At 42.9% G+C, this 144,179-nt stretch overlaps 2 protein-coding genes across 2 annotated transcripts in view; both read right to left on the bottom strand.

Moving 5' to 3' along the window:
* The window catches only part of PDLIM5 (PDZ and LIM domain 5), a 177,863-nt gene extending 157,175 nt beyond the window's left edge, over positions 1 to 20,688 (bottom strand). Inside the window, 1 exon segment of the mRNA XM_032762585.2 lies at positions 20,573 to 20,688. Coding sequence (XP_032618476.1) covers positions 20,573 to 20,668 — 96 coding nt within the window. The 5' untranslated portion in view covers positions 20,669 to 20,688.
* A 62,442-nt stretch (positions 20,689 to 83,130) lies between these two features.
* LOC116814757 (melanopsin-like) lies at positions 83,131 to 143,971 on the bottom strand. Its single transcript, XM_032762587.2, has 10 exons — positions 143,861 to 143,971; positions 136,087 to 136,229; positions 130,701 to 130,834; positions 126,788 to 126,991; positions 110,914 to 111,085; positions 108,931 to 109,086; positions 107,670 to 107,777; positions 95,038 to 95,212; positions 91,406 to 91,558; positions 83,131 to 83,886 (listed from the first exon to the last, which is right to left on the bottom strand). Exons 1-10 carry the CDS (start codon positions 143,969 to 143,971, stop codon positions 83,500 to 83,502), a joined length of 1,743 nt encoding a protein of 580 aa, XP_032618478.1. The 3' UTR covers positions 83,131 to 83,499.
* Between the last annotated feature and the right edge of the window lie 208 nt (positions 143,972 to 144,179).

Genomic DNA, 144,179 nt, shown 5'->3' with positions numbered 1-144,179 from the left:
ACCTCTGTTTGCAAACTATTAGAGAACAAATGCAACACACCACCATCAAAAGAATGTCTGTAAAACTGTTTTAACAGATTTTAAAACCAGAAGGGATTATTAAGCTCATCTAAACTTACCTCCTGCATAACTCAGGCCACAACATTTCACTCAAAACGGAAGTATGAGAAAGCCTGAAATCCTAGTTTTGTTAACTGATGTTGTTTTGAATTAGCATAAAAATCAAGGCAACAAGTTCCCGTTGGTAGACCAACAATTAGTTTCCCAATGCAGAATTTTTCGTCTATTTGCAAGAAATGCAACACTCGGATTATGGCTCTACTGCAATCGCAGGATGTCACTGCAGTTCAAGTAGACATACCTAAGCTAGCTTTTCTCAAGATACGCAGGTTCCAGAACCATGAAACCACTGCAACGCCTGATTCTGCACAGGGTGCAAGAGCCCACCCATAACCTGGAGTAATTACTTGCAGGCTAATCCACACTGAACACACACGCTGCTGTGGTTTCACTATCTGAGCAGGCTAGATTAAAGCTAGCTCAGGTGTACCTACGTGAGCTTTAATAACATCTCATGACTACAGTGTAAACATATCCTCAGTACTACAGCCTACTTCTACTGACCAAACAAAAAACCCAACAGGCTTCATGTTTCATCGGTAGAGAGTTGGGATAAAAGGATTAAAAAAAGGAAGAGAGGACACAAAATACTAAGAGCTGAAGTTGCTTCAGTATGACAGTCACCTAATGATGACAACATAGGCCAGATCCCCAGATCATCTAAGTCAGTGGTTCTCCACCTGCAGCCCAATTAGCACACAGCTGCGACCCATGTGACATCCTCAGGGCCATACAGGTAGTATTGCTTGTGGCCCACACTGGTAAATTGGTTGCTAACCACTGGTCTTAGTCAATGGAGCTATGTTGATTTTATTCCAGTTGAGGATCTGTCCTATACGTGCAATGCTTTTGCAAAGACTAGAAGAGAAACGGGAGCCACTTAGGAAGTGAAAGAGGATGTCTAAAGGAGAATGGAATACTTCGACACCTACTTGGAGCAAGGCCGCCGGGGGGTGGGGGAGTGGGGCAATTTGCCCCAGGCTCTGCAGGGGCCCCCCATGAGAGTTTTTTGGGGGCCCTGGAGCGAGTGAAGGACCCGCTCCAAAGCCCCCGGAAAAACTCTCGCAGGGCCGGGGCCCCTGGAGCTTCTTCTGCTCCGGGTCTTCGGCGGCAATTCGGTGCCGGGGGGAGCCCGCCGTGGGTCTTCGGGGCACTTCGGTGGCGGGTCTCAGAGCGGAAGGACCCCCCCCCCACCGCCGACTTACTGTCAAAACGGGGGCCCCCTGAAGACTCCAGGCCCCCTCAATCCTCTGGATGGCCCTGACTTGGAGACAAGAGTTTATTAAGCTAGAGGGGCAAGTGCTTTTAACAAATCAGCCCTACAAAGATAGTTATCTGCATACCAGGTGTGATGAAAGTGTAAGTTTTCATTAGTTGCCATCTGAAGCTTTTTGCCAATTATCTTTGATGACGTTAAAAGCCTGATTTGATAGTGGGCTCTCACAATCTCCCTTATGCTTGTCCTGTCATATACTCTCCACTCTGCTAAGGCAGAGAGTAATTATGGCTTCTGAAGTGAGCTAGTAACAAACAAACCAACCATCCAGACACCTGGTGGATTTCATTTTGACAGTAAGACATTTTCAGCCAGAAGGCTAACTAAATTAAAAGCAATACAAATTGTGTCCCTCTCAGATTAGCTTCTTCTCCCTGCAAAACCAGAAGCAAGTCCCCAAGTTGAAAGCAATGGACTGTACTGCGCACGCACACAATTAGAAATTTTACATGGAGTAGTTAAAACCAAAACTAATTTCACTTGACCGAATTACATGGACCACTTTAAATGCAAAATTAAGCATTTGCCTGTTAAAGTTTTCCCCTCCCCCGCTTTCCATTTTAAGATTTTCCTTGTTCTGCATTCTCACCCAGATAGGCTGCTCATATTATATAAAGTTGATCGTAAGATCATTTCATTTGCCAATGGGAATATCTCCTGCAAATCTCTCTCAATCATTATTGTAAATACAATATACTCAACAGTAGCTACTTCAATTTGACAAGGAATTAAAAAAAAAAAATTTTAGAAGATATATTTGCTTCTGAAAGTTAAAAACCACTAACTTTTCTTCCCCCATCTCCCCTCTCTTCACCAATTTCAGCCTTTAATAGAATGGAAATGTATTATAAAGGGCTTGAATCAGCTGTGCAGTAAATAGGCACTTGCTAAAAGTAGACTTGTAATTTAGTTTATTATTTTGGGTTAATTGTGTTTCTACATGTACTTGGCTTAGTGCACTGGGAGTAACAATAACCATTTAACAATTCTTAAGTAGTTCCTCAAGTATAAAGGAATGTAAAATATTTAAAAAAAAAAGTTAAGTAGCCATTATTTACCAAAATATCATTATACTTATTACCGCAGCACCTAGAGACAAGTTAGGAAGGGTCTCATTGTTCTAGGCACTGTGAAAACACATAGTAAGAGCTTGGTTCTGTCCCCAAAGTTAAAAAAAATATTCAGTGAAAGTAGGAGGGTATGTCTACACAGCATTCTGAAGTAAGCCTCCCAGCCCAGGCCAACAGACGTGAATTAGGGGGCTCACGCTAACACTCTAAACATAACTGGACAAACAAACAGTGCTTTGAAGTGGCAGCTCAGGCTAGGGCTTGGGCTCTGAAGCCAACTCCCACTTTAAGCTTCAGAGCCCAGGTTCCAATCCAAACTGCAACTTCAAAGCACCATCTATACAGTTATTTTTAGAGTGCGAGGGCTTGGCTACACTTGCAGGTGTGCAGCGCTGGGAGTTACAGCTGTCTTTGTACAGCTGTGTAGGGAAAGCGCTGGAGTGTGACCACACTGACAGCTACCAGTGTTGCAGTGTGGCCACATTTGCAGCAGTGTTGGGAGTGGTGCATTATGGGCAGCTATCCCACAGAGCACCTCGTCCCATTTTGGCGCCGGGGTTCTGGGAAGGGGACGGAGGGTGCGGGTCATTCTGCTTCCTGTCCCAACGCCCCGTGGTGCATCGCTTCACACCCCAGCAGTCACTGTTTTTCCATCCACGTTTGGCACCATCTTGACTCTCTCAATGGTTTGTGTGCAGTGCGATTTCTGTGGGAAATGGAGCCCGAACTGCTGAGGAGTATGCTGACGAGTCTCGCCAGCACATCACGTTTGGCAGTTGAGCTATTCCTTAAGAGCCAAAATGATGAGGAGTCCGACGATGATGGTGAGTCGCCTGATGCGTACAACACAAAATTGCTTCTGGCATTCACGGAAATGCTCAGCACCGTGGAACGCCGCTTTTGGGCTCGGGAAACAAGCACTGAGTGGTGGGATCACATCGTCATAGAAGTCTGGGATGACGAGCAGTGGCTGCAGAACTTTCGGATGAGAAAGAAGCCTAACATTTCATGGACTGTGTGCTGAGCTCGCCCACTAATCTGTGTGCGCAGAACAGCGAGATTGAGAGCTCGCACTGCTGGAGAGAGAAGCGGGTTGCTAGTGGCAAAATCTGGAAGCTTTTGGGCCTGGCAACTCCAGACGCTACCGATCGTCGGATACTCAGTTTTGGAGTGGAAAAGTCACATTGGGGTTGTTTTGATGCAAGTTTCAAGGCCATTAATGCATCTTGCTAAGAAAACGTGACTCTGGGGAACGTGCAGGACATTGTGATGGCTGTTGCACAAATTGGGTTTCCCTAACCTGTGGGAGGGAGCGATAGATGTGATGCATTAATATATCCTATTTCCTGGCACCAAACGACCCTACATAGCAACACAGAGCCAGGTTAGATCGATCAAGGGTATCTCCTACTCAGCTTCGCCAGGCGCTTCTAGCTCAACCGTGGTCGTTAATTGAACATTAACACAGGCTGGCCTGGAAAGGTGCACACCGAATGCACAGCATCTTCGAACACTGGCCTGTTCAGAAGCTGCAGCAAGGTGACTTTTTTTCCCCAGACACCGTAAAAAAAAGAAAGATCACCGTCGGGGACGTTGAAATGTCCCTTTGTGATCCCAATGAGACCGCTTATCCCGTTAATATGCCTTGGCCTCATGAAACCGTATACAGGGAACTGAACAAGGACCAAGGACTCGGTCACTCAGGCTGAAGCCCCGGCAGAATGACTGTGGATGGTGCCTTTGCCGTTTAAAGGTGGTGCTTGGCGATCTGTATGGAGGGGAAAAAACCTATAGACCCCCCTTTTGGGGGGGACAGCAGCATCCTGGTGGTTATATCCCGCATCGTATCCCCATAAATATTTGGTGAAGGGAAGAGTGAAACATTCAGTCAGGGCAGGACCTGAGGTCCAATGCCTGGAGCTGAATTTTTGGCACAGCCAGAGCGCAGGGTAAAGAGGCCGCAGCAACATGGCTTCAAGGCTAGGGATGCCTTGAGGGAGGAATTTGAGGCTATGAAAAACCAACAGTAAATGTTTGGGTGACCTTGCAGAGGATATGTTCGCCACGTGGTTATAACATGTTAGTAGGAATCTGTTTTTCCTAAGCTGATTTGCAGTGCCTGTTTCTTTCCTGGGCTAAGGTATCTTTGACTTTCTGCAATAATAAAGACTGTTTTTAAAGCCGAGAATTCATTTATTGAAAAGAAAATAACTTTAATGACAGACACACAACATTTTGGGAATCTAAAAGGGCAGGGGGGTGCGGTGGGGAACTGTACAGTCACAGGTTTGACTATGTCCTGTCTGGAGTGCTGTGCAATGACTGCTGCACTTCAGGATGCCTATACTGCATGGTGACGGGGGTTGAGTGCAGAGGGTAAGGGTCGTAGTTCTCAGGGCTGGCTGGTGAACGTACAGGTGTTGGAGGCAGCTGGTGGAGGCAAGCACTTTGATGCTGGGGAAGGGGGTTTTGAGCTGACATTGGGGTACAAGGGAAAAAGCTTTGCAACGGGGCAGGGGCGCTGCGGTAGTGCGCTGCCTGCATGGCTACGTGCGCCTGGATAGAGTCCGCTTGGCGCGCCAGCATGCTTATCAGCTGCTTTGTGCTTTTCTTCCTGGCCGCTGCGTTTCTCTGGCGGATCCTGCTTTCCCTTTCCCTCCAGTCCTGCACTTTTTGATTCTCTCTGGCAGAGTGATCCTTTGCAGCAGGTCATCTTTGCTTTTCTGCGCCTTCTTCTGGAGATTTTGGAGTCTTTGAGCTGTTGATAACACGGGCAGCTGAGAATTCAAGGTTGCTTGTGGAAAGGTAAAAAAGGCAAACTTAACAGAGGCAGCATTGTTTATATCTCAGACAATTATTCCCACACAGTGAAGGAGTGTACAGTCTTCACAACAGCATAGTTTTCCCATACCAAATAGAGCGCACATAACCCACAGGAGCCCCAAAATGGTGAGTAAGGGGGACTGACTGCTTCAGGGCTGTACTGGGATTTCTGTGTGTTGGGGAAAGCAAACAGCTGCAGGGGGCACCTACACTGAACACTCTCCCAACATTTTCCACAGGAGTTGATCCTGGGAGATATCTCGCTGCTATGGGTCACCAGGGAAGAGCGGGAGGGTCTTCTACAGCAATGCTGATTCTGCCCTGGCCCCTATGCAACTTGCCAGTGTGCAGCAATGGTCTCCCCACCCCTCGTGGCACAGTAGCACGGATGCGTTAGTCTGACTGGGACAAAGACCACAGTGGCTCTCCCAATAAACTTGCCCAAGCGCATTGCCCACGCTCTGGTTGAAACTTTTGAAGAGATTACCGCGGCCGATTACTGCGACGTGATAGACCACATCAATGCGCTATTCCACATCTAGGCATGCATGCATGCAGCCATAACCCCTCCTCCTCTCCCGAAACATTTCCATCCGGAAAATAAAGCTGCTTACCAGGAACCAGCTCCTCTGCTTGTCCTTCACCAAGAACCGGCTCCTGCGACTGGCTACCTTCCTCCTGGCTTGAGAAGCGCTCCTGGCTGCATGCCTCCTGGGACTCTGGGGTGTCTCCTCCCACCCCAGTTCCCTCACTCTTTGTTTCCTCCTCCTCCCCCCTCCTCCTCTCCTCCCCACTCTGAAGTGTCCATCGTGGTCCTCGGATTGGCTGTGGGGTCACCCCCAAGTATCGCGTCCAGCTCTTTGTAAAAACGGCAGGTCAGGGGAGCAGCGCCGGAGCAGTGGTTTCCCTCGCGGTTGCAATAGGCACTCCGCAGCTCCTTTACTTTAATCCTGCACTGCAGTGCGTCCTGGTCATGGCCCCTTTCCAGCATGGCCCTTAACATCTGCCCATAGGTATCGTAATTCCTACGGCTGAAGCACAGCTGGGACTGCACAGCTTCCTCCCTCCAAACACTGATGAGGTCCAGCAACTCGCCATTGCTCCATGCTGGGGCTCATTTGGCGCGTGGAGGCATGGTCACCTGGAAAGATTCACTGATTGCACTGCACACCTGGCTGAGCAAACAGGAAGGGGATTTTTAAAATTCCCGGGGCATTTAAAAGGCGAGTCACCTGAGGCCAGGGCAGTAGAGTTCAAACTGATGAGCAGAGTGGCTGAACAGGCATTCTGGGATTCCTCCGAATACCCCTGGAGGCCAATAACAGCGCTTTTGGTGGCTACACTGGCAGAGCAGCACTGTATGACCAGCGCTGCAGTCGTTATTCCCCAGGCAGAGATGGAGTATAGCCAGCGCTGTAGCCAGGGAGATACAGCGCTGGATGTGCCTTGCAAGTGTGGATGGTGAGTGAGTTGCAGCGCTGTAAAGCCACCACCAGCTCTGCAACTCTCCAGTGTAGCCAAGCCCTTAGTGTGAGCCAAGCTAGCCCAAGCTGCGATGCTCACTCCAAAAAGCAGTATAGACACACAAACAAAAGTAGGAGGGTAATGTTGTGTTTACTTGGCTGTTGAAAGTAACTGTATACAGTTTGCAAGGTTGTTTACTTAAAATATGTATAACAGATTAATAAACAAACAATGTCAGAAAACCTAAGAGAAGGGTAATGCAGGAGTCAAGATAGGAAATAAGGGCCTGCGGTAAAGTTTCAGATTTGGACTAAGAGTAAAGGTTGGCTCTTGGAAACAGAGAGGAAGCAGCAGCAGATTTTAGATATGCCTGGGACATGTGTGGCAGAAAACACTGGTTATGGGCCTGAATGACTGAGAGGGTGGTGGTCTTGTCAACATCAGCAGAAAAGGGTGAAGAGGGATAGTGGAGGGTAAGATCAAGAGCTCAGTTACGACATCAAGTTTGAGTTGCTGGCAAGGCATTCCAAGATGTCGTCAGAAGACAAGCAAGGTTGTGGGACTAAACTGAGGAAGTTATGTTGGGAGTAGAGGTAAATATGCAACTTATCAGTATAATACAGTAGCTGAAGGCATGCAACTGCGACGCAAACTGAGTAGGCTGAGAACAAGTTACAGAACACATTTTTTAAACCGCAGAGAGAGTTAATTACTGCGTAAGAGAGTTACATAGTGGGGAGCCAATAAGAACGCCGAATGTACGGATGATGTGGAGAGTTGGGACTTGGCAACATCAGCAGCCAAGTAATCTAAAATTGTACACTTCTGCCCTGTTGCATCCACCACTGTGGTGCGAGTGTGGCACTTCCTCACTGCAAAGAGGAGCAGGGAGAAGACGGCAGCTGTTCCCATCCAACAGATGAATCTGTTAAAGCAAGAAATCAATACTCTCCATGCTTCCTTAATCTTTTATTTCAGCAGACTATTGTAGTCATTACAGTGATGTCAATGAGCCCTTATTTAATCCCAAACCCTCCAGCACAGAGTTATGGAGCTGACCAAGGCTGTTCTCTTCATACTGTGACAGCAGCACTTTCCACTCATGACACTAAAATTTGTAATAATCAACAGTTTTCTAAGTTTTAAAATTCAAATGTACATGAACTGACAAAGGGAACACTCCCAGAGCAGATGAACAGTTCAACAGGTCCGAAACAGAATAAAGTCTCTTCTGATTATCTAGTGAAAAGGGGTTTAAGGTTTCTGCAAAGCTCAGATCTATAATAAATTTTAAAAGCATTTAAGATCCTCAGCAACGAGTCAAAGAAACTATTGTTAACTCTAGAGATTGAATGCGATTTCTGTTTCCAGACATCAGATTTCTCAACCAAACAGCAAATTCCATAACTCTTCAAAAATATGCCAGCTTTAGCCAAAAATGTCAGCTATCAGTGTTTGGTTTTGAAGTTCAACTATTTGGTCTGTAGCCCCAGATAGGAGAGACTTTCACACAATACCAAAAAAGGAAATGTCTTCTTAATAGATACCAGGCTGCCACTTGAGAGCACACACTACAAAAAATAAGTTTAGGTAAATGAGAGCATTTCAACTGCATTTACAGAACTGTAGCTGGGTAAAAACAAGTTAATAACTGTTTACTACATTTCTTTAAACAATGCCACTCTTCTCACCCAGAAGGCTCCCCAAACCATTTCATTTACTGCATTTTCCCATACTGTATTTTCAGTGATGCAGAAGAATTAGCTGGTCATGCAGTACATATAGTTAAAAGGCCATCCAAGTTGAGTTGAAGACAACATAGCTAAGAATATGGGTCGTGTCCCCCTGCAAAAATCCCACTCTCTTCTTGCAAACCTGAGTAACCAAATGAGTAAGAATATAGACTTGATCCTGCAAGGGGCTGAGCAGTGAAGCACTTAAGGATATGCTTAATATTAAGTATCTTTAGTTTCAAGGAAATGGCTCTTACGCTTAAAATTGAAGAGAGAAGGTAGGTGAGGTAATACTTTATTAGACCAATTTCTTTTGCTGAAAGAGAAGCTTTTGAGCAACACAGCAGCTTTTCAGTTCTCAAAATTAACTACATGCTTAGTGCTTTGCAGGATGATGGTCAGAGCACTTAGCAACTTGCAGAATCACACCTTGTGTACACAGACACACACACATAATATTTTAACTTACAGGCTGAATGTGTTCTTGAGTCTGCCTAAAACAAACTGCTACTACTGCTTATGACTTTTTCCTCACATTTGAAAATAGCTGCCAAGAAGTCTGATAGCTAGAAAGCGAAATAGAGAATCGCCTTATCTATAGCTGACAGAGAACAGAGTTTGTATAAACTGACTAGTGGTATGTTCAAAAGATTTAGTTGGTTTCTAATATTAACATATTTGGCTGGTGCCTTCAAAAAGCATCCTACTGAAGATAATTAGCTCATGATAAAAGCTTGCACCCACATGTGCAGATATTATACAAAAGAACCCATCTGTATTAGAACCAAAACTCAGTCAGGTTGCCATTTGTGATAAGTGTTAAGTACTCAGTGTAATGCTTACTGTTTTCTTTGCTAAGTGTCTGAGAGCAAATAAATATTTGCGTATCCCTGTCACTCTTTTCCAATCCAATTTAAGATCCCCCCAAAAAATCAAAAATCAAAACCCCATCCCAAAGTGCTATTACACTATCATCTGACAAACACACTACTTGCAGTTTAAATTTGGACTGAGATGCCAGTAGATGTCTGTTCATTCCTGAATAATTGCTAGTAAAAATGCCTTCAGGCACTGTAAGAAAACAAAATCCTTATTTGGTATGAATACACAACATTGAGATATGCTAAGTAGTTGAGAAAACCAGAAGGAAACTGTATGATTTACCACACACACAACACTGATGGTGAAATGTTTACAAGCCTAGAACTTCCCAATTAGTCTAATAAAATCAGCCAATTCTTCCACAAGGCCTCTTTTCCTTCAGTGAAGGGAGTGGAGAATCCTCTTACAGATGATAGAGGCCTGAAGTAAAAAAGAATTTACCTATCGTTTTAATACAATAAGAAAAGTCTGGTCAAGTAATTTTGTCATAATTACACTGCCACTTTCAAGAAGAAAGACCCAGAAATACAATACACATTGCTACTCATTTTTTAAAAAAAAGTTCATTTTCGCCAAGAAATTACTACAATTCAGCCATTGCATATGAATGTTTTTAAACAGGTCACATTTTATCATTATAGGCTTATTATGATTGAATACTTTAAACAGATCACTAGCCCCTCAAAGCTTGCTTTTTAGGCTACTCCCAAATGACAGAAATCTTCAGAGAGAAAAATAAGTTTCAGGTTGAGAGTTACAATTTTACGAGCTTTTCTGAACTCCATCTATGCTTCCGCTTAGATTTAAAAAAATTAAATATCGAGGCCTTTTGGTTGGAAAAAGCCTCCTCAGCTCTTGGCAATCAGCATTTTTACCACTCCCCAACTACAGATATTAACATAATCTTCACATACACCATGTGTTCCCCTTAGTTAACATTGAGAACAGAATTCCATGTCCCAACACAGAGAAAAACAGCATTACCTCAACCACCACATATAGGCAGGAGTCCCTATGGCCAGGATAAAGAGGAGAAGAGAGAATCTCCTACAAGCATCCCGCACAAAGGTCTTAAAGAGGCAGCTCTTCCCCACCTTCATGTCCTTGACCTCAGAACCACCCTCCGGTAGACTCCTCATTTTGACAGGATCCACTTAGTGCCAGTAGAGTACAGATGCTCTCCTGCAGCGACGGAAGCTGTACCACAATATAGGTGACGATAGGAAACAGCCTCTGCAGTCAGCATAGTGATACCACGGCCCCAGTGATGCATAAATAAGAAGGAGAGCTTAAGGGGGATGGGGGAGGAACATCATGGAATTGTTTAGATATACCAGCACTGTGACTTCCCCAGCAACCACACAAGACCATCTCTGTACATCTTTATTTTTAATGAGTGATGAAGCCCACATCTCAAAAAGTGAAGATGGGGCACCCGCTGAGAGCAGAGCATAGACTGCTAAGCTCCAACTTGCTTCAAGAGAGAGGAAGGGTCTCATCAGATATATTGGCCCAGTTATTAGCCCCACTTTTAACGTGTAGACATTGCACAAAATGATCAAAATATAAACATGATTAAGAAAGAACCTCACTGTTTTTTTGAAAGCATCACCTGTGCTAACTATCCTTTCAGATGAGCTATCCTACCTCACCAAGGATATGTTAAAAGAGCTCCTCTCCCTGCTAGAGCCTCCAAACAAGAACATGTACCTCAACTGTCCATTAAACCAAAAGGATAATGAAGGAGTGCTTAAGTCAAAATAAATAAGGTACATGACTGGAAGATTCTGCATTTGCTCTGAAAAATGTTATTGAAGAAGCCCAAATGAATCATACCACATTCAGCAATTGGAGCTTCTGCTGAGCATAGACATTTCAATTTTTTCCAGCCTCACTGCATTTTTGGGGGGTTATGGTATCTCTTTACCCAGCTCCGGCATCAGCTTGCCATGAAATGCAGTTTGGATGTAGAATTTTGCGGTAAGGATATAAATACCGTTTAAAAAGTTAACTGTTTAAAACAAATTTAAAGATGTGTCATTTAAACATTTAACCATTTAAGCAACTGGGCCCCGCTCCAGCCGGGCGGTGCGGCTGGACCTCGTCCAGGCGGGCGCAGGGGTAACCAGTTAAAAAGGTTAACCGGGTTACCGGTTAACCACCTACATCCCTATCTGGTGGCCCCATGTTCTTCTCCTTTCCCCGCTGTGGTGAAACCGCAAGTGGGGAAAGGAACACAACATGCAGCTCCTCCGGCGCGGCTGCTGTACCACCCCCAGCCCTTCCATGCAGCTGCATCTCTTGAGTCCTCCTGTCTGGAGTCTGCACAGCAGCCCCACCAGAGGAGCTGCACGTTCTGCTCCTTTTCCCTCTGCAGTTCCCAGGAACTGCAATAAGGATAAGGGCAGAATGTGGGGCCGCCGAGCACCAATGCACATCCATTACTTTCTGCTCAACGTTCCCCTCTGCCATTTAATGGTAGTCCAAAGTTTTCTTTCTAGTGGTTCAGTCCCAGTCCTTTCTTTGCCCCAAAAACTGACTGGTACAGCTTCTTGCAGTCCAGATAATGCAATATGCCTTATCTTTTCTAATCCTAGCTGAAACTCGATCACACAAGATAAAGGACCGTGACGAACGAGACTTCCATTCTCCCGCCAGTTTAGGAGATTGTGGAGCAGGAGGTGTTCAAGAGTGAGAACATGTTTCATCCACCTTTATTTCTCATTAAAATGGTACTGGTTTGACAGCTCTGCAGACTTAAGTCCATTTCACATAAGCAATATCTGCACAACCCCGTCTCGGTATCGAGACATGTTTTAGTTTTCATGGCCATTCAACCATTCACCTCTGTTCAAAGACTGCCAACCAGAGAGCCAATTTGTACAATCTATGATGATCTGTGGCATGTGTATCTCCTTATAGAGGTGGAGATTGAGAGCATGTTCCCTTGCCTACAAAATTAGCTTACTTTGATGTAAAATATAAGCTATAACATTATGCAGTTTTTGTCTAATGTATTGAAAAGGTGACATTACCACATACTCACATTGCCTGAAACATGAGGGACAGTTTTCTGTCATGTTTTCCCTTGAATGGATTGCCTGATAGTATGAGATCTGTTCTTAAAATCCCCTAACAAGACCAATGTTATCTCCTGGCTCTGTACCAAAACAAACCAACCTTTGAAGGCTATGTCTCTTCTCACAATGCCCTCAAAGATAACCATCAGGAATGAATAGTGAGAAAAAACAGTTCCACTAAAAATAGCTTCTTGAAATGGCAGGAAGTTCACAGAGGTTGTCAGGCTGCCAGGCTCAAATACAGAGAAAGCAAATAAGTCTAATTCTTTCCTATTAATATTCAAAAGAAAGTCCCACTTTACAACCTTTGCAAGGAAATCTTTTTTTTTTTTTTTTTTTTTTTTTTTTTATCTCCTGTAAATCCCAGTGGCACAAATTGACCATTGAGCCATTGGCCAGAAGAAGCCCAATGGCCTGCTACTCCCCCTGCCTTTGCATTTTTCCAAAGGAAGTTAACAGCCCTGTCCCCCTGCCTCTAGGGACTTCACAGGACATCTATAAAAGCAAAAAAGACATTGCTTGCAAATATTTTATATACATTTGTTTTTACACAGTGGTATTAGGACACTCAAATGCAAGCTACCGTCCAACGAAAATGTGTTTCAGAATGCTATTCTTGGGGGAGGAAGGGACGGTGTCTCCCAACTCACTGGCCAAATCAGCCCAGTTCTGCAATGCCAGAAGCTGCCAGTAAGAGGGCTGTCTGAAGCTGACAACTCTCAACATCTTGCAGAATAGTGCACAGTTACCAGCACTACTATTGATGTATTTGCCAGGTGAGATCAAAAGTTCTAGGGTTTACTTGTATTAGTGAAATTCCACTTTATTTGCTTATTTATTTTTTTTAAACCAGACAGAAATAAATAAATAAATCCAACAGGTTCAACCCAGTGGAAACTAATTATCTCAAGACCCAAACGTCAACTCAGTCAACATTTAAAGTGTCTTGCTGCTTTATTCCCTTCTTTTACAATTATTTTCACAGAGGCTAGCATTTTTTTTTAAAATAGATAGTTTCCAAGAAATCCTAATGCAACACCTTGGAATACAAGTGGCACAACCTATGCAGATCCCTAATCAAAGTTGCATTAACAATATGAAGGTGGAGAGAGGAGTTAGCTTTTTAAAAAGCTAAGATGCTGTAAAAACAAGCTTTGTGCAGAAAAAAGTCACATGGATCCAATCGTACATACAGCTTAAGGAATAAGATGATGTCTTAATGCATTTCAGCAGAGGGAAAAAGAGCAGGGATTAAAGGGAGGCATGAATTTCCTAACAATGACCCTCTGACACTGACTCTACAGGCGTGGGGGAATGGGTTCTTTGCTCCATATATAAAATATATGAATTATTATTTATATACCAGTAGCACTTACAGGCCCCAACAAGGTTGTATAGGGTAAAGCACACTGTAGCCTCAAACACAGAGTCCCCACCTTGAAGAGCTTACAATGTAAACATACACAACAGACAAAGGGAAGTATTACCACCATCATTTTACAGATGGATGACTCAATTATTCTCTGTCTTAGTTCTCCCAAACTCACATAGGAAGTTGGAGGCACAGCTGGGAACTGAACCCAAATCTCCCAAGTCTCTCATTATTACCTACACTACCACTGAAAACAAAGTATTCTTGGGTACATCTTTAGAGCCGTTAACATAACATATGCTATTGAGGTATATACTGTGCTGATCATTTCTTTGGAATCTTTATTCTGATTCAGCAACGTCATGAACATTTTTCAGAGGGGTAGCCGTGTTAGTCTGTATCAGGAGAAAGAATGAGGAGTACTTGTGGCACCTTAGAGACTAACAAATTTATTTGGGCATAAGCTTTCATGGACTAAAACTGGTTTTGGTCCGCAAAAGCTTATGACCAAATAAATGTGATAGTCTCTAAGGTTCCACAAGTACTCCTCATTCTTTTGATCATGAACATTGTCTCATAAGTAGGGATGGGGTGTTTTTTTTTTCCTTTTTGAATGGGTAGGATGGAGGAGGAACAGCGCATGGGGGGAAGGGAGAGAGAAAGAGACTGACTTCTTTCATATGCTTTGCCAGAATCAGGCAATTGAGGAACTGAGAGAAGCTGGGATGCTGCCAGCAGGAAGATGTACACAGAATCTATCAGTGTAAGGAAAATGTATAAAGAACATTTTTTTGAAGAACAAATTTACCTACAGCTGAAGGGAATCAAGCCAGACAGAAAAATTTCTTTTGAAACAACTCCTTTGAACAGTATTTGCTAACAAACAGTTAATTAATTGTCTATTTTTCCCATAAAGGGGATGCTTTGTCACAAAACAAATATTAAAAAGCTATAAAATCCTTTTCTAACTTTTCTTGTTTAGTGTTACTACAGAACAACATTAAACAATGCCTGAAAACTCTCGTCACCTTCAGAAGCTTATAGTCCCTATTTTGGCACATTACAAACATATCACGCTTACGTTTAGCATAGAGGGTTAAAGCTCTCTCAGGTTACCATCAAACGAATGCAACATTGACACCAAACACCACTATTCATTACATCCTGCAGACGACAGCAATTTTGACAACTCTGACATTACAGTTGTATTTACTGAGTCTTATCCTGGTTTTGTTTGTCAAGTATAGAGCTCTAGCCAACTATCAGAATTTTCATGCAAATAAATTAATGCAACACCTAAAGAAGTCAGAATATAGAGAAGTTGCCAATTCTACAGCAATATTAACTCAACCACATTGCACATATGAAGCATATTCTGTTTTCTTTGTTATACGTATTGCTTATACATAACCTTTATCTTTTTAAGCATGTTATGCATGATGTGGAAGGTGTTTGAGTTGGGGCTACTATGGAAACCTTACCTAACCTCTTTAGATTCAACTGTACATCCTTAAAATTGCATCAGTTTCTTACTTTTCTTTTAAATTCTAAATGGGGGTGCTGGTGAGAGAAACCTGCCCTTAAGTCCACAACCGAAAAGAATGCTCCAGCTGGCAAAGGCTAAATGGTATCTATCAATGTCATTCCCAAGCTGTTTGCTCAATAGTCATCAGTCAACCAGACTGCCTGAGAGCATGGGCTTAACTAAGCATCAGTGATGGCTAATTTGTCCTGCAGATACTTTACTACTGGTGATTATGTTCCTGATTAAAAAGAACCAGCTTGATCATCATAGTCCACGTTGAATTTGCTGGGCTGGTACTTAACAAAAATATCTATCTTTTTACTCATAAAGAGAGCAAGTTTTACATAAAAATAGTTGAGACAATAATCAAAATCCAGAATGCTACTTTTACAGTCATGTTATCAAGCATGAACTCATCCAGAGCACTGAGCCATATCCTGAATCTGGCAGCTGCCAGTTCTTATAGGGTACGTCCAGACTATCCGCTAGATCGGCGGATAGCCATCGATTTATCATAGATCGATGTATCGTATCTCATCTAGATGAGATCTATCGATCCCTGAACGTGCTCCCGTCCACTCTGGAACTGCACCAGAGCGAGCGGCGGTAGCGGAGTCGACGGGGGGGAGCCGCAGCTGTTGATCCCGCACTGTGAGGATGGGAGGCAAGTCCAAATAAGAGACATCGACTGATATTCCCGTTGCTGAAGTTGCGTATCTTACATCAACCCTCTCCCCCAGTGTAGATCCGGCCTAAGTTTCAGAAAATAGTACACGTTAACATGTACACTGCTGTACGTTAATTCATAGGCAGTTTATAAGCTTTAAGCAGATTTCATTATGGCTATAGTCAGTCTGCCTAACTACCAATGTTGTTGATAAACACGAAGTCAGGAATCCTTTTTATTTTAAATACAACAAAAATAGGAGTCTTGGTTTCCTATGGTAGTAGCTTCCAGAAGTGGATACCTTGCATCTAATGTTATTTGCTTTTATTTGCTCTAACTTTACTGCTCTTAAGTTATAACATGTGTTTTTCCATTATGCAACAAGGTAAAAGGCAATTTACATTCTCCTCATTGTCTCAGTTTTGTTTATTTTATTTTGCTCTGTTTATTTTGCCATATGGAATTAGGTACGTTATACTGAGATGTGTCCAATCTTTGAATATCCCCAATCAAGTATTCTCCATTTTCATTTATTTCAGGCCAAATCATTTTTGCATTCTCTCCATACGAAACCAGCGCCACAGCATGTGCGTGACTCACTGTTAGACTCCCTTTCTTATCTGATCAGCCCAGTCGCCTGCTGCCAATGAGGTCTAAAAGAAGTGGGATCAGGCCCAGATATCAATCTTTATTAGAACAACAAATCAGAGCACCTGTACCTGTCTTCTTCCACATATCAGGTTTGATCCTTAACTTCAGTATTGGGAGCAGTCCCATCAGATTAGTCATATGCTTAAAGTTAAACACATGCTTAAGTGCAATGCTGGATGGGAGCCAGAGTGCTCAACATCTTGAAACATCAAAGCTGTAGTTGAATCTTCTCACTTTGAAAGTATCCCAAAACTCACATTCCGCAAATGTCTCTGCTATCTCCTCCCCAAACCCTCAAAACTTCCTATACCCCACCCAAGTCTCTCTGCCAACTACTCCCTGGATCTTTTCCACCCATCCTTGTAATTTGCGTGGTTGTGTGTCACCCATTAGATTCAGAGCAGACTCTTGATTAACATTTTATATATAAACTCACTTTTGAATAGTAACATTTCTATATGACTAACAGTGTCACTCAGTCTGGCAAGCACTACAAATGCTTTATAGGATTCAAATATAAATACACAGTGTACAAGTGTCTGAGTGCAAATGTTTGTGACCTATTTGACACTATAACAAATTAAAAACCCTTAATTCACATTTGCCACTGCAAAAATGTCAATGGAAGAACTCAGTCAATTATTCTTCTAGTAATAGCACCACTAATTAATGCCATTAAAATAGCAACAGCAATATGAATCAACTTTCTTGAGACAGTCACAGGAGATGCACATTTTTAAGTAAAAGGCTTTAAGAACTTTACAGGTTATTTCAATACTTTTAGGAGACCAACTTACTATTTGTCAACTACAGAAAATATTGTTGTGTTAAGTATTGTTTAAACTTAATGCAAGGAGTTAAAACAAAAAAGCTACAGCAAGATATTACTTGTCAACACAATGACCAAGATTCACCATCATAACCCAGAATGAATTCCAGGCATGACTGCACAAAACCCAAGAAGGTCATGAGAGACAGCAGGACCTTTGTAAGGGAACAGAAATAACTCTGGTGCTTTGTTACCTTTTTTTTATTAAATCAGTATGTTCAAAACTCTTTAATTAGCAGTCTAACTACACAGGAAAGGCATTTATGTTTCATTGGGAAGAGAAGGATGGCGTGTTGTACATGCTGTGCTACTGTATAAGGGACACTAGACAGAACTCTTCAAATTATCAGAGAGGAGGAGGAGGAGGATTTGCATACCAAAACTAAGTACTTCTTAACTCCACACCAAAAACACAGAGTGTCCAACTTACAGTGAAAAGAAACAACCCAGAAGGGGTGGAGCTCATGTAGAGGTACCAGGTTTTACCTTTTCTCTTGTTCTTTTTTTTTTTTTAATTTTGGCTCAGAGATAATTATGGCCCCAATCCTGCAACAAGAGCTACTCAGATGGAGTCTTAGGCCAGTTGGCATGGGATCAGAGGACTGGGGATTACAGATTCATTTGTGTATTTCTTTAGTGCATCCCAACACAACAGCACACGTAAGTACGTACCACATGGATTAAACAATGCTAGTCAAGGATAGGTGCCGTACATACTCTTAAAATATTGTTCCATCTCTCTGTAAAGCTTTGGTTTAAATCTATTCACTCATAATGTAGCTTTGCTCTGGTTCTCAAACACACTAGGAGTAGTGGTAGTAGTAATGTTTTCTATTATTTACCACCGTTTGATAGGTATTGGGATGTGTCCCAAATAAGAGTTCCTGACCAAAAAAATTTATAGGACCTATGTGTCAACAGCTTTTCAATCATTCCTTGCAATGTGAGCAGTTCATATCTGCAGCTCAAAGCGTTAAATATCTAGATGCAACCAGCTGCACCCATGGTTCAATCACAGTCATAGTTCTTGCTCATGTAAACCGACAGCCATCATATTAGAAGCCCAACTGAGACCTAGCTTGAAAAAATCAAAAGCCTCAAGTGACAACAACAAGTTTGATACATTCAAAAGCAAGCCGACATCGATGAAGGATCTAGAGGCACTTGAATATAACCTAGACTTGAAGAAATGTGGTGGTTCTTTGAAAAATGACTGTGAAAACGGCTGTGTTAGATTCAATGTTTTCTCTGCATCAGTAACTCAAAATCATTTGTTGAGATTCTCCTGCCAGTCATGCAAACCTCAGCCTAGGTTTAAAAAAGTATGCAGTACACTCTCCAGTTCAGGCTCAACTGTCGTAAGTTTGTATTTGTTTGAGGTCATTTCTATAGCACTCAATTGGGTATTATTTAAATAAAATAGGCTGCAGGGCCAAAATTTCACGTTGATCTCAACAGCGTAACCCACAGCTGAATAAGGTTACCTAGGTCTAAATGAACCAGCAGTATTTGAACCTGCAACTGAAAAAGCAAAGTTTGAGGATGCAACAGAAACCAAATCCCTCTTCCAGGGCAGTATTGACGCTGCACTCAACAGGTGTAAGAAGTAACTTATCTTTGTCACTGAAATAAATAGGGTGGTGTAGGGGGAGGGGGCGTGAGACAATCTTAAATAAAATGCCATTTTTACATAAATATTTGTATAGTAGAATTGCCCTTCAAAAGAGTTGGTTTACAACAGAGGAAACATATTAGAGAAGTAAAATGAACTCTTCTCTAACTGGGATTCTTAATATTCCAAAAGCCTCAATATTGCAAAAGTTGGTATAAATATGTTACACACACCAAATGTAACAGCCTCAGACGTTTGAGGAAGGTTTTGAAACTCAGCCCAGATCCAAAGAAAAATATCCATTAAACGCTATTTGAGGATAGTGAGCTCTAGCTAGACATTGTATTGTTATTCGTACAAAGATTTTATCTGTTTTGACTTAGCTCCTCAAATGCTTTGAATAGCAGCAGTTAAGAGCAAAACACTGTACAACACCCATGAGAAACTGGCATGTTCATTCAGGCACATTTTAATCAAACACCATTCCCAACTACAGCACCTAAGCTGCGTGGCCATGCAGCAAGCTATCAAGGTCTGCATAGGTATGGAGAGGCACCTCTTCCCCAGCCCCAGCCCCGGAGTTGCTGTGGTGAGGCACCTCTCTCCCAGGCTGCTGCAGTGAGAGAGGGCTGGGGAGGGGGAGTCCTCTCTCTCCAGCCCCACCCCCAAGGCAGTCTGCACCCCAAACCATGGTCCCACACCAAACCCTTCATCCTCAGTCTGAGCCCTGATCCCCCAACAAACACCATCCCTCTGCCCTGTCCCAGAGCCCCCTCCTGTACTCCAAACCCCTCATCCCTAGTCCCACCCCAGAACCTGCACCCCCAGCTCTCACCACCACCCCTGCACCCTATCCTTCTGCCCCAGCCCTGAGCTCCGAGCCCCCTCCCACACTCCAAACTCTTCAGCCACACCCTCACCACACATCAGCTCCATATTGGTGCACATAACAAAATTCATTCTGCACATGGACATAAAGTTAGAGGGAACATTTTACTGCACATAGTTTAACTCCCCCCCACCTTTTTTATTAATTGTAAATAGGAGGATTTTGCAAGCATAGATACTTCAAGACCATAAATTCAGTTAATATATGTGGGATACACAAAGGTAATATGAGCTATTTTCTCATTCAAGATCCATGCCCCCTCCCGCTTGACAGATTATGCATCCTCTTCTGTCCTCCATTGCTGGGGACAGGAGGAGAGAGTCAAGCATCCTGCTGCTCAAAAACTAACTTTAGCTTAAGACATGATAGACATTATGTCAGCAACTTCCCACCTCTGCTTCTTACACACACATCTAGGGAAGCAAGGATGAAAGGAAATACTTCTATCCACCCTACAAGTCATCAGTCCTCACATTCAGAAAGATATCCTATTACAGAAATACTCATCTTTGCAGATTTCAGGTACTAAATGATGTAGCAGACATTTTTGTAAAGTCTATAAAGGCAAATATGGCTCACCCTAGAGATGGTCAAAGGCATGTTGAAGTCTTTTCCACCTTGAAGCCTAAAACCCCAAGGAGCAGGGCCGACCAAAGACACACTGTAGTTGCTCATGGTGTTGGATGCTCAAGGTCTAATTCCAGATAATAAGTATCTGTGGAAGAGGATTAAAGTTTTAATGTAAATCTTAACAGGATATATGTACACAGTGAAATGGAAATGCACACGTTAACTTGAAAGGGGCCTTTTCAATTTAAATATATGTTGCAAACCATGTTTTTCTGTTCTGTAACACCTTAGTAAATTATTAGTAAAAGTGAATGGACTTTAAAAAGTCTAGTTTGCCACTACTTGTGTTTTTTGTTGACTTTTTGGCTTGTCAGTTTAGAAAAAGAAAAATAATCAATTTAGTTTTGCTTTCTGATTCTTAGCACTGCAACATCTGGGTTTCACACGCCGCATGCAATGATTTTTTTTTAACAATTGTTTTCTTCAGAAAAAAATGTGGAAATATTTCCTCTAGGCTTTTGTTTGGAGGTTATTTAAGCTTTTATTTTTTTGCGCAAAATGTAAGCATTGGACCAAATTTAAGTTGACAGTGGTCCTTAAAAATTACTTGAGTACATAAACGTTTTAATAGTTTATGTAAGAGATGTTGGCACATTAATTTCATGTGATATTATGTATTTAGTCACAGCTAAACAGGTACATTTACCACATAAAAATTAATTTCCAAGGAGGGTTCATATTTTTGTAACAATTCAAATATCAAAAACTACAAATTTCAAAGTCAACGTTATTCAGAGGGAAAAATGTTCTCCGAGCCTTGGCATTCTTACCATTTTTACAGCTTCATATACATCCAACCCCAATTTCCTATTAGGCACATACAAGGTGTTGCAGAAGAAATCAAAAAGAAACGCAAAAATTTATAACCACAGAAAGTTGTGTACCAAATACCAAAGCAACTTCTTTAAACTAAGAAAAAGTATTATAAGAGAATCTCAAGATTATTTCCCCTCCTCCCCAAACCAGGATGAAGGATTACCTTTAAAAGGCACGCTGTGCACTTAATTTTGTTGCTCAGTGTCAAAGATAACAGCTTCAGCTGCACCACATATAGGCAATATTACAATGACGTCTTAGGTAGTAGCTGCCTTCTATTTTTATATATTTGAAGTGGGGAGGGAGAGAGCGCGCACACATTGAGGGGTGGATTACTGTAAGACTACACCCAATCACTGTAAGATTCCATAGTTACTTAATACAGGAGATTTAAGGTGGAACTTCAGTCAAGTAGAAGAAAGTGTGTTTCAAATTTCATTAAGTACGGCAAGAATTATTTTCTACTATACTTACACTACAGGTGACTTATTTTTAAAGTAACAGATGTACTAATAAAACAATTTCATTTCCATGGGAAGACGAATACCTGGAAAGTTCTACAAAATCTCTCACTAGAAGTTTAACAATGCACTGAATTCATTTCTTGAGGGAAAATAATGTAATTATACAGATTTCCAGATACATCTCACCAAAAAAAAAAAAAAAAAAAAGGCTAGCAGTTCAGCCTGGCTTCCCTTTAAGGGCCTTATTCACACCAGTAGGTCCATTTAACTAAATAAAAAGAAGAGTATTCGGCTAAGGTAGGCTAAAAAGATAATCTTTAGGAACTACTCCTCCAAGCCAATAACAGAGATTGTTTCAGAACTGAGGCAGTTCCTGAACTACTTACACCCTCATGCCAGAAACCATGAAAAGACCACGGCTCCCACTGAATTCTAGGATGACAGAACCTGACTCATTTACATCTCCATCTCGTGTGTCCCCCTCTGCACACCACATGTGACTAAATACAGGCACAGAATGCCAATGTCTCCCTAATTCAAAGAGTCTTCTTCCTTCCTTCCTTCTCTCCTCCCTCTCATCCACCCACACAAAAGGGTATGTCCAGAGTTTGAGATATGATCCTTATAGGACTTTCACACTGGTTCAATCAAGAATTATTCTATATAAATGTACACCTGGTTTACTAATGATTTTACTACCATATGAAAAATGATTTGTTCCCCCTAAGTAATCACACTAAAATTATAAACTATCACAAATTAAGGAATGTAGGGAAAGGAGCCTTACCTAATGTGCTAGGACACACTAACACCAGATTGACTCTGATCACCTGTTAATAGTTGACAAGATTTTTTTTTCCTAACTCAAAGCAAAAATTAAGCATGTGAATAATTTTTCCTGCATGCATTAAAAGACAGCAGACAAATCTAGGAAAAGACACTTTAATTTGGGAGGTTTTTTGTAACTAACTGCAAAGGAAGGCATTTGGCATGGTAAGGTATAACGTGCTCTCTCTCCTCCTCTGGCACCCTCCAGCTTCGCACTTGAGAAGCAGATGTTTCACTGCAAACTAGAGAACTTATTTGGGATGTTGCGACAGAGAATTAAAGAAACACCCTAAGAAACTAGATTTACTGATCTATTTATGTCACCATTAAAGATTCTATACCTGGTACGAAGGAGAGGTATCACCACATGAATCGACAGAGCCCTGCAAATCCACGGATGCCCAATTTATATCTGTGGATGCAGATATCAGCACACACGTTTGCAGATAAGCAGATGGATGCGGATCCAAATTTTTTATTTACAGACCAAATCCACAGTCCACCTTTGCATATTGGATGTGGATATAAATTTTGTATTCATGCAGGGGTCCATGAATTGACGCTGTCTCAGTGAAAACATTGCACAATGAACTAGCTAAGGGCTAAATTGTGAAATTCTTACTCATGTTGATGAGTGTTCAGTGAGCCTTCTTGTGTAAGTGCTCAACAAAGGGTTTCACCATCTAATCATGAAGTAGTATGTATACCATCACCCTCTATTGAGCAGAATCTGAATTGCTCAACCGTAGGTCAGACCTCCAATAGTGCTAGTAGATAACATTATAAAGATGATGTTTCAGCATAAGTGGTGGGGCCTGTGCTTTGGGGAAAATCTGGTGTTCTGCTGCAGTGAAGATCCCAGTGTCCCAAAAAGGGACATCTTAGACATATTTGTTATAATATGAAACCATCAAAAAGAAGGTTTGGTTTTATATGTGCAGTCCCAAGTCATCCATAGAACGCAGAAAACACAGCATTAAACTCCACACTTCTTTTTTTTAAAAAGTATGTCTTGGCATACAAGTGAAACTGCTGGCTTTACTGTTCCTGTAGCTATCTAGTTACAAAAGTCCCCACAGGGAGGAGGAAACACATGGCCATGATGATCAAACAATTACACGCCCTAAACCTGCCCAACCCAGCTCAGCTATGAATTTTCCTTTTCAAATCCTTTTTCTCCCTCTTGACCATTTTTGGTGCTACTCTGTGCAACATTCTTGCATTTAAACACCAAAACAGAGAGCCTGGGGCAAGTGCAAGCCGGCACGGGCACATGCACACACACACACAGGCTTGCAGCATTGGCACCTACAAAACAAGATTAACTCTGGTGTCCATTCTGTTTGGTTCTTTGAGTAAAGTTCTCGAAAGGGAAAAAGCACATCGGTTACACAGTAATTAGTATTAAGAGCTCGGTGTTTCTCTTAATAACAAACACCACGGCATAGATGGCAAAACAAATTTAAGTCAGCCGCGAAGTCAAAAGCAATTCGGATCCACTCAACGGGACTCTCGTTTAGACACCGCTGCTTTCCCCCTCCCGCTTCACTTCGGAGTGACTCTCTCCTCCCCACATCTCAGGAGGGGGTCCTGACCTGCCCACCCTCCTGGGGGCTGCAAAGGGCAAGACACTGCAGTCCACGCGCCTTCTCCCCCCGGCCGGGCACGGGGGGTGGGATGTCTCGCTCAGCAATGGATGGTGCTGCCGGTGCTGCTCTCTGCCCCCGAGCTCGGAAGCCCGGCGCTGCACCGCGCAGTGCCGGGGCGGCTCTGCCAGAAGCCCCGGACCCCCCTGCCCCATGCACTGAGCTCCGGGAGGAGGAGGACACGCTCCAGCAAGGAGCTGCCCGCGGCTCCTCTCACAGGTGCCCCTCCCTCCAGCACGGCTAGTTCTCAGCACCTGAGCGCCCAGCACCCTCGCCGCGCCCGGGACTCCGCGGCAAACGCTTGGCCCGCCCAGGCGGCCCCTTCCCCGGCCGCGGCGCTCGGCACCTGCTCACCTGGGACGGGGACGCTACAGCCGCTGCGCGGTGCGGGACGCCGAGACGAGAAGCACGGAGCTCGCAGCGCGTGTGGGAGGCTGGGGCTGCGTCCCGCGGGGCTTGTTTTCACTTCCGCCTTTCTGCTCCTCCCCCGCGGCCCAGGAGGGATGGGGAAGCTGTCCGCGCTGCAGCCGAGCTAGAAGGAAGCCCTGGCAGAGTGGACCGCGGGCGGGGGAGGCGGAGTTGGGTTAAAGGCCGAGGCAGCTGAGCCAGAAAATTGCACATGCACAAAGACCCAGGCCTATAAGCAAGGGCAGCCAGAGCCTCATTAACGAGCCCCATGGGGTGCAGGGTATTGTTAATAGCCCAGTACAAGGGCCCCTGCTTGGCACTTCTCTGCCAGAGATCCTGGACACGTGCCAGTACCTGGAAGGATTAAATACAGCCGTTCACCTTGGTATAAAATCATGCAAACGATTACAATAGCTACCCCGGCGAAAGCCAGGGGGTAATAAGACCAGTAACAGTCAATATCCAGACCTGTACTGCTAGTAGAAGCTGTAGGACTTGGGCTGGAATCCTGAGGTGTGTGACGGAGCTGTGCTGGGCACTGCAGGGTAGAGGCACACAAGTGACTGTGGCAGTTGTGCCCTACTCTTTTCCAATACTGCAGCTAGCTTGGAGGGGGGCAGTTCTGCCAGCAGCCAAAAGTGACCAGAAATTGTCCCAGACCTGCTTTCCTTCCTGTGTCATGCCCTCCACAGTGGAGCCATTGCTAGTTCCAGACACCAACACTGAAATTCTCCTATGCCAGGCACAACAAAGGGCTAAGATCTGGTCCAATAAGGGTGCATTGAATAGTCAGATTGATAGAGCTCTTTTCATCTTCAAAGCATTGTACACAGTATTTCTGAGTAAGGATTCTCTCTTTTATAGCAGAATAAACTGAGGCAGATAAGTTAAGTGACTAAGTCCTAGGTGCAATAGAAGTGGTTGACAAAGTCAGGTAAGAGCTGGAAAGTTTCTGGCTGCCAGACACTTTTCAACCACTGTAGATATGCCTGTTGAGTATGGTATGTTATGTACAATAATTCTGCCCCCTCTTTGAAGGTAAACCTTGAACCTTACAGCCTGTGCTGTAGTTAACAGTGACAGTGGAGCTAAAGTCCCCTCACCATAAGAATATTTATGCCCCATGGGGGCTATCAGCATTAAAACTCCCTGCCTCTGTCTGAAACAGGACAGAACTGCTTGTCCTCCACCCTGAAGAGCACATTGTATTACTCAACCATTTACCAAAACTTTAGAGAAGGAGAAGTCCCATAAAGGCTAGGACTTTTAGAGTAGGGTGGATTGAGTTAAGTTCGTTAGTTACTTCTTACTGTGGAGATGAAGAGAAGCTGCTGGAAGGGTCTTAATGTTTTTTGTTTTTATTTGCTTTGATTTTTTAAAAAAAAAAATTGTAGCAAAAGCACCTGGAGTAGGCATTTTTAAAATGTATTTGTTAAAAATGAGAAGTATCATGAAAATGACTTGCAAAAGAAAAGATTTATCCAAACAAACAGTTATGTAAATATACAATTAGAGTTAATTTGGCCCTGATGCTTCAAGGTGATCTACATTCAAATGGAGCCTTAACTTTACTGGGGGCCTGCATGGACACAGGGGCCACCTGCACCCACTAGCTTTTAAGATTGCAACCTTCTTCTTCCACTCCTCACCTTCAGAGCTTTGTACTTTGGGCCTAGAATCCAATTCCATGAACTCCAGTAAAGCCACTTACTTATGAGCAAGAGCTGTAGCACTGAGGCTTAAGGCTGCTGTGGTGTCTTGTTTAACTTGACTATTGATACTCGATTGTTTTCCCCCCTCCACTATGACTTTTTATAGTTTATGTATGGCTTGTTTATATATGGCTGGGCTGGACTGGACTGCTCTTTCAGTAATGGTTCCTCTCAACTCTCTCACTCTACCCTGCAATTAAGCATCTCTATTCAAGCTAAGAAGAAAATCCCTCTTGCATGCAGAGACAAGCTCCATCACATGATTGTTAGTTCAGGGAGGTAAAAGTTCCTCATAACAATGATTTTTTCATTCTCTCACAAGGGTTTTAGGTCCATTTTGTGCTGTTTTACTTAAAAGCTTGAAAAGAACCTGGCACTATGCCTCCTGCAAATGTCACTCATTACATCCCCGGGCACATGAGGTCCCGTCCAGATCTGAAATATATCAAGGTAGTGCAAAGCCTGAGGGTCCTGTTTGACTTTGCACTTGGCCTAAAATATCATGTAGCCTCATTAATGAGAAATACCCTCTTCCATTTGCAGTTTACTAGTAAACTTCAGCCTTTCCTCCCAGAGCAGTATATGGCCCCAACGATCCATGCATTCATCACTTCCCCCCTGAATTACTAGAAAAGCATAGCTGGGGGCTGCGGGGGGGAAGTTATGCAAGGCTGTTGTGGATACACAGCAGCAAGAGTCTGCCTCCTCAGAGATGCTGCTATAACCACATGACCCTTGTACAGATAGGTGTTTGTCCGACCCATTCTTAGCCTCCTGTCATGGGATGCCACAACCTCTCATGGAAGCCTTGTCTAGAGCTTAACTACCCTTGTGTGATATTTTTCCTTAATATCTAACTGAAATCTCTCTTGCTGAAGATTTCTCTTGCAACTCAGCCCAGTTTGGTGTCATTTTTATATTGTATAAGTATACTCTCCACTCCATTACCCAAATTATTAAAAACCATTTAATAGTATCAGACTCAGGACTGGCCCCTGCAGAACCCCATTCCATAAAGCTTGCAAGCCAGCAGTAACTACTCTTAGAGTAGTCTTTCAAGCAATTGTGCCCTTACACCTCAGTAATTTCACTTAGACCACCACATTTCCCTAGTGTGCATATGAGAACGTTATGAGAGACTATCAAAAAGCCTTACTAAAAAAAAAAAAATCAAGGTATAGCACATCTGCTTCCCCACATCCACTAGAACAGTAACCCTGTCAGTGAAGGAAATTAGTTTGGTCTGATATGAAGTGTTCTTGACAAATCCATGCTGACTATTTCTTATAACCCTCTTATTCTCCAGCTGCTTACAAAGGGATTATTTAATCATTTGTTGCAATACCTTTCCAGGTATCAATGTTAAGAACTGTTCTGTAGTTCTCTGGGTTCTGTTGCCCTTTAAGTGCAAGTACTATTTTTGCCCTTGTCCAGTCTTTTAGGACCCCACTTGTCATCCAAGAGTTCTCAAACATGCTGAGGGGGCCTTTTCTCCCTGCCCCACAAAGACTTGAGGATTCCTGCCTTGAGCCAGCTTCTCCCCCCCGAAGGCAGAGCTGTGTAGGGCACCACAATGTCTAGGGACAGCCCTGGTTGGTAGTGTTTGACAGCCCCCCAGATAGGGTGATCACATGTCCCAATTTTATGTCCTGATTTTTGGAGCTCTCTTATACAGGCACCTATTACCCCCCTGACTCCCTGCCCCAATTTTTATACTTGCTGTCTTTCTACCCTATTCCCAAACTCCTGGTTGGGAACCGCAAAAGAAAACCATGACAATATTAGCTCTAGTTGTGAAATGATCTAGCAGCATACATACATGATGCACTGCAGAATATGTACTAGCAAATCATTGTTTCAGCCACATAGGCTGAATCAGCACTTTCAGTTTCTGTTTCTATTTCTGAAACTATGTTTGATATAATTTTTTAAAATCATGGGCTACATTTGACTCTCAGTCCAGAAAGAACCTCTTTAAAGAATCTATGAGATAACAGCACTCTTGCCAATACCAAGCATTCCAAAAAAATCACATCAGGCCCTCAAAAATCATGAGATTTGTTTAAAAATCAGAGCTTTAAAAATTTAGTTCTTGTTGCTCAATTTGCCTTCTGTTTTTTGAGCCTTTAGATTTTTCAAGCTTTTCTCCACAACCCTGAAGGCTAGAAACTTACTTTTACTTGGAAAATAAAACCAGAGGTCGTCATGTAATCACATGACACTAGGAAGTGGGTCTTTAAGAGAAAACCTAATATCACAAGACTAGCAATAAAATTGCAAGTTGGCAACATTGTAAGAGTGAGCTTTGCAGGTCTGTGTTCCCGTAAGTTAAATAGGAAAATTCAATACAACAAAATACATTGTGTATAGAGCTTTTCATACCAACTGTATCCTGGAATACTTCACTGAATTAAAAGAAAGACCACCACAAAATGGCCAATATATGGTTTTATAGATAGGAGAAATCTCTTTATTTAAAGTTGTAAACATATTTCCATTATAAGGCTCATTTTGCCCAATCCACCTAAAATCCTACCAAACATGTCCTTTTTGCTTCAGATCTAGCACGTATGTGGCTGGAGCAAAATTAAATGGCCAAACCTAGAGATCAACTGGACAAATTGAAGGTGTTTGAGATATGGACGTTTGATTTCACTTGTGTTTTGGAAATTCTGACATTTGCCCCATGGCAAATTGTAAACTTGTTTGACTTTGAATCACTTGATATTTTCTTTCATTTTTTAAATAAATGCAGCTCACTGTTTTTGAAGGTATTCACTGCTGAATTAAGAACATTTGTACACACCATCAAACTACAATAGTCCTTGGCAAAGCAGGATTTCTTCAGGCATCAGGAAATGTAGGGCAGCTGATTAAGTGGTCTCATACAAAACAGTTACAGAAAGTGCCAGGATCTGGCTCTTAAGTTTAGTTTGGCCCACAATCCACTTATGAAGGGGTAGACACATTATTCCTGTTTCAGACTCTAGGTCGAACACACAGTCAGGGTCAGAACTGTTCCACTTGCCTTTATGCTCCTGTCTCATATCTGCCTTTTCTGTGTGCTGTTCCCTTCTCCATGGGAATGTCCCCCCATTCAGATGCTTGCTCATGGCACCCCACCCCAACCCCCAAAATAAAAAGAGGGACAAAAAAGTTAATACCTCTAAAAGAAAAGTTTTGTCATTCAATTTCCAGTGTAGACATAACCTTAGTGCCTGCACTTTTTTAAAATAGGTTTTTCCATTCTAAAAACTTTCCCTCAAAATTCATTTTCTCCCATCCACTAGTCAGTCACTGGTGTCCAGTAAGCAGTAGTGAAGTCTCCAAATGGATAGAGAAAGACAGTCACCATAAACAAAATAAATGAATAAGTTTGACCTGTCTCTTCTCTCTGCTTCTAACCTAATCATTCACCTGTAATCCATCAGTGGCCATACTCCAAAAGCAATGCTCACCCAAGCATTAGATGCTATTTTGTAGCTGCTCCTTTCCCTCAGGAAACTATAGGGCACCAATTACTGTAATACTTCCGTGGGCCTAGGATTTCACTAATCCTACATTGCTGCTTAAGTCACTGGGAGTTTTGCTATTAACTTCAGTGAGGTCAGGATTTCAACCCATGTTTTTAATATTTATATGGTACATAAGCCTAAGGCAAAAGGATGAGGAAAAATATCCATCCAACTGAGTAAAATAATTGGAACTTGTAATCTTTGGGAATCCGGCAGGCATGCTGTGAGGAAGTGCTTCAAACTAGATTTTTGTCCGTCAAGTTATATAACCTGCTGTCAGATTTATGTGGCCCCCCATCACTCAAGTACCTGAACACCTCAACCCTCTCCCACTGGAGGTATTATTCCCATTTTACAGGTGGGGAACTGAGTAACTTGTCCAAGGCCACACAGGGAGTCTGGCAGAAGAGGGAACTGACCCTAGGTCTCCCAAGTCCCAGGCTAGCACCCCAGATGCTGAACCATCCAGTGTCTCACTGGGGCAGAGTTCTAGTCTATTTGTTTGTTATAGTATGCTGAGGCAAGGAATAATATTCCAGAGTTAATCATAGCATTATCATCAGGGCCCTATATGTAAGAGAGGGAGTACCTCTGTCCTCTCTTCCTAATCATAATGCCAGCTGGTTTGTTTAAACTTCCTTTCCCTTGGCAAGAGGGAGTGGTTTATACATCTGTGTGTTTTAATTATAATCTCCACTGAGGATGGGTTTGTTACAACTTGTACTTGGATGTTAATCCTGCCATATGCTAAGAGTACTGATCATGAAGAGTCTTGTAGATCAGAATTTTCCTATTGACTTTTTTAAAAAGCTAGTGCTATGACATGAGAGGTGAAGCTTTGTCTGTAGTCCTTTACATCATATACTTCCCTGGCAAGAAAGAAAATGTACAAGCTGTTGCAAGTAAAGTGGTTTTCATGCTAATAGACATTAACTTAATGTGGTTTAGACTAGAGTTGATACAAGCAGAGATGAATTTCTCAGAGAATGTCATTCTTCCATGCTCATCCAATCATTTGAAAAGGGTTATTTATAATTAAGCACCAGCAGCATGCACAGCTCTGTACAAGCATGATGAAAGCACAGGGACCGAAAAGCAAAGAAAGGAACAGAAGCCAAAACAGGGAAAGAAATGCTAAAAATATTTATATAAGGTAGATGTATTAGAGACAGTAGAGTGGTTAAGGAACTACCTGAAGCAATCTCAGAACCATTAATTATCTGTGAGAAGTTTTGGAGGATGGGTGAGATCCCAGCCAACAGGTGGCATTTTTGCCATTCTCCAATCTTTCTTTAAAGAGAGGGAAATAAGACAACTTGGGGAATTATAGACCCATCAGTTTAATTTTAGTATCTGGAAAAATACTAGAACAAATTAAACAATCAATCAGTTTTTAAATATTTGAGGATAAGATAAGAAGTAGCCAAGAACAAATCATGCCAAACCAACCTAATTTCCTTCTTTGGCAGGGTTACTGGCATAGTGGATAGGGGAAGCAGTAAATCTAATATGCCTTGATTTTATTAATGTTTCTGACAGTCTCAGTTGCTCTCATAAGCAAACTAGGGAAATGTGGTCTAGACTAAATTGCCATAAAGGTAGGTGCATAAATGGTTGAAAGACAATACTTGGGAGTAGTTATGGGAGGATGTATCTAGTGAGATCTTGAGAGGTCAGTCCTGGTTCTAGTACCATTCAATATTTTCCTTAATGACTTGGATAATGGAGTGGAGAGTATACTTCTAAAATTTGCCAGTGACACCAGCTTGGGAGGGGTTGTAAGCACTTGGAGGACAGGATTAGAATTGAAAGTGACCTTGATGAACTAGAGAAAATTTGTCTGGAATCCAAGTGCAAAGTACTTCACTTTGAAGGGAAAAAAGTCTAATGCACAGCTAAAATAGAGAATAAATGGTTAGGTGGTAGTACTGCAGAAAAAGAATGAGGGTTATAGCGGATCACAAAATGAATATGAGTCAAGGTGATGCAGCTGCAAAAAAGGCTAATATTCTGAGGGTGTATTAACAGAAGTGTCATATATAAAAATACATGAAAGGTAGTTGTCCTGCTCTACTTGGCCCTGGTGAGGTCTCACCTGGAGCACTGTGTCCAATTCTGGATGCCACAATTTAGGAAAGATGGACAAATTGGAAAGTATCCAAAGGGGAGCAACAAAATGATAAAAAAAGGTTTAGAAAACCTGACCTAGGAAGAAACGTTTAAAAAACTAGGCATGTTTAATATTGAGAAAAAGACAACTGAGGTGGGATTTGAGTCTTCGAACATGTTAAGGGCTGTTGGAAATTTCCAATATCTAACCTAAATGTCCCTTTCTGCAATCTAAGCCCATTAGTACTTGTGCTATCTTCAACGAGCATGGAAAATAATTGACCATCATTCTCTAACTATAAAGGCAGGCTTCCAAGAGGCTGTGGAATCCCCATCACTGTAAGCTGAACAACAGGTTGGACAAACATCAGACCGTCTAGGTTAACTGGTCCTTCCTCAGTGGAGGGGCTGGATAGAGGACTTCAGGGTCCCTTGCAGCCCTACATTTCTGCAACTACTGTCCTAGCCTTGGAGAGCTTACCATCTTAGACCCAGAAAGACAAGATGTACTTGTTTATTCCAAGGAAGAAATTACTGTGGATAATTATTTTAAAAACCTCCTTCATCTGTTGTTTTTGGGGTATGTGCAAAGGCCTTGTGGAAGAAGTGTCCTTTAGAAGGGGTTTGAATTAGTCTATCATATCCTAACTCTTCTGTGACCTGAAAGTTCTTCCATACCTCAGGACCAGCTTAGAAAAAAAGCTACAAAGATGAAAGTGATAGGAGACAAAGGGGCAGTGTAAATTGGAATTACTGGCTGAGATATTGGCAGTGCTGATAAGTCAAACATGCACTTAAGAGGCAAGCTTTTAGGCTGAACTCAAAGCATTTGAATTTACTCATGTGCATCTTCATTGGATTGGACTGGAGCTGTAACAATGACTAGGATACTGGACCCATTTCCGAGCAAGCTAAATAAGAAGCTGGCAAAGAGTTACATTGAAAGCCATTTGGCTTTACACTCAATATCTTAGATCCCTCTAAAAAGCACTTCTAGCACTTATGTTATGGCAGAGTTGTCACTTGTTGCATTGATAAATATTCTTGTCATGTGAAAAGGTGCATACTTTCACACTCATCTTGGTGGATCTCTGTTATACTGGATACTGTTCAACCTTGATACATGGAATGCTGCTATCCCACCTTAGAGAGGTAGCAGAAGTCGGTAAGAATTGGGTTGTCCACTGACAAGAAGATTCAGAGGTAATGCCAATCTTTCTTCTCATCGGGTAACGCGGAGGATCAGTGCACAACCCCTTTTCCACCTCAAGACAGATTTCCCATCCTGTTAAGCAATTATGTGGTGCTACTAATTGAGATTATTCGACAGACTCAAATGCCAAGACTAGACACGCACTGGCCAGCTCTACCCTTACTTCACAAATACACAGGGCACCCTCTCCCAGTTCTGCCAATGCCAAGGAGGCATTTGCACCTGGAGAAAGCAACTACCTTAAGCTCTCCCAGCATATGGCAGAGGTAATGCTTTGGGGAAAGGGAAACACTTCAATGAACTTGCCAGCACCACATGATCATCTTTTCTGTCTTAAGATTCTTCACTATTCTGACACCCCTAACATAGCTATGACTGAAAAGATATCCTATTCCAACTGTAGCTGTCCAGAAGACTGCACCGCATCCTGGTAGACTCAAACTTGGCCATGGTGTTCCTCTCATTTGTGACATGCAGAGATCACTGAACTGCACTCTGATGTTGGTGTTTCCATTTCTAGTTAAAGCTCTTTTAGGTTTGGAGAGCAGCCACTGACCTTACCAACAACAGCTATGCCTGTGCTTCCAAAGACTTCGGTGTTGTCTGAAGTTACAACTGCACAGCCACAATATATTGCGGAAACACTATGTATGGTCAATCCTCCAGTACGAGTGAAACCCCTGGACACTTAAATGCCCTGAGTAATGTGTCCTTTCTAAGTTTTGATGTTGCGGAAGAAGGTTAAAGTTAGCCAGATATCACCTCATTGTTTGTAATGTTAGTTGAAAAGGGTGATAAAAAAAAAAAAAAAAGAGCACAACCATTTGAGACCATGGGTGAGAACAGCAGTTTTCTGTGGACACAGTGGTGGGTGATTGCTGAGCAACTCAGTTCTAGCATTCATACTATTAGTTAAGATCTTAGGCAAACCAGAAAGGAGGGAAAAAAGCCAGCTTTTTGGGAATATCACCAGATGGACTGATCTATTAGAGTGGAAGTTTTGTAACTGTTGCAAATGTGAAAGATGGAAGGTGGGTGATTCATAACCTCTGTATCCAAGCTGTCACTTGAAGCCACTGCCACCTGTGCTGCACTCGGTCATCAAATACCAGGTTAAATTCAAGGTCTCTGTCTTTCAAAGCATGCCAAGGTACTCCCTCTCACTCTTCACAGCCATGACAGTTGTGTCTCTCTGGAAAAATGGAACCATCAATCAGAACAGTGAGACTTGTGAGCTCACATAAAGAGATTCTTATTCCACAGCTCTGAGCAGCCACTGGAAAGAAACTAAACCCCATTCTTACTATAAATAAAGAGACAAATCCTACTGGACAGGGGGGAAAATGGACAGAGACAGAAGTTTGTCTTTATCATTTTCAAATTTGTACAATGCTTACGAACACCAGTGATGAACATATTACAAGTGCCAAGATTAGATTTATATCTAGCCAGACTATGTCAAAGACACTGATTGTACAGTTAGATTTGAGTTATCAAATAAATCTGCAAATCAGCAGAAAAACAAAAACCTAGTATTGTGCCAATATTTCTGGCCCAAAGACAATGTACATAAATAATAAGTAATAGCAGGGCCTGAAATTCAGCCTGTAACACTAAGAACATCCAGCTCTTCTATCAGTGGAGCAGAAAGGGCACATAGAACCATGCTGTTGCATACTGGATGCGTAGACCATTCAAACTCACTTAAAAAGTGCTAGAAAAATAAAAATAGCTGCAAGCACTAACTAGTGGGGTCTAGCCCAAGTCACACCATGTCAAATGCCACACAGAGCTCCACGTAAAATGAGAATTGACAGAACTAGCATCAGTATTTAGAGATAATTTTAAGAGCTTGACCCGACCAGCCTGTGAGGAATTTTGTGTGTATGTGATGAGTCCCCTAAAACTCAGGCTAACTAAGGGAAAATTTCAGCACAAGAGAGGATTTTGAGGCTACACTTGGTTCTTAGGATATACATGTCTACCCTGATAGAACGTGGTCCTCGGGAGCCAAAAAAAGACTTACTGTGTTATAGGTGAAACCATGTTATATCAAACTTGCTTTGATCTGCCGGAGTGTGCAGCACCCCCTGCCCCGCCCGTCCCCCGGAGCACTGCTTTACTGTGTTATATCTGAATTCATGTTATTTCAGGTCACGTTATAAACTACACTTCTACCCTGATATAAAGGAAGCAAGCCCCTCTCAAAGCACATCCTTCCTCCAACATATCTTGGTTGGGGGTTAGCTCATGGCTCTCAGTTCTGCTTTTGGCTAGAAGAATTTGTTGAACCAGATGCTGTCCTCCATCTTTTGGGTGATCTTTCAGAGCTTGGGAAAAAACAAACAGCCACTCCTTGCCTGCCAGCAGTGCTCGGAGAATGGGCTTTCAGATCACAAAACTTCTGGGCCAGCAGTGTGACCCAGTAATGATGGCACTATTATGTCAATATACTGTATCTGCCAAACCAAACTCATGGTTGAGCTGGGTTTGGCAGACACATGTGGCTGACCTAGGCTGACTAAAATTACTACCCAAACCACTCGCCTGACAGGTGTGTAGGGGTGCGTACGTGCGCACGTTTGTCCCCATAAGCATGGCTTGTCCTTTTGTACTTGCTTCATTTAAAGTCATCTTTGCTGAGGGTCCTGCTGCTATTGGTCATATGCTCACTTAATATCAGCTTTTCCTTTCTGACCTCCAATGTGAAAATGGGAAATAAAGACATATATAGAATGAAAATGTTAAGATACGCATGCCATTACACGTTGCCACAGTTTAGAGGACAGTCTTATGTTTTTGACCTCATTTGCACAGCTTTTCCAATTAAAAAGGTGGGAAATACAGAGTTCTGCATCAATCTACTTCACAAAATCTGAACAGACCTTTATACTGCCATTTTGGCAGCTGGAACCACCTCAGTGCACAATATGGAATTGCCACATCTGCAGTGTTTATCTGAAGATCCAAATGCAGAACTTGGATGTTCTGTCCAGGTGCCCATATTTGAAGTCAAGTCTCCCATTGTGTCTTCTACAAGTAACATTAAGATTGGTTGAGTGATTTGCCAAATGTCTTCCTGATCAATGTTCTAGCATCTGTTCATTCTGTAACCAAGGCACTGAGTCGTTGACTTTTTACCTAAAGCTTTGTCCAGCCTCAGTATTGAGGACTTCATTAAAGTGTCAGTTTGTTTGCTTACTGAAGTCAACTGTTCAACAGAAATACTTTATTAGAGCAGATTTGTGTTCGATCAGAAGGGAAGGCAATCTCTGCTCCAAAACCAGGCCTCCATATTGAGTAGAAGGACAATCTCCAGCATGCAGTTTAGCTGTTCTTATTCTATTCCGAAGAGGGAAGGGTGTACATATACACCAGCCCATTTGTTACAATATTGTAACAAGAGATGGGTGCAAGTTGCAAAATTTAGATCTCACTATCAGCACCTCAGAACCTGCTGTTTAGTTCAACCCATTATAAAGAACAGCATCCACTTAGAAAAAATTAGATCCAAGTTCTTTGAGATTGTACACTATGGGAAGAGTTTGAGGGGAGGGTGTTTGGCTCAGGTACATCTCTAATTACATAGAGCTCTCAACTAATGTAAAAAAATTCTGGTAATTTGGGGGTGTAATTTCACACTTGTAATTTAGGAGGAGATTTGCTGTGCCGTACTAACCAGGCCTCCAGAACCAGGGAAGATGCTGTGGCAATGAACCATCAAGGCCAGCTCCTTGCCTGGGATACATTGGAGTCACTCCACTGGAGTCAGAGCTACATCAGTTTACACTAGTTAAGAATTTGTCAATAGATTTCCAGAGTAGGCAATGAGTGCACATTTGTGAGGATAAAAAATTACTGACGGGAAGAACAAAGGAAATGGGAAAGGCAGGGAGCAGCAGAGAGGAGAGGGGAATGCAGTGTAAAGTTAGTCATACAGGTAAGTGGTTACAGGACTGGACCCTAGGAGAGGGGAGAAAGGAAGACAATAAAGAGTAGAGGAAGGTGTGCTATGCTGTGCAGGGTATGGATTGGGGAGTTGAATTCACACCATTTTATTAACGCAGGAGATCTATTTCAGGGTCTGATGGACTATATAAATCGTCACACAGTTACTTTTGCGGTATATATTCTTCTAAAAACCCCATAGTGAGCTTGGAACCTCCCCATTCATTATGTCACTTATTCTGACACATTATAACTAGAATTTCCTGTGATGGAGTGGTTCTCTTTTCTGATTTTCGGAAGTTATATTTAAGCAAGTTCTGGTTTTTAATAAGTTATTTCCACACCCCCCCCCAGCAGCATTTAAAAATTAGCTTTCTATGATCTGTATCATTAACTGGCCCCCACTGCTGCCCTATGCTCTGGGGAAAGAGCTATTAAACTTGGGAAAAGTTTAGTGACTCCCAAGTGTTAAACGTAGGTTTCTTGACCAAAGTCAAAGTCTAGTCTTTATCAGGATCCATAGCGATCAGCAATTGGTCTTACAAAGGGAATGCGATGAGATGGAAGGATGATGGAATATGGGTGGTTTTAATACAATTCTAAAATAGGGCAAAGCGTTCCACTATTTAAAAAAGATAATCTCTGCCATAGCCTTAGATACTTTGTAGTGGCATAAACAGGCTGGAGCATAAGAAATTGGGCCTGTCCCCAGGCTGCCCGCTCTTCTCTACCCCCTCCGTGCCCTGCTCAAGAACGCTTTGATACATAGTGATACAAACTGTTGAACAACATTTTCTAAGATTGTAATTTAAAGGAAATGTAACAGTGGCAGAAGGGGACATTAATCTGCTCTTTGGCTCTGTATACAGGTCATATAATTAACTCAAGTTAAACAACATCAGGCAACTGTCTATTTTAAGACACACGTACAGAGGTATTGAGCAGTGAGAATTAAAAGCTGGAGAAGAAAGCAGGAGGGGGACTGCATTCTAACAAAAGGGAAATAGACAGACCAGCATCCCCTATTGGCAAAGTTTGAGCAACATATATTCTTCCTAGGACTTAGATTCAGAGTGCGACAGAGAAGGTTGCAAACAACCAGTGCTGAGCATATAAAGGAGGTGCTCACTGGCAACGTACATAGCAACTGCATGTTGGGGTTGAATTATATGTAGTATTGCCTGACATGCCCAAATGGACCATTAGCCTGGCTGAAGCTTTGAAGCCTTTTAGAACCAGGCAGCTCTTTCTACAGTTCCAGCATCTAAATTTAAAATTGGCATTCACGTCTATCTTGCATTTAGTATCTTCCAACCCTGTAGCTTGATATCCCTTGTCACAGTAGCCAAGATGGTTTCTATGCCTCTCAAGAACATTTGTCATCTGTGCCTATTCCAGTGAATGTTTTTTGTATAGAAAAAATTTTGGCATTGATTCACTGAATCAAGTATGTGGGTCTTTCAGCCTGTTTACCCTTTGAAACTAGTTAGTGACTTGAAGGACAGCAGGAGTTGTAGTGTTACCTGTTTCCTGTAATGAAGTCAGCCTGGTAGCAGTAACTATGTCACTCATTCTGCTTCGATAAAAGGGTAACCAAAGCGCTCTGGAATGAGAAGCATTCCAGAGTCATATGGAGGCCGTGTGTTCTAATAATACACATGCTACGTGAATTCCATGGAACACAGTGACTCTTCTGCTGGGGCTTTATTTTCCTCTTTCCTGAAACTAAAAAGTAATGGGATTAATTTCTGTAGTCTTCTGGGGTATGTGAAGGCAACCAGCTTTCCCCCCACACCCTTTAGTGACAAGTTAGACGTTTTAGATTTAAAGCTATACTGAGGACTTGCACACAACTGGAACATTGTTTCAACTATATAACAAGAGTAAGGGATCATATATGTGATGAATATGTGTGTGCTTCTCTGCTAAAGAGCTTAAACCCAGAAATGGTTATATGCAATCTGAGTGGCGGAGGTGTGGGGGAGGAGCATGCAAGAAGGGAAGGGCAGCTCTAGAGAAACCCAAGATGCTCAAAGGATTGATTTTGTGAAGTAGCTCTAGACTGATGTTTTGTAAATTCAAAAATCATACTTGTTCTCCCCCCCCCCATCTATATTTTTTAGAAGAGAAGGAATCAGAAGGACCATTTAGCTGAGCTCCCTCCCCATGCTGAGTTTTAGGGTTCAGCTATACAAGACCCAGATGCCAATCAACCCAAAGTTAGGAGTTTACAAAACATCTCATGTGTACTCTTCTATAGCTAGAATCTGGAAAAGCTGTAGTGGCTGCCCTCCAGGCAGAAAAGATAGCAGTAAAACTTCACTTAATTAAAAAAAAATTAGTGAGTCCTTCCACTTGGCACAGATGTAACATTCATGTGCTCTGAAGAGAGTCCTATCCAGTCCTCCTGCATTGGAATGGGCCTTTATGGAAGAAACCCTGGGGGAAAGGGGCGGAAAAAACTGCAAACAAGCCTTATATTTTCTCCCCAAACGCTTATTCTGAAGTTTAACAATCTTAGAACATTTGTATGTTTCACTGAAGTGTCTGTTTTGGCAGCTTGGGGTTGGTGGGGCATGGGGGATGCCTTGATAGGGCAAATCCTTAGCAAAGTGCATACACCAGCATTTATAGCTGATTTATGCTGCTGGAGAAGAAGGGCTCAGGGTGTGGCCCATGGAATAGTGGAGTGGATATTTCTGTCTGCTTCTATACCTCCTCTAACCATAGGGTCTGAGCACCTCAAACACATTGTATTTTATCACCACAACAACTGATTCAGGTTAGAATAAACTGGAGATTCTATCTGATCTCATAGAGGAGCACACTACTCTTTAGGGCAGGGACTACCTCTGCCCAGGTGCTATACAAACACACTAGAAGCCCCATACTGAAACAACTCAAGTTGGGTTCAGCCCAAGCCCGGGTATGGAGCCTAACCTTCTCCAAGTCATTATCCCTTTTCTTTTCTCCCAAGAGGCCACAATGTAGAGCTTCACTGAAAGTAATTGCAGCACATCTAGCTAACGTGGATACCAACAGCAGTGAAGCTGCAGCTGCATGGACTTTAGCATGGGCTAGCCAAGCGACTATGTACCCAGGGTCCTGGACAAACTCCTACAGCATCACTACTATTGGTAACCAACCTACCTAGATTAAAACTAGCTCAGAGGACTTATACAGGGCAAGGGGCGAGCTGAACTGCAGTTAATTCCTTGTTCCTGGACCCTGGTTGAGAATTAACTGTCCTCTAAAAAGGTATATTCATAGGGATGTCCCCAGAGTTATTTTCCATTGTTCTTTGTTTTCCATTTGTCTTAAAAATGGAAGCATATTAAGCATCAGTTTTATCTCAGTGCACAAACATTTCAGATATTGTAAAAAACCCAGATGACTTCATGCAGGTCTTTGGGGTAGATTAATTTCGCTAGTTAAGGATGAGGCATAAGATATTCCAGTAGTGACCTTTCTTAGGGTTAAACTTGATTACATGGATGTGGAAATCCAGATTATCTCTGGCTAAATTAAAGACTGAATGAAGCAATGAGTGTTAAAAAAGTAACATTGCGTTGGGCACACAAGCTTTCTGGAACAGTCTGCAAATAAAGTAGTGGCTTTGGGCAGAGTCTTTTTGCAGATGCTTTGATTGAGGTCAGGAATAAAATGGCCACAAGCTATGTTATTTGATTATCTCTGAGGTTTATGGAAGATGGGTTAGCTTGGAAAGAATATTTTAGAAGGATGGCAAACAATTCACATAAACTAAGGTTTGATGCACTTTTATTCATATACAAACTGGAGCCAGGATTGAGATTTTTGGTCGGAGAGGGTGTCTAGGCCAAAGACTCAATTTTCCATTAGCTTGCATGTTATGGAGTCATTTACACCAGTGCAAAGTAAAGGTATACACCAGAAGGGTAGCATTTTACACTCACTTTGCACTGCTGCAAAGCCATTTTCTGTGAAAGGTGCGAAGTGCTGTATTTACTGTTCAGATAATAAGCAGGTCATGATCAAGAAGGTGACAGGGACCTTGTTAAAGGATGTTTGTGCTTCGGGAACAAAAAGCTCTTGTGCTGAAATTCAAACATGCTTGAAAGATACTGGCGTGCTAAAGTTTAAGACTGTTACCCAGAGCAGCGGGCTGCTGGAGTGGGCAGGGTGAAGATGAAAATCAGAACAAAGTTGACTTTCTGTAGCTGTTTCATATAAAATGGCCACAATGCTCCACAGGCAATTTCATTCTCTATATGTACATTCACAGAAAATGACAATGGTTACATTATGGTACCAACACATCAGCAGTGGTGGGAGTGTACAAAGGTCAGATTGCAGGAAGAATGGCTAACCATGCAAGGGTGGGGGCTCAGAAAGCAAAAGTGGACTACTTTTACTAGACAGCATACCAGAAGAGATGGGCCTTGAGAAAGATTTGTTAGGCAACGCAAGGTACTTCAGATGATGAAAACAAGAGACAAAAGATGTAAGAAGCAGACTGGAGAGAAAGGAAAGAGTTACAGAGAAGTATAGGGCAGGGGTAGGCAACCTATGGCATGTGTGTTGAAGGCGGCACGTGTGTTGAAGGCGGCACGTGAGCTGATTTTCAGTGGCACTCACACTGCCTGGGTCCTGGCCACCAGTCCGGGAGGCTCTGCATTTTAATTTAAATGAAGCTTCTTAAACATTTTAAAAACCTTATTTACTTTACATACAATAGTTTAGTTATATATTACAGACTTATAGAAAGAGACCTTCTAAAAACATTAAAATGTATTACTGGCATGCAAAACCTTAAATTAGAGTGAATAAATGAAGACTCGGCACACCACTTCTGAAAGGTTGCCGACCCCTGGTATAAGGATTAGAGTACAGAAAAGGAAAGGAGATCAATGAGACTGAATGATCTCCTGAGCCAATACTGTATTTTTAGAAAAGCTTGCTATCCCTCCCTCGCACCCTTATTCCAACTATAAAGCCAACTACCAGTCTGCTTGGCACTCACACCAAGCTTACAGTAAACTATACATCACCTTTGTACGCAGAATTTTTTAGAAGCAATGCCAGATATAAATGTTGGCTTTCAAGAAATAATTGGAATATATTCAATACACATCTTTGAGTAGATAAAAATCAAAGTAGTACTTGGTGCAGGGGTTAGAAACAACTGGAATATATACTGCGTACTTCGAAAAAGCAAACATGAAAGCTAGATAAGGGAAAGGATGAAAGTTGTGTTAATGAGGTAGAATTTAGAAACTTTATCTGTCATAGATAAGTGAAGTATAGAAGGGCAAGACTGAGATCATACTTTAAAAACAGAAGATGAGCAGCAAACCTGTTCCCCAGATTGGTATGTATCTCTGTGCCAATCTATCTATACTTAACAAACACTGGTTGAGCAATCGTCTGAAATCAGACCCTGCTCCCCTCTCAAGTCAATAGGAGTTTTGCTGTGTATTTCTGTGGGAGCAACAAACAGCTTCTGAAATGGATGAGAAGCTAATGACCATTTTGGAGAATATGGTTGAAGCATTATTTTCAGGAATGGGTGGAAATATGAGTCATCCTCTTTTGGACAAATTGAAGTTTGGAAAATTAGAGCCATAATGGGAGGCAATTACATTAGTCAAGATTAGAGGAGATAAAAATTTGCAGCTGAGCTAGTGTCTACGCGTGTGATGTTTCTTAGAGGACAATCTGCATTTTTACAGGTGTGCAGCAGGAGAGCTTTCAGGGTCAAGCCCACCATATTGGTTCATGACAGTACTGAGGACTGAATCAATGGAGAAGATGAGCAAAAGATTCAAGGAACAAAAAAAGCGAAAGCTACTTCAGTATTACTTCTCTGGGGTAACTAGAAAATTGAGTTATGCCTACTTCTGAAAGCCAAGGGTAGAAAACATGGCTTTAGTTCCTGAAGATGATTGCAGCAAGAGATCTGAAATTAATTCAGGAGATTAGTTTCTGGGGAAAGGAACTGAATTACTGGAAAAAAGCAGGATAGTGAGATTAAAATAAAAGGACATATTGGACTGGATAGCCTTTCCTTAGGGCTGGGCTAGGAGCTGTTCTGGCATTTTGAAGGTTCTTCTGCTAGAAACTTCTAAGAATCAACCATTGACACAAGCATTGGAGAATTATGTGCTAGTCATTAAAGCTAGGGAAATGAAATAGAATACAGGAAAGTAACTGGGGTGCAGTGAAACAGCACTTTAAAACAGTTTTAAGTTATGAAACAGCCAGAGAACCCAATAGCCCATCTCTTGGCTAGGAGTAACCAAGGCCAGTGCTACCATTTAGGAGAACTAGGTGATTGCCTAGGGCGCCAAGATTTGAGGTGCCAAAAAGCGGTGCTCCCCCCCCAAATTTTTAAAGCCGTTTCAGCAACCGCTGCACTGGGAGGGAGAAGGAATCTGAGCTGCCGCCGGCAGCTGAGGTTCCCCTGGGTCAGTGCGCTGCCGACAGCCTGGGGGTTCCACCACAGAGTCGCTGCTTCGCTTCTCCTGCCTCCTACGTTTGCGGTGCCAATCAGCTGTTTGGTGCTGCAAGCCTGGGAGGAGAATTAGAGCTGGGGCTGTGTGCTCGGGGAGGACACGGAGCAGAGGTGAGCTGGGGTGGGGAGGTACCACACAGCTCCCTGGGCCGGGGGAGGGAGCTGCCGCCGAGGGGGCATCTCAGGGCAGGGGGGAGCTGCTGCAGGGCTAGGGGAGTGCAAGGTGGGCGTTCCGTCTAGGGCATGAAACTTTCTTGCACTGGCCCTGGGAGTAGCGGCACAGCGCATACCATGCTAGTGTTCCTCCATGCCTTTCATTTGCTCCCTGGACCAATTACTAGTACTAATCTTTAGAGCCTTAATAGTGGAACCATGCTATCATGGAAACCCTGGAGTCCAAAGCATTGACTAGCAACACGACCGAGGCAAGAAGTTAATTTTGTTCTTTGCCCATTGTCATCTTATGTAAATAAAGTAGTCTTAACCTACCTTGCAGGTGCTGCTGTTTCCTTTATGGACACTATGCTTAGCTACTGTAATTTCCTGGCCAATTTTCATCTCATTTTTACTGTTGCTTTTCTTACTTTTAAATTTACTTTGTAATCTTTGAAGACAAAAATTGAAAGTGAGTGAAATGCTATGTCTCCTTGGTGGCAGTCACATTATTATTTGGTACGGGGCTGCAATCCTGATGTCCTCTCTCCAATAAAGTTTGGAATAAGATCCCCAAAGGTCTCAATTTTTTCTTCCTTGGATTTAAAATTTCACAAGTCTTTCCTAATCAAGATGACTGGATCATGACTTTGATCAGAGTTATCTTTTGGAGATTTCTTGGCCTAATTTCTTCTGAAAGGCTTTCCCAGACTCTGATTAGTCTGACCAAAGATTGGTGCTGGCCAGCCACAAAAAAACCTTCCCTCCCCCCAGCATGGTTCCTATGAAACTCCACGAATATACTCCATTTTACTTCTACTGATGCATCACTCAAAGACACTCCTTGTATAAGCATAGCCTGAGATTCTAGGCCAGTCAGAAGGTTGGGGGCTCTGTTGTAGCTTAGAGTCTAAACGCCCAAGGCACTTGGACTTCGTGAACCTGTATTAGGACTGGATACTATGAATACCAAGTCCCAGCAATCTCTGGTGCCTTTCCAGCCAACACCCACAAAAAACTTAATTTAGGATGAAAAAAGCCTTTGGTGATTGCAAGCCACTAATATAAATGAATGATACTCATCCATTCTTAAACACTTCCAATTATGACTACTTAGTCACTGACTGCAGAGATGTTTCATTTACTGGAGTACTGAACAAAGACTATTTGCTACCATAACAAGGGCATATGAAGAGCAGGCTAGGAATGAAAAGAGAAAAAGTAGAGACATTGGTACTTCTGTATTGGGTCTAGCCCTGGACTGGTGCCTCCCTCACCCTTGTACTTCTAGTCTAGTTGATTAGCAGTCTAGTCCTGCCCCATCTCAAGAAAAAGGACTTCACTGGACTAGAACCAATAGAGCACCCCCTCTGCTAAACACTGTCTCTCCTGCACTTGGAGGAGTTCTGCAGGAACCACTGATGTGGGAGTAGCAGCAAAAGAAACTCTTGGCTAGCTGGGTGGGTGGGGGCTTATATTCCCCAGTTTATAGTCTTTTCCCATCAGGTGGTGCCGGGCATCCAGGTTGGGAGTCCTTTACAGGAATGTCTGTCCTGCTGCTTCCCCTCCCTTCTGAAATGCAGAGGCTGAAAGAGTCTGATGCTTCTAGATCTCCCTTGTGCCTTTATGGCATACCAAAAGGTTAGGTTGCTGAGCCAGTGACAATCACAGTAGATGTCTTGATATCAGGCCAGTGGGCTTGTAATCACCCTTTTGTTGTGGGATGTCTGAAGTGCAGTGGTACTTCCATCTCCTCTGTGCACTATGTGTTTAGAGTCAAGTGCCCGAGACGCTTCAAGCACTGGGTCCTCTGGACTGTAATAATTGGTTGAGTACACATTCTATCAACTGGCTTCAAACACTAGACTCCTCTCAGGACCCCTGGACACCCTGTCTCTGTGTCCAGTCTCAATCAGCCTCCCACCACTGCCAGATCACCTTCCCCCTTCCTGATCATCTTCTTCTAGTCAGGAGACAGAAGAGCAGCCTGCCCTCTCTGCTGCTTCATCTCACGCTAAATCTGCTGAGCTTATTATTTCACAGAAGCCCAAAGTCTGACATCAGCCCAGCAAGCTAAAGTTGCTGAACCAGTGTCAGGTTACAGAGGCCTGTGCCTTGACATCAGGCCAACAAGTCAGTGATGCTCAGGTGGCTATGTCACAGCAGCCTGGCCCTATACACCAGGCAGAAAAGTTGCAGGTACATCCCTGTGCTTTGGTATCAGCTCACCAAAGAAGAAGTGTTGAGCTAAGAACTTGACATTAGTCAAGCAAGGTGAAGGCATGTAGCCAGTTAAGGCACAGATGTTTGAAGTAAGAGTAGATAGCAAGCCACTGACTTCAGAGAGGCCTTTGACTGGACATCAGCTCAGCAATCTAGAGTTGCTGAACACGTATTAAAGAACAGGGAGAAAGCGCTTCCTCCTCTAAGGCTGGGTGAAATAAGGAGGAGCCCAGTCACTAGCATCAGCATTTCTACTTCCACTTTACAGTAGTGCTGCCTTGATATGTCATGGAGCCATTGGGAACTTTTCCAGTGATGCTGCCTCAGGGCACAGGGGCTGGTGTATTCTCCAGTCCCCTCCCCCCAACCCACACACCCCCTTGCCACACATCCCTATTCACACCCTTTCACCTTCACCCCAAAGCTAAAAAACCAACAGGGACAGGCCCCGAAAAGGATATTCCTGATTTTGAGGGCACACATTCCATTCAATTAGGGAATCAGGGCTGGTACAGAGGGGTGGACTAGAAATAGGAAGTTGGACAAAGATGTGAAGGATAAAGAAAATTAATATACAACAAGAAATTCCTGCCTCAGTATTTGAAAAATGTTTTCATGAATTGGACTGTAAGTACATAGCGAGTATGCGCCTGCACAAGAAGCACTTAACACAGTCTGGTCTGGACATGATTTTTACTGGATAACTTGAATTCTTACTAGACTGTCTGGGATAGGGATTTCAGAAAGTTTTCCTGGCTCTCAAGAATTCACAGTAAACTACTTTAACAGGAAAGTTTGTGCAGTGCATTCTAAAATCAGAGGTTACTGCTAAAATGAAGCCTCATTGAGGACACCTAGTGTTTCACCAAATTACAATAAGGTTTTATAATGTTTAATTTTCACAGTAGTCACGTGGGGTTGGAACTGTACCCAGTGCGTCCAAAGGATTATTTCCTTTCATGGTATTCCCCTCACCCTCACTCATTCCTGGAGGGGGGCAAGTTTGAGCAACCTTAGAACTTCTTTAACTTTTACCATAGAAATGGTTCCCAAGAGGACCAGATGTCCCGATTTTATAGGGACAGTCCTGATTTTGGGTCAGTCTCTTATATAGGCTCCTATTACCCCCCACTCCCATCCGAATTTTTCACATTTGCTGTGTCGTCACCCTATTTCTGATGGCCCTGGACTGTTAAAATGCAGTAAGCTTTGGCCATTCACCCTCCTGCCTCAAAACACCCCTTATACAAGGGGTGGTCCAGAGCAGTGCCATAGAGCCAGCTGTGCACTACAGAAGGATTCCCTACACAGAAAAGGGCCCTAACTGGCTGTTTAAATGAACTTCCACAGTGGCACAGAGAATTTGGAGCAGGGGCTGAGGACCTGGTCCATGGTTTCCAGTGCCAAAACCTGGAAGTTTTCATGGCAAGTTGGTCTCTTTGGAGCAACAAGAAGCTGCTTGTTGAAAAATCCCTCACTGGCTCTGTCAGAGGTCTTTTTAATCTTTCAACTCTACAGCACATGTCAAATGTGGGGCACTACTGAAACATAAGGAATGCCCCCCTAAACATGAAAGAACAGGAAAGAAAACTGAAAGTAATTGGAGTAGAGCAGAGATAGCAATAAAAGTGGAACTAAAGGCCAGTATGTGCCCTCTTATAGTTCCCTGGAACAGTCCCTCTGTACCACCAACGCAGGTCAGTGTCTGTAAAGCACAATCTGTCCCTAAGCCTCCAGGAGATAAGTATTATCTGTTTTACAGCTAAGGAAATTGATTCAGAGAAGTGCACTGACTTGCCCATGATCACTCAGTGAGTCAGTAGCAGACATGGGACCGGCCCTAACTTACAGCTCCCTGCTCTGGACATGATCGCATACTTCCTTTCAGATTTTTTGGGGGCTCACAGATCTTCCAAGCTCTGTCTGAAAGCTGGTGGTCTTCGTAATCATTCTTCATTTCAGGGTTTTCTAAGTGTATGTGCTCTAAAGGGAAGCCAACAGAGATAACAGCTCAGATGAGTAAGGCATGAAGACTCTTCACTCTTACCATTGTGAAACTCAGGAATAACTATTGAAATCAATGGACACACACACGTATAACCAGTGGGAAAGGAAAACAAGGGTCAGAGAGTTAAGAACTGCTGGCATCACAAACAAAATGATCACATTACAAGCTTTGCCCGTTTCCCCTGCAGACAGCTGGTCAAATCTATGAACCCTGAAAGATTATGAATCATGTACATTTTAAGTCTCATGGGAATTATGAGTGATACAGAATGTACTGGAGATGACATGAAAATATGTAACTTATTTCAACATTGATTCATACGCGACAGGGCAGCCCCATCCCAAGACCAAAAGGTTGCTCAAAATATTCCCTTCAGACTCTTAACTGAAGGTTATCATGGTAGTTACCAATGCCTCAGGCCAGCTAGCATGGCTGGTAAATATTGTGATAGAACAACTACTACTTCTCCTCGATAGAGCTACATTGCAATTGAGGGGTGTGACTGCAGTACATGCAGGCATACCGAAACTAGCCTTAATCTAGTTGTTTTGGTTACCAATAGCAGTAGAGCTGTACAATTTATGCTGCTGCAAGCCCTCCTGGGGGTGGGGGGATGTACTTGAGTGGCTAGTCTGTCCTGAAGTCCTTCACTGCCATTGATACTCATGATGCCTAGATCAAGCTAGCTCAGATATATGATCAGGGGGCTGGGGCACATGACTTAGGAGGAGAGGCTGAGGGAACTGGGCTTGTTTACTCTGCAGAAGAGAAGAGTGAATGGGGATTTGATAGCAGCCTTCAACTACCTGAAAGAGGGATTCCAAAGAGGATGTTAACTTGGCTGTTCAGTGGTGGCTGATGACAGAACGAGGAGCAATGGTCTCAAGTTGCAGTGGAGGTGGTCTAGGTTGGATATTAGGGAAAACAATCTCACTAGGAGAGTGGTGAAGCACTGGAATGTGTTACCTAGGGAGGTGGTGGAATCCTCTCTCAGAGGTTTTTAAGGCCTGCCTTGACAAAGCCTTGGCTGGGATGATTTAGTTGGTGTTGGCTCTGCTTTGAGCAGGGGGTTGGACTAGATGACTTCCTGAGGTCTCTTCCAACCCTAATCTTCTGTGATCTAGATGTGCTGCAATCATACCACCAGCAGCAGTGTAGATATACCCTAAGCATACAAGAGTTTCCCTGTGTAGGGAGCAAATGTTGTAGCATAAAGTGTGGCATTTCACAGAATTTACAAGCCAATTACCTCTTAAAAGTGTTTGTATAGAGTGTATGTATCAAAGAGAAGCATGTACAAATAGACAAAAGTTTACTATTCATCGCAGCACTAGTGTGACAACACTGGTAGAACAGTCTGGGAATCAAGACACCTGGTTTGTATTCCCAGGTCAGTCGCTGAATCACTGTTTGATCACTGGCAAATCATGTTTAGATAAAAATTTTCTGAGCTGGGTGCCCAGGGTTGGCCTCTTAAATCCACTTTTAGGCACTTCTGAAAATGGGGCTGCACTTAAAGTGCTGAACACTCAAGTCCCTCTGAGGCAGGCAGGCAGGCAGGCATTCAGTCTTCAGGCACCCAGCTTTGAAAATGTTGGCCCTTGTGCCTCAGTTTCTTCATCTGTGAAATGGCGATGAAACAGCACTGTTGTACTGGAAGCTCTGAGATTACATTAATTAATGCTAGTAAATGCACTGTGATGCAAAGCACTACAGAAGTGCAGAGACCACAATCACTAAAGATCAGAAAGGAAACAGGCTGTGATTGTGGCTACATGAGCATAACAGAACTCTTCCCAGTTTGCTATTTTGAAAAGTCAGCTAAAATTAATGTACATTGAATGTCTCTAGCAACAGGCATAAGGCAGCATCCTTTAGCAGAAGCTGACTACCAGCAAGAAAATCATGTAATACAAATGTGGCCAGACTTTGTGCAGAAATAAAGAGCCATGAACTATTTGTTAGAGCCTCTATTATGAGAGAAAAACTAGAAAATCCATGCACAACCATAGCATTAGAATCCCAGCGATTCCTGCCAGGAGTTACAGACCCGAGTCTATTGGTTCTCTGATAAAGAGGATTAAAAAACCTCACCAATGTGCCTCCACCACTGTTTATGCTTTCAGACGTTTGGCTCAAGTCAGACCATGGGGAGAAGCAGGAAGACAGTGAAATAACGTACAAAGCCTTTAGCTTTATCCCCAGACACTGACCTTCTCACGCAGATAAAAAGACTGTAGGAGTGGAATATGTATTTAAAGTGCAAAATATCCAGGCCAAACAGGATATCCTACAAAGTTATAAAATTGGTTTTAACACAGTCAGCTGAAAACGCTTGTAAAGTGCAGTAGGAGAATATGAAACTAACCCAAGAGGAGGAAGAGTAGGCAAGTCAAGGTGTGTCTACATTACAAATGTTTTGCTGACATAGCTATACCTGTACTGTTATGGTGCCCAATTGGCATAGCTGAGATCTGGTGTAAGCTGACATATCTAAACCATCTCCCCAAATATTTGCTCTGCTGACAGAAGCACTCTTTTGTGGGCATAGTTCCATTCACACCAGAGGTTTTGATGGGATAGTTATGTCAGCGATTGGTGTGTGACTTTTCGAGCTCCTGCCAAATGTAACTATGCCAGCAAAACTATTGCTTAGGCTAAGCCTTGGGACTTGGTCCTCTTCTGAATACCTACTGAAAGTTTGTCTTCTGGTCCTATTTAGCATTTCCTATTAAGCCTATGGGGTTGTCAGAGGCATGCAGACTAAGGCCCTATTTTCGGTTCATGTCAGATTCCTTCAGCTTCCCATGGTGCAGCTACATGGCTGTCCCCTCTAACTTAACTGAAGGCCATGTATAGACATGTACCAGGGGAATATTAAAAGACAGAATGCATATGCAGGTGGTCACATGGCCTATGGAGACATTTCAATAAAAGCACAAGTCTGGCCCAGCCTATGCCTGATGGATGAATCCTTCTGGCAGCATATTTCTTTCACCAGCACTCCATACCCGTAAGTCAAGAGAGGACTGAGTATTTACAGCCTAGCCCTGACATCAGGTTAACAATTGAGCTGATTTAAAATGCAGTTCTCTTAGCAAAGGAGACTATAAAAATGATACTGTAGGGTTTGACATTTGACTTCCACATCAAATGTGCAACATGAACGGAGGCCTAGACTACAAAGTTTTGCCAGTATAGCTTCATCTGGCAGGAATGTGTGGGGGATATTTAACACCCCCCCCTCCACCTCTTAGCCAACACAACTATGCCAGAAACCACCACCCACCCAATTTAGATGCCACTATGCCAACAGAAGAGTAATGTTGACATGACTAACATTGTTCCAGGAGGTGGTGCAGCTATGAGTCCTTTTATCAAACTCCTTGACAAAAAAAGGAAACTGGGAAAAACAATTGAGACTTCCAACTTTTCTGCTTTGCCTGCTACAATGTCAATATTTTTTGAGTCTCAGAGGGGTAGCCGTGTTAGTCTGGATCTGTAAAAGCAGCAGAGAATCCCGTGGCACCTTATAGACTAACAGACGTTTTGGAGCGTGAGCTTTCGTGGGTGAATACCCACTTCGTCAGACGCAGGTAGTGGAAATTTCCAGGAGCAGGTATATATATGCTAGCAAGCAAGCTAGAGATAACGAGGTTAGTTCAGTCAGGGAGGGTGAGGCCCTGTTCTAGCAGTAGAGGTGTGAAAACCAAGGGATGAAGAAACTCGCAGCACACAACCATTCACAGTCTTTGTTTAGATCCAGACTGGGTAAATTTGCAGATGAACTGAAGCTCAGAGTTGTTCTCTTCTGAAGCTGTCCTAGAAGTCTTGTGTTGCAAGGATGCCACTAAGGCTGCTATAGTGACACCCACACAGCGTTGAAGGCCTTCCTACAGTTTTTGTATAATGCTATTCTATACGATTGTCGTCCATTACCTTTTCCGTAGTGACTGTCCAGTTGCCGAGTGTACATAGCAGAGTGGGCAATGGGCATATGATGGCGTATATTAATGGGTGACGTGCAGGTGAAATGGAACCACGGATCGGTAAGGGACGATCGCGTAGGCGCCGTCGAGAAGTGGGGTGTCCTGAGATGAATATGTGCAGAGTATGACAGCTAGAGCTTATGTTATGTCTATAGGGCTATGCTAGAGATACGAGGTGACAGCAGTACATGTCTAGTGTGTGTATATAGACGCTTCCGGAGCAGGACGACGCTGTCTCGTGCAAGGATTCAGCCTGCCACCACAAGAACCCCCATCCCCCAGGATTGGTTGAGATCCTCGATAAGCGATTGGGAGGGTTTTAGAGAGTAATCGTGATGGCCAGATGGAGCCTGTGAGTCTTTCGTTGATGCAGAGGAGGCTCTGGGACACGTCTGCCGTATCATTCCTAATTCCTCGGCGGGTAATTGTAGTTTGATAAATACTGGGGAGATATAAGTAGGTGGTCTGCTTCGATGAGAGCTAGATGCGGTTATGACCGTCAGTCTTGGCTTAGACAATGGAAATCGTTGGTATGTAGCCCGGGATGGAAGCTGGAAGGCATAGAAGTAGGCAGTCGCGGTCGGGAGGCAACTTTCGATGAAGGTGTGTTAAGGTGACCGAATCACTTATTTGCACACGTGGTGCAGAAAGTGAACCTCCCATGTAGATTGGTCCAGGCTGAGGTGGATGGTGGGGTGGAGTTGTGAGATCTGTGGGATATTTCTAGAAATCCTCCATGGGTCCAATGAGAGAAGATGTCATCATGTAGCGGTAGAGAAGGGGCGTGATGGGACGAGAGCTGAGGAAGACTTTATCAGGTCAGCCATTAAAATATTGCATATGTGGCATCGGGTGCCCATAGAGCCCATCTGAGAGGTATATTTGTCATCAAACTTGAAAATAATGTGTGGAGATAGCACGAGCTCAGCAGCCCGTTGTTGCAGTGGCATACATCAGCTACTGGTCCTAACAGCTTGTATCCATGCTGTGTGGTGGTGTTCTGTTGTAGAGGAGCCTCTACATCCATAGGTGCATGGGGGTTTTCTGGAGGACCTGCTTGTAGTGCCTCGAAATCATAGGGCACGGAGATAGCTGGGAGTGCACGGTGGCATGGTCAGTAGAGAGTTCACATATCCAGACGGCAACGCCTTCAGTGAGAGTGCCAAATGCCGAGAGTTGATGGGCGTCAGGATCCGGGTTTGTCGGGTCTTGGGTATAGAGAGATACCCTGCTCGGCGGCATCTAGAGGTATGCTGATTGTTCCGGTGTTGTGTAGGGAGTGTCCTGAGAGTGACGTTTTCTTAGTGTATATCCTCAGTGGGATCTGAGAAGGCCTGTAGAGATTGGTATTGGAGATGTTCTGCGGCCTCCTTCTTGGTAGTTCAGACCTGTTCATGGATGACAACAGCACCTCCTTTATCAGGCCCCTCTTGTATGATAATTCAGGTGGTTTCTGAGGCTGTGGATGGCATTGCGCTCTGCACGACTTAGGTTATGGACACAAATAGATATCAGGAAACAATATACCAAAAACTGTAGACGAAGCACTTCAACTCTGGCCACAATAGAGACTAAGGGTGGCCAGCCGCAACTAAAAAAACTTCAGAACCAGACTCAAAGAGAAACTGCTGAGCTTCAGTTCATCTGCAAATTTAGACCACCATCAGTCTGGACAACAAGACGTGAAGGCTTGCCAATCACAGAACCAGTTTTTCCTCCCTTGTTTTCACACCTCGTACTGCTAAACAGGGCTCACCCCCTGATCGAACAACACGTTTCTTACCTTGCTTGCTAGCATATATATACCTGCCCCTGGAAATTTCCACTACCTGCGTCTGACGAAGTGGGTATTCACCCACGAAAGCTCATGCTCCAAAACGTCTGTTAGTCTATAAGGTGCCACAGGATTCTCGAATATTTTTTGAAAATTTTGTTCTTTTCCTCCCTCTCCAGCTCTACATAGAGACACTGAATTTCAACTCTGAGCTCCAAGTCCTCCATCTCTCACCCCCGGGTAACACTGGCTCCTCAGATGCTCTTAGGGCAATGTTTCCTTCTTCACATATCATCATGTAGCTAAATAAGAGGCTTACAGTGACTATGGCAGGAGCTGCCGGTTCTTTTCTGAACCGGTGAGTGTGAAACACAAATAATACACCCTCCCCCCCATTTCTCTTCTGTTCACACATGACTTTTAACATTCTGGTCCATCTCTTTCAGCCAGATGATGGATGAATTACAGCCTGTACCAGACAAAAGAGGTGCTGAAAAAGATTAACTGAAACATGACTATTAGTAATGTTTCACACACCTCCTGTTTCAAAAGCCATTCCTCGCTACTTTTGTCCACTATCATCTGGTTAGACCTCAGTGTCCTTGAGCCCTAAGGAGACTAGAAAAATGTTCTGTCGATATTGCAAAGAAACTGCTCTGGTAATGAAAATTGGATGGCCATTTAAAAACAAAAGCACTCCCCCCCACACACACAACTGCCCACCCTGCCCAAGCATATCCACTTTCCTTCCCCTCCCCACCCCTCACTCTCCTTTACCACTCTGCCCCCACCACCTTCACTGACTATCAGAATCCTTTTCACCTCAGACCTGTATAAGGCTGTGACCAGAAGTCAGCAGCAAGATGGTGGTGATAGTGGTGCAGCGAGGTCGCAATGCATCAGATTACCTTGGTGGGTGTCAAGAAGAGTAGGATAGCAAGGTGGAAGTTAACACATCCTTGCCCCTGCTGTACACCATAACAGGTAGCCTTTTGTTAATTTCTTGGGGTGGGATTACGTGCTCAAATATATGCTCCCAAAATGAGCTTTGAAGCCACCACAGGAAATGCAGCAGTTTATTCTTTTCCTTTAAATTACAGGATTTTAACTGTGATTGTCTCCTGACCCATCTCACAGCAACTGTTTGCTAGAACAGTCAAACCATTTCCATCCTCCTTGTCACTTCCTTCAGCTGATAAGTGCCATCATAGGCTGAGGCCCTACTTGCAGGCCCTCATCTCAGCCTCTGATATGGAAGCCAATAATTTGTAACCCTTCTGCCCCTCTGAGTTGGCAGCAACAAGGGCCGGGTTCAATATCCAGGGTTCCGTTTTAATAACACCATGCATAACCGGCTCGAGCCCCCACCCAGTGACCTGGGACACTTACATACCACACCCTCCCGGGCGCCTCTAGGAGGCAATACTTCCCCTCTCGCAAGCACGGAGTCTGAGTGTAGCAAAATCCTTTTAATAAAGGAAGGAATCAATGCGGCATCCCATTGGAGAAACACCACAAACAGAGTTATAACACAAACCATAACCACCCCCAAGTACATTTGGCAATGTCCTTTTTCCCTTAGGGTCTTAAGTCCAGTTACCCCAAAGTCCAACAACCCAAAAGTCTCTGGTCAGTGCCACCCCAGAATTCAAGAGTTTATCTGCAGAGTTTTACCCCCCTCCAGCCTGGGTGGATGGGGTGGGTGTGGGGGCAGTCCACACAGGATGTTAAGGGCACCTTACGTGGGCCAGAGCCAACTGCTCCACCTCTCTGTGGAGTTCTGCTGCAGCCTTCACCACGACCTGCTCCACCACACCAGCTGTGCCACTCCTCCAACTGTCCATGCAAAACCACTTCACTCCACTCACTGTTCCATGGGCTGCTCCAAAACACTGCAGACTGCTCCGCTTTGCCAGCCACTTAGCAATAGGTCTTCAGGCTCCCCCACAGGTTAACACAGCACTCAGTGATTTCAGCTCTCAGTAGGGGAGCCCTGGTGCCGGTGCACCATTGGCCCAACATGAATTCAGCTCAGCAGTCTCTAGATGGACTCCTAATGGAATCAAAATTAGCTCTACTCTTCAACATTGGAGAGAGAAGGATGTGCAATTGGTGTTCCAGGCCCTCAAATGGGCCCATACCATCAAGTACACACACCAGTCATCCCCCCCCATTCATGGGGTTTTAGAACCCATGTTTAGCAAGTACCACCCAACTGAGGTTGAGTCATATCTGTCACAAAGCAGTCCCACAGGTCCCCAGTCACACGATCAGGGTGATGAACTTTTTTTTCCTCCTGCCCCAATAACAAAGAAATTGGGGATCCCAGAGCTGTTAAAATAACCATCCCAGTCTGCTATGGGCTTATGCTAAGTGGGGGGTGGATGCCAATGCAAATCTTTCCACACACTTTGAAATTCCTGAAATTCTTTCCACACTCCCTACAATTCACCACCAGATGTCATGGTAGCGCTCATCCTGACTCTGCTTACAAATTATTGTAAACGAAGTGCACCGCCCCTTCTCTAAGGCCTCAATCTATATCCTGCAGCCTCCCTCCCCTATGCAGTCACTCACTTCCCTCACGCACACTCATTTTCACTGGGCTGGCTCAGGAGGCTGGGGTGTGGGAGGGGGTGGGGGCTCCAGCTGGGGGTGTAGGCTCTGGGGTGGAGACAGAGATGAGAGGTTTGGGGTGCAGGAAGGGGCTCTGAGCTAGAGGGTGGAACTGAGGGGTTTGGAGTATGGGAGGGGGCTCCAGGCTGAGACAGGGAGTTGGGGTGTAGGAGGAGGTATGAGCTCTGGGCTGGGGGTGTGGGTTCTGGGGTGGGGCCAGAAATGAGGGGTTGGGGGGGGATCAGTGCTGGGGTGCAGAGGATGAGGGCTTTGGCCAGGGGTGTGGTTTTAGGGTGGGGCTGCAGGCTTTGGGCAGCCCTTACTTCGAGCAGCTCCCAGAAGCAGCAGCATGTCCCAGGCTCCTACATGGAAGCACGGCCCTGCAGCTCCCATTGGCCACAGTTCCTGGCCAATGGGAGCTGCAAGGGCAGCGCTTGGTGGGGGCAGTGCAGAGAGCCCCCAGCTGTCCCTATATGTAGGAGCCAGAGTAGGGACATGCCGGTTGCTTCCTAGAAGCTGCCCAGCACAGCGGCTAGCAAGGAGCCTGCCAGCCCTGCTGCGCAGTGCCACCAACTGGCCAGTCAGTGGCTCAGTCCGCAGTATCGACCCAAGCTGCCAGGATCCCTTTTCAACCAGGTGTTGTACTGACAAACTAGACACGTGGTCACCCTAGGCAGAGCCCAGGACAAGCCACTTGCTGCATAATCACATCTTGCTGACCTCAGAGACTCCCATGAAGCATCAACTCCCTCCAGGTCCCGTTCATTACTGCTACTGGGCAGCAGCAAGAGGAGTCAGCCAATAGCAGCACTGCTCCTAAGCAGTGCTGCTAAGGGGCAAGTGGATCCAGCAGAGCAGTGTGAAGAAACCAGCCCTCCATATGGATACTCATGATTTCATGGGTCTAGATTGTCTCTGCTCTAAAGTTCCCCAGAATACACAGGGCTAGGAGCCTCCTGCCCCATGCACTCCCCAAAACTGCTCCCATCTAAAGGGGGCAGCTGTGAATAAGCTCAACATTGTCTGCCTTGCTAAGTTTCCTGGCCCTTCTATTTCTCTCTTGTGGGTTTCTCTGTAAGAGGAGAACCTAGCTGTTCTGCTATGGAGTTCTTACTTTTCCTCCAAGCAGAAGAGGAACACTCAAGATTTATCATCTTCCAGGGGTGCAGTTGTTTGGTAACACAAATATATAACCTCTGCCTCAGGCTCTCTCCAAGCATAGATATTTGTAAGGTTCATGCAGAACCTTCCTTGCCCCAGCCTCAGCAACCCATCCTGTTTTCTAACTGGTGTTTAGAACTCAGATCAATAGCAGATAAATTCTATTACATTGCACCTGTAAGAAGAGTTCAAACATTTGAGATGAGGATATTTCACCCAGGGAACCTGCATTTCTATGAACAGCTTTGGGGTACGTCTACACTGCAATTAAACGCCCATTGCTGGCCTGTATCACTGGCTCAGGCTACAAGACTGTAAAATTGTGATGTAGACATTTGGGCTGGAGCCAGAGCCCAGGGTCTGGGGGGGGGCAGGGAGTGGAGAAGAGAAGGTGAGAGCCTAGGCTCCAGCCCAAGCCCCATGAGCCTGAGCCTGCTGACCCAGATCAGCTGCAGGTGTTTTATTGCAGTGTAGACAAACCCTTGCTATCTGGACCCTTGTTTTCTAGCTCTGGGTACCATGAAGGAGAAGCACTTAAATTCTTCGGCACTTAATGCTCTCCCATGTAATCAGTCAGCCAGAACACAACTGTGCATATTGTGTTTTGAATGGTCAGCTCATGCTGTTGAAGTTCTCTCTGCCTTCTTGGTGCCTCAACTTCACATTTTAGACTTTAAAGTTGCAAATGGCACAATCAAACCTCTAAATTCAAAGCCATTATCGTCCCTTATTTGTATATAGGATCTTGTGTAAAAAAAATTTCTGCAAACCTTGTTGGAATGCACTATACCTCAGATACTCATATCAGCCTGATTCAAGTTTCACCTTCCTTCAAACTGAAAATTGTTGCAGATATCTAATACTTTCCCTGTTGCATGTAAAAATAGAGAGACCTTTGCCTCATCTGTTTTTTCCACTACTGCAACTGAAACCTTTACTGAAAGTGTTTCTAGTTTTCCATCACACTACCTGCTAATTGCCTGCAACTGGAAGGCTGGTTAATTCATCCATTAATGTTGCCATTAGATACTAGAAGCTCATGCACTCTCATTCCCTTCAGTACTGAGGCATTACATATAGGCCATGTGTCATCTGACATGACAGAGAGCTTCTGTTGCATGTGGTGCAATGTACCAGCATCATGCTCATTATTAACATGCTTTTCTCCTTTGAGTGCTTCAGAACAGCTCTCCCCTCCACCCCCAGTCACCACTTCAGAATACATTAACATATATTGCCTTCTAACTCCCACAAGCCTGTATTTTAGTCTATAAAACAGGTAGTTACCTTCCACTACTCATCTCCTGTTGTTGTTCCAACAACAAAAGAGCAAGTATTTAGAAGAGATCTCACCAGGTCCTGCTACAGATGATCAACAAGGTGGTTGTGACTAGGTTTGTGTTTTTATTTTTAAATTTACACACAAAGAAATTATGAAAAATGCTGTGAGCACAAGAGAGAATCAGTGGGTCAGAGTCTCAAGCACACTAAAGATGTTGAACCAGTCATAAAGGCTATTAAAAATGTAGCTACATCAAGAGATTCCTCACAGAAACAAAGAATTAAGCAGAATCCTGCTCTCACTCCTCAAGTTACGTTTTAACTTTGCAGCTGCAAAGATCAATAGATTAGTTTTGCACCTGAGCAGGTCTCCTGATCATCACCTCAGTCACTTCTCTTTCCCCTTAGCATCCCTGCTGTCATCTAGAGGAAGACTCCCTAATTGTAGATTAAAGACACCCAAAAAAGGACAGAGAATCCTCAACCTGTGGCATAAAACATTTAATCAGAAACCAGAACACAGATATAGTCCTAAGAGACACTGTCTGGTTTTCTCAGTTCACCATCCTTATAAACTGGCAAAAGTTTTCTTGTTATCAGTAGTTTATGATTAAGACAACCCACCTATTAGCAAAACAATGGAGATGCCTTTAAGGACAAGAAAAGCATGGGTTGCCAGCTTGAAGTGCAGCATATGATGCAGTGGGGCATTATCAGCTTGTTTGCAAGCCAAATTGTTCAGAATACTATTCTGCTGTGGAGAGATTAATGAGGATTATGGGTGTGCATTCTGAAGAAATCAAACATCACCAGCATTTGATGACTGATTCCTCTCTGCCCATAGTCATCGTGTCTGTCAGGTCTCACATAAACTAACAAACAACAGCCTACGTGCAGAACAGCAGGACCCTACAGCAAAGGTTCTATGAGAGAGGACAACATATGGATGAGACATTACATAGATTAATATTACATGTAATCAATTCCAGGAAAATACGCCTGTTTTGATAGCTGCTATTCACACTGGGACCTGTTACTATAATCCTTGAGATAAGAAAGAGACCAGATGTACTTAATATGTAATTTTCTATATCTAGGTATTTGTCTGGTCTCCATCACTATGGCATCCGAGTTCTCTAAAGTATTTAAAAATAGAACGACCACCCCCCTCCATTTCTTCACTTCCAGCCTGGAGAAGAAATGGCTTGATTCATTTGCTTAGGTTTATGAGTGTGAAGTAGTTATTACTGAAAGAAAAAATAGTTACTGATGTAAAGGAATACTATAGCCTTTAGGCTAGTCTACACGGTGCTGTAGTCTGCACTAGTGTGGTTTCAAACAGTGCCATGTTTACATACACTAGGGAACCTTTAGTGCAAGCCAGCAGGGTAATTCAAAGGTCAGTTACAGCATGACACACTAATGTGCATGAGAATTTATATCCTTTAAGGTAGACTAATGCACTGTGTAAACAAGCCCTTATGCTGCAAGGGTAGTTACCCAACTTAATTTTTGACCCTATTCTTGCAGAAGGTGCCAGGGGAACTTAAATGACCACAAGTGGTCAGGCCCCAAATCTCATCAAACAGCATCTAAAACAGCACAGTTCCCTCTGTCACAGTGCTCGGGTACTGGTCTTAATAGTGGGTCAGAAGAGAAGTTCCACCTACTGAATCACCCACATCTTTCTGCAGGCCCCAGGTGTTTTACAGGACACCCCAATCTTGCCTTCTTGCAAGACCCACCCATTGGAATTGTGACCCAGCTTGCCTAGATGGAAGAAAAATCGTTTTACACCAATGAGACACATTGCAATATTTTTGTGACTTTTCTATTTGCTTGTGAGAGAAAGGGGAGAGGATGCCTCTACTCACCAAAAGCAGGGAGGTTACCTGGTCTTGCTGGGGAGTAGCTCTGCCTGATCAGTGCCACTTCCTGCAGTTGTGCTCCATCACTCTCTCCATCTTTGCCTTCAATCCCCCTCTTACTCCAGGAACTGCTGCATACTCTTCATGACTTAGTCCTCTGCCCAACTCACTAAGTGAGTTCCCCTTCTGAGATAGTTTTTCCAGCATTTCTCCAGGTAGTCTTCCTGTCCACTATGCCCAGATAGAACCACTCTGCATCTGTCATTAAGAGAATCCTTTACTTTGGGTTCCAGTTCAGGGCCTTATAGCCAACAATTAAGATGTACATCATCAGCACCTTACTGTTTCTGCCCCTAGACACCTTCTTACTAGGCTGCTTCTCCCTTACCTCAGAAAGAAGAACTGAAGGCTTCTTTTCTGTGACCTGCCTCCTTGCTTTATAGAAACCCCACCTGTTCCCTCATAGGTGAGCCTGCTTCTAATTAGCTCCCTGCGGCTTAATTCTCTCCCATTTGCAGCCTAATTGGCCCAATTACCCACTTGGCCTAATTCAGCCCTCTTGGAGCTAGTGTGTGGAGTACACCCCATCACTTTGTAATTCAAAAAGTGTTAGACTCTGGATAGAACAGGACTTTTTTTAGGTAACTGAAACTGGATGTAATGCCAAATGGAGGAGGTTTCTTTCCTAGTCTGATTACATTTTAGCACTTTTTATCCTACGCCTGTTCTTACAGTGTCAGGGTCAGCTAGTATTGCTCTGTTTGACATAAAATTAAAGGCTAGTAAGCAGCCTCTGATAATTCTTATGCTTTCCCCAGGTCAGTCAGAGGACATCAGCACTGGCACAGTAATCATCATCATTATCCTGATGCCATGGTTCATGGTGGAGACATTGTTATACTGGTATTTATTGATAACCAGTGAATTCCAGGCATGTGAACAACAGATCGCGTGGTTTTGAATACTTTGCTCTCTAGGTACAAGTACAAGCCAACTCTGTAAGAGCAGGGACAGAAAGTTTTGAAGATATTCCAAGCACCACATACAGCAAATGTGCAGCATGAAAGTCAAAATGTCAGCATGAAGCACTGAACAAGTTTTAACTGTGTGGTGACTTTCAAAATTGCCAACATATTCTGGTGGAGGGTGCAAGATATGCCTATTGGAGGATCAGGAATTTTTGCTGTGCTCTTATGGACTCATGGCCTTATCGAGAGGGCAGATTTCCCTACGTTTAGTATGGCACTGTTTATGATTTCCAAAAATGACCGCTTACATTTGCTTACACTTGCTGCTAAGTGGGACTAGTTCGGTACAATACTGTCATTTTAAAACAGGGGCTGCAGAATACTTATTAAAATCTGGCTATTAACAAAAAACTAAGAAAGTGGGACAGAATCAGGGAAAGTTTAAAAATGTACATTAACTAGATCTGAACATAAGTATGAACAATTCCCTCCCTTTAAAATTAATTATAAAAAGTGTCAGTAGTTTTATGGCAGACAACCCTGATTTTAAAATACATTTTTTCTATGACAACCCTTATAAATCACACAGGATTAAAGGCATGAAAGTAAATAGTAATCCTGTGTTGGCTGCTCTGTACATATGGGTCACTGCTTCCCAGGGAACCCTCTTTTTAGTGTCTAAAAGGGACCCCGACACAGATTTCAGCGCTAGCTGTGGGTATGTGCAGCTGGAGCCATGATTTAGGTTTGGCATGCTATGAAGATAATGATCAGCAGCAGAGTTCAGGTTCAAAATGATATTAAATGTCACCGAAAATGTTTGGGGTGTTTGAGTTTACGGCTTTGGTTTGAGCCTGCTGCTGGTTTTGTTATGCCTATATTTAGAATCCAGGCACTTCAGCTGCTCCTGAGGGACTTCTGCACCAAAACTTTAAAAACTTGGAGCCAAAAAAAAATAAAACTTCTGCACCTATTTTAAAATTCTGCAAAATTCTGCATGTTTTATTTGTCAATAAATAAACTAGGAGGCTCCAGCATGGCAGTGGGGAGCATAGGACACTGGCTGCACAGAGGTGGACTCAGCAGTGAGGTTGCACCCAACTCTGACACAGTGCAAGGGCCGGGCCTGCCTTAGAAACACCCAAGGGCTCTGTCCCTTTTGTGCCACGTGCACCAAGATATCAAGGAAGCGGGACGGAGTCTTGCATGCACACCCAGCCCTGACCCCCGATCCAAATGTGGGGCAAGCAAGATCCAACTGTGGAGGGCTTAGTGTGGGGGATCCAGGTGTGGGGTGAGAGAGTTCTGTGTGGGGCAATCTAGATGCAGGTAGCTTGGTGGAGGTCAAGATGTGTGGGGAATCTGAATGCACAGAAGCTCAGTGGGGGGTTCCGAGTACAGGGAAAATGGGACTCTGCAGGGATAGCCATGTAAAGGTGGTTGGGGCTCATTGGGGAGAGTGTGGGGCTCAATGGGAGGGTCTGGGCATTGGGAGCTCAGCATGGTATCAGAGTGCTGGAGAAGTGGAGCTGGGGGTTCAAGTGCAGGAGGTGTAGTGGGGAATGGTCTGGGGGCATGTATGCGGGGATCCTGATGCAGGGGTAGGGGGGGTCCAGGTGCAGGAAGGTCAGGCTTAGCAGTGGGCTCTGGATGCAGGGGGTGAGGCTTGATGTGGCAGGGGAAACCTAGGTATGGGGGTGGGGGGTCCCAACACACAGGGTATGGGCCGATGGGGGAGCAACTTCCTGTACAGTTACCCCTTCCCTCGTGGCTGAGGAGAAATGGGGGCAGGGAGAATTCTGGGGGTGGGTCTGACCCAGCCCTGGGCCGATGCCCCTAGAAGAGGAAGAGGATCTGAGCCCAGCACAGGGTAAACACCATCAGCTGGAGCACCCTAAGCCCCATGGTGATATACATTTCAGCCAGCTGCTCCAGGCGCCTGAAATGAGTGCCCATACTGCTGTGGAGGGGCTCCTTGCAGATTCCCTTTGCTCCCCTGTCAGAAGTCATTTTTCTGTGGGAAAGCAAAGAAATCTGTGGGGGCCATGATTTCTGTTTGGAGTAATCAGCAACTTAGTGTGTATATTGTAGTTAGGAAGGAAGGATGAGCTTGTGACTAAGACATGGACTGGGATTCAGAAGAAGTGGATTCTGTCCCCATACTGCCACAGATTTCCTGCGTAATAGTGAACAGTCACATAATGATGCCATGCCTCAGTTTCTCCATAGGGATAACAGCATGTTCCTATCTGACAAGACAGTTGTGAGGCTGAATCTCTTAATGAGGTGCTCATAGGCTATGATAATGAACACCTTATGAAATACTATAAATAAATCTCAGGTACTGTGGACTCTTGGTAAGTATTCACCTTTTAATGGCAACTTTTGTATATCTAATAAATACTTATTCACTGTAACTAGCTGAACAATTATTATATATGATTAGAGCAGCTTTCCTTTAGAAGAGATGAGTTTATTTTATGTGACTATGTTCTGCAAGCCACAACAATCTAATATACTGCTAGTTTGACTTTAGCCTCTTTGTAGCATTAAAATATTGAGTAGACATGACTAATTCCAGCCAGGAACATCTGCAATACAGACAGGTTTACTACTGACTACTCTTTGTAGGATCAGTGGTAATGCCTAGATATATGGAGCATAAGACAGCTCTTCTAGGTTCTGTATCAAAGCCTATTGATGTCAACGACCATCTTACCCTCGGCAAATATATATTTCTTTATAATTATCTAGCTAAGCTATGGAACAAATAGGTCTTTCCTTTGGAATTTAATTAAACTGCTCGAGGAAGAATATAATAGAATTTTTAAAATCTGATAACGTAAATGTTTTCTGCCCAAGCTGGACATGCACTAGTCAATGGGGCTGGCTCTAATGGATCCGAGTGTGCTGAGGGAGTTGGCTGATGTGATTGCAGAGCATTGGCCATTATCTTTCAAAACATGGGGTGATTGGAGGAGGTCCCGGCTGATTAGAAAAAGGCAAATATAGTTCCCATCTTTAAAAAAGGGAAGAAGGAGAATCTGGGGAACTACAGACCGGTCAGCTTCACCTCAGTCCCTGGAAAAATCATGGAGCAGGTCCTCAAGAAATCCCTTCTGAAGCACTTGGAGGTGAGGAAGGTGATCAGAAACAGTCAACATGGATTCACCAAGGGCAAGTCATGCCTGACCAAATTGATTGCCTTCTATGATGGGATAACTGGCTCTGTGGATATGGGGAAAGCAGTGGATGCGATATATCTTGAGTTTAGCAAAGCTTTTGATACAGTATCCCACAATATTCTTCCCAGCAAGTTAAAAAAGTATGACTTGGCTGAATGGACTATAAGGTGGGTAGAAAGTTGGTTAGATCATTGAGCTCAACGGCTCATGATCAATGGCTCGATGTCTAGTTGGCAGCCAGTATCAAGCAGAGTTCCCCAGGGGGTCTGTCCTGGGGCCGATTTTGTTCAAGATCTTCATTAATGATCTGGATGATGGGATGGATTGCACCCTCAGCAAGTTTGCAGATAACACTAAGCTTGGCGGAGAGGTACATATGCTGAAGGGTAGGGATAGGGTTCAGAGTGAGCTAGACAAAGTGGAAGATTGGGCCAAAAGTGGGTCACTTTCGAGAGCCACCCATGGTAAGTGCTGCACCCCACACTCCAACTCCCTGCCCCAGTGCAGATCCCACACTGAAACTCCCTCTCAGAACCTAGTGTCCGTACCCTCTTCTGTACCCCAACCCAGACCCCACATCAAAATTCCCTCCCAGAGCCTGTCCCCCCACCCCCAACCTCCTGCCCCAGCCCAGACCCCACACCATGGGTGGGCCAACTTTTTGGCGATGGCCACATTGGGGTTGTGAACTGTATGGTGGGCCGGGTAGGGAAGGCTGTGCCTCCCCAAACAGCCTGGCCCCTGCCCGCTGACTTCCCCCCTCAAAACCCCCAACCCTTCCCAACTCCTTATCCCTTGACTGCTCCTCCCATCCCCACCCCACCCCATCTAACCCCCCCCGCTCCCTGTCTCCTGACTGCCGCAACTTCTATCCACATCCCCGTCCTCTGACAGACACCCCCCCCGAAATCTCATGTCTATCCAACCACCCCGTGCTCCCTGTCCCCTGACTGCCCACAGGACCCCCTTGCCCCTTATCCAACATCCCCCGCCCCCCACCCCCTTATCATGCCGCTCAAAGCGGCAGGAGCTTGCAGCCACGCGGCCCGGCCGGATCCAGGCCTGCCGCCTAGAGCGCTGGTGTCACGTCGCACTGAGGCTGCAGAGGAGAAGGGACAGCAGGGGAGGTGCTGGGGACTAGCCTTCCCAGCCGGGAGCTCAGGGGCTGGGCAGGACTGTCCCGTGGGCCGGATGTGGCCCGTGGGCCATAGTTTGCCCACCTCTGCCCCACACATCCAAACTCCCTCCCAGAGCCTTAGGCAGGTGTGGGGGTGGGGGGTGGGGCAGGACTTGGAGCCATTCTGGGTACTACCAAAAGTTATACAAATCTGCTGTCCCCATACCCAGGAACTCTGCGTGGTTAAATTCACAAAGTTTCCCAAGTAACCTACTTTACCAATTCTTGTAACTTTATCATGTGTCTGTTGGGTGGTTTTCTTAAAGCCTCAGCTCATAGAGTTGGGTGATAATGTGAAAATTTCAGCTCTCATTTGAATAACAGGATGGTTCTAGGCCTCTTGGGTGCAGAGAACAGCATTAAAACATGATCCCTGATGGTTCTAAAACAGAAGGCAAATAAAAGCGTCTTTTTTTTAAACTCTCCTTTTTTAATCTCACTAGATTCAATCTATGCGCCTCCTTCTCCCTGCCCCCCACTCAACTACAAGGTGTTCAAAATCTGGTTTCAAATTTTGTGGCCTAAACCCTTCTCTTTCAGTACAGTTTGGAAATGCCACTACCACCAAAAGGGAGGGAGGAGGCCAGAGGGAGTTTCTTATCTGGATATCCTACTAGCTCAATTGCCATCCTGGCCTGACAGGAACAACGTGGCCTGTAAACTTCATCCAGTAAGAAATACATCATTGTATCAACAACACCAGAATGTGTTATTACTACCTAAGTGTGAAAGACTGTCTGCAAAACACCTTCAAAACAGTGCTTAGAAGCTGTGCCAGGAAACAATAATCATGCAAGAAACTTAAACCAGCCCAGCACAAACACAATGGGTTCCTGAGGAAGCAGCCTGTGCCAGAAGGGACACATGCCAGAGCATCTTAAAGAACCACCCTAGCCACTCCCAGAGTTGGCAGCATAATCAAACAATACAGTACCTCTGCTTGCCTAACTGCCTTGGACTAATAGATCATCACTCAAAGCCAGTGAGGACCCAGGAGAAAGACAATTAATAGACAATGGAGTTATTTTATTTTGCAGCCTTGAGAGAGCTTTTGTGGTGTGAAAAATATTTGTCTTACCTAGGAATGTGTATGTGGTTTACAGATAGTGCCAGGGGGCAAAAGGCAGGCACACAGAAAAGTAGATGAGCTGAGGCTTCAGAATCAGCTGCAGCAGAACCCTCTCCACCTTACAAAATACATTGCATTAGGGGAATTCTCTTCATGAAGAGAACTCTGGTTTAAGGATGATGTTCAAACTCATTTCCATAAAATTACCATGTGGAAAGAATGACAGAGCTTCTGTCCATTCCCCAACTGTCTCTGGAAGTTGGGCTCCAGGTCCCCAGAGGTACTTACATACCAAACTCCCATTGAAATCAGTGGGAATTAGGCATCTAAATACTTTTGTGTATCTGGGCCTTAGTAACTGGATGTGTTTGATGTGTGCTTCTTGTTAAGAAAGAAATTCACTACATCCTATTAGATCAGATGGTAGAACATCTGCATATTGTTTTACTCAACCACTAATTTACGCTCAACCTCGCCCCCCTAAAAAGTATTTAAAACTCCCAGTAACTCACTCAACTCAAAACTTTGAGTCTAGCAGCAGGATTACTTTGAGATTTTTTGTTTTGTTTTATTATTGTGACAAACTAATCAACTGTCCAAGATTATCCGTTGATTGATGTCCTTTTCATTAATCCTTCTCTCAGTCTAATTTATAAGGGAAGTTGCAGCCTCTGTGGAGAATTTAGAAAGGATTTCAATGTCAGAATGTAAAGGGAAAATTAGTTGGTAATCAGCACATTCTACTGGCTGTGGCAGGGATCTTCACCACTTTGAAAATTAAACTATAATAGGTATCAGACAGAACCAAGAAGCTTCCTTTATACATTCAGAGTCAACTGATATAAATTAATTCAGAAACCATAAGACTTTTATCACACTTGAATCTTCAAACAGAATGCCTAGTGTTCAATTCTCTCATTAGAGGTGGAGTCACCCTCGACACCTACAATTAAGGTTGCCTAACACTTTCCATTATAGACTCCTGTTTTTGGTTGCTTAGAGATTTATCAAACTTTAACCATTCCGTCTGACATTTTCCACAATGCTGTCTGCCCAAGGTGATTTTTTTTTTATTTGTAAGTTTCAGAAAATAGGGTTTGGCTGTTTCTGAAAACACTGCTAATAGAAAAATTGTTGCACTCTTAAATATTTCCAGCTGTATTTTGGAAGAGCTTCAGCACTTCCATGCTTTAGAGCAGGAACTTGAAATTTGGAAGTGGGATACCTCAGGGAGGTGTATTTTGCTGTTCCCATTAAAATCCATCCAAGTAGGCTGAGCTATAAAGCTCTGAAAACCACCATTTTCATACGTGTAGTAGAGCTTATTAGCAGCTTCCTGCTCATACCTTAGAACAATTTTAATCTACTGAACATGCTCACAGGCATAGAGGTAAAGGGCTAACACTATTATTTATAATTTTTGTAATTAATTTTTCCAACTATAATAAATATACCAAAATATCAGATTCATCATAATATACAAAGGAAATAAAGAAGGTTAGGCTAACAGAAGGGGAAGGGAAGCGACATTTCTCTTTTCAGGGTCTATGTTAATTACAGACCTTTAAAAAGTCAGCCTAAATTGCTTTGAATTCCCTTTCTGCAGAATGCCAGCCATTTGTTGGCTGTGAGGCATCAATATTTGGTGGGGACAGACTTTTCCATTTTTGCAGGATTAATTTTGTAGGGACCAAAACTGCACATTAGAACCATGCCACCTTGTTACTAGCTAATATCCAGGTATCAGGAATATATCCAAGAATTAAATGTAAGTGTAACCCTTCTGCCCCTCTGAGTTGGCAGCAACAAGGGCCGGGTTCAGTATCCAGGGGTTCCGTTTCAATAACCAATGCCAAACCAGCTCGAGCCCCCACCCAGTGACCTGGGAAAATCTTACACCGACCCCTAGGTGCCTCAAAGAGGCAATGTTTCCCCTCTCGCAAGCACAGAGTCTCGGTGTAGCAGAAAGGTTTTAGTTACATGAATAAACAACAGCACTAATTGGGAACAGTCGAAACACAAAACCGACGGGCCTGTATCGGCCTCGCTCTCAGCCTGTCTCTGCCCTGCCTCGTACGTGCGTGTTCGTTCGGCCCGGCCACTGGCTCCCTCGGCCTCCCTCTGCGCAATCTCCGCCCTCAACTAGATCCCCCTAGTACACAAAACCGTGAGCAACAAACCCAACACGCCCGAAATTGGCACTGTGTTCCTTTTCCCTGGGCTGTGAGCTCACGCTTACCTCCAAATACCTACATCATAAAAGTCCCCACAATCCATAAAGTCTCTGTGCTGGTCAGGCAGCCCAAAAGTCAAGGTCTATCTGCAGAGGTCCTCCCCCAGACCTGGCTAGAAAGGGCACCCTTACGCTGGTCTCCGAGACCAAACTGCCCTTGCCTCTCCGATGGGTTCGTGCTGTTTGCCTTCTCACGAACTGCTCTGCTTTTAACCAGCTGCTCCACTCTGCTCCTCGATCTGTCTCACAACTGGCTCCGCTCCCCAGGGCTCACTTCTGAGCTGCTCCGGTTTCGCCTGCAAAGCTGCTCGGTACTCTCGCTAGTTCCTGTGGGCCCACTCTGCCCGTCCTCACAGCTACTCCATTCTGCCCAGCCACTCTGCCACAGATGTCCCAATAATCCGCTCCAAGGCCGTCCCCAAAACATGCTTTTTCCACTCTGCCAGCTGCCCTGTTCTGCAGTAAGCTTCGTGCCCAACTATTAGCACAGTACTCAGATGTCGTCAGCTCAGGTAATTTCAGCTCTTTAGTGTATTCAAGCTTAGTGATCACTCACTATAAGAGGACCCCTAGTGCCCTAGTGCAGCCTTTAGCCCAAGTGGAGTTCACTCAGTAACATGATATATAGAGTCTGTAAGGGAATAAAATCAATTTGACATTCCACAGTGTGGAGGCAGAGGACGGGGTGGAATGGCTGACTCTTGTCGCGCGGCTGCACACCAGGCACAGATACCTGTCCCCAGCCTCTCTCGAATCTCACTGGTTTTGGAACCTATGATCCACTATGTCCTGCAAGCTACACACCTCAACTGAGATTCGAGTCATTTCTCGTCAACAAACAGTCCACAGCTCTCTGCCAACTGGGAGGTATCGGTTAGTGTGCCTTGCGCTTCATGCAAATACACTCTCTTGAACATTTTTCCACCAGATGGTCGGGTAGAGACTCATCCTGCACTCTGCTCTACATCCTTCTCTTCCAGCGAATTTGTCGTCCGACAAATCACATTCCCTAGCTATACCAACTCATTGGCCCCCTCCAAAGGGCCTCAGATAGGACCACTCTCTCCCGAAAGCAATGCGCTCTGCATAACTGTTGTCCTGCTTCACGCTAACTCACCAGGCAAACGTTTCTCAGTGGTTGATTCCCGTCGTCTCGCCCTATCGTAGACTCTGTTGCTCTGTGGAGCATATGTGGACTCTCTTGAGTGACGGATGATGGAGTCGAGCGTCGTCGCGCTTACATCGATAGTTCTCCTTTGATACTGCATAGGCCCTTGCATTTCTAGTTTTAAACAGTGCGAGGTGCGGTGCTCTGGACATCTTCCATCTTGTACGCGGTCAACCAGATCTGCTCGCTCGTTCGTGTGCCTTGTCAGTTATCTACGGGGGTCCCACCAGTGGTTTCAGGAGTGTCAGGAATGGGCCTAAATACTTCTGCCATAGGGTTTTAGGCGACCCAGGAGAGAAAGTGGCTTCCTGTGTGTGTTGATTCACGGGTCTCGAGACTGGGAAACAGTTGTCTTCTCCGGATATATCGCCACGCCATGGTGTGCTCCTAATCATCATGCAGCTCCTTCGCATGTTCTGATACGGTTCAGCTGCAGGAGGTCTGTGCACGTTCGCGCGCGGGCCTTCCGTACGGCACGCCTTAACTCGGTAATCTTTCTCAGTGCCCTGTTGTGGCCTCTCTAGGGCTTCCTCCAATTCCCCAGGAGCAAAGATTTCTGTGCACGGTCTTTGTCTGCCCTGTACCCTCTTCAGGTTTGATCTTATAAACGGCAGGTCTCCTAGCTTTTCCATCACCAAGTAAGGTATTGCCTTCCATCTGTCAGCTATCTTGTGTTTGCCAGCAATACCCAAATTTCGCAGCAGGACTCTGTCCCCTGGCTGGAGCTCTTGCAGACGTACCCTAGCATCATATTGATGTTTGTTGCGGCCTGCATTCTTCCGAGCTGCAGATGTAGCTGAGTGATAAGCATCCCGCAGCTTTTCTCGTAGTCGGGATAGATATTGCTGGTGAGTTTCATAGCTATCTCCATCCTCGGATACACCAAAGCACAGGTCTATGGGTAATCTTGGTTCTCGCCCAAACATTAAGAGACATGGGGTGACTCCCTTAGCATCGTTCTTTGTGGTGCTGTAGGCGTGCACTAGAAATGCGACATGTTGGCTCCAGGTTGCCTTCTGCTCTGGCCGCAAAGTCCCTAACATATCTAACAGGGTTCGGTTGAACCTCTCTGGCTGAGGATCACCTTGTGGGTGATAAGGCGTTGTCCTTGACTTTTTAATTCCTGCTATCCTCAGCACCTCTTTCAGAAGGTGACTCAAAGTCTCGTCCCTGATCCGAGTGTATCCGGGCTGGGAATCCATAAACTGAGAAATATTTTTCCCACAGTACTCGAGCGACAGTAGTGGCCTTCTGATCACGTGTGGGATATGCCTGCGCATATCACGTATAATGGTCGGTCACTACTAAAATGTTCCCAATATTCCTCTTGTCTACTTCTAAGGAGAAGAAATCAATGCATACCAGCTCCAGAGGTTTGTTGCTGGTGATCTTCTTCAGATACACGGCCCTTGTGGGCAGAGTTTTCCTTTGAACACATCGAGCGCAGATGTCACATTTTCTGCGAAAATCTTCGGCCATCCGAGGCCAATAGAACCTACTGCTGATAAGTTCCAGGGTCCTCTCCATTCCTAAATGTCCAAAGTCATCATGCAGGGCCCTCATGGCCAGGGCTCTGTACTCTTTTGGCAGTACTAGTTGAGTCCGTTGTCTTTGTAAAGGATCTGTGGTCGTGCGGTGTAGCACTCCCTGAATTAGTTTTAGTTTGCTCCATTCTCTCAATAGTAATTTACCCTCTGGGTTAGGCAGGACAACCGCAGCCGGGCTTCACCCCTCTCTTTTGGCAAGTAGTGTATCATGAATGTCAATATCTTGCAGCTGGGCTTCCTGCCAGTCAGAAGCATTGAGCATGGGCAAGGGGGATTGGTCCAATGCAATATAGTTCACTGAAGCAGAAGGCATGCTTTCAGGGGGCAGGCCCAAAGCTTCAGCAACACATCCATGAAGGCTCTCATGAGCATCTGACTCTCGGCGACTCATGCTTCAAATAGCTCTCACGCCATCCATGGGTATCACAGCAACGTCAGGTGCCTGCGGACGTCTGGACAAGGCATCTGTATCTACATTGCTTCTCCTGATCGGTATGGAATGCTGAACTCATAGCTAGCCAATGCGGCCACCCATCTCTGCCCCGTAGCATCCAACTTAGCAGTTGTTAACACATAGGTCAGTGGGTTGTTGTCTGTCCACGCCTGGAACTGAGCACCGTACAAATAGTCTTGAAATTTCTCAGTGATGGCCCATTTCAAGGCCAAGAACTCCAGCTTGTGGATGGGGTAGCGAGTTTCACTGTCGGACAGTCCTCGGCTGGCAAAGGCTACTGGTTTGTGTTTGCCTTCCACTTCCTGATACAGTACTGCTCCCAGACCCTCCAAGCTGGCATCAGTATGCAGGATAACGGTTTGCTTGGGTCAGCAAAGACTAGGATGGGAGCATGAGTTAGGTGAGTAATGATTTCCCGAAAAGTCCTCTCACATCTTTCATCCCACCGCGGCCCAAACGGTTCGAAGGGGCCATAGTGTGTCTGCAAAGGAAGCTTTGGAGGCCTCGGCTTATTCCGGGTCTTAGATTTGTTCTTGTTGGACTGGTATCCCCTGGTAAGATCATTCAGAGGTTTTACAATCGTAGCATAGTTCTTCACAAATCTGCGGTAGTAGCCACTAAATCCAAGAAACGTCTTGAGTTCTCTGTAGTTAATGGGACGGGGCCAGGTAGTGAGTGCTTCTATTTTATCAGGATCAGTACTCACACCCTCTTGGGACACAATGTGACCTACATACTTCACTGAGGTTTGGCAGAACTGGCATTTGACAATTGAAAGCTTCAAACCATATGCCTCCAATCTATCGAACACTTTAAGAAGTCTTTCTTCATGTTCCTCCAATGTTCTTCCAAACACAATCAGGTCATCCAAGTAAACTAACACCTGCAGTAAATTCATGTCTCCCATGACTTTTTTCATAAGTCATTGAAATGTGGCAGGGGCCCCAGAAATCCCTTGTGGCATGCGTTCGAACTGGTAGAACCCTAATGGGCAGATGAAGGCTGTCTTCTCCTTATCTTCTTCACCCAGAGGGATCTGGTAGTATCCACTCCAAAGATCCAACACAGAGAACCACTGACTACCCAGCAAACAGTCCAAGGCATCTTGTACTCGAGGCATGGTGTATTGATCAACTGTAGTGCGCCTGTCAATACACATCTGGATTTTTCCACTCTTCTTACGAACGACCACAATGGGTGAGGCATAAGGGCTTCGGGACTCTGTGATGATACCATTCGCGATCAGCTCTTGAAGATGATGGCGCACATCTTCCATCTCAGAGAGGGCAATCCTCCTAGACCTCTCCCTGAAGGGTCGGGGATCTTGTAGCCTGATATGGTGTTCCACTCCCTTTGCACATCCCACATCCCACTCATGTAGTGAGAACACCTTGGATCTCTCGCAAAGCTTCTTCCTCAGGCGATCCTTCCACTCCTGAGACAGTGGTGAGTCCCCGAAGTCAAACTTTGCAGGATCTATCATTGGAACTTCAGCTTCACATTGGGGTCGCACAACGCTTTCAGGCTCAAAGATGTCTGCAATCTTCTGCCCTGGTTTTACAAACACATCACTGTGTGTTTCATTAGTAACCAGTATAGTCACCTCCTCCTGGGCTTCGGCAGGTAGGGTTATGACTCCACTGAGAACCAGCACTCCTTCTGGAAGCCCTCCCTTGGTTGGCTGCTCTACCACAGCTAATGTTCCCTTACTGCCTTTTAGGCAGGTACTCCTGACAATCACCTTCTTTTCTGACATTGCAGGCACCACTAAAGGGACCGGGCCTGCATACCTCAGTGCTCCCACTGGCAAATCAGGCATCACTTTTCTTGTGTCCTTAATTTTTTTGTAGGCCGCAGCACAGTGTGTGTGTATCACCAAGGTGTTCAGATATTGGTCCCCTGCTTGCTGTCTGCAGTAATCGGCCAGTATCCTAAAGAGGCTGGAGTTGGTCCCTATTAGCACAGACACATCAGAGGCTCCTTTGGGGTCAGGGCATATTAAAGCAGCAGTGTCCACCTCCTGTCTTACCCCAGCAATCTCTTCTGGGAATTCCACGTGTACTATTACATAGCCCCGATAAGGGTATTCATCCATGCTGAGGCCACATAGGCCAAGCCCTGTCAGGGGCCGTATAGGCAAATGCCCAAGCATCTGCTGGTAGAAAGACTGGAATATGATAGTCATCTGGGATCCAGTGTCAAGCGCTGCTCTACATTCTGTCCCTTCAACCTTTACATTGACCTCCGCTCGGGGTCCTATCAATCCTGGGGGGATTCGGGCCGCATGGTTCCTTCCAGGGGAGTCTCCGCATCCTGCAGGCCTAGGCAGCTCCCTTCCCAGGCCCTGGGGCTGTTTCTCAACTTTTCCCAGGTGGTCCTCAGCTTTTGATATACCAGCATGTGATTCTCTGCATTCTGACACCTTGCAGCAATGTGTCCACTCAGTCCACACCGGTAGCAGAAGAAGGATTGTCCTTTCCCTTGCTGTCGGGGGGGGGTGCAGATGTTCTAAACGTAGTTCTCTGGACCATGGTAGCAGAGGGTTCCTTGCACCTTGAAGTCTTTGCTGAATCGAAGGTATTCTCTAGTTCAGTCACTTTCTGTGTCCAGGCCTGCACTTGCTGAGTAAGTTCCTCTTGAGGATTCACCATTAGTGCCTTGGGTGTCCATACGGATGTTGTGCCAGTTGCCTGGTGTTGTTGCACCTCCCAAACCTCACCAGCTGCCTGCCTCTCTTCTTCCTCTCGGACCTCTTTTATCAGGCTAGAGTAACTTGGTGGATTATCTTGCCGTTCCCTTAATCGAAGGTGGAGAAGGATTGGGCTCTGATATTGAATTCCTCTCACAATCTGACCCAATCTAGTCTGATCCATTTGCTCAACTGCTACTGCTCCCCTCAAGAATGCTCTCTGTAATAATTTCTCCAATCTTTGGACATAGGCAGAAACTTTCTCTCCCTTTTGTTGCCTGGCATTGAGGAATTTGCAATAAACATCCTCTGAACCCTCAGTTCTCCCAAAGGCGTGGTCCAGGGCCTCTAGGCAGTCCCTCATCTTGACCTCAGGGTTACCGAGCTTCAGGGTGCGAATCACATCTAGAGCTGGCCCTGAGACACTCTACTTGTTGCCTTCTCTTTTCAGCCTCAGGCACTGCCCACTCCTGCAGCATCTCCGTGGTGTGCTCCAGCCAGGGTTCAAATGCTTCCTCCCCAGGTATTGGGGTGGGACCCCCAGAAAACAACCTCAGTTTACGATAGGGGCTTGACTCAGGGTGGGGTGGCATAACCTTCCCTAATGCTTGCCCCAGCCTCTCTCAATTCACTGGGTTTTGTCTAGCAAGTACCACCCAACTGAGGTTGAGTCATTTCTGTCACAAAACAGTCCCATAGCTCGGCAACCTGGGATGGGGTAGGCGTGCCTATGCAAATACACTCTCTGAAATTCTTTCCACCAGATGTCAGAGTAGAGCTCATCCTGATTCTGCTTACATAAGGAAAAGGGCTCCAATTTAGGATCTAATATCAAATTGGTCCTTTAACACACTTTATACCAGAAGATTTGATGAAGGGTCATTCCCAAAACATATGAGCTAATGCAGCACCAAAGGAGTTACATTTTTGACAGTGGTCTGATAGCCCATGTGGGGACCAGAGTATTGGAAGCAGGGGTGGCTCCGGGCACCAGTGCAGGAAGCAGGTGCTTGGAGCAGCCAATGGAAAGGGGCAGCACATCAGGGTCTTTGGTGGGGAGTCCCTCAGTCCCTTTCGGAGTGAAGGTTCCGCCGCCGAAGAATGAAACGGCGCAGTAGAGCTCTTGTCGAAGTGCCGCCGATCGTGGCTTTCTTTTCTATTCTTTTTTTTTCTTTTTCTGCTTTGCCACTTGGCGCAGCAAAAAAGCTAGAACTGGCCGTGATTGGAAAAAGCTTTTGGTGAAAAAGTTGTAGGCTCAGGTCTATAGTTGCTTTTTAAAGATTAGATACAATTGTTTTCCATTCGGTTGCAGATAGTTGTGTATCCAAATTTCTATACTAAGCAACTTCCAAATTATCAATCTTCGGCTGAGTTTTTGGGCCAAAAAATTGTAAAAGGATACCATTGGCTGAGAAAATCCAGGAAGTTTCCTCCAAAATAATAAAAGTTCTGGAGGTCCCAATGCATCTGGTCCAAACATATTCCTAAGTAAATGCTTAAACTGGAGATATTCCCATGCTCTGGAGCAGGGCAAGCCAAATTGTGGCTGAAGATCAACAATATTTTAAAATTATCATTGTCAATTAGCTGCGACAGTGTCATAATTCCTCCATGTCAAGGTTTTGTCACGATTTTTTAGGACAGGATTGCTCCCACAGGACCAAGAATGGATAGAAGTAGAACCTTTTAGCCATATTTGACCCAACTTGCCTCACCACCGTTATTGTGAAGTGCTAACACCGTCGATGGGGAGGATGATGCAGCAGCTGCCATTTTGTCCTTATTTTGACTATTATATTTGGTGCACTCTTGCCAGTGCAGTAACTAGGAGTGATGAGTTTCATCTGAAGGCTAGTTTTGGACAAAGGGAGACCCAGCAGCAGGAGAAACACAACTGACTTGAAATTATTTAAAAAAAAAATGCAAACATAAGCAATAAACAGCAAACATTTTTGGATCAAAATGTCTATTTTTGTATCAGATTAGATGATTAAAATTTTTCACTCTGTGAAATATTTTACAATCTCTGTGAGATTGTTTTTCCTTAAATAGTAAAGGCTTATGTCCCCATCCTTGTACTGTTTGTTTACTGTTAGCAAGAATTAGTGGTATGTGTATGCAGAAATGGATTTGCATGTAGCATAGAGTTTGTAGCACTAACAAGAAAACAACATAAGGGTAACATAGAAACTTTATAAAATGAATAACAGAAATGCAGCAGGACCTTTGCATGATTGAAATTTGTGAAAATATGTGACAGATTCAGGAAGGATGAGCATCCCAGCAGAAAAACACTCCACTCATATAATTTTTCAGCGCATACTGGACTATTTATGTATAGTACTGTGCTATGAATTATCAGCAAAATATGAATCACTGCCAGCGTCTGTTTGACCACATATGTGGGACATCTGCAGATTCAGTTGCTGCTCCCATGTCTGACTTTGCCCTGTAGTTTAACTGTCACATGCATTTGAAGTATTAAAGGGACACTATCAACTTAAAGTATGATTAATTAACATCCCCTGCCACTTGACATGCTCCACAGTTAAAAGAAATTTTATATTCTACACCTGTGTACTCCTGCCAGATTTTAGGGTGTTACAATCAATTTTCTTATTTTTAAAAAAATGGTTCTCTCTCCCCTGTGTGAAAGCATACCACAAACAGAGGAATTAATTATTCATACAGAAGAAACTATGAAATTGGTTGTATAAAAAGTGTTGGCAAATACATAAAGAAGCAGAAAAATGGAGAAAAAAGTGTGTATTTTTCACTTGCAGTTACATGTCACTTGCCACAACACTATGTAAACAGTTTTCTGGCAGTGGTCTATGAGGACTTTTTTTTATGTTGGTGTCGCTTTAAATGGCGGGATGTAATATGTTGGGGAACATCCGCCCCAAATTTTCCAAATCTTTCCAGGATAGGGAACCAGTGATATAATCCCTGCCCATTGCCCCATCTGAACCAGCGGGAAAAATACTTCAGCATTCAAAGAATTTATATAAGGACCCGTTATTTCTTATTCCAAACCTTTATTTTACCATTGTTTTAAACTAGAACAGATTGAAGTCTACCTTCTGCAGCCTATTGATTCATGGGAAAAGGAAAGGTTTAACAGACCTGCAGTCTAAACCTTACGTTACATATGGATAGGGTGACCAGATGTTCCAATTTTATAGGGACGGTCCCAATTTTTGGGTCTTTTTCTTATGTAGGCTCCTATTACCCCCCTAGACCTTGTCCCAGTTTTTCACACTCGGTATCTGGTCACCCTACATATGGAACTACTGGCAAAAAGGCACGCAGGGTACATTTGTTTTAAACAGAGAAGTTACAGAAACAAACAATTACTAGTAAGATTCAGGACTAAGATCAAAGTGTTTTGCCAAAGTTATTAATTGGTTTTGGTCAAACTTGGGTGTCTGTAGTTGAAGATCTCCATAGAAGTGGCCTGATTTTCAGACATTCCGAGAAACCAGTTTTCACAGAAACCAATGGGAAGACTGGGTGTTCAGCACCACTGAAAATCAGGCTACTCCTATTGAAATGTCTACCTTTAGATGCCAAGGCCTTAGCTTCTCACAAACTTCAGCATGTACCTAATGAGTGTGAGGGGTCCCGTCAACTTCAAAGCTACTTCTCACGAGTACGATTAATAAATGTTTCTGTGTGTGAGGGATTAGAACCCAAGTTTGCAAAGTTTGTTCCTTTTATTTTAATGTGCTCTCTCTTCAGCCATTCCTTCAAAAACAAACCAACCAACCCAAACCTAAACACGGTTAGGACTTCTCTCCTTAATCCATTTGCATGAACTAATACACACCTTTTCTAAAAATGGGAGACTGAGTCAATACTGTACATTGCTCTTAATCCAAAAGTGCACAGTGGTACACAAAAATCTTCTTGTGAATTATTTTAAGCAACCTAAGACACAATTACTATGACTGATACTCCTGAAATATTACATAGTGATGTCAAAAGATCTGATACTTCATGCTAATTTTATAGCTATGTTTTATGACTACATTAATATTAACTCATTTTAGGCCCTATCTGGGTTCCACTGAAGTCAGTAGTAATCTTGGCACTGATTTCAGTAGTCACAGGATTAGGCCTTCTTAAAGGAATTGAAAAATTGTTCTCTTAGAGTAAGAGGTGCTTGTTAAAAATATCCACATAGATGTTTACTTTTGTATTATCGGAGATCAGCGGTATCTAAAAATCCACTTTACAGTTCATAATGCTGCAAGTCTATTAGGTTCTAAGAATACTACTCTTAGTGTTTTCTGAGACACATTACTATTGCTTCCATTTATGCAAGAAAGTATTGTGAAATCACTTTGTAAGCTAGTAGCAGAAGGCAGTATGATGAGTGAATGCTTAAGAATCATTTTATTATTGCTTTACAGCTCAATTTCTTTATCTTGATGAAAACAATGGGCCACATTCTGCTCTTAGTCATATAAGTTCAAATCCGGCACAACATCACTGAATTCTGAGAGCAGAATCTGGCCCCACTCATGTTTTTATACTTTGTAACACTGAATGCATTGGTTATTGTTATGGTCAGTAATCAAGACAATAAGGGGTGGGAGGTATGGGGAATGTAAAATCCAAGGAGGAATGTAAGAGTCGGTGAAGATACTTCCAAAATCTGTTGAATGGAGACAGGGGATAGAAATAATGAAGGCTAGTAAATACTGAAGGAGATTAAGTTATTGATTGCATACATGATGCTAATAAAATCAACAGGCGTAGTCAAATCATTTCAGGAAAAAAACTAGAGAGGATACAAGGGCAAAACCAGAACAGGATTACAACTGTTCCTCACTTCCACACACACTGCATTTCACTGGTATTTATATTACACATTTATACCCCAAACCTCAGCCCCTCCATCCAAGTACTAGGTGCACAGAGTTCCCAATGAAGGAATGCTTTTCCCCAGTCCCAGAGATTGTTTTCTAGCTTCTTCTGACTGCCCTGGTTTCTGGAAGGACAAATGGCCTGCTGGATCTGTGTAATTGTGGATCCATAAGTCCTAGCTCCTCTCTCCCATATTTCCCCCTCCAAACCCTCCTCATATAGAGCTCTGCTCCTTGGTATACAGAGAATGTGGACACTCTACACAGGCTTCTGCAGCCTGCCTCCTCATGCAGTAGAACTGCACTGGTTGTGCTGTGTTTAGGTCTCTCCTGCCACCAAATGTTATCACCAGGAATTGCACATGTGTAACTGAATGCAGAATTTGGCTCTAACATGCCTGAAGGAAAAAGAATGAACTGGGTGGAGAACAAAGTTGCTGGTAGGCACTGGATAGACAGATAGGAGACAAGACAATCATGATGGACAACATGAAGTCTGTAAGGGCTAAAGAGGCTTGGAGGGCTAAAGAGAGAAGGTGAAAAGTGTGGATACTACAAATTGGTGTCCCCAAACCTTAAATGATTGGACCTTTTTGGCCTTACCCTCTTCCCCCTCACTCATTTTAGCAAACTACCAGGTTCCTTATTTGTCCCAGTATCAGCTCCAAGAAAACTTCCGAGTTTTCTGCTCAACTGGATGGAAATCTTCAATTCCTGGGGTGAACCATGGAATCTTCTGTAGCAGTGATGCACCCGCCAGTTCAGTGGAATCTGAGGTGTGTTTGAATTGCAGCTATGATGGAACAAACACAGTCTTTTCAGGGTTGGAATTGCAGAGAAAGTTATTTTATGTAATGGATCATCTCCAGAGATAGACAGCACCCACAAGAGCGTATATCTCTATGCACTCTTCTGGTTGAAGGGAGACTCTAGAAAGTGCTGGCTCCAGGTGCGTGGAAGTGGAGAAAGTGTCATGGACTGGTCATGGGCACTTCAAATGTACTTCCTAACAAATTATCATGAACTTCAAAATTAACTATTGTTATGTTATTTTAAAGCATCCTCCGGAGGTTATTTTCTAATGATAACTTATTAAAACAGTTTCTAAGTTTGTTTAGATTGTAACATGTGCAGGGCGAGGACTGTCTTTTAATGTGTATTTGTACAGAGCCTAGAACTATAAGACCCTGATCCTGACTGGGGCATCTTGAAACGACTGTAATATAAGTAATAATTAATACTAATAAGGTATCCTGAGAGTTCGTAATAGCATTTTATAGCATTCAGTGTTATTGTAGCACTGTGTGTCCAGTGGTAGCACCACATGCACCAAAGAAGCTAGAAGGACTTCTCTAGTTCCCTCAGCTATCCCATCAAGTCTCTCAACATTTCTTACTGACACTTAGCATCATTCTTATGATGCCATACTGGATGCATTCCAGCCCCCACCTTGATTTGTCAATTGTGGGTTATACTTTAGTTAACTTACTGTTAACACAGTTGCAAACTAGATTTGGCTTGTTTTTTGATTTAAAAAGATAAGCCTCCAAGGTTTCCATATCAAGAGGAAAAAAAAAAAAAGGCAAGAGAAAGCTATTAGTGTGCGCATAGAACAGGGAAATGCTCTCAGTATAATATACAACGCAGTCACCGGAATAAAACAGGACATTTTTATAGACTATGAAAACAAATTCTGCAGGTCAGCTGCTTGCTTGACCTGAAGTTTGTTAAACAAATTATGTTCTGTTACACCAGTAACTATTTTCTTCAGTGGAGTTAAACCCACATAACAGAGAGCAGAATTTAGTTCATTGTGTGTCCCACCTGTGGGTGTGACAGAAGGAATGAGAAAGAGTTGGAGGATATGTTTAAAAAAGGAAAAATGGGGAAAGACACAAAACCACAAGGAACAAAATGCTAAGCTAGGAAGGGATTTTGAACACAAGGAACTAATATGAATCAAAGATGAAAGAAACAAAACCATTATCCACAAGTAAATATGTGAACTGGCATCCTGCAGTAAATCCCACATTTACAGTGGTAGAGCCCTATGCTGCTATACTCAATCCCCACAGGGACAGCGGGGAAATGACAGTTGGGACAGGAAGACAAGGTGAGTGAGGTAATATCTTTTATTGGACCAACTTCTGTTGGTGAGAGAGACAAGCTCTCAAGCTACACAGAGCTCTTTTTCAAGTTTGGGTAGGAAGTCCCTCTGAGGTACTTTGGAAGGTTGGTCCCTCACAGTAAAGTTTATGCATCCCTGTTCTTTTTCTCATGGGCAGCTGAGAGGGGAAAAAAGCTCTTAATACCTGCCCCCTCCCTTTGTGTCCCACCAACATGAAAACTGAACTATGGCAGTTGGTGTTTTATTTTCATCAATGAGTCTTTAAGCCAATTGTGAGAGTCCGCTCTTTGAACAGGACTCATTACAATTCACACATGCTTAAACAATACCGTGCACCCCAAGATACTCTAAAATGCCTTTAAAATTTGTTTTTGGAGCAGTATAACACCTCTAATCCTGTCAGTAATCTGTTGAATGGGCATGGTGGCTGTCCTAACATTCAGCTGAAATACAAGCCTCTCTTTCTTACCCTTATTATCTTCTAAACAAATAATCACTTTTGTATTGAATGATCCATTCATCTAGCTAGTACAGAAAACTTTCTACTAGGAAAAAAAAAGACTCGACAAAAAGACATAGGTGCTTCTGATTGTGAGGTTGTATAGAGACTTGCAAGAGAGACTAGTACAGGGTGTCCACATTTTCTAATCAACTCAGTGGGTGCTGCTATAATTTTGGGCAGTACTACTTCTGAAGTCCATACCGTCAACAAATTTTGGTGTATGCAGTCACTACATAGCATATCCTGTGGTGACAATTCCAGGAACTATTGCCTTCTAGAGATAATAGTACTTGGAATGATGTTGAATCATGAAACTGCATCCTGGGCACCCAGGTAGGAGAAGTATTCATTGGGTGCTAGATAGTTCTTTGCTAGCATCCACCCATCTATATTAAAAACCATGAAGCAGCAGGTTGACTTGAAATATGCCATTCTAGTTTGCTGCCCGATATTCCACTGCTCATTTTAGAAGCACCGTCTAAAAGGCTGTTTCAGTGTCTGAAGAGGTCCGAACAAAGATGGGTTCAAAGACTGCCTCGTGACTATAATACAAATATACAAAAAGTCTGAAGATTTAATCTAGAAGACTTCAGTTATTTGGTATAATAATGTGGAGAAGCAGCCAAGAAAACAATGACCAGAAAGTTTTCTTTTTTACACTTATGACAGAAACTTCTCAAATGCTTCAAGGAAATCTGTGGAAGAGCTAAGCCCGTCTATGTCCAATAAATTATTCTTGCCACGAAAGTGGAATAAATCAGTCTCTTCCTCCTCTCCATGTTCACGTTCTTCTTGTCCTTCAACAAGGTTGGTCTCGGAAGTAGGAATGACAATGATACGTGGGACTGCAGTACTAATGATAGGGTCCAGGCCTCTGTTTATTTGAGTTTCCCTTTGTGAGGTATCTGAGCCTCTTCCTTTGCTGATGCTGTTCAAGCCAACGGGAAGAGAAGCTGCTTTTAAGGAACTGGTCACAAGTACTTTAGGGGAATTCTGTAGGACTGACCTACCAAGCAGCTTCTGCAAGTAGCTGGAGGAGAGCAAAACCTAGGGTAAAAACAACACAATCTTTAGAACCATCATTTGACATATAACAATTGTAGGTTATCTCACCACACTGAAACAAGTGTTTGAAATCTTTTCTACCAGTCCATTAACATTTTAGGTGTTAGTTCTCTTGAGCTGTTTCCCCATTAATATTTGAGCCATTGCCCCAAAATAAAATCAGTATCATGTGATCAATGTATTAAAATTTACCAAACTGTCACTTTTAGAAATGCACAACATATACAACAAAATACTAAATGAAGTAAAGAAATGCCTATTTGGTCAAACATTTTAAAAAATGTGTAAGTAATGGACATTAACCCATTTTATGCTATGATTAATGGAGAAGCACATTCTGAAACATATTTATCCATTACTAATTTGGAACTGTATTGTACCCATTCTGCCATAAGTTTTTATGGTTACTGGGCTAAATCCTCAGCTGCTCCAAATCAGTACAACTCCACTGGAGCTATGACAATTTACACCATCTAAGGATCTGACTGACTTCCTGGTTTTTTGTTTTTTAAAAAACCTTCCAAGAAAAAAATTATATATAAAAGGAGAGTTTTTTTCAGGCATCCTAGTAGTGACGCAGCATTATGCTGCTGCATCAAAACTCTTTGGGGATGAAAGTAGAAACTTCCATATGCTCACTTTTCAAAATAAAACTGAGTTTATTTCACAACACTTGCTATTCATTCTGTTCTACACAGAGTCTAATACCGCTCTTATCACTGTAGTAGTATCTGAGGATACATCTACACTGCAATAAAAGAACTGGTGCACAGGCCCAGCAGGCCCAGGTCAATTGAATTTGGAGCACGTGGCTTGAAGTGCGGGGCTAAAAAATTGCAATGTAGATGTTCAGACTCTGGCTGGATCCTAGGCTCTGAGGCCCTGTGGGTAGGGAGGATTTCAGAGCCTGAGCCTAAATGCATACACAGCTATTTTTAGACCTGCAGCCTCAGTCAGAGGACACAGGCTCTGGGACTTGGTGCTGCAGGATTTTTATTGCAGTGTAGACATACCCTCAGGGTTTTAGAATAGCCTCTGCCCCCACCCTTAAGAAAGTTCCAGTCCTGCATCAGATGCTTCATACATGTTTAAAATGTTATTTCTCAAACATTTTAACACATGAAACCTATCACATCCTGGAACCTTTTTTCTGTATAATGAACAAAGAAGTATCTCAGATTAAATATTTATATAGAACAGTTTGATTCTTCGTATCTTTATTTTCTTAAAATTCCATTTTCCCTGCCACAACCACAGTAACAATTTCAATAGTTGTGTCCTGAGATGTTTCCTATGTATCTTGTCTTCCCAGTAGGTGGCGCTGTAACCATAAGAAATATAGATAGTACCATATTTAACAAAAATGAAGAAAAATAATTCCACTTCTTTGGCTTCAGAAGCTCTTCACTTTCTATTCACTCTGATCGATCTATAATTTCATGACCACCATTTTAGTTTACCTAGGACTCTCAAAAGATCAATCCAATCATCATCAAGAGTATAAAAATCAACCATCACAAACACTAATGCTTTAAAAAAACGTAAATAATAATAATGGAAGTTTTTGTAATCAGACTAATATTTTTTAAGTATAAGTAAACAGGTCTGTGTTCTTTTGGGAGAACATGTAAATCCTTTAATTAGCTCATCTGAAGAAACAGGAGGGAGAGAAAAAGACAGAGTGTCCTTTTGAAAACCTATTTTATTTCCCTTTTCCCCCCTCATAACTAGGAGCCAGAAACTCCTGAGTTCTAAACCTGGCTCTGACAATGACTCCCTCAGTGACCTTAGACATGTTGCATAACCCTTCTCCCTCAGTTTTCCCATGTCCAAAATTATGGCAATCCCTCACAGGAATGCTGTGAAGATTAGTTAGTAAATGTTTTCACAACATTCTGAACATGGAAAGCGTGAAATATTAATATTGTCTTTCCTACAATAACTGAAATGATGATTATAAAAATACTTAGTGAGAGATAGAAAGGAAATGGTTAAAGAAAAATAGAAACCTTTCTCTGGCAAGGAGAAGCAACATTAAAAAGAAAAACATAATGAATACTTCACTTCTTTGGATATTTCTGCGAAAACTGATATAGCTCAGGGCAGAGAACAAGTCTTGCTCTTTGTTTTATAAAGCATCGCGTACATTTATGGTAATATATAGATCTATATATTATTAATCTTGAGTGTCTTCTTAGGTCTCCTCCTTTCAACATACATCAACTGTTTTTCTTCTTCTATTGGAGGTATTTCTCTAACACTGATATAACATAGTACTTAAGCTCATACCATTAGTACATTGCAACATGATGGCCAAGTGGATCCTTATCTCCTTCTAGTGGCTGGACTCTGTACAAAGAGGTTTCCTGAATCTGCTAAAGCCTCGGAGCTGATGAACTAGGTTCTTGATCTCAAACTGTTGATGCTCATGCTTTTAGATCATGACAGCCTGATTGTAAGATAGCTCACCTTTGAGCAAAAGATTTTGCATTTGTGGGAATGAGATAGGACAGGTTTGATGCTATTGTCCATCTCTCCCTCTCTTTGGGTATCACATTGGATGCCTATAGCTTACGCTATAACACCACAATATATTCCAATTCCATAGCCAGGAATTAATAATTTTGATTTAATTATAATGATTTCTGCAGCTACAGTGATGGTCATTTTAAAGAGATGCACTCAAAGTGGACAAAACCAGAGTATGACACTCCCTAAATGAACATTTTAAGGATGCCTGACACAGAAGAAAAGTCCAGTCCTCCAAACAGGGCCAGCTAGAGAATTAAAACTCCAGCTCCCCAGCTGCATAAGCCATTCACCCCACATCAGAGATCTGTGTTTGTAGTGAATATGGTTGTGCACACACGGCACCATCTCCCAGCTTGGTGGGCCTGGCTTGCTCCTGTTAGCAGGCTGCTTGTTATAAATAACAGCCATCCTGCTCTTTAAAGTGCTAGGAGAGCAGAATTCTTGTTAATTTCAACCCCCTGCAGACTCACAAGAATGTAAAGAGCAGGGAGAACAGAACAGTTTAATGGGGTGACAACAAAGTCATTAGAGCCCACAAGATACCTTGCTGAACGATAGCACTGTGTCAGTCCTTGTCTTTGAAGGCTCATGGCTTTCCAAGACTAGGGGGAATTGTTAAAAAAAAAGTACCATTTGGACTTTTGGGAGGGATAGCTCAGTGATTTGAGCATTGGTCTGCTAAACCCAGCGTTGTGAGTTCAATCCTTCAGGGAGCCACTTAGGAATCTAGGGCAAAAATCAGTACTTGGTCTTGCTAGTGAAGGCAGGGAGCTGGACTCAATGACCTTTCGAGGTCCCTTCCAGTTCTAGGAGATAGGTATATCTCTAATTATTAGACTAGTGTTAAAATATGGACCTTCAATATGCCTGTAGGTCTTCTTCACTCAGTATACATTATTGTTTCTCTGCCACAGGTATTTGTGTAGTGCCCATCCCCATTGTACCTCAGCTAACAATATTTGCCTTTTCATCTACAGATACACAGGTACAGAAGATATTGCTATCTTTTGGGAGTGTAGGTGTGCAAAACAGGTATGCGGACTGCCCTGTGAGATCATCGAAACTGTCTGATTAAAGCCTCATTTCACACTACCAACATTGCCTAGTCACTGTCACATGACACATCACTTTCCTGGACCTGAGAAAAAGCTCTGTGTAGCCAGAAAGCTTGTCTCTATCACCAACAGAAGTCGGGCCGATAGAAGATACTACCTCAGCTCCTCCCCCCCCCCATCTTTCACATGTTTTAGTGTCATTCTAGATTTGATGTGTAATCATGTCATTGTAGTCCATTGTCATAGGCCATTAGTCTCATCACTCCTAGGTGATGACACAGAAAGCACACTCTCCCAACATGCTGCGAGCTCTGGGAGCCATTTCCCCTGGGGTGGTAATTAGCTGCCACACTCTGGCCTTGGGTATATGTCAGCAGCCCGCCAGTAATTTTGCATTAAGCAATCCTCATCTGAATCAACTTACGAAGAAGATATCATAGGATACAATAAGTTTCCCGATCTTGACAGGATGGGCAGTTTGTTTGTTTGTTTTTTTTAAAATGTGGAGCAGAGGAAAAGTGAGATTATTCTCTGCCTCAGAAACTTTACTATATTGATAAATACATGGACTAAATGATCCTTGACCTGACTCCAACTCACTGCAAGATCAATAGTAGGTTTAAAGTGTTACAACCAAAATCTGTTGTAGACAATCTGGTCATGCTGTCTAGAAGTCTAAAGTAAATCCCTAAAAGGTCAACTTTGTGTTTTTAGGGCAACCAGAAGACCTGATGATGAAGTGCTCCCATTGATCTTGACAAGAGGATACGTGCTGGAAGCTACTGAAATATGCTTGTGCATGAAAGCAGCACAAAGAAGAGCTTCACACCCTGCACCTGGGACACTTAACGTGAATTTGTGAAAGCGCCTATCTGTAGCATTATAAACCACTTGCCAGTGAATAGTACTGAGATCAGTAGAGTGCAGGAACCCAATCGAGGGCTACTTATCAAAACTATCTGACAGCCATCCTTCAAGGACAAAAATCAGCATAGCCTCTGATTCTTCCTGCGCAGAACAGTGTGGCCAAGTTACAACCATTAAAATAATGAATTACTATGGGGCAACATGTCTAAGAAGAAAACCTCAGATTTCCTCCCCTCCACTTCTCTCTCGGGAAAAAAAAGAGAAGAGATTGAATTTGGAGTTGAGGGTGTCTGGAGCGAATCCCCTAACTCTTCTTCCTCTCCACTGTCTTGGGTGTGTGACAAGATGGCCAATGTAGTATGGTAGGTCCTGCGCTTTTCTTGGTGGGGGCTAAGATGCCACCCCTTGCCCCTGCTCTTGGGGCACTGAGGGCCCCACTAGTGGCCCGGGAAGGTGGTAAAGGGGGGAAGCAGGGGAGGGGTCTGGGTTTGCTCCTCACTCTGAATCCCAGCCCCTCTCAACCCCTGCGGGTCCTTATCCTTTTCCCCATTGGGTGGGGTACCTTCAGTCCTTTGACTGCTGGGTCTGGGTCTCCCTTACTCTGGTTTTCTGATCTTCCAAGTCTCATAGCACACCTCCAAGTTGCAGTCCTGCCTTCTTCCACCTCCTCCCCTGACTGCCTGAAGCAGGGGGTTTTATTAGGTTGATAACAGGCTCTTAACTGACTACAGGTGCTACAATTAACCTGTAGCAACCCTCCCTAGTCTTCAGAGAACTACACCTTAATTAGCCTAGGGCTTATATACTTCCCCTCGACCACTCTCCCATTGCTCCCTGGCCCTCCTGTATTGGAGGCGTGATGTCCAGACATGGATTTAGCAAGGGAGCTCTGAAGCAAGGTGAGGTCACCCAGTTTGGGTCCTTTCCTGCCAGCAGGAACTGGACATTTCAGTCACTCAGCCCTGTGACTGAGGGTTAGATGGAGACTTCACACCCAGGGCCCTTTCCCCACTTTCTTCTGCACAGAGAGTATGAGCTTCTACTGTTTCCATGGCTTCCAAAGCCAAATATAGCACCTCCATATAAAACACTAGCTGCCTTCCTCAGCAAGAGACAGGAACAAACTGGAGGTCTGGACACAAAGGGCCAAATCCTCAGCTGTTGTATATCAGAGTAGCTCCATTGATTTAAGTAGAAATATGCCAATTCACACCAGGTGAGGGTGTGGCCTGGGGTGCATGAGAGAGGTGGGATTTGGCACCAAATCTCTTGCTCCTAATAGTTACTTCACTGACACCTGAGGAGCAGACCTACTCATTGTCCATACTGGCTCACCAAGCTACAGAACACTGGCTTAAGTGGTGGCACTTGATCTCTACCATCATTGTCTTTTTTGGGGGGGTTAAAGTGAAGAAACTGATTGATGTGACTTTTGCAGTGGCACCACCTGGAATGAAAGAAAGTGAGGATTATTCTGTCAACAGAAGAAGGTATCACACTACACTAAATTATTTTATCTTGCCCAAGATTCCATAAAGCATTAATGTTACTCTGCAGCCAGCAGCAATGTTTTATTGGGTCAGATTCCCATTTACATTAAGGCCCCTTTACACTATCCTATCAGTGTAAAAGGGCCTTAAAGTAGAAACAAATTGCATTTACACTCACTTTAAGTCCATTTTACATTGCTTGAGCAGCATACATGGGCTACAAATGTAAATGAGGTTCAGGCCCATTATTTATATAGCAGCAACATTGTGGTGCATGCTTTCATGGATGAGAGTGGAGGTCCAGACCTCAGAGAACATTCAACCTAAAGAGATAGCACAGAGAAGAAGTGCAGAGATGGGATCCAAAAGCACGAACTGACAATACCGTACAACTTGTCAGTGATGCAATCAATCATTCTTATGCTGTTTTATTTTTTTTTTCCAAAAATTATTTTCTACTGCCTGTTTTGTCAACACTTGATAAAGGGGAGGACTAAGGTTTTCCAGCCTTGTGGATGAAACGATATGAAAGAGACACCTGGAGGAAGACTGAGTAGATGCATTCAGGAATAAGAAGATCAGTTTGCTTAAACTATGCTGTCTCTAGAAAAAGAACCGGAGATCCAAAAGGAAAGAAAGGTGACTGAATCAGGTTACCATCTTATGGTGTATTGTTAGATCAGTTAGATATGTCATAGGAACTGGATACCTACAAACCTGAGAGTACTAGCCAACTTATTAGTAGGTTGGATATTGAAAGTCTTATGCCTTTGTCTACTGAAGGTGTGGCATTGGCACTTTCCCATGTGATTCACAGCAATGCTATATCTGGAAGTCCAGTGATACTGAAGTATTGGCAAAAGCTGATTCAGGGGTGATCTGAGGTCATCTTCTGAAGTTCCACCTCTAGAAAAGTGACACTTCTGAGAAAATGACATCAAACTGCAGCAGTTTGGTTTGTAGTTTTGTTGCATCCACAAGAGATGTGCTCAGTACTCACCATCTCCAGTTTCAGTGACAGAAGGGGGGTAAGCTGCCAGACTTTCCCACTCTCAGGGAGAAATGGGAGTTTCTCTCTCCTCTTCCCCCTCAACAAAGATAAAACATTTTTTAATGTATACTAAAATGAGGGTGCAAAAAAGAGTGGCTTCCACTACTTCTGAATCTGACTTGAAACCCTTATTTTGTAGCAAATGGAGTCTGCCACAACATGGAGGTGAATTCCTTAGATTTGGGATTGGGATGAGATCAACCATGCTGAGATGAAGTAGTCAGGTTCTTAAATTCATCTCCACTAATTGTGCTACAAGTCAGCATTTGATCTGGCTTTGGAATGGTAGGTTGCTTTTCCAGCAAAGGCAAAGCAGCTGGGAAAAGAGTTAAAGCATTCTTAGGGCCTGTAATGGTGGAGTGGGAGAAACCTTCAAAACCACAAATACAGGTGAGGTCTTTAAGATGTATCCACTTGAGCATCAAGGTTGAATGGGTAAACCGGAGAACACTTGCCAAAGAAAAATTATACAATAAAAACAAGAAGCAATTAAGTCCTTCTTTTACCTTTTCTTCAGTTATTGCATTGCAGCTGTGGGCCTTCAGAAGCAGTTCCCTCTTCTCCTCCTGTCTTGGACATGATGAAAAAGAGTTACTTCTGGAAGGCTGCAGTTTCTTATGAACTAGCTCCACTGGCTCAAGCTCTACGTCACTCCAAGCCTAAACACCAAGTGAGAATTATTTCAAACTATTATATTCTTTCTAACTTTTTAAATTTTCTTTTTCATCTGCTGGTAAGCAGGTTGCTTTTGCATGTAGATAAAATGAGAGTGTTCTAAAATGGGCCATATACCCAGCCCTGATGAATCCCCCATTAGACAAGAATTATTCCACATATTCTTGATTTTCTATCTTACTGCTCTCCTGACACTTGTATCTTTGGAAGAACAGAGCTTGTAAAACACAGTGCATCCATTTTTACCTAGACTTTTTACTCACCTTTGATCTCTGTAGTATAGTGATGTTTGTGGTACCTAAGAATTAGATGTCCAGTAGCAGAGAGAGAGAGAGAGAACAATCTGGAACGTGGGCAGTTACTTCACTTATTTTTCCTGTGCCTCACTAGGGATGGAGCTCAGTCCTGATTTGCTACAACTCAGATATTCCATTTCTGGACCTATCTTGTGCAAAGACTGTGAATCATGACGAATTATATCTTGATTTTGTGATTTGAACAAAAGGCGGAGATCAAACTGTTTTCCACATGCACTTAAGTGAGGATTTGAAATGAGGTCCATGAAGGTGTGAAACTAATGCATGAACATCACTGGATTACTTAGTTCCCTCAGCTATGAATAGTCTTTTCATTTTTCCTTCCTTGTATAATTAAAACTAGAGATGCCATTTTATTTACATTAGAAATGGGCACACACTCCAACAAGAGAATTTGTTTGGTGGAAACAGCTACAATTCCTATTTGGTACTGCCAACTTGTGCATTAGCAAGTGTGTTACAAAACTTCACCATGAACTGCTACCATGCAATAGGAAAAAGCCACTGGGTTAAGCTTTTATTTCAAAGGGCATCTACACTGCTGCACTGAACTGGCATTTTAAATCCATGTTTCCTATCAGTCACTGAAAGAATAATTGCCTCTGGCAGTGTCAAATCAACAGAGCACTGCATTACAGCAGCAGCGGTTTTGTTTGAGACCTATAAGCAAAGGTTAGGCCAAGGCTGACACCTTTAGAGAACATTATCCCAGGCCTAGAAAGGAGATTACTTCCAAAACAAAACAAAACGACTCAACTGAGTTTACAGAAAATGAATGGTGACAAAGAGAACAAAAGAAATGGCTCACTCAGGTCAGGACATGTAAGGTGCTATAGAATAACTACAGTGAACCTCATTTAGCATCCACTGATCTACTCATCCGTAAAAAAAATTTGTTGAGAGGGAAATAAAGGAGAAAATGAGAGTCAAGGAAAATGGAAAGGTGAAAGGAACAGGAGGATACATAGGAGAGGGGGAAATAAATGAGTTAGAAGTCTTCCTTTTTTTTTAAACTCTTATTTTATCATCTCCAGAAACAACATATTTCCAGTGCCACCCTTGCATAAGCATTATGTACAACTAGTGAGTTAGGCCTTGATCTAGCAAAGTACTTAAGTAGGTGCTTAACTCTAAGCATGGGAGCAGTTCCAGTGACTTTGCTGGATATGTATCTTACAGCAGAAAATGTGCCTGCTTTTCCTGTCAGAATGCTTCATATATTTTATACAACAGCCTAGGTTTCTGAGAATAATCTTAATGGTTCCACAGAACCTCCAGGGCAATTACATTACCATCCATCCTCATGAGCAATACCTTAATGTATCATCCCTATAGTAAGAAACTTCATGGTCTGTGAGTGTAAATTAGCTCAATGGGCAAAAGTTTCCACATTTTATTTACATTATAACAGAATTACTTATACTTTTTTTTTTTTTAACAGCTTCTGTTGCCATGGCATCCGTAGCACTGCACAATAAATACAAAAATGAGTGATTCATAGAGATGGTTCAATAAACAATTGCTGCGATGTTTCTACCATGTTAAGATCCTTCATCCTAACATAGTGACAATCAGTTAAATGCCTGGTTGAACAGGGAAGCCTTAAAATTTGCCCTGAAGGTTGAAAAACTCTGGATCACATAGACTTACAGGGCCATATGAAGGAGCAAGTTCCCAAGAGACTGGTGTTCTGCAGACAATACTACTGCTGGAAAGTTCTGTTCCATTCAGCAATTGTAAAAGCATTGGAAGTAATTGTAATTGTTGCAATGAGGCATTCAGGGAGAGGCATTCTGTCAGCTAGCCCTGACCCACCCAATGTTAGTTCAATGAGGGAGGATGAGGCCCTCTTCCAGCAGTTGAGGTGTGAACACCAAGGGAGGAGAAACTGCTTTTGTAGTTGGCTAGCCATTCACAGTCTTCGTTTAATCCTGAGCTGATGGTGTCAAATTTGCAAATGAACTGAAGTTCAGCAGTTTCTCTTTGAAGTCTGGTCCTGAAGTTTTTTTGCTGCAGGATGGCTACCTTTAAATCTGCTATTGTGTGGCCAGGGAAGTTGAAGTGTTCTCCTACAGGTTTTTGTATATTGCCATTCCTAATATCTGATTTGTGTCCATTTATCCTTTTACGTAGGGACTGTCCAGTTTGGCCAATGTACATAGCAGAGGGGCATAGCTGGCATATGATGGCATATATTACATTGGTGATGGTGTGGCTGATCTGGTTAGGTCCTGTGATGGTGTAGATATGTGGGCAGAGTTGGCATCAAGGTTTGTTGCATGGATTGGTTCCTGAGTTAGAGGTACTATGGTGCGGTGTGTTGTTAATGGTGACAATATGCTTCAGGTTGGCGGGTTGTCTGTGGGCCATCATATGCCAGCAATGCCCCTCTGCTATTAAACAAAGACTATGACTGGCTAGCCAACTACAAACCTCGTTATCTCCAGCCTGATTCTTGCTTGCATACATATACCTGCCTCTGGAAATTTCCACTACAAGCATCCAACAAAGTGGGTATTCACCCACGAAAGCTCATGCTCCAATACGTCTGTTAGTCTATAAGGTGCCACAGGACTCCTTGCTGCTTTTACAGATCCAGACTAACACGGCTACCCCTCTGAGTCTGGGGGATGAGAGTCCCCAAGGGAACTTTTTATTTTTAGTACTATTCTGTCTGGTCCTATGGATATGAAGCCTACAAAGCCTGGGCTCTATTGAATTTTACCTGAGACAGATAAAGAGTGAAAAGGCTGAGAGCATTAATTTTCATAATTTAACTAAAAAAATACATTTTTGTAATTAATGTGAATTTAATATGTGTGATTTTTCCACATAAAATCCCTCTGCACTGTCACAGCTATACCCCAGGCAGAGCACCAGCAGCTATGACACCCAAGATTCCACTTCTACGAAACAACCACATTGGAATGCATGGTAAAAGTTGGATAAATAAATCAAACAATAATATTCCTGAACCACAGACAGTGATTACTCTCATACAGAAACTTTATTCTTCCAAGGCTTTCAGAAACAGATGCCAAAGTATAACTCTGGATACATTTTTAGAGAATTAACTGGGGACCTGACTTGTTTCAGACAGGCAAGTTTTATACTCAATTTACTTCATGGAAATAAGAAAGACTTACTGCTTCTCCAGTGGAAACTGATGAAACACAACTACTCTTGTTCCTGGAGGCAAAAGAGCGATGGCTGGAGACAGAGGCCCTGAATGATGATTCATTTATAGAACCTGATGAGAGATCGCTCTTTGATATCCGTATGAAAAATCGCAAGCAGGGAACAGCACTGCGAATAGTTTTCCTGAAGGGGAACAGGAGAGTAAAAGTTACAAGCCGCATAACTCCACAAATACTAGCAGCACTATTTGGAAAATGATCTGACAGAAATTCTCTCTCTCTCGGTAATCTCAGTATAGCTTTTCTTTTGTCGTATAAAGATTAAAGATTACTTGGAAGTAGCTTGTTAGGGCTCATGTGAACTGTTAACAAGACAAAAGGAAAGACATCACATGGATTCAGTGGCTTTAAACCAAAAGGATTTAAAGAATGCAAGGATGAGTAGTGAGAATTGAAAATACAATCAATTTTTAGTAATATGTTCAACTTAAAAAATGGTTAGTTGTTCATTTAATTGCAAATAAAGGATTAATACTGAAACATACAAAGCTATTTAACCATAAGGGGTCAGATTCTGTCCTGTGATGACATCTGTTCTGTGACAGGAGAAGGAGAGCAGCACTGGGGAGCCAGTTATTTATTTTTATCATGGTAGTATCTAGAAGCCTCAGTCACAGACCAGGACCTTAATGTGCTAGGCAACGTACAAACAGAGAACAAAAAGATGCTTACAATCAACAAGCATTTACAATCTGCACAATGTTTACTAGCAATCTAAGGGCCTGTCTACACAGCATGGTAATGCACACTAGACAGAGTCGGATTATGGATGTTTGGGGCCCTGGGCCAGAGCAAGTGCTCCTGCTTCCCTGGCGCTCATGCAGGGGAAATAGGGTTGGGGCACAAGAGTTTCCCCCGTCCTCCCAGCACTCCTGTTGGGGAGTGAAACTGGCAGGAGTGCCAGGTGGATGGGTGGAGTGGGGCAAGCCCCCATGCCCCGAATGGAGTGTGAGGCAGGCGAGAAGAGTGGGGCAAGCCCTCATGCCCCAACCCCCCGCAGGAGTATCTGGTGGATGGGCAGGCAGAGGAGGTCAGGGTGTGGGGGAGCCCATTTTTCTGGGGACCCCCTAATTGGCCAGGGTGCCTGGGCATGGGCCCCATTGGCCCAGGGGCTAATCTGCCATGGACACTAGAAGGGCATGAATCTAAAGTGCACTGATGTGTTGTGCACAAACAAGCCTGTACAGACCTGCTGGTATGAACTAAAAGTTCCCCAGCATGCTAGCATAGCATGGGGCCACTTAGGGTACATGTACACAGCAAAAAAAAAGCCTGTAGCCCCGAGTGTCAGGGACCATGTCCATTTACCTGGACTTGCAGGACGAAAACTTGCAGTATGACATTTGAGATCAGACTGATGCCTGGGTTCTGAAACCCACTGTCCTCATGAGGTTTCAGAGCCCAGGATGTAGCCGAACCTGAACATCTACACTGCAATTCTATAGCCCATCAGCATGAGCCCCATGAACCTGAGTTAGCTAACCCAGGCCAACTGCAGCCCTGCCACATGTCTTTGTTGCAGTGTAGCCATACTCTGTGTGCAACGCACTGGCATGCTTCAGAATTCACAACCCTGTCATGCACATTGCTGCACCATGCAGACAGGCCTTAAGTAACAGTTATGGGTCCCTGAGTTTTTGGGCTGATCTGTGCTGGCCCAGCCCCAGCATAAATTAGAACAGCCTAGGGGGTTCCACTAATCCACGCCAGTTGGCTACACTCCACAAGGGACCATATGCCAGTTGAAAACTGGCAGATGAGAATAAGCAGAGCCCTCTGGTCCTTTGCCCAACCACCTCCACTCCCCTGTGATGGTCAGTTGGCACAGGAGCCAGGCATGTTGACTTGAAGCCAACTCATGGTTCTTCCCTGCTGAGGGAATTCTCAGCTGGTTAGCGATGACTAGATTCCAGCTCCTTGAGGCTCCCTGTGTTGTGCAAAGCAGATGGTTCAAGGGCAGAGAATCTGGCCCAATGCCTTTGTACTTGGTATAATAAATCTACAACCTCATATCACTCCAGATTAATTCTAGTGCAATCAACACAATACCAGCAAATATTGCTACAGACAGAAACGCACAAAGACAATGAACAAGATAGGACAAGCCACACATACAGTGGACAACCACTACTGCTCTGTCCACTTGTGAATCACATATCAGTGAAGGAAGCAAAAACATATATTAAACTCCAGAAGCACATGTTAGAGCTGGATGAATATTCCAAGAACAAAAAAAAATTGCTTCAACATTAATTCAACTTTTTAAACAAATTTCTGAACAACTTTGCATGCAGGAATGTGTGAGGAAATAGTGACTTTTCAGCAAATACGCCAATATTCAAGAAAATATTACATTTGCAAAAGTGCACAGAGGCCTCAGAAATCTGATTCTGAAAGATACTCTCACATGAATAAGGAACAAAAATGTACCATATGATCTGGGAATCCAAGACAGACTGCAGCATATTCGGTAGTCTTAGGACCTCCCAGCTCTTTGTCTACAGACCTTGCTGGGACAATGGAATGGATGCCTTAATGTCTACAGGAGATCTGGGCCCGAATGAGTGGTAGCTGGCTTAGTCTTAGATTCTGTTCTTGCAACGAGTCCCGCCTATGCAATTGCAGAGCCCCTCCTTGACTTCAGTAGTGCTGAGTGAAGGCAGGGATCTGCCCTTGTGGAGCTCACTGCAGGATTGAGGCCTTAATCCAGGTGAGACAGAAGTAACGCTCATTGGGTGGAAGAAATAACTGGAAGAATTAGCAACCGTTTTATTGGTAGCTGAGGGAATGCAACCAGTGACTGTGACACAGGTTCATGACTGAGATGTTTTCTTAGACCCCAGGCTGCTGCTGAATTGTCTGATAGGACCTGTGGCCAAGACTACCATTTTCTGCATGCAGCTAGGAAGAGAAGTGCAACCACTTCTTTGCTACCATAATTCATGCCGTTGTTACACTGGGACTAGATAGTTGTAATGCACTCTCCCATCACTATTCAGTAACTAAAGATGGTGGCAACCTGCTTATTAAACATTGGAGCTACATGAACTGCGCTAGCGGCCTGTGAATTTCCAGGAAGAATTTAAGGTCTATTCTAACCTTCAAAAGACCTGAATGGGTTTAGGACCAGATTACCTGGGAGACCACCTCTGCCATTCTTCTCTCTTCAACTGCCATCAGGACACAGTGCAAAACCAAGCTTTTTTGGGGGGCATGTGAGGAACAGGTATATTGAGGAACAGGATTTATAATAATGTTAGTCTTCTGGAGGTGATTAGAATGAGACATTGAAGCTAACATGGATTTTGAAGTGTGCTTTCATAATTTACATTTTAAAATTTAAAATGGATGCAGCTTGTAAAAGGTACTTACTGGATGATGATTTTACAGTAAATTGAAATAAAAGAAAGTAATCAAATTTCATATATTGAGTACTCGCAAAGAACTACCTGAGAATAAGCTATAGACCAAAACTTCTTCATGGAAGTTATTTGGTGAATAATTTTGAACAAATCCATTTGAGAACATTGTGATCTGCTTGACGATGATTCACAAACACAGAAAGGAAAAAAAAATTCATTTGTTTTGAATGAATCATTTAAATAAATCCCTTCAAATCACAGTGAAAGTAACAGCAATAATTCTAAAATGAAATGAATGCTAAACTTTTTTATCAAGTAATATTTATTTAGTTTTATGTACAGTTTTTCTCCATATTTAATGGTTTTCAAAAAATTTGTTATTTCTAGTGATCTCTATCATGGAGAGATGGTTTATTCCAGGCCGTTAGAATGAACATGCAAATTTCAAGTCAAGTCATGCTATAGCTTATTGTACTGGCATAGAGAAAAATGATGAAATGTATTAGGAAATGTAGCTGTTCGCATCTCAAGTGAAGCTGGTTGAAAAATGAAAAACATTTTGCAAAAAAAAAATAATTTTTTTTCATTGACACTTCAAACAAAAATATCTGACAAAAATTTTAAAATTTGAAAAATTTTAACCAGATGTAATATTGAGATCCTGCTTTAACAGCAAGATAATTCTGGATATAAAATCATCATTTCAAATTGAATGAACTGCTAGTAATCCAATAACGACTAAGTCAGTGTTTGGATAGTGCCTTTTCAGCAGGTATCTGGAGTTAAAAAGTTCTAGGAATAAACACCTGATCAGTCCAACTAATGAACTTCCACAGGATTTACTGGACCTTAGCAAGGCTAAAAAGAACACACATGCCATGATTATTAAAGAAATTCCTGATGTTGCTATGACTGTAATTGGAATCAGCACTATTTTCTCTATTATATGCAGTCATTTTTTGGCTTACCTATTTACAATATATTTTTACAGTATGTTTCCTTTCATTGATTACTTTTTAAATTCATCCCACTACCAACAGCAATTCTCAGCACAAGGAAACATCCTGCACTGTGTGTGAACTCTTTAGTTCACTATTCCTGAACTCTGTGACTCATGTGTACCATCCAAACCTATCAAAGTCAAAAAGGGAAAAGTTGGTTTCACTCAAGTCAGAAGATCAAAGACAAAATTGTTTTGTTTTGTTCATAGTCAAAAACTGAACAAAGTGTCTCATATTTATGATATTTAGAGTTGGACGGATGATTTGATTAATCCAACCCATTTCACTGTTTGTGAATGATCCATAAACAGACTTCGATCTTGGAATATTTGCTCATTAGTCAGACTTATTGGGGAATGATATATGCATATATATTTCCATCAATGGACTGCTTGCAAACTATTCATTGTGTCGACTTATTCGCTATTTGTAACTTTCTATGTGGTCTGCATGATTCATTCTCCTAAGTGACATAATATTGCTTCTACTTTCTGACTGGACGATTCTCAGATCCATAAAGTGCTTTCACAAGGATTTCATGAACACTTCTGGTGTCAGTAGTCATGGAAATACAGATGGGAAAGAAGGGATGGGATTTTTAAAAGTGCTCAGTGGTAGCCTAACTTTGTTCCTATTTAAATAAATGGAAAATTTCCACTAACTTCAAAGAGAATAAAATTAAGCCAATGCTGAGCACATTTGAAAAGTCCCTGCTGCATAATATTTTGGTTCAGGAACTCTACTCAATATACAAAGACTCTCAGAAGCAGTTCCTACAGTACAGTGCTTATTCAGGGAACAGTAATTTATTTCTTTACAAACATAGAATATAAATATGAAATCGTGGGAAAAAATAACTTTGGCTCAAAAATTCCAGCTTCATACTATACTTTCCTCTATTTCCACAAACCACTGGCGGCTGGTGACTTCTGAAAGTAGACAGGGAGATCTGACATAGCCCCTCTAAGCAGTCTGGGAGGATGCCAACTACAAAAAAAGATACTGGCAATTTTTGATTCTTCAGTGGCTCTTTATTTTTAAGAGTTATGTTTCCGATAGGAGATAGACTCCCTCTCTGCGTATTTCTCTCTTCTCCAGGCTTTCAATAGTTTGGTCCCCATAGGCAGAGAAATGAGCGCAGAAAAGCTAGTCACCTCTAGTGAAAACCAATTAAGATGTAAAGTGGTACAAACATTTTTACTGTACACTCAAGACATTTGACAGTCTTCTGAAATTAAGCAGGAAATCAAAATGTTGGGGGTGCAAAATTGTCTAATTTGGCGTTTAATTTTCAGAAAAATATGTTCTTATTTTTATATGAATCTTTTTTCTCCAATATCTTAATTAATTACATATCAGATATTCAAAGTAATTAACTATCCGGGTTTTACCAGCATCCAACTGCGGGAAAAAAATTAGAGCTCCAAATGAGACAATGTTGCAATTTCCCCCTCTACCTATAATAGAATCTTATAGACAATTTACACTGCCATCTAGTGGTACAATTCTTTATATATTTACCCTCACCTCACACATTTACTTTGTTCAAAGGCTTGCTATTATATCTATACAGTTGCTTTGCAAGAGATATTCCTTGAAAGAATTGTTGGCGAGTCATGTGAAATAATGAAAAACAGTTATGGTTAGAAGAAATTCTCCTTCTAAAAAGTCACGTATTTTCTGTTGAAAATATGTATTTGGACAGAAAGTTGTGTGAAAAAGAAGTGTTTTCACAGGATTCTTAGAAATCAAACATTTAGAACTTTTACGGGTGTAAACCACCCCTGAACTCTTTCCTACCAAGTTAGAAAACAAACAAGAAAAGAATGGTGAGCAGAAAAATATACAATGGAATCTTCTGCTTTCCACATCCCAATTTGATAGAAAAAAATATCATTGCAATCCCATTCCAATTTAGGGTTTGTTTTCAGGTTTCATGGTCCTCTTCTTTTAGCCATGGAGATGAATCTTGGGTTGATGGATATAGCACAGGCTAAACATCTTTGTAATTGCTGCATTTGAGCTAGTGCTTGATCTTGGTTATATCTCTTTGTAGTAGACAAAATCTAAGTGCCCATCAGCCAGCGAGCTTTCCCACTGTTAGCTGGAACAATTATACAATATCCAACATAATCATTGATGACAATCAGCCATATTGGGTGTCCTTGGACCCATGCCATCATTAAGGCCAGTGGTCTATCTGGAATGAAATTTCACAGCAACTCTCAGGCCTTGTCTACACTACCTGATTAAATCGAATTACTTTAAATCGATTTTATAAAACCGATTTTATAAAATCGATTTAGTGCGTCCACACTAGGATTCTAAAATCGATTTTGTGCGTCCATGGCCCACGTCTAGCGTTGATTTCAGGAGCGGTGCACTGTGGGTAGCTGTTCCACAGCTATCCCATAGTTCCTTGATATTCAGGAGTCACTGTGTGTGTTCCACTGCTTTCCACATAGTTCCACTTCTGGTTGAGAGCCCAGTGCTGCTGGGACCAAAAAATTGTCTCCCGGTGGTGCTGGGGGTACAGCTTCACCCTCCTTTTGTGAAAGGCGCAGCAACCATTTTCGTGCCTGTTTCTTTCTTTCCTGGGTTGAAGCAGAGAGCAAAGCCCCATAGCACAGCAAGCATGGACCCTGCTGAGACGATGGACCCCCTGCTGAGACCGTAACGCCAATCGTGTGTAACACCACGCGCCGTCCGTGCCTGTCCTATGCTGAGCCTTCATGACTGGGCAATTCCAGGAGGAGGAGGAGGAGGAGGGGGAGGGCAGCAGTCCTATGGCAGGCGACCAACAAGAGCGAATGATTTATGATGACGAATGGAGACTGATTTTCCTCCCTAACCGGTGGGACCCTAGCATTTTGGACGCTACTGTGGGTAGATGGGGCAGCTCTCTACCCACTGAACGTCGAGATTTGGGCATCCGGGGGAAACAAGCACAGACCTGGGCCTTGGGCCGCTATTTTGCAGGCTGTGGCGGTACAATTTTTCCCAGTGGATCTGCCAAAACTGTCCTTATTGCGTAGAGCACTTTCTTATTGAACTTTAGTGACTTGCTTTCCCTGCACCTGAAACCCTAATGACTACTATGAGCAGCCCTCACAGTGCCTAGCAGACTCGAGTGGCAAATAGCCTCTGGATATCTTGCACTCCAGGGACAACTACCGGTCAGTCGGGGATCAATTTGGGTGCGGAACATCTTACCGTGGGGCCTGCTGTTGATGCACAGTAGCAAAGCCAATCGTTACGCGTGCGTGCTACGAGGTTTGTGACTTCGGGAACGTGCAGGTATAGTGACGATGGCTTTGCATGCATGGGATTCCTAACTGTGGACCGTGGGCCATAGCTGGAACCCCGTATACCTATCTTGGCCCAGGACAGAGGTACAGTGAACCGGCAAGGTGGTACTTCATGGTCTATAAGCACTGGTGGATACAAGGGACGTTTTCACAGTTCACGTGATTTATGGCCAGGAAGGGTTCCTGACCTCGTTGGTCTTCAGAACACTACTTCTTTTAAACGCTGCCAGGAAATTATTCCCGACCAGAAAATACAGTTTTGGCGATGTTGAGTGCCTGTCGTTATCTGGGTGACCAGTACCTACCCCTTGATGCCTGGCTCATGCAGCCATACACCAGGCGCCTGGACGTGGGTCAGGAGCTGTTCAACGTACAGTCCGAGCGGTCTGAGCAGAGTTGCGGGATGGATGGTAGTAGAGTGTGCTTTGGGCGTCTTCTATTAAAGGGGCGCTTATCGATCATTACTTTACATCAGCTCAGACCTCAGACCAAACCATGTCCCATGCTATTGCTGCTTTCTGGTGTGTCTCCACAATCTTTATCAGAGGAGTAAGGGGAGACTTTGGCGGTGGGGCGAGGCTGAGGCAATCCACCTGGCGCTCAACTACGAGCAGCAGACACAGCGGCGATAGAGAGCACACCAAGAGGCGGTGCGCATCCAGGAAGCCTTGAACAGTAGTTCATCGCGGAGCCAGGGAGCTCTCTTTGCGTGTGACTGCAGCACTCTTATAGTGCTTGTTTTTTCCCTTGATGAACACTCCCCCGTCTCTTGAACTCCCCTTAAGCAACCCACCCTCCCCTTTACTTACAAGTGTCTGAAGACTTTTCAAAGCAACACCCCCCCCCTGTTGATTCTCTAGGATGAGGAAATAAGTCGTATATTTTGAAAAATCATTTATTCAGTATTACAAAATCATTTGTTATTGCCTTAATCATGAGGTTCGTTCTTCTTTTTTAAAATGATCCCTGTAAGAAGAAAACCCCTTCCGCCCGTTTTGGCTGATATTTCTTGATTTTTAGAAGTAATTATATTAAAGAGGGCACTGAAATTATCTGGTGTAGGTATCCCTGCATGGTGTCTTTTGTGAGAGGACGGAAGGTAAGGAAAAGCCCCATGAAGCACATTCAGCACCGTTAATGTCAGCCTTTGGTTGGGGTGTCCATGGGGGGGGAGTGTTCTGGTGAGAAGCCTTCGCCCCCACGGCATTCTTTTAACAAACGTCTGGTGAGGGAGATATGGATTGGGAGCTTCGAGTGGTGGTTAATCAGGGGCGTGCAGTGGCACTCTGAACCCCCGCTGCTGTTCTGCATCCACCATCGTTCTGAGAGCATTCTCAGTTGTGTCACGCACGCAGCTCCAGTCCATCACAGCCAACGCAGATCTTCCTGCCTTACACCTCTTTGATCTTCCTGCAAGGTCGTTCCTTTTGCCCACTCTTCTACACTTCTACCTGCCGGCTCTTCCTCCCGGCCACCTCTGTTCTCCTTGCCGCCACCTCTATCTCGAGACGTCTCTCCTGTCCTCCCCTGTCCAACTGGCATCTTTCTTGTATTTTGCTACCACTTCCTTCCAATCATTATGATGAGGCTCTGCTTACTTGTGCGCTTATCACTTCCATGATTTTCTTGAAACACATTTCATCTCGACGTTCTCTTTCTCATCGCTTTTTGGCTAGCCTTCCAGATGGCGCCAGGGAGTACGAACAGTTGCGCCGCTTGTATGGGGAGGTAAGAGAGTTACAGAGAAGTAATGTAAAAAGATGACATTCTTACAGCAACATGTGTCTCACACGCTGAACAACCTATGCACCTTAACATAGCACATGGTTTCATAAACAGGGTCGATTTTTGCATCTCTTAATACTGAGAGCCTCTTGTCCCTGGGGGTCGACACATGCAATGCGGTTCCCGTCTGTATCAATTCTAGCTTCCATGCATCCATGGTAAGTCTTTTTGTTTGACTGCTCCAGGATTCTCCAGTATCCTCACTCCTCCCTCCTAAGCATTCCTCTCCACCCCTCACGCGCGTGGCTGTTAGCTGGGAAGAGTCCTGCTCGGCCAAACAGTACGAGAAGCCCGACAGCCTACCTATGACTCTGTGAAGGCAATGATTTCAAAGTTACATCATGCATGCCTGGAGGGGGAACGTTTTCGTTCAATGTGGACCCGGCTAAGGCTGCCTTGCCCGAATTCTACTGAAAAGGCTCTTTGATTATCTCCCAATATCAATTCATGGAGTTTCTTGGCGAGGATTTTTCACTCCATCCCCAGAATGTTAATTGACTTATCTCTTGTACTGTACTGGCTAAGAAGGAATTACAACGCATGTCTTCCCAAATTTATATTCAACTGCTTGTTTGTCACCATCGATTGCATAGGAAACATGTTCACTCCACCAGAGGTTCCCTTCATAGGCTTCATTTCTGGATAGTGGCTTGGAATTGGGCTGGAAAAAAATAGAGAATAGGAGGAGTAATATTCAGGGCTCAAAAAACAGCCCTGGACTGCTGTAGGTAATTGAGCGCTTGTGTGCTATCGCAATCTCTTACCTCTGCTATCATCCTTCAGTCAAATCTGCCCACCTCATGCAGAATCCTCAGGCCGGTGATATGACAACACTGACTCTCGAATCCAACGAGCCGAAGAGGTATGTACTATAGTTTGCCAACCCCCAAAGAAAATTGCATAGCAGCTCTGTAGAACCTGCATAGTATTTCGGACCTGCTCCAGACATATCGCCTGTTATGTCCTCTCTGGATTCTGGTATGCCTGCCTCAGAATATCTCTTGACTTTATATCCTACAATTTGACAACGCAGTCCCTCCTTGTCCTTTTATTCTAATCGATAGACTTTGAATTACTTTCAAAATTAGTAATTTTCTCATTTCGTTTTTTACTGAACGGACAAGTTCCTGGTAAGCACTGACATATACAACGACACCAATCGCGTGCGAGACCTCTTTTCTCACACCCAGCTGGCCAATGGAGACTCGCACTAAGCCTCTTCTGTTGGTCCATTCTGGAGCTTTTTTCTCTCTAGGGACTGCATTTTTATGGCTGCTGGGCTGTCGTGCGCCCGGTCACACTCCTGTGCCTGCTTCAGAGCCCCGCTGGCGGCCAAACAGTGGAACCACTGTTCAACACCTCGTGGGCTTCTGCTTTACTGGCCTCAGGTGCATCGGGAGTTCTTGTTGTGAACTGCTGTCGAGCCCTGTCAGTCGTGGAGTCTCTCTGGGCATAACCTCTGGAGCCAGTTAATCTATCGCGATTTCCCGCTCCCAGCACTACACTAATTCCGACATTAGCTAACTGGCCGTTTTAGCGAGTTTTTACTCCTGTGGTTTTGAAGGAGTACTAAAATCGATTTAAATAGCCCTTTAATTCGAATTACAGGGCGGTGTAGTGTGGACGGGTGCACCATTAATTCGAATTAACGCTGTTAAATTCGAATTTAAGGCGCAGTGTAGACGGGGTCTCAGAAAAGCCTCTGGCTTAAAGGAAGTCCAAGCTTAAGCTGCTGCTGGGAAATGCAGTGTAAGTATGTGCTAGTTTGACACGATTCAGTCAGACAACTCACTAGACCTGGGGTTTAGTGCTTTTTAATATCTTTTGAGACTGTACCACTGAAAGACCCCAGCCCTTTGATATATTTTGTCTTGTATAAGATGAGGCAGTGCTTTTGTGGAACAGACTCCTTTCAGACTGCTAAAGGATTTTCAGTATTTTTAAAAAAATCACCTATTATGAAACAGCAGTGTTTCAGCCATTTACAAATCAAAGACCAGATTAATGACCTTTACGAAAAGCAAGATGTGTGCTTCCCCAGGCTTTTCCTATGGTAGCAGAGGAAGAACAAGCTGGATCTTGTGGGAATATTGTCGAGGCCATGAAGGAGTCACTAATGGAGATTGCAACAGGGCCTGTGCTGAGAATCGAAGAATGTCTGGTCTTTTGGAAATCTGCTTAAGATTTATCCCATTATCCCTCCACCCACTCTTAAGTACTATCCTAACCCACATGCACCTCTCCCCAATTAGTCTCACTCTAATTTTTTGGGTGTCCTCATCCATGTGACTGGGTAAAATCCTTCCATTTGCCCCGCCCCACCCCCAGTATCACCTACATAATGTTCTCATCTCTATAGGAAAGGATGGTCATTATACCCCCTCAACCTCTGGTTCATTGAGGTCAGAGATGGTGGGTAAAACAGAATTCAAATACTTCAGCACAGAAACCCATAAACCAGTTGTGAAGGAACCAGCAAGGAAATAAACAGGAGAAAAAGAAATAAATCAGGAAACAATTCACAACAATCACACAGCAGATTTGCTGCACTTAGGTATACTGGAATTTCAAAAAGCAAGATGGCATAACACAAATAGTCCATCCCCATTCAGAAAATTCATGGGTGCAGGAAGGAGATGAAGGGGTTATGGGTGAAGGGAGCACAGTGCAGGGGTTAGGGGCGCAGGAGGGGAGTGGAGGGGTTATGGGTAAAGGGGAAAAAGTGCAGGGGTTCGGGGCAAAGCAGGGGAATGTAGGGGTTAGAGTGAAGGGAACATAGTGTAGAGGTTAGGAGTGCAGGAGGGGGGCAGGGTTTGGGGATCAGAAGGGCACCAGGGCCATATGCACATTACCTTGATACTGGTGCACATAACAAAATTCATTCTGCACATGGATGAAAAATATTAGGGAACATTGTGCAATTGCAATAACTTTTTTATCCTGCGACCCACATTTTACAGCTATTGGGACATATACACCACTGACGAAAGAGGGCACAGCTCTATTGATTTCAATGGCACTGTGCCCACTTGCTCCTGCAGTGAAGTGCCCTCCATAGAAGGGATTATTATTAATATATACATTTGTATGTGTACTGACAGACAATTGTACTGTGTTTACTGTACCTGTATCTTGGGTGAATTATTGCATAGATGATAGGGTTGTAGATTGCAGAAGCTTTGGCGATAACAGCTGGCACAGATTTAGAATATGGAGTTAGAGTGCTGCCATGGCTAAAATTAAACAAAAACAAAACACAAAGGTATTTAATGGATGTGTGTTAACTAAATTACCAAAACATACTACTCTTTCTTGATTGACGATGTGCTGTGATGGTCTGACAACAAATAGCTTTGAAAAGTTAATTTGTTTCAGTGCATTCCTTGCTGAGACTAAAACCACCATGATTTGGTGCCATACTGGTTACATTTACTTGGAGAAGCTGAATGGCCATCAACCAATGACTTTTCTGTTTCTAAGAATGACAAGCACCCAGAACACACACAATCACTTCTTTCTCTGTTGTTCTGCTAGTCAGAAGCAGGCGAAGAGATTATTAACGTGGAGAACAAGATAGGCATGGAATGGTAATAAAAACCAGTTAAGAATGAAAATCTCATATTGCCACCCCATAGAATCAATTTCATTCTGCACACCAAAAGGCATCAAGGAGACTGAAATTCCAATGTCTGAAAAGAAAGGAGCGTGAAAAAGGGGAAGTGGGCTGAAATCAGCTTTAGCTGTTTTTGCCTCAAACTCTCCCAGCTGCTAAGAGGAGTCTAATTTCCATTAATCATGTAACTCCTACTAATATCAGTGAAGTTGAATGTGCATCAACAGGGGAAGAGGTCCCCCTACAGGGGAGAGCTGGGAAAGGGAGGAGGACATGAGCTCTGAATTTAAAAAGATGTGTAAAAAAGCCTCTTGACTCTCTCTCTCTCTCTACTGGTCACTGTCTTGAGGAGGGGGATTCTTGAGAGATCAGATGTGAGGAGAGTGATCATCTGCTGAGATGCCTAGGATTACTCTGCATAAAATCAGAATACACACACACACAAAGCAGCATGAAGGAAGTGAAAACAAAAATCTGTGCTCAGGAAAAAAAAGCACACAAAGTTTCCTGTAAGAACTAGCTAGTCTTGTTCTCTTTTATTCAAAGGGCTATCCTGAGGAATGATATATCACCTCTAATCTGGTGTCTATTTTAACTGCTTTTAAAAGGAAGATGAACTCCTTATGGGTGACAACACTGATTATAGTTGAATCTCATTTACAATCCATGGAGGAGTCAGATTTCTGTGAAATATCTCAGGGCAGCTTCAGGCTAGAACACTTGCTCCTCATTACTAACTTATCTTGACTAAGGGCCACCAGATTTCTACTTACCCTGCCCATGCAATCATGGTGACACAAGCATATGGAGACCAAGACAAGACAAACACAACGATGACCACAAAAGCAATTTTTGCCAGCTTCCATTCATTCTTCACGGAATGCGAGAGGTAGGATTTATGACCATAGGACCCTAGCTTCTGAACATCCCTGTGAGAAGAACAACAAGGGAAGTCACCTAGTGTAAGAAAACGTTTGGTACAAGATGCACAATGCATTATTAACAATAAATAAAATGGAGCACACACTTTACCTTTCCCTGCCCAAATATACTCAGTTATTTAATATCTTAAGGATAACGATCTTACTCTGCTACACCCTGCAAAGGGGAGTAAACATGTAAAATGGCCTCAAAACAGCCAAAAGGAGTAAGCAGGAAGAGAGACACTGCCTCCGTGACATGCTCACTCTTTGTCCTCAAGAACAGCCCAGATGGGGCTGTGCAGTTCTGAGGGATGAGGCTAACACAACTGGGGAGTAGCATAGTCCTTTTGGACCAGACAGATCTCCAGTAGCGAATGAGCAGCAGAAAATCCCACTCCTTGCCCTCTGCGACAGTGCCAGAGGCACAAGGAGGTTACTCATTTCCTTGAGGAGCCATGCTGGCAGGGTTGGTGGAAGGCCAGACAACAGAGCTGTCATCAGGGCTGATCTCATCTCTGGGGATTTCATGTATTATGCATGGATTCACTCCTCACAAGGGCAGCGCTCCTTGTTGCCTACACACTTCCACTAACTCCTCCCTATCTCTTGAGGAGATGATGTCAAATGAACTCCACAGATTCCAACTCACTGAGCCAGGTATATTGGTATTGTATGCTGGCACGTAATGTTTAAGGGGGCTATTTTATACTCCTGCAGGTTTATCCATCGGACAGCGGTATTTGAGCCAATGAGAGATGACATTATTTTTGCTTAGAGATATATTTTGGAGATCATGGTTTAGCTGCAGATATTCTGAAGGAATCATTAATACAAGCCTGGAGAAATTCTCACAGCCATTGTGTGGGGATTCTTCAGATATCATCATCCCTTTTTTATGCCAGCAAAATCAACTAATATCCTGCAATTTATAGTAAACTGGTCTGACAGGACCCCCTATTCAGAAAAGCACACAAGCAAGTGCTTAACTGTAAGCACCTATGCAAGTCCATCCCTATTCAGCAAAGCTTCTTAACCATGTGCTCAAGTCTCATAGTAGTCGATGGGGGTTAAACATGTTTAAAGTTAGGCATGGAATTAGTTACTTTGCTGAAACAGGGCAACAGGGTTTGATCCCATTCAGGTCAGTAGAAAGACTGACAGACTTCAACTGGATTTGGATTAGGCCCCGAATGAGTAATATGTACATATTGAGAAGCAAAACAATAGAGAGAGTTCCCTTTTTGATCTCTGATCAGGCCAAATTTTTAGTTCAAATATTTACAAGAGAAGGCTGAGAGTCATGTGCAAAACAATTTGTACCTGCCTGTATATTTGCATGAAATTTGGTCAAATGCATGCATGAATAGATGTGTGTGCACCATGGCCCATCTCATCTCCCTGAGTTCAGCTGTAAAAGCTGTGATTTCTGGAATGTCTACAATACATGAAACTCTTGAGGCACAAGGACTTTAATGTCTGTGGAGTGCGCTAAAATCAGGTGATGCCCATTTTGCTGTAGAACAGATGTATTCATTGTCATAACCTCCAGGGGGCTTAAATGATGAACCCAAACACTGAAGAAAATGAAAAATAGCTGAATATGAGAAAATAGATAAATAGAAGCAGAAATACTAACTCGACTGTCTATCTGGAGCATGTAAGCAGGGAGTTCTCCGTATTGTAATTCCGTGGGACATCAAAGGAGAATACAGATTCAGTGTAAGCAGCATCATTAATAAATCTACTACCCAGCTTGATTTTCAGCCAAGAGCTTTAAAGTATGCTTTACAGCAAGAAGACAAGAGATTTAACTACTCTTGCTACCCTGCTTACCTGCCAGTACTTCTTATGGCCAGAAACATGAATAAATAGCAATGGAATATTATAATCAGGGGAATGAAAAACACACAGCAACATAACATCATGGTGTAACTTCTGTTTGCTGGGGAATAGGTTACATAGTCCCATGTACAAGATATCATCAACCCTTCTGGCACATAGGAACCTAAGAAACATGAAAAGTAAATATATATATACACATACATATACACATATATACATACACAGTTTATAAAATTACTGGTCAAGGTTTAAGAACTGGACAGTTAACAAGCAAATGGTAATACTATACATGTGACCCTCACTGGCCATCCTGTATTGCATAATTACTTAACTGCTGTATTGTACAAGCTAGTTCCAGAATATGGAGAACACAGATACAGTGTTGGCATACATGTTGTCTCCCACCTAGTCTGAACTCATTAAAAAAACTGCATCATGCACAGACAATAAGAAAACGGCTAGAAATCTCTGAGGGGGTCAACAAGCATATAGACAAAGGGGATCCAGTAGATATATTGTACTTAGAATTTCAGAAAGCCTTTGACAAGGCCCTTCACCAAAGGTTCTTAAGCAAATTAAGCTGTCATGGGATAAGAGGGAAGGTGCTCTCATGGATTGGTAACTGGTTAAAAGATATGAAACAAAGGGTAGGAATAAATGGTCAGTTTTCAGAATGGAGAGAGGTAAAGATTGGTATCCCCCAAGGGACCAGCCCTATTCAACATCTTCATAAATGATCTGGAAAATGGGGTAAATAGTGAGGTGGCAAAATTTGCAAATGATGCAAAACTACTCAAGATAGTTAAGTCCCAGTCGGACTGCAAAGAGCTAAACAATGATCTCACAAAACCAGGTGACTGGGCATCAAAATGGCAGATGAAATTCAGTGTTGATAAATGCAAAGTAATTCATATTGGAAAACATAATCTCCAACTATACGTATAAAATAATAGGGTCTAAATTAGCTGTTACCACTAAAGAAAGATCTTGGAGTCATTGTGGATTATTTTCTGAAAAATCCACTCAATGTACAGCAGCAGTCAAAAAATGAACAGAATGTTGGGAAACATTAAGAAAGGGATAGATAATGAGACAGAAAATACCATACTGCCTCTATATAAATCCATGGTACGCCCACATCTTGAATACTGCATAGAGACGTCATCACCCCATCTCAGGAAAAAAAAAAAAAAAAAAAAGATATATTGGAATTGGAAAAGGTTCAGAAAAGGGGAACAAAATGGATTAGGGCTATGGAACGGCTTCCATATGAGGAGAGATTAATATAACGGGGACTTTTCAGCTTAGAAAAGAGATGACTAATGGGAGGGATATGATAGAGGTCTATAAAATCATGACTAGTGTGGAGAAAGTAAATAAGGAAGTGTTATTTACTCCTTCTCATAACACAAAAATTAGGGGTCACCAAATGAAATTAATTGGCAGCAGCTTTAAAACAAACAAAAGGAAGTATTTCTTCACACAACTCAGTCAACCTGTGGAACTCTTTGCCAGAGGATGTTGTGAAGGCCAAGACTGTAACAGGGTTCAAAAAAGAACTAGATAAATTCATGGACGATAGATCCACCAATGGCTATTAGCCAGGATGGGCAGGGATGGTGTCTTTAGCCTCTGTTTGCCAGAAGCTGGGAATGAAACACATGGGATGAATCACTTGATTACGTGTTCATTCCCTCTGGGGAACCTGTCATTAGCCACTGTTGGAAGACAGGATACTGGGCTAAGTGGACCTTTGGTCTGACCCAGTATGGCCGTTCTTATATTCTTAACTGTCAGTCTTTCACGAGCAACCTTTTAAAGTACTTCAAGTGATACATGATGGCATTTTGAATACTGTCTAGCGGAGAGACAATCTATCCAACTGCTCCCCACCTCTCAATTACTTGCAAGGAGGTCATTTTCAGCAGACACGTAAGAATCTTCAGTAATAGACGTGTTTTAAAGGCGCATCTGCTGACACCACTGTAATTGAGGGTGTTTTGAGATTACTTTGGAGATGGTCTCTCATTTAAAGGGATTCATAATGTTACCTGTGCAAATTTGATACAGACTGAATCTTTGCAAAGTCTCATCCTAGAAGCTACTTTCCCTACCCATACTTTATAAATTGATAGGTAACAAGATGGAGGAACTGGAGCTACTGGTGCAGGAAGTGAAACCGGATATTATAGGGATAACAGAAACATGGTGGAATAGTAGTCATGACTGGAGTACAGGTATTGAAGGCTATGTGCTGTTTAGGAAAGACAGAAAGAAAGGCAAAGGTGGTGGAGTAGCATTGTACATCAAATGATGAGGTCACTGTAAGAAATAAGAGTGAGGATGGATAAGACAGAAGTCTGTCTGGGCAAAAATCACACTGGGAAAGAAAGCTACTAAGAGCCTCCTCCTGAGATAGTGCTTGGGGTGTGCTACGACACCGGGATCTGATGGGACATGGAGTAGAGACTCTTTTAATGTTTTTAATGAAACGTAAATACTAAGGGGAAATGTGTGATATGGGAGACTCTCAACTTCCAGATCTAGACTGGAGGGACAAGTGCTTGTAAGAATAATAGGGCGTCAGATTTTTCTGGCTGGTGATAGCGGATGGATTTCTTCACCAATAGTTGAAGAACCGACCAGAGGGATGGCCATTTTAGATTTGTGTTTGGTGAGCGGTGAGGACCTCGGTAGATAGAAATGGGTTTGTAGGGGAAACCTTGGGCTCAAGTGATCAGAGCTAATTCAGTTCAAAACTAGCGATGGAAGGATACTAACAAAATAGATTGGGATTAGGGTTTTTGACTTTCTCAATGCAAGTGGCTAACTTTAAGGGTTAAGAATTAGTTTAAGAGAAGGATTTGTGACTGAAGAACTTGTGGATCAACGCGGTAGGAGGCCCTGCGACCATTACTTTAAGACAGCTGCGAAACCTATATCGGAAGCCTGCATCCAAGAAGGGGAAAAAAACCTAGCAGGAGTTTAGAGCCAGTCTGAATGAGCAGCATTACAGAAGAGGTATTAGAAAAAGAGCAGAAAGCTACAGAGGGAAGAAAGGTGGATTAGCAAGGGAAGCTACTTAGTGAGGTCAGACATGTTAGGGATAAAATGAGGAAGCTTTATAAGCGTTGTAGAAGTTGGACCTTGCAAAGGGAATTAAAACCAATAGTAAAAGGTTCTATAGCCACATTAAATAGAAGGAAAACAAAGAAGGAAGATAGTGGGAACCGCTATATACATCGAGGATGGAATGGAGTAAGGTAACCTAGCAGGGCCCGATATCTAATAAGTATACTTTGCCTCAGTCATTAAATAAGTAATTGGAGGCTATTAGCGATGATGAAGGTATGTATAACCGGGAATGAGGATTATGGAGTGTGATTACATATCAGAGGTGTGGAAGCCGAAACTTGAAACAAGCTGGATGGGACAAAATCGGAGGTGCCTGGACATATCTCCATCCAAGAATATTAAGAACTGGCGCATGAAATTTGCAGTCCGTAGAAGAATTTTTAAGAAATCATCTAAGTCTACAGTTGTTTCAGTAATGGACATGAGTCAATGCCATTCGTAGCAATATTGCTTAAACTGGGCCAGGTGCTGTCGTAGATTCCTAGATGTCTTCAATGACAGCGAGACAACACAAGATGGATTTCATGGCTCCAGGAGCTAACGATAGGCTGTTCAGTCTTCGCATCACTTTGCTAGATATACACGGTCTAGGAAAAATTTTGCAGGAGAAAGTAGTTTCATGACATTGAGGTCAATGGTAATTGGGAAATACACCACGATTTTACTAAAGGTCTCAAAATACTATGCGCTCTTTGCAAAACACCAATCCTTGGACTCAGATCCTTCGTGTCGGAGAAGAGGTGCACAGATATAGGAAGCAAAGGAAATCGAAGGTCAGTTAGCTTCTTGAATTTATCAATCCTATCGTATTTCAGTTGTTAGGTAATTGGAGGATATGCATGTGAAAGTATTTGCACTTTATATTATGATAAACTTGTATGGAAGTTGATAGGACTAGGAACATGGGTGAAAGAGTGCTCAGATCGCCATCCCGAGCGGTCGTAACTGAAGGGTGACATGATCTTGCTTAGGACGTGCGATAGTCAAGAGCTCTAGCATGGAGTTCCTGCACACGAGTAAACCCGGCTATGTGCGGAGACGCAGAATCATGTTATATTATTATTCTTAATCTTTTTAATCTCAAACTCAATATCTCCTTGCTCGAGCCTAAATTCTATCGGCATTTTAAGAACCAACGACGCGCGCGACAATTGTGGATTAAATTAAGTTTGCCGATTGAGCAAGCGCTGGAGCGCGATTGCCGTCCAAACACCGAAAGTTGCAAGTCGAGTGAGAAAAGCTACAAATACTAGAGCTTAGATTGAGCAATGACCTCTGTATCGATCCAGCATTATATGAGTACCAGATAATGAGACATGAGAGATTATACTTGAGAGTCTAGAAAAAATGACAAGAGTAATAGACAATTAAGAGTGCATTAGTGATCCAACTAATGATGAGATCAGTCATTTTGGCGCGAGACCACCCGCACATAGTAATGCGAAATAGATAGACGCGTAGGAGAGGAGGATATATGTCGGCTAAATGGTTGAGAGAACGAGATGATGGGTGATTTAATGAAAAGTCCTGCGCCCTGTCGCGAGTGATGTGATATCACGACTAGTAGAACACTGGTCTAGTTAGAATGAACTGTTCGAATGGCTGTTTTGTAGATAACTGCATCAGGTCGAGGTATTTTTCGCAAAGATAAAGAAAGTGTTAGTAACGTTATATAAGGCACTGGTGAGACCTCCACCTGAATACCTCGTGTGCCATGTTGACAGAGTGTAACTGTCTTTTACGTTATGTTTAGAAGATGCAAATCTCAACCTGGAACAGCTTCTAGCCTGGTGGCTATAGGATGATCCGTGGAATGAAACCTGCCCTATGAAAAGAGAACTCAAAGAGCTTGGGCTTGTTTAGGCCTGCCAAAAGAAGGTGCGGGGGGATAAGGCTGTCCTATCATCATATGCATATATGATCTAGTACTGCTTAGGATTAATACTTGGGTTAGCAGAGCGAGAGCATGAAATTTAAGGATTATAGATGAGCATAGATAGCATAGGGAGAGCATAGGAAGAGTGGTGGTATCAAGAGTAAGGAATACTGGAAGCTCACAAACGCTTATATGACTATGGATGAGGATTGACGCAGAGAGAAGGTTGGCTTGTAACCATTAGAGGAGTTGAAGTGCTCGAGAAGACGCGATCTTCGCACGAGTGACACTAAGTGGGGAACAAGACCACTGCTCTGCGTTTTGAAGTCCATCGAGCCATCGATCAGTCTTTAGGGGCTTGCATTTTAATTATGGAAATGGTGATAATAAGATGATAGGAAGCATTCTTGATTAACTCTAATTTGGAGAAGACACATTGAATTTTTATCGGTATTTACCCATGACAGATACAAACAATCTAGCTTTTTCTATATTTTTATGAATGATTAAACGCTCCACTCTAAAAGGATGGTTGTAAAATGGGAGTGGATTGTACGTGAGCACACGGATGAATATATATTAAACGGGAACTCAGAGTAGAATTCCTTTGACTAGAACACTCGACTTTGACCTAGAGGTGGATGCTTGATTCGCCCATCCCTGTGGTAGAGAGAGAGTCAGGAAGGGAATTCTGGTTTCTGAGAAAAGTAATCACAGCAGTCTTTTCTTCTGATGTGGCTCACCCAGAGCAAGGGAATGTCGTTCAGCACTGATCGCATAATTGGGATCGGAGGATTTCCCCAGGCAAAGATTGGCAAGAGGCCTTGGAGGTTTTTCGCCCCTTCCCTCTGCAAGCCATGGGCATGGGTTGTGCTGGTGGACAAATCCTCTGCAGCTGAGGTCTTCAAAACCAAAACTGTTGCCAGACTTCAAATACTGCGGACATAGGTTAGGGGTTGTTATAAAAGTGGATGGGTAGGGTTCTGTGGCCTGCTTTGTGCAGGAGGTCAGACTAGATGATCATATTGGTCCCTTCTGACCTATGAGTCTATGAGATATGTCCTAAAAACATGTGGGTTGGATGTGGAGGGACAGCAGAAGAACCAGAGATTCTGCAAAGAGGTATCTGTGATGGATCTCAGCAACTGCCCTCAGGGAAAGGCAGGGGCAAGGGGCTGTGTGTGGGTTAAGTGTGTGGTGGTTAAAACTGGACTCATTTTGCACAAGACCGATATCAAAACTAGTCCCAATAAAATGTTCAAAACCTCTCTGAAGCATTTCTAAAACTGCTTTATTGCAACATCTTCATATAAAATGCCTGATGGTGTGGTGCACTAGAAGGCTTTTACTGGTACTAATTTAAGATTTTGGGCAACCTAAATTGCTCAGTGTGTGTGCTCCACTCCTGCTCCTTGCATCTAACACATGTCTGTGCTGAGAGAGAAGCAGGAGAGAATAGCACAAAGCTGGCTACAGCAGCTTTCTGCCAGCTGAGGATTTCCTTGCGCTGTGGGAATCCTCTGAAGCTGGCTTGAAATAGCTTCAATTGTAGTTTGCACCAGTGAAATGGTAAATATTTGCCCCAGGATATTGCATTAATACTGGGTTTATGTACATGTGTATTAGAGCAGGAGGTGCAGTGAATGCTCCAGAAGCATTTCTTAACCATTCTCTTCCAGTCACTCAGAACTTTCACCTTAGTTCAGTGGAAGGCCTGAGCTCTGCATAGGCAGACTCTTACACCCACATGGAGTTCTGCTGAGGTCTATGGGACTCTGTATAGGTGCAGGCATGTGCCCAGATTCTTTGGCACAGTCAGGGGCTTAGGCCCTGATCTTGCCAGCTGACTAGTGGAGTCAGAACCTTATGCTCCAGCTGAGCCTCACTGAAGGTATGTCTATACTGCAAATGTATGTGTGCTTGTAGTATGGTAACAGGTGTCTGCTATCTTTAATCTAGCTGGCAAAGGTAACAGTAGTAATGTAGATGTGGCAGCAGGAGGTTCAGCACAGGTTAGCAACCAAGAGAGGCTGGGTATGTACTCTAGTCAGGACCATCGAGAACGGGTTCGGGCTGGTGAAATATTTTTTTCGGGCATCCTTGCAAGGGTGGACCGGCTAAACAGGGCCAATGAAGCTGGGAAAGCCAAGCCTCAGGCCTCCTTCCAGACCGCCCCCCTCGTTGGCCCCAGTAATTTGTACCAGCTTCCTCCCTCCCCCCTCGTTGGCCCTGACTCTAGTTGTTAGCTCCTTGCCACAATGTCAACACTGCTCTTTTTACCTATGCTAGCTAGATTGAAGCTAGTGTGTGCACCTGAGCTGCCATCACACCGACACCTGCTGTGAATACATACCCTGAACAGGGTAATGTGCAGGCTCATGGATCAGCCTGAAGGATTGGGCCTTAGATTTTAAACACTTTAGAATACAGCCAAAGCAGGGACCGCTGTGTCTTACAAATTGTGACACACATTGTCATTGCTTAACAAATGAGAAATAATCCTAATGGGCTATGCAGTAAAACCCGCTACTGCACCTAACTCCTTTTCTTGATTATGAGCTGTAAATATAAGACACACAGTGCTGAATATTAAAAGCAGAGCTGTGGTGGTTAGAGAGCAAGTGCAAGCTTTGGAATGGATATAAGCAGAGATGCTAATTAAAAGAAAAAAAATCAATGAAGGCAAAGGAAAATAGCTTGAAAATGCTTAATATAATTTTTCTTCATTGTCTGACCCTTTTAGCATCAGAAAATCCTCTTCACTAGATGAAAGTAATTCTATTAGCATTTGCATGCTAGCTATCTTATTATGCTAACAGAATTCAGAGTATTCTCACTATCAGGGTAAAGCTGTACTGTTTTTGCTTTTCATAGGCAAGTCAAGGGAAACAACATTAAGCAAGCTTTTTTTGGTTCTCAGTGCCTGGCCTTCACTACCAATAACAAAAAAGAAAAATATCACTCATTACCCACTTCTATTTCTTCACTCAGGAAAGCTGAACAACATTGGATGATGTTAAACTCTTTTAAAAAGTTTTTAGAGAAAGATCACTAGCATATCAGTATAAGAGGAGTAGCTCTGTTAGCAGCAAAGAGTCCTGTGGCACTTCATAGACTACAGACTGTGGGGAGCTCCACGCCCTTTAAATCCTGGCTCCAGCCCGGCCGCCAAAGCTGGGGGCAGGATTTAAAGGGCTCTGGGCTCTCCACAGCGGCAGGGAGCTCCGAGCCCTTTAAATCCCAGCCCGCCGGAGCTGCGGGTGGGATTTAAAGGGCTTGGAGCTCCCCACTGTTGCGGGGAGCCCAGAGTCCTTTTAATCCCATCCGTGCAAGCCGGTGCGGTCCAGCACGGCATACTGGCTCTTGCCGATACACTATACCGGACCGTACTGGCTTACTTTCACCTCTGGACGCCTGTAATATTTTATGAATATTAAATGTGTGATTGATTTTTATTGTATTGTATGCTATATGATTTCAAGGAGGTAATTCAGGCATCAGCTCACACGCATGTAAACAGGAAAGTGGTCAAACATTTCTGACAGACACCCATTTACCAATCTATGTCTTAAAAAGCCATGCAGAGAACCAATTGCTTTGAAGTCTATCCTTGACTCCTGCTGTCAGACGTCACCGGTGTGGTGCTCTGCTTTGTTCAATGTTGACAACAGTCAGCTGTGTGAGTGTGTTCCCTCTGTGTGCTGCCTAACAACTCCCACCTAGTGGGCCACATAAGCCAGTTTAAACAGGGTCAAGAAACACAGGGAGACAAGGGGCAAGTCTACACTACAAAATTAAGTCAATATAAATTACGTTGACATACAGCCACTGCAGTTATTGAATCAGTTTTACACATTCACACTACGTCCTTGTGCTCGTGGTGCACATCCTCACCAGGAATGTTTGCACTGATTTAACTACCAGGGTGGGGCATTGGGGATGGTTTCTGAAAGGCAATCGCAGTAAACATAAGCAATGCAGTATCTATACTGACACTGCAGCAACCTATCTACGTTGACTAAGCGCTACACCTCTCAGCGAGATTGAATTATTAAATCGGTGTAATGGGTACGTTACATCGGTGGGAGCTACATTTTAGTGTAGAAACTTACAGAGATGGGTTGACATAAGGCAGCTCATGTCAATCTAACTCTGTAGTGTAGACCAAGCCAAAGGATGTTGGAGTGGATAAAGGAATGCAGTCCCTATAGGAGGGAGGAAGGAAGGAAGGGACGGATGGACGGACACACACACACACGCACGCGCGCCCCCGCCCGGGAGCAGACTGAACCCCAATACCAAATCTGGGAGAGTCAAGACAAGTTAGGCCTACCTAAGCACTATGTCCCAATAGCAACTATGTGAGCGAAACCAGACAATCACTATACTCTTGGATGAACTCTCACAGACAAAACACACATCACCTGTGGCTGAACTCTTCTCACAAAGTGATCACTCTGTATCTGACCTATCAGTCCTCATCCTCAAAGAAAACCTGCACAACACTTTCAAAAGATGAACCTGGGAGCTTAACTTCATAATTTTGCTAGATACTAAAAATCACAGATTGAATAGACACATTGTTGTAATAAGCAATACATCCAATCTAAAACTTATTATCAGTAATCACCCCCAGATGCTTCCCCCTCTTTCTTTTCTCCCTATTACCAGCAAGTGGTTAACGGGTCACTTTATCTTGAACGGTCCCATGAAATACGTGTTAACTACTTATGCTGAACCATCTGTTCCATCTTATATTTAGCTGTGACTTTCTGATTAAGTTTCCTAGACCTGAAGAACAACTCCCTCTAAATTTGAAAGCTTGTCTCTCTCACCAACACAAGTTGGTCAATAAAAGATATTACCTCATTCACCTTGTCTTTCTCATATCCTTTGACAAACACAACAACACTACATACATAAGCTTTAGGTAAGGCAGTTATGCACGTAGGCAGGTTTTTAAATTTAAAAATGCTTCACTCTTGTTATGCTTTATTCTCACTGTTGGGGTTAAACTATGTTTTGTTTAAACTGTTTTATGTTGTCATGGGGTCCCCTCACTAGTAGGGTGTCTCCTCCTGGCTATTCTGGGGATTAGCTCCTTCCAGGTCCAACAGCTCCTTCTATCACTCGTGCATGCACCCTGCTACCCCATGAAATTCAGGGTGATCTCTCTTCATGGCTTGGGGCTCCCAGCCATTTCACTACAATGCCTCGCTTCTGGGGTTTTAAAGTATGATCACATGACTATCCGAGAGAGTCTTCTGCTCCCCTGCCCAGTCTTTGCCACTTCTCCCAGTGGCTGGTAGGGGAACCCGAGCCCACCCACTAACTCACGTTCCAGACCGGGAACTATGTTTAGCCAACCGTGTTCCGCTTTCTCCCAGACCCTGTTGCTCTTTCCCTAGACTCCTTCCTACATCTTCTAACTCTCCTCTCTCTAAGTCAGCCAGCCCACACTCCCTCCTCCAATGGATTAACTGCAGACTACATAGCTCTGTAACGCCTGAACACACACCTGTTCTCTCAGAGGGAAACTGCAGACAACTTCCCCAGCAGCTCTTTTCTGCTGCCAGCTTCCTGGCTTTATATCAGTCCTGCAGGCTCCTTCTCAGCTGGGTTCCATCAAACAGCCTCTCAAACCATATTTCTCCCTCAGGTGCAGCCTCTCAGGTTAATTCATCTAATTTACCCTGCTCTGCCTTGTGTGGGGGTAAATATCCCATCCCATATGTTACTGTGTTTACACACTGGTCACAACACCTGAAGGGAAGACTTGTACAGCTCAAACCATTCATGCCTGCTAACGAATCACTGTTGGTGCACAAGGTGCACCAGTCTGAGAGGGTGGAAATTGTGCGACTCTACCCTGAGAAGCAAAGACACAGGGGGTGGGCTCAGAAAAACTAAGCAGCTTCAAAGGTGCAGATAGCCCTGAATTATGACAACTGTGTTCTGGGAAATCAGCAGATGTGGCAACTGCAAGGCTGATCTGGCTTATTTTCTTCTACTGATGCCACAATATTGTTTTAACTCATATATTAGAAATTAAGAGACGGAAAAGAACTATCAGGTCACACTGCAATTACCCTGTCAGTGTAGGATTGGTCTACTTGCTTTGCCCAGTTTAATTTTACAGGACTTAGGTGATGGAGCTTTCACTGCGAGACTATTCCACATCTGAACAGACCACATTGGCAAGGATTTACTTCCTGACAATTGGACATCAGTGTAAATTTCAGTGCAAAACCTCTTCGTGTAAACGGGACTCAGACCCAATTTTTTTTTATTGTTGTTGGGATGGCACTTATGATTGAAGACTTTGCAAAATTTTACGGCAGGCAAATGAGTGAGCAAAATTTGCAAGCCTGATTAAAGGCAATAATTTTGTGTGTTATTTTATTGACATATCCAAGGCTTTCAATTAAACAGATCATTATTTACTATTACAAGAATTAATTGTCCCAGATATCAATGCTAAAGCCTTATTCCGAGTTAAATCCTACACAGTATACTCAGCTGTAAAGCTATTGATTACAGGCAGATGTCTTTTGCAGTGTAGCTCAATTCAAAGCCCAACTGCAGGAAAAATGCCATATTCTATGTTTACAATAATTCAGTTTTAGATACTGGTAACAGAAGAGTTGTAAGACAGCAGTGATGACACAAAAGTGTGGTTATTGGGATATCTAACGATAATCTAATGTAATCTTTTAAAATAAAGCTAGCTACTAAATCAATACAGAAAACTAGAGCAGCAAAACAAGGCATGGAATTATGTTATCTTAATATTAAAACAAAAAGGCTATTGTCAGTTGTTATATTGCACCTTCACTTGCAGTGAAAGGAATAACATGAGTTTAAATCAGACTTTATAAGATTCTGATGAAGGGGACGAGAAGGCTGAAATGTTTCTGGCTTTGTAGTAAATTAATAGTTAGGATAATATTAGGTCTGTTCCAAAAACAGAAAGCATTTTCAGTGGAAAACTTAAGATAGATAAATTAAATATGGGGTTGTTTGTTTTGAAAATGTGGCAGGTTTTAATTTTTCATTGAAATAAAAAAAATTCATTTTCATTCAAAATCAAACATCTGAATTTGATTGAAACAGAAATGATCTCCCCCTCCCATTTTTGGTTCTACACTAGAAAAGGGGACAAAAGAGACGGAAAGGGAGAAAACCCACAAAATCCAGGTTACTTTTTGTTTTGACTGAAAAAGGGTCAATTCTAAAAACACATTTTCAAGCAGAAAGTGGCATGCCTGTCAGTTCCTGGAGGAAATAGATTTCATTACTATTTGTGATGAGATTATATGCTCTTGTTAAGTATGAAGAGGTTTTCCTGCTTCTTCAAACACTAAATGCACTAATTCAAAATATTCAAGTGCTGTTCTACTCTGAAAAGCGTCTGTGAACACAGTGTCATGGTCTCTCAATAATTTCCATAATAAAGCTGCTCTGCCTACAAGTAAAAATCCATTCCCTGCACATCCCTGCCCCCAACCACCAGCTCTGCAAACTCAGCCTCATTTTTTCCTTTTTTGCGCAACTACACCATCAATAAATGTCCTGCTGGCTAAATTATACCCTTTGTTACATCTATGCATCCCCATTGCACAGGTTTAACCAAATGGAATTTAACAAAACATGTCTGTGAATGATGCACATTAATAAGTAGAAATCCAGCTCATCCATCTGTTTTAACACTACCTGAGCTAACGAGGCTCAAAAGCAGTAAGATGCTATTTCTATCATTAAATTCAGTAGATATAATTAAATAAACACAAGGAGCTAGATCCTCAACAAGTGTATATCACATTAGCCCCACTAGTTTATGTCAACTGAAGATCTGACCCAAGGAATATTTTTGTTGAGTAAGAAGGTATAATTTTTACTAGGTCATTTATCTCAATAAAACCTCACTGTAAGGTCATGAGGTAAAGTCACAGAAGTAGAGAAATTTACAGCCAAAGGGACAATATCATCAAAGTTTAAGACAAAAAATCTGACTTGTGCTAAATATCCAGATTTAGACCAAGATTTTCAAGAGGGGGTAATGACACCTTCAGATCTGTAAAGCACTTTGAGATCCTCAGATAAAATATGCTACAGAAGACCAAACTAATATTATTGTTACTTAAGGCTGACATTTTCAGAGACGAGCAATAATTCTGAGTGCCTTGATTTTTTGGATGCTTTAAAGAGGCCCAATTTTCAGAAGTGCTGAGTATCTACCTGCTAAAAATCCTTTAAGATATCTCAAATTGGGCACACACAAAAAAATCCAGCACCCAAAAGTGAGAATCATTTTTGAAAACATTGCCCTTCAGAAATATTATTTTCCTCCACTGTAGCATATTTAAGCTGAGGATCTTAGAGCGCTTAACAAATATTAAAAAACTATAGCCCTGTGAGATAGGTTAGTGCTATCCCATTTTTACAGACACGAAAATTAAGAGACTGAAGCCAAACAATTGGACAAGATCAGACAGGAGTGGAGACTCTAGGAATAGAATCCTTATCAGCTGTGGCTCTCAGGCTCAAAGGTTTGTGCCTTACCCAGAAAACTATTCTTCCCCCACTTTTCTCACATCCTCGTCATACTTAGCCGGGCTGTCTGAGAAGGGGTAAGGAGATGCCAAGCAGGGAAGAGAAGGGGAGATAGATACTTAATGTCCCAGCATAAGAGGTTGAGGGTGGAGAGAAACCCAACAGATGGAGGAAGTAATGACTAGTGGGTGGTTGGATGTATGTGTGGTGGGGAGGATGTTTGGGAAGTGATGGATCTGTGGGCAGGTGTGGGGACAGGTAGGTATGCAGTGTGAATGTGTGCATGCATGTGTCTGGAGAAGTTTAGTAGCAGAGAGTAAGAGAAGGTTGTGGCAAGTAGTGGAGAAAGGGAAGGAAGGGACAGCGGAAAGAGAAAGGAGGGAGAGATCATTTGAAAAAGAGAATGAAGGAAAAGTTAGGGATAGGAAGAAAGTTAGTCTTTAAAAGAGGAAAGAGAAAGGAAACTAAAAGCACAGGAAGCTAAAATTATTTATGATCAAAGTTTAATTCCAAATTAAATAAGCGGAAGCAAGCAAACAGTGATGGATTTTAGATGCAAATCTAAATTTTCAGCTTGGAAAAGAGGGAACTAAAAGGAGGATATGGTAGAGGTCTATAAAATAAAGAATGGCATGGAGAAATGAATAAGGAAGTGTTATTTACTCCTTCACATAATACAAGAATCAGGGATCACCCATTGAAATTAATAGGCAGCAGGTTTAAAAATAACAGAAGGAAATAAATTCTTCACACAATGCAGTCAACCTGTGGAACTTGTTGCCAGGGGATGTTGTGAAGGGCAAAACTATAATGGGGATCAAAAAAGAATTTGATAAGTTCACAGAGGATAGGATGATTAATGGCTATTAGCCAAGATGCTCTGGGTGTCCCTAGCCTCTGACAGCCAGAAGCTGGGAGTGGACAATAGGGGGTCAATATTTGCCAGTTTGGTCATTCCCTCTGAAGCAAAAGGCATTAGCCCCTGTCAGAAGACAGGATAATGGGTCAGATAGACCATTGGTCTGACTCAGTACAGCCATTATGATGTTCTTATCCAGAAAACGTGACCGTAATTCCTCTCTCCTATATCAGTATGCTTGAGTATAACACTGAATACAATACTCAGTTCTAGTACAATTTAAAGGAATTATGAATAAATTTTGCAGGCTGCTCAAAAGACATTGACCTGGCTATTTGCACCTGCCAGTCAAGCCCCACATTTTTGCATGTGTTAGGTGTCACACGAGCTGGACTGAACCCAGGGATTTCCTTCTTCAGGAGATTCTCTGATCTGATCACAGTGCAGGATGGAACTGCAACTTCTCAGCTGTGCTGATTTGCTTCTTCTTAGGAGCATGACACTTGGTAAACAAGATTAGAATCGTCAAACTCTTCCAAGGAAAAGTTTATGAGCCAGACTGAGATACTCAGGGACTGGATTCACTAACAAAGACAAGAAGATAGGGGGAATTTAAGGTCCTGATCCAAACACTATTAAAGTCAATAGACGGAGTCCTCCAATCTTCAGTGGACTTTGAAGTAGAACTTAAAAATACTTTAAATATTGTATTATTTTTTATGTAATCTCCGTTCAGGCTGAAATGGAGATGACAATTTTTTCTCACTGACTAGGAATTCATACTATTTTTCAGTGTTATCTTTCAAAGCTACTTGTTTTTAAAGTAGTAACACTAATATTTTACTCCTCCTGAGATAGTCACTTTAATGTATTTATATAAGGCCAGTACAGAAGGAAGAAAAATATTAGGAGTAATTCTCAGCCTTGCCTCAACGTGCCCTCCCTTTTTGTGCACACAATTTTGCATGTGCAAATAACCGAGGTTGCTATTGATTTAATGTAGATAACTGACTACCAGGCTGCATCCTCACCTCAGATATCTACATGACATTCATCACTCCTGCCTTTATTTTCAAGCTCAGAAGGGAAGGCAGGCTTTTGATAATCTGTCCCTTTATCTCTTGACATAAAAGATGACTGAGAAAGTAAGAGTGTGCTGACAACTACTGCTGAACAGAGAAGGTACCTACCCTTCCTGACTTGAGAAGTACTGATACACACCTATTATGCCATTGGGGGATTTGTTTTGCTTGAGCATACGTGGAAAAAAAAACCCACCTGCACTGCTGTAGGCACAGATATACTATACTATAGCAACCCCCCAAGCATTAGCCATATATACACTCAACAATAACGCCTATGGGCCGTTTTACACATCTGCAACAAAGCAAAAGCACCATAATGTACACACACACACACACAAAAAAGAGTAAACAACGTACTCCACCCAAGAAGCGGAGCCACGCTCCATCCCAGCGAGTAGAGCCAAACAATAACAATGATCTGTGATGTGTGTTTCTTGGAAGTCCATCGCATGGATTGTAGAGGCTTAGTGATCACAAGGTATCGATCAACAGAAATAGCTAATAAGGTCATCATTGAGGTTATTCCAAAGAGCGCCCCGCAAAAAGCATACAGCTCACAACCTAAATAGAAAAGTGGAATGTAAGATTTTTGTTTTCTAAACAAACGTAGAACTCTCTCTTACAGCCTGATGCAATCAACTTCCTATTTGCGATCATGCTGTTCTTGACTCAAGACACTTCTCTCGTCATAAGAATTTATACAGCCTTCCTGCATCAACAGTTCATTTTTGTTTAATGGGAAAAATATAAAATTAATATAAAATAAGCAGGAAAAATGTCCGACCCTCTACTGTAGGCTATGACTGAGAATCATTTGTCAATGGAAAATTGCCTCAACAAAAATCCAATACAATTAAAGTTACATTTTCCTGGAATGCTGCCCAATATAATGACCTTAACTATGCTGAAACAGACATTTGTCTCCTAGAGACAAAAGGATATATCAAAAAAATGAACATTGTTTTATGCAGTGTTGTTGTAGCTGTGTTGATCCCAGGATATTAGAGAGAGACAAGATGGGTGAGGTTCTCTCTTTTATTGGACCAACTATTACTGATGAGAGAGAGAAGCTTTTGAGCTACACAGAGCTCTTCTTCAGGTCTGGGAAACTTTACTCAGAGGCTAAATCTACATTGCAATTAAAAACCCATGGCTGGCCCAAGCCAGTTGATTCAGGCTCACAGTTGAGGAGCGGGGCTGTTTAAATTGTGGTGTAGATTTTTGGACTCGGGCTACACCCCAAGCTTTGGCACCCTCCCACCTTGCACGGTTGTACAGACTGGGCTCCAGTCTGAGCTTCTACACTGCAATTCAACAGCCCTTCAGACTGAGACTCGCGAGCCCCAGTCAGCTGGCACAGGCCAGCTGTGGGTTTTTATCTGCATTGTAGACATACCCAGAGTGTCACTGTTAAATACTAAATACCAGGTGGAACAGATTGTTTAGCATAAGTAGTTAATGCCTATTTCAAGGGACCATTCAAGGTGACGTGGCCAGTTAACAACTCTCCAGTCCAGAGGGAAAGGGCCACCCAAATACCCTGAGAGAACCTACTTCAATACAGAAATAAAACCCCTCCGACTGCCACCCCACACTGGAACACATGGGGGATATCAACAACAATTAAAACCCATACTCAATAAGGACCACATTGTGAAAGAAATCAGGATGAACCCCCTCTTCAAACAACCCTTCAACCTCTTCAAGCTCACCATCAGAAGCAAGCTCCCCATAGACCAGGACCACACTAAGTGATAGTGGCACCAGACCTTGCCAGAACAAAAAATGCAAAACCTATAGACCAGTGGTGGGCAACTTCTGGCCCATCAGGGTAATCTGATTGCAGGCCACGAGACATTTTGTTGACATTGACCTTCTGCGGGCACGGCCCCGCACAGTTCCCATTGGCCGCGGTTCACTGTTCCCAGCGAGTGGGAGTTGTGGGAAGTGGCAGCCAGCACATCCCTGTGACCCGCAGCTCCCATTGGCTGGGAACAGCAAACCATAGCCACTGGGAGCTGTGAGGTCCGTGCCTGCGGATGGTCAACATCAGCAAAATGTCTTGTGGCCCTCAATCAGATTACTCTGATGGGCCGCATACAGGCCGCAGGCTGCCCACCCCTGCTGTAGACTTATCTTCACTGCTATGATGATCAACACTCCTCACAACACACCTTTCGATATCCATGGGTCCAACACATGCCTATCAACAACATGTGGTTGGCCTCATCCAATGTATTAAATGCCCCAGTAACAACTAGGTGGGTGAAATGAGAATCACTATGCTTGTCAATGAATTCACATAGGAAAATGATAAAAGACAAAAAACGCCATATCACCTCTCACTTTTCACAAAATGATTGCTCTGTATCCGACTTCACAGTCCTCATCCTCAAAGGAAAAAGGGCCACCTTCAGAAGGAGAGCCTGGGAGCTTAAATTGTAACTCTGCTAGACACTAACAATCATGGACTGAACACAAACACTGGATTTATGGCTCATTTCAACAATCTGTAAACCACTTAATCCTACGCAGTGGTGCTAGAATTCTTTTACCAGTGGGCCCTGTCCTCCCCCGACCTCCAAGCTGGGGCTGGGAGCAAGGACGTGTCTCCAGGAGAGGGGGACCCAGACAGGGGAAGGGGGCTGAAGATGGGGCCGCAGCTGGGGGAAGGAGTGGGAGCAGGGCCAGGAGCGGAGTCCCAGGCCAGCAACCAGGACCTGCATGGGGGCAGCAACTGGGAGCCCCGGGAAGGAGCCTGCGTAAAACCTGGGGTGCTGCAGCACCCTCTGCACCTCTAAGTTCCCATGCCCTCCAACCCAGACTCTTTCCCAAACCCCTTCCCCATGACTGGAGAGGGATTTATGGGCACGTCACCTTTAATGTTCCCTTGAAATATGTGTTAACTACTCATGCTAACAATTCATTCCATCTTGCATTTCGCTGTGACAAGTTGGTACCTTTCCCAGACCTGAAGAAGAGCTCTGTGTAACCTGAAAGCTTGTCTCTCTCACCAGCAACAGTGGTCTAATAAAACTTCACCCACACTGTGTATCTAACTTTGTTTTATATGAATTAAAAATGCAGAGGTGCTTGACTCCATGTCATTTTAAAAGCCTATATGGAGAAAACAGCCACTTGTCCTATGAAATATGGTACACAATGTTATTTTAAGTTACAATTTTCACTTTGAGTCAGAATGATTTTTCCTTTGTATATTCTCTAAAAGACAAAGACAGAGTTGCAATTTGAATAATTTGACCTGGAAATTAGTGTCAAATAGTCATTTCTTAGGATTATCTGTGACACTGTGTCATCACACATGATGGTACATTAGAGAAACATGATGGTATGCTAGAGACAGCACATAGTTCAAAATGACACAGTTGACACCAAAAGTAATCATGTCAATGTCAGGAGCATGGAGTTAATGGACCAAATCCTTCAGCCTCACTCAGGCAAACTGTCCCATTTATGATCATGGGATTACCTGTGTAAGCATGGCAGGCAGGATTTGTCTAGCGAAGTGGGAGAGACAAACAATATTGTGAGCCCAATGAATACATCTCCTCTGCTGGTACTAAATAGGTTGTTTCAGAACCTGATTCACCATTGTGCTACTCCAGTTTTATGCTGATTTAATTCTATTGCAGTCAATGGAGTTATGCCAGCCTAAAAGCAAAACTAACACAATTGTGAATCAGGCCTTTAATCGGAGCTTGCAATATTTTCAAACGAACTACAATTTAGATGTCACATGTTCCTTGTTTTGGGGAAGAGAGAAGCAGCTGAGGCCATCATTTGGCTCTCTTATTCTGTGATTCTTTTTATTGATTGAATGCTCCCAGGGGCCTCGCACTGGGTACTGGGTATACATTTCCAAACAAATAAATACATAATTCACTGTCAATCAAGAAAAAGAAAAAAAACTCTATATATAGCTTAACAAAACTATCCTACCTATTATTCTACCCATCATCAAGCATGGTAACTGGCCTTACATGCTAAGTGGTCATGTGATCACTATGGTGTTGCTCTTGAAGCCAAAGGTTTGATTCCTTTCATTCAAAGAACTGGAAGGGGAAGGAACCAAACCTATAAAGCACAAGAAGGTCGGAATTCAGTGACTTTGTGCCAGTCCTTTTGGTTGATGATGTCAAGACTCTGGCTTGTGCCTCAAGAGTCTTGATGCTGCTGCCTCCATGCCACACGCTGGTGGCTAAGATAGGTTCCCATGCAGAGGGATATATGAAGTAGTATTGAAAAGTACCTATTTCTCCAAGTATCCACTCTTTGCGCAAACTGTTGATAAAGCAAATGGGGGCCTGAGAAGCAGACATCAGGAAGTCACTCACAGCCAAATTCATTATAAAGTAGTTTGGCGGTGTCCTCAGCTTCTTGTTGCTTAAAAGTAATAAAATAAATAAAATAAATAAATAAATGCAAGCCAGACAGTTAAGTTTGTTTTTACTGTTTACTTACTCAAAGAATCTGACACTTTCTAGGTTACAGTTTTATGCTTCATTCATCAATCCATTACCACAGCTATGGATGTCAGGATTTTGGAATAATGACTAGGGGAAGAGGAAAGGATCTATTTTCCAACACTTTATCAATAAACATAGAAATATATTGAATATACTCATACTTACCAAACTCCATTTTAACAGAGTAGGAGAGAACTCTAAATTTCCTGAGAAACATGTTTTTGCTCAATAGACAGATCCTGACGTGCTGAGCACGCTCAGTTGCCACTGACACCAGTAAGTGTTGAGAGTGCTCACCATTTCACAGGGTCAGACCCTAACAGAAAGTACAGTGTCAAAGGCTGCACACGGGCGATCACTGAATTTTTATAGCTGCTCTGTATTAGCAGGACTGAACTCACTTTTTTTCCAAGTGATTTTTGATAACCTGAGCATCAAAGGAGACACACAAGACCAAATGACATTTTATTCACTTGGAGTCTCACATTATAGAGCTCTTTATGAGAAGCAAAACTATAGACTACATATTTATAATTAAAACAGTAACTGATGTGTAAAGAGACAAAGTACCACAATGTACAATTACATATTTTCATTTCTTCCAACTAGCACTGTAGTATTTATAACATTTGCCTTACTTGTATGCTAAATTTCTGCCTGGGAGAATTGTTACATCCCAGTTATAAATCCTTGAAGATATACATGCAAAATAGAAATGCTGAGACATTTTAACTGCTTCAATGCCACCTAATATAACGGTACATGTGGCAAAATACATTCTCAGCACTGCTCTGTGTACCTACCGTAATGATCACAGATGGGTTAATATTGCAATAGAATATCTTTATGATGGTCTTCAACAAAGAAGCTGAAGCAATTTATAACTACAGTAGCTCCTTGTATCTGACCCCTCCACTGTAAAGACGTTCATATTCAATGCTGATTCTACTCTCTCTTGGCTTCTAAAATCATTTAACTGGAAAGTGACTGTAAAAGTGGCACTGTGGAGCTTTCATCTCAATGATTTTCTGTGTAGTTTTGCATTTGCAAATTCATTCAAATTTAAGGCACATGCCAAAAGTGGCACTTAGCTTCCCTAAAGCAGTGACTTATATAGAAAAGCCTGACCAAGGTGTGGCCTACATTTTCTGCCTACTATAAATACTGCAGTCTCCTCTCTCTCTCCACTCAATCTTTGTTGACAATTTTAGCTGTGCCAAATGGATCCACCCTTCAGCTATCAGAAGGTGCTTCAAAGAAGCCATATATACTAACTGTCCACCTTAGCTGGATACAAGCATCAAGTCTGCAATAATCGGCTGTGCTGTTTTCACGCACTGTCATGCTCTGGCCCAAAGACTGACTTCTAAGACAGACCTTAAGCTATAATCTCCCAAGGGGTGGCATGTGATTCTGTACTATAAAGCCTACAAATGCCATTCTATATTAAAGTTGGAGTCTGACTGGCTCAAAGGTCTGGTAAAGAGATATGGAACCTTTCACTTCTGCATTAGGTCACTGGGTTGAATTTATTCCTGTTGGTAAGACCAAAAGTCATCATCCACTGACCAAGAGTCAGTGGGCTACATAAAAATTAGTGGTTTCAGCTCATGTAGAAAACAGCACTATTACTGGAACCCTGGATGGCAACGACATGGAGAATAACTACCACATCCTCTCAATCCTGTGGGTGATCCACCCAGAACAGGATTGAAGTCACTGTGGAGAGATGCTCTCAGTACTGCGATTTCTATTGTATCAATCATGTGGACAAATAGAAGCCTTCTCTTTCTAGAATTTGAATTCAGCCCCTTTCACAGGATTAAGAATATAAAAAGAGGTGACATCACATGTCTATCAGATATAAGGAGTATGCAGTATTTTTTTATTTTTGGTCTCAAAATCCATCTGCAATAATTCTTAGTATTTCAGGATTACATCCAAAGGATGCACACATATATATATATATATAAACAGCCAATCCTGACTGTGCATACTATTAGAAGGGATGTAACAAGATACACTTAAAGAAAAAGTCACAGCTGAATCACAGACTACATGTTAATTTTTTGGCCTTGAACAAGTTTAAAAAGCAACCCCTAAAACTCCATTGACATTTTTCCAATAGGATGTCATTCTTGATATGTCTTTAGTAAAGCAAGAGAACCTATTTCAGCCAGTTCATCGACAGCCTTGTATGTCTCCAGTGAAGCTCAAGAATGTTCACTGATTGGAATTAGTAGCTGGAAAGTCCTTTTCTGACACTAGACAGCTAAAATGTGAAAGCAGAATATGCTAATGCTAAGTATGCTGTTACCAATGGTCGGAAATCAAAGATGATGGCACCTGAAGGTTACAGAATGGAAGAATTACAGACACTTTCATGACCAGGAGGAATCATTGCCCAGACTGATAATAAAAACTTCTTAGCTGTAAGAAAAATCACTGACCTAACATGGGATTAAACAAAAATAGAAAACGTATTTAATGTTGAAAGTCTCTCAAGTGGTCTGTGGAAAAACTTAACATTATTTATTTTAGCTATTCACCCTTCAGTGCTCGGGTCTCATGGTGATGGGCTCAGTATAAATAATTAATTAATATAGGTTTCCCCCAAAAATCTTTAGACGGTAAACCCTTCAAATCAGCGCTGGCCTGTTTTCTGTTTGTATAGTACCTGGCTTTTGATGACTACCGAAGGACAGTATCAGAGGGGTAGCCGTGTTAGTCTGGATCTGTAAAAGCAGCAAAGAGTCCTGTGGCACCTTATAGACTAACAGATGTTTTGGAGCATGAGCTTTCATGGGTGAATACCCACTTGCATTCATGCATCTGACAAAGTGGGTATTCACCCATGAAAGCTCATGCTCCAAAACATCTGTTAGTCTATAAGATGCCACAGGAGACTCTGCTGCTTTTACCAGAGGATAAATACTTACTGTCAATTTAATTTAATTTAATTTTTTTTAAAAAAAGTAAAAACTGAGAAAGAAATCACTTCTGAGTAATAATATTAACTTTTGTATGGTTCCAATTAGGTTTGGAAATTCACAACCTGCTGCAGTGAATAGATTATAGGGGGGCAGAGTTCAGACCTTTGCTGTCGCTATTGTTTCCTAGAGACAGTTTTCTCCAGGTCTGATTGAACAGGGCAGCAGAACTATGCCTGATGACGCACAGAAGGTTTTATTATGGAAACTGGGGAAAAAAACATTTTAAATGAAAGCAGAACACTGCAGAATGCAGCAAAATGGGTGAAATTGCTAGAATGGCAGTTTTCACAAAACCAAAACTTTCTTCTGTTCCTAATGTTAAGCACTGCCATGTTAAAAAAGCTATTTTTAAAAGAAAAATTTGCATTATCTAGTTTACTTATAATATATCTAATAAGCATGCTCAGAAGTGACTTTCCAAGAGCATACAGTAATATTATCTAACCAATTTTTTTTCGAACTCACTGGCTGATGGAGCACTATTAACAAGCCAAGTCTCAAAGTTGAGCCATTTTTAAATTTTTGTATGAAGGTCAGAATAGTAAGTGTTGCAATAATAGTTTGCCGTGGGAAAAGTGTATCCACATCAGTCTGGCTGGCATAATTTAGACAGCCAGGGCTGGATTTACACCTTACATGCCCCTAGGAGCACCATCTTCAGTGCCCCCCTCCACCTACAGCTGACCTTGCACCAATATGAATGTGAAACGTATTGCGTATTCATGCTGGCAATTATATACCGGCCCATTTCCTTCCTGCAGCAGCCCCTCAAAGCAGCGCTGCCCACTCCCAGCCCTCCTCTGCTGGCGGAGCAGTCCCAAGGCAGCAGGATCAGCCAGGGCACAACCTTCCCGGGAAGGCACGAGAATCTCTGCTACACATGGCATTCCCATCCTGAGCCAAGGCACAGCCCACCCACTTAGGCAAGGTGCAAGGGGGGGGGACTGTACCTCTCCCAACAGTGAGCAGTTCCTGAGTGTCTTTGTCCCTCCCACAGCCCAGCGTGGCACTCATGCTCTGGCTGTGCCCATGCAAATGAATGGGGGTGCCAGGCACAACCCTCCCTGTCCTTCCCAGGCACAGGGCAGAGGCAGCGGGGCAGCTGAGACTGGGAAGTGGCTGGGATGCTCCAAGCACCTGCAGCAGCCACCCCTCCTGGCCATGGCTCATAGTGCCCCCATGTGGGCTGACTCAGATGCTCACCCTGCTTCAGCCCCACATGCTAGGCAGCCACCAACCTGTGCCAGGAGACAACTTTTAATTTTAGGGGTCCCTACTGTGCCTAATTGGAAATCCAGCCCTGCAGATAGCTCGCTGTGAGCAAAAGAGATGATGAAGCCCTCAGATCTTGGATGGAAAGGTATAAAAGCTGGGAGTGCTGGCTCCACACCATGCTCTGCTTGTCTCTCCTGATGAAAACTCTCTCATAGGTGTGAGGCTCTTGGCATAGGATGGGATGACCACTTCCCTGTGCTATTCTTCTCCACTAACCAGCCCTTCCAGATGGGTGTGAAAAAACACACCCGAGTGACATACATTTTGTTGGCCTAAACACTGATGTACACATTGCTATGTCAGTGGGAGATGCTCTCCTGCTGACATAGTTACCACTGCTTGTTGAGCTGGTTTTATTATGTCGACGGGAGAGCTCGCCCTGCTTCACATTGTCGTAAGCCATCAATGTATAAATACTGTCTGCCTGCAGGCATGGAGAGCATTGATGGCATAGCCTTATTTCATGTACCAGGGCGCTTCCTGGATCCAACTCCCCCCCACCTCCCCCAGCACCTTCAAGTGACTGTCTGAGGCAGTCTTGACAGTATCTTTTACATATTCTTGGGGGTAGAAGGTGAAGGGAGTCAGGGAGAGCGAGAGAGAGAATATAATGGTGCAATTAACCATTTCTTCAAATCTGTAAGTTTAGTCCATCACGAAACAAGTCCCATGTGTTTATTTTCTCATAGTTCTGAATTACTCAAAGGAAAAAGTACTTACAGTGATGCTCCTAGTGATGATATGTACATGGGCTTTTCTGCATTTTACATCAACAAATATGTGCAGAGAAGAAACTGATTCAGACTGTTCTCCCTCACACAACACACACACACACGCTACTTTACAAGCTCAAGTCACTGGGCTTGCTGAATCAATCATGTCTGGAACTGAATTTCTATACCTGTAAAATGCATAGAGAACTAAAAGGTTTCCTATAACTCCAATAGATCCAATTATAAGAACACAGGTTCCAATAACGTAAAAGATATGATCAGGAACTTCTGCTTTTGTCACAGTGTGGTGATGAGTTCCCAGATCCAGGATCTGGAAAGAAAAGTAAAGGAAACATAACAAAGTTACCAAAATCAGTGCTTTTAATCAAGGGGACAATTTGTCTATACACTATATATCCCTAAACACATGCTACAAATTAAAGCTAGATTCTTACATACCATTGAGACACTTCTGTAGGGCTGTGTAAAAATTTGGCCTTGCCATTGATAACAGTATATTTGTACTATGCGTAAACAGAGCACTTCATTCTCCAAGCCTCTCTATCCAGCACCTTTCACCACAGCATACACAAATGTAAGGAAAAAAAGAACTACTGGATTATGTGAGAGATTGCAAGAACAGTCTCACATTTAAGATAAGAAGCTGGTGCTAAATATATCTAGATACTTACTTTTTTGCTGGGGGACATGTGGATAAAGCGAAAGAATATGGAATTTAAAGGAGAATTCCTAATCAAATCCTCTTATTTATATTATTTAATATGTCAAGTGCCATGATGCTTGCAAATCACTACCTATCTGGATGGCAAGCCGAGGCCTCTACTTATCTGTGAAGCTTTGTAACCTCATCCTCTCAACACCTCCTCCCCCATCCTCTTTATCTGTTTTGTCTCCAATCTGACTGCAGATTGCAAGTGTTTTGAGGGAGAGACTGTCTTTTTTGTATGTGCCTGTACAATGGGGTCATGGTCTTTAACTAGTATTCCTAGATGCTACTGTGATACAAATAATAGATTTATACATGTGCATGTTGCTTTAAAGAGGGAATTGAAAGTACTGTACCTGCCCAAAAGGAACTACCAAAAATAAATGCATACAATCTTTTTTAAAATTCTTCAGGTCACCTGTTAATGGAGTTAAATTTCCATCAAAATCCTGAATGACCTTTCTTGGGTTAAACAATACAGATTTCAATAAGAAGACAACATTTTAAAAATTGTTAGAGGCACAACATACATGTTAGGAATTATGAGATTAATCTGATTTTATGAAAAAGGCAAAGACATGTTGGCATATAAATAGCATCATATTTTCTGAAACAACCACTCAATATAAATTAGTGTGCATTCTATAAATGCAACATAAACCTCAATAAAACAAACAAACAAAAGCTCATCATGACTCTGCTTTTATTAGTAGCATTGCCAACTGTCAACATTATTCCTAACCATATCCCTTCAGTTGACCTTAGGAAGTACAAAGACTAAAGTTTCCTATGTTTCTATTCACCCTAGTCCTCTTGACAGATGGTACTGAGAACTGTACATGGAAAAACTAAAAGAAAAGAGGAAAAACAGCAGCTGTAGCAATGCTTGTGTCAGTACAAGCTCATTAAATAATTCTGACATTCCCATTACTGTAGCCCATAAGATCCAAACCAGGTGATAATACAAGCTCAAAAGGGTTGAGAAGGTTTGGAGTCTTCACCCAAAGGTATCACAGACCTACTGGATTTGAAGAAGGTGAGTGAAGCTCCTCTTTTCAATTTGCCTGCCCCTAGTTCCACAGACTTCCTTCATCTCTTTCTGACCTTTTCTATTATGTATGTTTTTCACCTCCTACTGCCTCAGTTCTCCACACAACCACCACCCTCCTTCCTGAAATGAATGGAACCTCCAACGCCTGTACATAACAAACATGGATAATTGTGCAATCTTGTTAGTGTCACCCTTATCTGTGCCACCCACTGTTATCCTATTATTTGCTACGGTATCACTCATTGCATCGTACCTGTAATGAGACTGTAAGCTCTTTAACATAGGAATTTTTATTTGTTCTATGAGGTGTCTAGTATAGTTTGGGATGCTGTGAAAAATATAATTATAATAGGGCAGGCATGGGATGTGTGGGAAAGAAAAGGGCATTTGAATATAGGGTCTCCAAAGGACAGCAGAGAGCATTAGGAGGGAGATCTTACAGTCTAAATCTAGAGTCAAAGAAGAGAAGCCTTTTGCTGGAAAGCATTTGTTTTCTCTTTAAATAAATTGGCAAGAACTTGGACAGGCTGGGAGGAGGGTTTACACATGGGAGATTACTTTATGGAACATCTTGAGGGTAGAGAACCCTCACTAGAAGTTGTAAGCACACTGTTGACTCATATTTAGCTTGTGATCTACTATGACCCCCAGATCCTTTTCCGCAGTACTCCTTCCTAGTCATTTCCCATATTGTATGTGTGTGACTGATTGTTCCTTCCTAAAGAACTCTGAGTACATTGGAGTACTTTGCATTTGTCCTTACTGAATTTCATCTCATTTTCTTCAGACCATTTCTCCAGATCATTTTGAATTTTAATCCTATCCTCCAAAGCACTTGCAACTTCGCTGGCTTGGTACCATCTGTAAAATTTAAGAATGTACTCTCTATGCCATTATCTAAACCACTGATGAAAATCTTGAACAAAATTGGACCCAGAGCTGATCCCTGTAGGAACCCACTCAATATGCCCTTCCGGCTTGACTGTGAACCCCTGATAACTACTCTCTGGGAACGGTTTTCCAACCAGTTATGCACCTACCTTAGAGAAGCGCCATCTAGGCTGTATTTCCTTAGTTTGTTTATTAGAACAGCCTCTCTCCTAGTAGCTTTCTCCACCTTCCGAACTAAAAAATGAGAGCTTTAAAGTTAATATACAGCCAATGAGCAGGTACTGTATTGTACAGCTAACCCATTAGCAAGGATGAGCAGAAACATCATGCCCGACATATGGTACAGACCCAGGCTGATATTGATCCACGTTGCAGACATAAATTGGGTGATGGTCCTCTTATGGATCTATAAGAAGATTTAGTCCAATCCCGCAAGGTGGGGGTTCCTGCTGTTAGTTCCTGAGCAACCTCAGTGCTCCTTGGCCACAAAAGAACACTAGTTTGCTCAGAAACTTTCAAGACACACTAAGAATCTTGCAGGATTGGACAGAAAATGAGGACCTGGGAGACAGTGGGTACTGGAGAATTTTTCTAAAAGACAGAAGTCGTGAGTGGATTTGTGACTTCTCTTTTGGATTTGATTGGGTTTCTGAGCAGAAATCTTAAACAGTTAAGAAATCCAGTTAACTGCCCATACGGACTGTGGAAAAAACACAGAATTTGAGAAGCTTTCAAAATCATCTCAGGCTTTTTTTTCTTGTTATTCAACATAGACTTTTTATATCAGATTACATGCTCTTGGGCTGTCACTGAACCTCCACAGCAATGGAAAAAGGTTTGGCTTTGAGATTCACAACTTAAATAGGGACAGATTCTGTTTTGTGACTCCTGAGAGGCACAGCACAGAAGACTCATCCCAAGGTCTGGGGGGACAAAGGCAGCCTTAAATCATTTTTGTGCCTCCCAGATTCTGAGCTGCTCCAAGGACTGAAATAACATGCTCCACTCTCCCCTATCCACCACTACCTTTATAGCACAGGTTAGAGCAGCCTCAGGGGCACAGTTAATTTGGTCACTCATTGTTATGATTTTATGCTTATCACGGTAATTGCTTCTCTATGAAAGAGTGGCTATAACCCCACTTTAATTTACATTTTCTTCCAGTTCCTCTGTATCTGTGTTACAATATACAAGGGATCTTGAACTCCTTTATATAGTGACAAGTGGATGCATGCGGGTCTAAGAGAATCTAACAAAGTGCGACAGTGGATTAACTATTCTCCAAAACAAACATACAATCTAAAATTGACAATGCCATAGGAATAAATCAGTTACATCCTCAACATCATTTATCAGTAACCCCAAGTTCCCTGCATACCCAGCCTCATGACTCAATGTGGGGAGGGAAAATTACTAAATTCAGTTGTTTTACAATTAATAGGACTTGACAGCTTTAAAAGTGATTCACATGAAGGCTTCACAGTGCACAGAACTAATCAATAAAAATGAAAATGTAATGATTGGTGAAGTTTATCATTTTGTTTTGTCTGTTGTAAAACTGTCTATTTTTCCACATGCATACTTTCATGCCTCTGAAGTTTGTCTAACAGAGCCTTAACGTGCAAATTCTACTCTGAAAACTATATAAAAATGGCATCAGATCTGCTTTCTGTGTGCATTCAGAATTATATCTGCTGACATTGATAAAAATATGTTCCATTTCTATTATTCCTGAAAAGTCAGCACAGATAGGAGAATGATTTGGATTCTCCTCCTTCTTGCACATCATCTGCAGTGTTACGACAGGGATGTCCAGATGGTGCTGTGACATGGTCTTATAAGTTATTTTTCTTAGCATATGAGCAAGTTTTTAGTCCTGGAAGAAATGCTGTGTTTGTTCTGTTGTGGTTCCTTTAGGGGAACTGCGGCAAGCAGCTACGGTGTTTGCTCTCTGCTTTAATCTCTGTAACTATAGTCAGTTCTTGAGGCAGAGTTGCTCCCTAAGAACTGAGCATTGGTGTTTGTCTGAGAGTTCTGAAAGAGAGGATTGTTTGCATGCTGTTTGCTACCACTTCTCTTTAAAGACTTATGTATATGTGTAAAAAAACTAAGTTACACTAAAAATATGCTGTCTGCACCACTGATTTCTCCTCCAGCCAGAAACTGACTTGTAAGGCCCCAACATTTGCTACTACTTGGTAGAGGCATGACGACAGCATTCTTTATTAAGTTCCAATTATAAACCCATTACACCTGTAGTAACCAACTGAAAGCAATATGGTGCCACAGATGCTACTTGAGAGCCTAACCTGACCTGCAGAGCCTTTATCATTGGTGATGGTATGTGAGAAAGAATTACTGTAACTCAGATTTATCTGCAAATCCCAAGTGGACTTTCTGATGCTGGCAATTAGGGAAAAAATATTTTTCCATGTAAGCATATTTTATCTGGAAATCATTGACACAAACACAATCCTATACTGCCATTTTTTTTTAGTGACCAATACTAAGACTCAGAACAGTACACAGAAGATATTTTCTGTTGAGCAGGATAACAAAGAGGACAACAAAATACACTGTACGTGTATTTTTCCATCTTCCCTATATTTGATAAAAAAGTTTATGCCTATTCAGTAAATGAAATTGGTAACAAAATGTGCATTTCCCTAAATCCCTCCTGCACTATTTAAGAATATGCACATAGGTTATCGTTGGGCAGAGTTTCAAACATTATTATAAGCCATAGTGTGGACAGGATCAAACTGATTAGGACCATATGCTTTCCTTCGCGGTTGGTTTTCAATGCAAAGTACTACTGGAGCCTTGCTTTGACTGCTCTGGTTAACTGGATGTTCCATTTCTCAAAGTGGATATACACAGATGGACAAGCATGTAAGAAATGTGGTAGAGGGAATTTATGGATGGTGGGCTGTAACATAGGTGACAGACTTGCAGTACAGATTTTGTGGGAAAATAGAATTAGCACGTTTCCTAGACAATTTTCAAGAATACAACCCCACTGAAGTGTTATTTTATATTACAAATAAAAACAATTTAAATGATCAAACATTTACTTTTCAGCATGTCACATGCACCCATCCAGCTCAAAGAAATTGTAGGTAAAACATCCAAATTGTACCAAAGAATCCAAATAGACATAATCTAAGATGCACTTTGTGGTCAGCACAAACTTATAGAAAGTCTTCCTTCATCCTGAAGCAACTTTGCATATGTTTTTTTAACCCACTCATCAAAACCTAACCCAACACACAACAAAAATAATAAGCATAGGAACAGAGTCTAAAAGTAACAACTCAAGCCAAATTAGAAATACAATACTATCCATTGCTATCTATACTTGACTGAATTGGGGGCCCAATCCAGCTCCCATTACCAAAACTCTCATTGACTTCAATGGCAACAGGACCAGGCCCTTGAGGTGGAAGCCAGGGCATTTCCCTCATAATACACAACATTGGATTTCTAGTCTTTTTGTATCTGATATTACTTTCAGATGCATTCCTGCAACTGCTATTAAGCTAGTAAGGGTCATGCATGCATATACGAGAGCAGAGGTGTGTACTCTGACAGACCTGATCAACTCTAACATCATATAAACAATAATGCTAACTATTATTATGATTGCCTCTCTCTATCCTCCATGTTTTCTTTTACACAAGTATTCTTACCCCAGGAAAAGAGATGCTGCATCCTGCTGCCGCACTAAATCTTTGGGATTTTCTCTTAGAATTTCTGTATAGATTGTTTTCACGTTAAATGAATACATGCTTTAGCAAACACCCTTCAGCAACACTTGCGGAAAGTGAGATATGCTAATATACCAACAGACCTTTTCAAGTTAAAGCACCGAAGTTTAGAGAGAAGATTCACTTTTTCTGTGACTTTTCCAGGCATAAAGGAGAGGAGCATTAATAAGTGCCAAGTTAATGGAAGAAAGAGCTGGCTTCCCATTGAAAATCTCAACTAAAGGTAAAGTCTGCCATTAAACTTAAGACATTAATAGGAACTTCAAACTAAGGGTAAAATGTTAAAAGTGCTTAAGTGACTTAGGAACCTACATTTCATTGAAAGTCAGCGGGGCTTGTGCTACTAATGGTACTCCCATTGGTACTGCAAACCTTTGGTGTAAACATATTCCCTTCACCCAACCTGCCCTCCAGTCCCATTCTCCCATCATGGCCTTCCCAGATTCTGTAGCCCATTCTTTCAACTTCTACAGCTGCCTGGCCTGCCAGCTCACCACTGGGTCCTTTCCACTTGAACTCCAGTCAGCCTCTCCCATTCACAATTCCAAACCAGTCTACCCACCCCACTCTCAACCAGGTTCACAGGACCTGCTCCCTTCCAATATTTCACCTGATCCCTCACATCCCACCAGTCCAACCCACTGCTACTATATCCAGCTGCATGCCTTGTGATTGCCACTAACTGACCCTTCTTCCCATCTCTCACTCCAGCAAATCAAGATTTTTCTATTCTACCTGACAAGGTAGCTACAAATTCAAGCAAGATTGCTTTCTCCCCAACCCTCCCCCACTTTCCTGTTATTGTTTTCAGAATGTGCACGCAAAGAGCAGGAATTCTGTCAGTAAGCATGGTACAGAATATATAGAAAAATCCAAGCAATCCTCAAAATAAAAAACAGATGCAATAAAATGTATTTAATAATGGGGAAAATGACTATCGCCTTGTCTCAGAATATACTAAAAAGACTTTCCAGCTGAGCCTTGTAGGCCTGTCCTGCAGCAGAAGCCAGGAGACAGCCAGGGAAGCGAAGGACCCACTCCAGCCAAAAAGAAAAGCTATTGGCTTCCTAGTGAAGGACAATAGTCCTTCCGATTGCCCTACATCTCCACCAGACAGCTAGGGCTTATAGGAAGACGTGGGGGGGGGCATTTTTTATTATTTTACTTAGTTTATGGGCATTTGTATCCGATTATTGCTGTAGGACTGGTTACTTATTCATTTGTTCGCTACATCATTAATTCCTTTGCCTTTCCTCTTTCCTTTCTTTTAAATTTACCCCTCTCATTTCTGGGAATAAAATGTTGTTTATCTTTATCTATTGGGCCTTGATTTCCTCTCATCATGAACAGTAATGTCCTAGAAGCCACAGGGGCTGTTTGTTTATGTCTGCAGCCAGTAGGCAGAGGCACAGGGCCTCAAGAACCCAGGGCCCATTGGTCGTAAGGTGGACCACAGAGCCACTTGGAGGAACGACTCTACTATGCTTGGGGATCAAGGCTACCCCAGAGATGGAGTACATACTTACATCATAAACAAAATATATTTTCCAAGGTCCTTGATGATGTTCCCTTCCAGAACTATCACTATAACAATGAACTTCAAATGCAGGAGATACACCGTCAAATCCAAGTGCCATTTCAATTACTTAAGAACTTTTGAGGAAGACAACACTGTTGGGTTAATACAGAGTGATGAGAATAAATGTAGAGTGGTCATTTTGTGAAATAAGACATTGCAGGTTATATATGGAAAATCTCTGGTATCAGAAGAAAAAACATTTTCTAAAACCCTCTCAATATTAAAAGAATATCCCATTATTTTAAACCTGTACCTTTATATTATTA

Source organism: Chelonoidis abingdonii, chromosome 5 (genome assembly GCF_003597395.2).
Source record: "Chelonoidis abingdonii isolate Lonesome George chromosome 5, CheloAbing_2.0, whole genome shotgun sequence".
Classification (NCBI taxonomy): Eukaryota; Metazoa; Chordata; order Testudines; family Testudinidae; genus Chelonoidis; species Chelonoidis abingdonii.
This window is presented reverse-complemented; position numbering and strand designations above follow the sequence as displayed.

Coding starts and splice junctions, on each gene's coding strand:
- LOC116814757 (XM_032762587.2), bottom strand. CDS start 143,971: ATGGCACTTGGATTTGACGGTGTATCTCCTGCATTTGAAGTTCATTGT. Junction 111,086..126,787: donor GGCTCCGCTTCTTGGGTGGA/GTACGTTGTTTA, acceptor CATGTTTCTTAG/GTTCCTATGTGCCAGAAGGG. Junction 109,087..110,913: donor GCCATAAGAAGTACTGGCAG/GTAAGCAGGGTA, acceptor TTCTTCTCACAG/GGATGTTCAGAAGCTAGGGT.